Genomic DNA, 144179 nt, shown 5'->3' on the forward strand with positions numbered 1-144179 from the left:
GATCTGGAATAGAAGATGATACTAACGCATGGGTGTTAGTTAAGGCTTTGGCAAGCTGAATCACATATTGCACAACATAATCTGTTTCTTCTGATAATTGTTGTGGGGTAAATCTAGCTATAGCTGGTTGTGACCCAAATAGTATCTCATAGGGTGACAGTTTGTGTTTCCCTATGGGGGTGGTGCGTATGTGATACAGTGCAATGGGTACAATGGGAAGGAGCTCAGGCCACTGGGCCGTAGTCTCCTGCATCATTTTGGTTAATTGCCTTTTCAGTGTGCCATTCAATTTCTCCACCTTGCCACTTGAATGTGGATGGTAAGGAGTATGTAACGTCACTGTTGATCCGATCATGGTAAGTATTTCTTGATATAAGCATGAGGAAAAGGCTGGTCCCTGATCACTTTCGATAACTTCTGGGACTCCATACCGGCGAACAACTTCAGAGACCAGCTTCTTGGCGGTGGTAAGGTTGCAGCCTCTACCAATGTATCTTCAGTTGTGACAGCATATCCAGTATTCAGTATGAAACCTGCCAGAGGTGTCAACATATCTGGATCCATCCATATATAACGTAAGTTCTGGATCATCCAAGGGTACTTCCCCCACTAAAACAAGTGGAGTTGACTCTGCAGTAATTTGTTCCAGACAATCATGCGGTGGAGCCTCTTTCCCCTCTGCAGCCTCTACCAATGTATCTTCAGTTGTGACAGCATATCCAGTATTCAGTATGAAACCTGCCAGAGGTGTCAACATATCTGGATCCATCCGTATATAACGTAAGTTCTGGATCATCCAAGGGTACTTCCCCCACTAAAACAAGTGGAGTTGACTCTGCAGTAATTTGTTCCAGACAATCATGCGGTGGAACCTCTTTCCCCTCTCCTTCAGGTGCTGGTAGCAGGGTGGCCGGGTTGATGGTGGTGCACCGGTGTAATTTCACTTTTTCTGGCAAAATCAACGAACACTGCAGCTTTAGGTGTCTCTGTGTAGACAGATGTTTAGGTTGCTGTGTGGCGTGAACCACTCGTAGACAGCTGGGGGGCTCGTAGACAGCTGGGGGAGGCCCTGGCTACCGGGTCCAGATGCACTGAGTAATAACCGCCGGGCGCTGCTTTGTACAGTGTCTCTGCGTGAGTACTCCGGCTGCATGCCCTTCCATCTCAGAGACATACAAATGGAAAGGTTGAGCATAGTCTGGGTTTCCAAGGGCAGGGGCTGTCATTATCCTTGACTTTAGTTGCTCAAAAGCTTGTTGCAACAGTTCTTGGTGTTCTTGTTGTTTTCATCAGCCAGAGTGTCTTCTTTTAATGCATCATATAGGGGCTGCATCAGACGTGAGGCGTCTGGGATCCATTGTCTGCAATATGTACATAGTCCGAGGAACTGTTGCAGCTCTATGGGATGTTTTGGGAATGGTAGCAGGTAGATGGTAATCTTCCTTTCTTCTGTGAGATGTCTGGCACCCTGAGTAAGGCAGTGGCCTAAGAAGACCACTTGACCGAGGCAAAACTGAAGTTTCGAGGCTGAGACTCGACAATTCAGTTTTGCTAGATGCTTGAGGAGGCTAACACTGGCCCTGATGGACACTTGCTCCGTGGGGGCACACAAAAGAAGATCATCCACATATTGTAACATTGTAACAGTACTACCTCAGAGTTGTGCAGCTGCCACGGCAGCAGACAGCTAGACATGCTCTTTGCAAACTGATTAGGGCTATTCTGCGCACCCTGCGGCATCACTGTCCAGAAGTTTGATTTACTTGGAGTTATATTCTGCTGTTTAAGTGTTCCCTTTATTTTTTTTGAGCAGTGTACATGCCCACCCGATCCTGGTATATACATGGCCCCATATATTCAATGCATAAAAAACCTCTCTAATAAACACTTCTACTTACCTTCCCAGACCACCCATGCAGCGCTGTCTTGTGTTATGTGTTCAGGTTGGTGGTGATCTGCAGCCTCTACTGTAGAGGTTGTGATCACCACTCCCCGCAAATACTAACCTAACCTGAGACCTCCGCTCCTTGGCACTTCCTCTACCCGGCCGATAGCTTCTGTCATCGCGCGCACTGAGCAGTACGCTGACAGGGGAAAAGTGGAACCCACAGCATACACTGCGGGCTCCACAAAGATGGCCCCAATCTCTTCCCACAGCTGTGACCTGGACAGCCCAGGTCACAGCTAAGAGGCAGGAGAAGCGGCCTCAATGCAAGAGATGCAGTCGCTGTCTGACCACAGTATCTTATGCCCAGGGCTGCCGTAAGTGAAATGTATAACTGATTTACTCAAGACACTTACACACCCCTAAATGAAAATGGCAGCCCCTGTGGCTATTGTAAAAATTAAATAAAAAATAAAGTTGTACAATTAATTTTGTATTAAAAATAATTGATTATATAATGAATAATTCTTAATACAAAATTAAAAATCGGGGCACCTTCCCTTTAAGCTTCTAGGTCAATAGTATGTTCTAATCATAAATATCTGAAGCTGATTACTATTAATGTTTACTAGTTCTTGCTCATACATTAGTATTGTGTTATTCAATTTGGTGTGCCTGACCGATGCTCTGTACAGAATTTATAGGTAATAAAGAAAATCAATACAGCTATTAAAATCCATAATTTGCCAATTTTTTTTACTTTATCATATTTATTTATAAAATATTTTGTTTCAGCTAAAATAAACTGAAGTTAAGCGTGTAGATATTGTTAGAATGTTCTGTAAAAAGTTTCATAGATAAGACGTATCCATAGAAACCAGGCTTGTGGAGGGTTCCCGCACCAGAATTACCCTTAATAATTGTTTATGTTCCATTTGAATTGTTTCTGGACATGCATAGAAACTCCATGCATGTGAGCTCAAATTTTGATTTAAATACTGCATCCTTCTGCAACAGAGTAGATCTCTCTCCCATATTCATACGAGTCCCGTATATGCCTTTTAGATCTTATCTTTATCCATCTCTTATAATTTCAACTTGATGGGATCTGTAGCTTCGTGGCCGGTTCCTCCTGTCTGCTGGGCTATTGCCCTTTTCTTCCCTGTCCAATTGCTGATTGGTTCTATTGTCTTTATTCTCCCTTCTTGGTTTACTCCTCTCCAGGTGTTTTCCATTTTCCCATTTTGCTTTGCCCCATCTTATTCTCGGTTGGGCTTTATATACAGTGGGGAAAAAAAGTATTTAGTCAGCCACCAATTGTGCAAGTTCTCCCACTTAAAAAGATGAGAGAGGCCTGTAATTGATATCATAGGTAGACCTCAACTATGAGAGACAAAATGAGAAAACATATCCTGAAAATCACATTGTCTGATTTAGAAAGAAATTTTTTTAACATTTTGGTGGAAAATATGTATTTGCTCACCTAGAAACAAGCAAGAATTCTGGTTCTCACAGACCTGTAACTTCTTCTTTAAGAGGCTCTCCTGTCCTCCACTCATTACCTGTAGTACTGACACCTGTTTGAACTTGTTATCAGTATAAAAGACACCTGTCCGCAACCTCAAACAGTCACACACTGACAGCTCTTTGGTCTTCACCATAGTGGAGTTTGAAGTACACCAGAAACAAAATTGTAGCCCTGCACCAGCCTGGGAAGACTGAATCTGCAATAGGCAAGCAGCTTGGTGTGAAGAAATAAACTGTGGGAGCAATAATTGGAAAATGGAAGACATACAAGACCACTGATAATCTCCCTCGATCTGAAGCTCCACACAAGATCTCACCCCGTGGGGTCAAAATGATATCAAGTACAGTGAGCAAAAATCCCAGAACCATACGGGGGGCCTAGTATATGACCTGCAGAGAGATGGGAGCAATGTTACACAGGCTACCATCAGTAACACACTACGCCGCCAGGGACTCAGATCCTGCAGTGCCAGATGTGTCCCCCTGCTTAAGCCATTATAGGTCCGGGCCCGTCTGAAGTTTGCTAGAGAGCATTTGGATGATCCAGAAGAGTATTGGGAGAATGTCATATGGTCAGATGAAACCAAAGTAAAACTGTTTGGTAGAAACACAACTCGTCGTGTTTGGAGGAGAAAGAATGCTGAGTTGCATCCAGAGAACACCATACCTACTGTGAAGCATGGGGGTGGCAACATCATGCTTTGGGGCTGTTTCTCTGCCAAGGGACCAGGACGACTGATCCGTGTACATGAAAGAATGAATGGGGCCATGTATCATGAGCTTTTGAGTGCAAACCTCCTTCCATCAGCAAGGGCATTTAAGATGAAATGTGGCTGCGTCTTTCAGCATGACAATGATCCCAAGCACACCACCAGGGCAACGAAGGAGTGGCTTCATAAGAAACATCTCAAGGTCCTGGAGCAGCCTAGCCAGTCTCCAGATCTAAACCATATAGAAAACCTTTGGAGGGAGTTGAAAGTCCGTGTTGCCCAGCGACAGCCCCAAACCATCACTGCTCTAGAGGAGATCTGCATGGGGGAATGGGCCAACATACCAGCAACAGTGTGTGCCAACCTTGTGAAGAATTACAGAAAACGTTTGCCCTCTGTCATTGCCAACAAAAGGATATATAAGAAAGTATTGAGATGAACTTTTGTAGGTGACCAAATACTTATTTTCCACCAAAATTAGAAAAAAAAAATTCTTTCCAAATCAGACAATGTGATTTTCAGGATTTGTTTTCTCATTTTGTCTCTCATAGTTGAGGTCTACCTATGATGTCAATTACAGGCCTCGCTCATCTTTTTAAGTGGGAGAACTTGCACAATTGGTGGCTGACTAAATACTTTTTTCCCCACTGTATGTTATCCCTTCACTGTATTTCCTTGCTGGCTATAGTCATAGGTGCATTTGTGGTAAAAAGTTCCAGCCCTTCAGTTCGGGGATTTTCCCTGCAAAGCAAATACAGTTTGTATTCCTGCTGAGTGTCTGTTTGTCTACATTCCCAGCATACCAGTTTTGGGAGCTTATTCTTGTTTAATTTATATTTTGCTTTCCTTAGTTTTCCCTCTCTCCTCTTTATGAATGTGCTTTAAGTTTTCTCATTCTGGGTCTTAGTGTCCACCTGCACACTTTCCTCTCCCCTTCTTAGCAGTATGTAGCAGCCTCCCCTCTGGTTCCTCAGCAGGTACAAGAAACCTCTCAACGGCCCTTTAGGGAGTCATGTCCGAGGTGGTGTTTTTAGTTGTGCGGCTAGGGATTGTCCAGTCCGTACAGAGACCAGTAGGGTGTAAGCAATGAAAATGAACCTTAGGCCCAGAGAATTTTCATTGAGCACTACCACAAATTTTTCCCTTGATCGCTTCCACAGTATTAATGTATCAATATATCTTCCTTACAACTCGATGTGGGCAACGTAGTCATCGTTTTTTTTTTATCAACATAGACTTCCGTTTCCTCACACCAGCCCAGGAACAAGTTGGCATAAGTTGGAGCACAGGAATTACCCATGGCTGTGCCCGAGCTGCTGGTGGTATATGGACTTAGGAGCAATTTGGACCTCATTACATTTGTGCTTCTTTCCCCTTTGACTACACTCCCCGACATCTTTACTGAGAAAGAAACGTGTTGGGAGGGATTTTTTCTGAGGTACACATCAGGAGAGCTATACTTGGGTACGGCTCTTGTTAGGGCGGGAGCACATACAGAGGGCCGAAAGGGTGCAGAAGCTCAAATTTCAAGACAAACACAAAAAATTCAGAAAAGCTCAGTTCTGACATGGGATGACTATCTTTTAGATTTGCACTTTTCAGCACTGACTTTTCCTATAGGATAGAAATGCTCACATCTCCGCTGAGTGCTGTGGCGCACACCTGTAATCCCAGCTACTTTGGGAGGCTTGGGCTGTTGGATCACTTGCACCTGTCAGTTCTGTTCCATTCTGTGCTATGTGGATCAGAGGACTACTTTGTCCTTAGTATCAATATATTGACTTGGAGACAATAAGCATACTTCCCAACTTTTACAGTAGTGAAAGAGGCACAAACGGTGCGGAGCACGCTCCATTTTTGGCCATACCCATTTAACATTTATTTCTACCCTGGCAGGAGGAGATAGAGGGGCGGTGGTAGGTAAGGGACATTCAGCAAATACCTGGGGCAGTAGGGTGTAGACCTAAATCCAGGACAATCCCACTGTATCCAAGATTGTTTATTTTTTGTTCATTCACTCAGCTATAGCAGCCATTACCTTATCATTTTTATGTAAGCTTCATTATTTGATGTCTTGCTTTTTTGTGCGATAATCAGTAGGTTTTTTAAGTGCCATTTTGCCAAACATGTCTGAAAGGGCATGTTCACACAACGTAAAAGCTGCATTTTTTTCTACAGGTGTCCGCACCAAACTATGTGATAATCTTCTCTGGCTATTGCGTTTTTGTAGCATTTGGGTGCACATATGATGCAGCAGTTTTAATGCATTTTTTTTTTATAGTACAGAAAAGTTTTGATTCTTCACTTAAAAACAAAACTGCATTTTTTTTTCTCAAGCTCCCCTAGAAGCCTATAGTGAAAAAAAGCACCTACACCTCAAAGTTCAGCAGTGTCTTTACATGCGGTGGGTGGAGTTTTCATGAAATGACATCATATTTAGTTGGACAGTGAAATGCAGCAGAGTTTCTGTGTAAAAAATACGACATTTACCATAAACATGGCCTAACTGTCCAAGCAGAGGTGAAAACTTTAGACCACGGTGTAGAAATGTGCGGTTTTGGTACTTTTTTTCTATATAGGTTTCTATGTGGAGCCTGAAAAAAACGCATGTAGGAAGTGCAGATACAAAGCTTTTCTGCACTATAAAAAATTTAAAATGCTGCTCCAAATAAAAGGGAAAAAGTCATAAAAAACAGCAAAACTGATCAGAGAGGATTGTTATTGTGTAGTGTAGGTTTTATGCAACATGTGAACACGGCCTCAGCATTAAATTTTTCTTAAATTTTTTTATGGGTTTAATGGAGAAAAAAAAAAAAAAAAAGTCACGCCATTTACTGACCACCATAAATAGTCTGTTCACTGTATTGTGGGGGCTGTTACGATTACAGGAACACCAAATATGTCTGGTTAGTTGCTGATTTGTGATATTTATTCAAAAAAGTACATTAACCCCAATGACCAGACCAAATTTTTGAAATCTGATCAGTGTTGCTTCATGAGGTAATAACTCTAGAACGCTTCAACCCAGTGAGTCGGTGATTGTTTTTTTTGTGACACATTGATCTAAATTTACCACTATCATAAAGTACAATCTGTTTTACATTTATTTGCAGAAATTTTGTAAAAATCGCAATTTTCAAACTTTCAATTTTTAGATCCTTAAACCAGTTAGTCATCCTGCACAAAATAATTGAAAAATTATAAAAATGTGGGAAATGTTAAACATTTTATTTTGTTAGGATAAAAGGGTTAAAAGTTTAGCAGTAACTTATTCACATTTAAATGGACTCTGACGGGCCTATATATTTCTAACTCCCCAAAAGGGAGACAATTTTAAAAAATGCACCCATCAAATACTTCAAAACTCAGGAATTTTTTTTTTTTTTTTAAAACTTTCAGGTGCTACACAGGAATTATTGCAAAGTGGAATGATTTTTGCTGGGGGATAGTGAGCATTTTGAACCCACAGGTACGACAGAGAATTTGATAACATTGGATCATCCTATTGAAAATTTTTTAAAAAAATTGCCATGAAAATGTAAATTTAGCCCCAAATTTTTCAATTTTGCAAGCGGTAACACGAAAAAGTAGACCCCACAGTTTGTTACTCATTTTCTTCTGAGCATGGCAATAACTCACATGTAGTAAGAAGTTCTGTTTTCACACACGGCAGGGCTCGGAAGGGAAGAAGCGACATGGGATTTGGGCAGATGTACCGACTGGCTATAGACTATATTGGTGCCGGCAGAGCGAACGTGCGCTCTGTCGAGCATCAATTTCAAGCGTAGACGCCTACTGGAAGCGGCCACTCAAGATGTAGTAAACTGCACCTGGGTGTTCGCCTCCAGTAGGCATATATGCCCAAAAAACGACGCACGACAGAGCACATGTTCACTTTACTGTCACCATTATAGTCTACGGCCCCACCGGTGCATACTTCCAAATCTAGTTTTGCTTCGGGTTTGGACATAAGCTCTGACAGAGCCACTGAACGGGCCTGAACACTGTGTGGAAGCACCCTTCAACTGAAAATGTAACTTGCTGCTGTTTTACTTGATCACTACCAGGAACAAAAGGTATTATATTCTCCAATTTAGGAGAAGTCATCAGGTACTTGATTGTTATTAACCATTTGATAGTGGCATACATGCCAAGTCCTGTATTCTAATAAGGTGTTTGATATGCCACACTAAAAATGCAGTCAGTGAAGAATGAACTTTTATTCTGCAGTGTCCTCCCTTAAATCTTCTAATTGAGCCTCCCTGAGCGTGACAGAAACAGTGCATTTAACTCCCCATTATAGTAGGGCTATTATGGAAAGTGTCAATCCCACCCAGGGAAGCACGATTAGAGTATCTGAAGCAGAGGTAGCCCAAGGTAAAAGATACCCATCAGACTAGCATCTGCGACTCTGCAGAATAAAAGTTTACTCTTGAATGGTTACATTGTTAGTGTGGCACTTATTAGAATACAAGAATTGGAGTGTATACTGCTAGTGGGGGTCTAACTGGTTCTCCCCCCTGAAACATTTAATAAAAAAAAAAAAAAAAGCCTTCTGCTGAAATTAATTTTCTGATGTTAAATAAAATATGATTTTAGGGTACAACTTTCCCCCAGTTTTGAACACCAAAAATGCTCGTGCTTTTAGTGAGCGAGTGAATAAAATGTGCTTTTTGTGTAGAAGAATCCCACATTCTGACCATTAAAATGGCTTCTCCACAGTGTGAGGCCCTGGCTGTTCAAGATGTATATTCTGGGTGAAAGATTTTCCACTTTCCAAAAAAGAAAATGACTTCTTGCCTTTGTGAAGCTTCTGATGTTTACTAAAATGGGATTTCTTAGTAAAACATTTGCCACATTCTGAGCACAAAAAAGGCTTTTCCCCAGTGTGAATTCTCTTATGGTCAAAAAGGACAGATTTCCGAGTAAAATATTTTTTACATTCTGGACAAGAAAATGGCTTTTCCCCTGTGTGAGTTCTCTGATGGTTCAGAAGAACATTTTTCCGTGCAAAACATTTACCACAGTCTGAACATGAAAATGGCTTTTCTCCTGTGTGACTTCTTTGATGTTCAATAAGGACAGATTTAAGAATAAAACATTTCCCACATTCTGGACATGAAAATGGCTTCTCCCCTGTGTGAATTTTCTGATGTTCAACAAAATGCGCTTTCTGTGTAAAACATTTCCCACACTCTGAACACGAGAATGGCCTCTCTCCTGTATGAGTCCTAATATGCTTAATAAGATGTGATTTCTGGGTAAAAGATTTCCCACAATCTGTGCATGAAAAGGGCTTCTCACCTGTGTGAACCTTTTGATGTTCAACAAAATTAGATTTCTGTGTAAAACATTTTCCACATTCTGAGCATGCAAATGGCTTCTCTCCTGTGTGAGTTTTACGGTGTCGAAGAAGAACTGATTTAGAGCTGAAGAGTTTCCCACACTCTGAACATGAGAACGGCCTCTCCCCTGTGTGACTGCGCGCATGTACAACAAGATCTGATTTCTGGGTAAAACTTTTCCCACATTCTGAACATCGATATATTTTACCCTCTCTGTGACCCATAGCTTGTTTAGCAATCTGTGATTGCTCGGAGAATGTTTCTTTACAATAATAAGGGCTAGATAACAGATCACTATTATGAAGAATTGAGCACAGATTGGTGGTATGCAGGTGTCCAAAATAAATATCTTCTAATCCACAGCCTAGAGCTAGATCAAGAGGCTCTTCTGAGCTTTTGGTGCCGTCATCTGCGGGAAATAAAAACATTTTTCAAACTCAGATTACATTATTCATTTTGTAAAAACATATCTATGAAACTATAAGAGATTATCTTGCAGCAATGCATAGACTTAATCAAATAAAGTTGTATATAAAGCCACCCCCCATATACAAACTGAATTCATCCAAAGCTGCGAATATCAGCATGGTCAGCCAACAGTCTAATACAGTATGTATGGGAGGACGCCTGGTAGATGATGTCGGGGAAAAGAAGGATCTGGGTCTGTTGGATTTCCAATGGCTGTTTTTGTTTTCCAGGAGGTTAGCCACTGCCAAAAAAGTCTGGTAGTGGCCCTCTCAGAGGGCAGAAGAGCAAACGTTCCCGGGTGTGAGGAAGGAGTGGGAGATAGCTGCCGACCTAACAACAGTGTATAGGGACTTTAGTTTGAGTGACTTTTGGATCTAAACAAAACAATCTAGGTAACTGTCAAAATATCTACACTTAGGATTTCTCTAGGGAACATGAGCAAAGCATCCTACTCTGAACTTTAGTAGGTTAATGAATGTGTGCCATCTAGTTCGATCTATCATCTGTAAAATGTAACAATCCAGCATAACAAATTTAAAAAGGTTGTATAATACATACAAGAGAAAGATATGACAAATGATAAATCTGTAGCCAAGGAACACCACCCCCTTCCCTCTACCCCAAAATACATAAAGTATTTAATAAACCCCAAAAGGGATAAAAACAACAAGTACACTGACTTGCGGTCTTCCTCCCTCCATGAGAAGTCAACATGTACTATTAACGTACCACTTGTTCCTGTTCATCACCTATAACAAATCCAGTCAACTCTATAGAAACTATTCTCGATGCATCAATCTATAATTTCTTGAATTTTGCAATAGCACCTCATTCAGCATACACTCCTTTCTCCAGAGTTAGTCAGTTTATAGTATTAAATTGTCGTACAGTCGGACATTTCTCATCTACCAGAAGTGTGCTAATAGCTTCCTTTCCATATAAACATTCTTGCCACTGTAGTCTCTCCCGACGCTTCAGGTTCGAGGTTCTCCACATACCCCAGAATCTACTTCCGGGATGTGACGAAAACATTTAAAGAATAAAAATCATTAATTATTTCTGATACTTCCTTTGAAAACTTTTCTAGGAGTGGACAGATCTACAACATGTGGAGCAGCGCTGAAAATTGTGACTTGCATCTAGGATATATAGGGCCGAGTGGTGATTCCCTATCATAAAGGAATTGAGGTGTTCTGTACCTATTTCATAGGGTATATGGATGTGACAATCTATGTGCTTCACTCAGTAAAAGGCTGAAATCCTCTCTAAAATCTCACCATTGTCCTTCTTTAATGGGCTCCATGTCGGATTCCCATTTTTTCTTTACTTCGTACTGGATATTTTGATAAGAATACATCTAACATGACCGGTATTGCACGAGTAGGATTCTCACTGATTTGACTGTGCTGGAAATATGGTATTATACAACCCTAATTCCCAAATATATTGTAAAAGGTAAAGCAAATAATGCAATGATCTGGAAATCTCTTATAGCCATATTATATTCACAACAAAACATGGAAAAATGTTTAACTATTCAATTTCTGACATGTCTTCTATTTCATTTAAAAAACTGCATTAAGAACAGGCATGATTCCATCACACATCACTGCATAGGATCAGGAATATTTCCAGAAATCGCCGTCTGTGAACACCGTTCACTGTGCAATCATTGAAATAAGAAGCCATATATCACTGCAATCCAGAAACTCTGCTGTCTTCTTTGGGCTAAAGCTCATTAAAATGGACTAAGGTAAAATGGAATACTGTTCTGTGGTCAGATGAATCAAAATGTGAAATTCTTTATGGAAACCATGGACAATGCCATCTAGCTCATCAGCACAGTTCAAAATCCTGCATCTTTGATGGTATGGGGTCGCATTAGTGTATAGTACAGTATAACACTCCAGTGTTCCGCATGGCTATGACCCAGAGATGCTTTGAAGCCATTCACAAATTTTTGCATTACAGGGATAATGCACAATGTCCACCGTTATATGACCCAAACTTTGACCAACTTTTCAAAGTTCGGCCGGTCATTGATCTCTTCAAGAAATTTGCTGAGGTTTACATTTTACAAAAGGACATCTGTGTGGATGAGTCCCCAATACATTTCAAGGGGAGGCTCAAATTCCGGTAAGAGGGCCAGGTATGGAATTAAGCTCTACAAACTGTGCGAGATTACCTCAGGTTACACCCACAGATTTAGGGTTTATGAAGGGAGGGACCAGGGTCGTGGAGTCGGAATAAAATGGACTGACTCCGACAAAATATAATAAATTGGGTACAGTAGTTCAATGCAGTTTGTGGGGAATATTTTTTTCATAAGAATTTCGGAAAGTTATGAAATGTCCTATAAATGTCTGTCCTATTCCTGATCTAAGGGTCTAGACTTTTAGCGGAGATGAATTTGTGCTACAGTAAATTTATCACTTAAACATGAGCCATGTATGAGGGAGTCGTGGAGTCGGGAGTCATGGAAATTGAGGAGGTTTGGTTTACGGACTCCACAGCCCTGGGAGGGACACCTGGATTCAACCCCCATAATGCCCCCACCCTGTCCTGGGAGCGAGAGAGAAAATTGTGTGGGATTTGGTACACCCACTGCTGGATCAAGGTTATCATCTCTACGTAGAGAACTTTTATACCAGCATCCCACTCTTCAAATCCCTCTCTGCACAAGCTACCGCAGCATGTGGTACTGTCCGCAAAAATCAGAGTAGACTCCCTAAGACGCTAATTGGGCAACTGCTCAGATAGGGTGACAGCAGAGCTCGATTTAGCGACAACATGCTGGTGGTCGAGTGCAAGAGGGATGTCCTTTTCTTGACCACCATACATGGTGATAGCAGCACCCCCACCGCTGTACGAGGTTCCTCTACACAGGTCCACAAACCAAACTGTGTACCGGGGTACAGCAAGAACATGGGGTTGGGGGGTGTTGATCTCTTTGATATAGTCCTCCTGCCGTACAGTGCCATGGGAAAAAAAGTCAAGGTGTGGTACAAGAAACTGGCCGTGCACACTGTACAGATGGCAATTTATAACGCTTACGTGCTATCACGATGTGCAGGCCAGGCCAGCATATTCCTTCAATTTCAGGAGGTAGTGATCAAGGTCATAATATTCGGCAGTGAGGAAGGAGCGGGCCCCAGTACTTCTGGAAGTGAAGGTGCCCGAATCATACCAGGGCAACATTTTCCTGGTGAGGTCACTCAAATTGGAAAGAGAGGAAGGTCACAAAAAAATGCAAAGTGTATTACAGAGGGAGGATACAAAAGGACGCCATTTATCAGTGTGACACCTGCCCCGACAAACCTGGTCTGTGTATGAAAGACTGTTTCAGAGTCTACCATTTATCCATGGATTACTAAATTTATTATTATTTTACTGTAATATATTGCACGACTTGAGGTACTCAACACTACTCACATTTGCTGACTTGAGGTACTCTATACTACTCACATATGCCACCACATTATAAAACTCACATACCAAAAAAAACACTAAATCAATTCCATTATAGGGTCACTTTGTGGGGGTGGGGGATGTTTATACTGTTTTGGCAGATCAAGGGCTCTGCAAATGCAACCACAAACAATTCCACCAACGTATGCGCTCCAAAACGTCACTCCTTCCTTTTGGAGCTCGGCAGTGTGCCCAAACAGGAGTTTCCACTGTTTAGGCACATCAGCAGTTAAATGGTGATCCTTCCCTACCGAGCCCTGCTGTGCGCCCAAACAGTAGTTTTCTACTGCATATGGGGGTATTAGTGTACTTAGGAGAAATTGCACAACAAATTTGTAAAGTAGACATGTGGGAAATGTTATTTATTAACTATTTTGTGTGAGAACTCTGGTTTAAGGGCGTAAAAATTGAACCTTTGAAAACTGCTAAATTATTCGATATTTTCACAAATAAACACAAAGTATTGTCCTAAATTTACCACTAACAAAGTACAATGCGTCACTGTGATGAAAGCCGGCCGGTGGGTGCAGCTCTCTGGCGCCCCCTTACCTCTCAGGTCAGTCAAGGTACTGCACCTAGAGAAAGTAGTGCCAGGTAGCTGCAACCAGCGTAGGGAACACGGTAGTGTGTTATCCCTTCAACGTCACTACACAGCACAACTCGCTAGCGCCCTCTTAGCCTCAGGTCAGTCAAGGAACTGCACCTAGGATAAGCGGTCGCCAGAGAGACTGTCCTGTAACCTACTGGGTATCGGGGCCCTCTGTAGTGAGGGCGGTATATATATCTTCCTTGGCCGCGCCAGGAATATATATATCTGAACCTCCGACCGTCACTACCAGCCTTCCCCAATCCCCAGTTGGTATGCTGCCACCAGTCCCTATTTTAGATATACGCCCAGTCCGTGAATGGGCCTATATCGGGTCAGGAACCAACCCTGGGTAGCGTTTTGGCTTGAGCCGAGCTCACACGGACGTGCGTTCGTTATGCAGAATAAAAGGCAGGCCCACAATTACTTGAGGTAATTGATTATAATAATACACTAGATACACGATATACAACTAAATATACACAGGTATAAGGTCAGGCTAAACTATACAACAATGGAATACAACACACAGAATCACCACAGCATATCAGTTACCGGTTTCTTGATTTTCTTGTGACGCAGGGAGAGGATTCTGCGGTCGCAGGCACGGTTCTTTGTTACAGGCTGAGGCCTACCACCGCATGGTCAAACTGCTCCTCCCCTTGGTGGCCTCAGCTGGTGCTCAGATGTTCAGCACACCACTCTTGGGTCAAAAACTGACTTGTCTCTTGTCTGTCCTGCTATCTTACCTGCCCCGTCCCGCCCACTGCTGGTGAGGTCAGCTGGCTCAGTCTCCACCCTCAGGTCTAACTTCGATCAGAAGCCCAAATTCTATGGAACCCAATAACTTCTTCTGGGATGGTCTCATGATACCCCCAGGGGTTCCCATGGATTCGGGCCGCCGTAACCGACCTTTTGATATCAATTATGATACCATACGGTCCTCAGGAATGGCTCCGCGCTATATCTTGGCTTCCAGAGCACGTACAAACGTCTACCGCGGAGGCTTGTGTGCGCAATGGCTCCGGGACGCCGTGATATTTTTTTATTGGCCCATCCCACGCAACATGCGTGTACTATTCATGTTTCTATATCTTATGCCTCCATGCTTGTGACAGACAAAGAAACTAGTCCTATGGGACAAATGGTCAGGTACAGATAGACGAAGCACCCCCCCCTGCTGGCTGTGTTTCCTCTCGAAGTCTTTGAAGCTCCTAGCATTCAAGTGTTAAGTAGGCTTCTTATCTTACAGGAGCCTGGATGGGGGGAAACTATCTAGTTGACGTTTTAACAGAAGGTCCCAAGGGTGGGGGCTGCTGAAGTGTGGCCATCCCTGGATATGATTTATCATTACCAAGATGGCGGCTACAGGTTCATCACAGTCACCAAAAAAAAAAAAAAACTCTCTGGGATCCCTTGAAGCGTTCCTGAGTTATTACCACATAAACTGACATTGGTCAGAATTGTAAAATCAAGCCAGGTCAGGAAGGTGAAAACAGGCTGGGTGATGAAGGGGTAAAAAAAAAATAAAAAAGTGAATGGTGCATTTACTAAATAAATATGGTACATATGAATAAGACAGCTGCAATTCCAAGGTAAAAATTAAGCGATGCCATGCGGGCAACAGCTAGCTGTCGCACCATATTGAGAAAATGCACAGTGCTACTAAAAAAAACCTGTGTGTAGCCCGAGATTTCAAAAAATGATTCTAAGACCGCAACCATTACTGCAGCTCACTAGTGCCCATCAATGTGAAAAATTTACTTAATTTGCTTCTTTTTAGTCATTGACAATCTGAAAACATAATGAACCACAAAACTAAAATATAGAACCACATATAAAATGGTTTCCAGAAGTCCTCAGCATTGCAAACATGAGGCGCACATCTATCGAGGTTATATTTCTACAATTAGAAACTCCATTCATTTAAATCAGGGTCATTTAAGTAGAATTTATTACGTTACTACAGAAGGGAGAAAACATTAGGACATTTCTCAGTTTGTGATCAGAAAATACTGCACTCAAAGTAACCAATGACCTTCTGACAGCAAAACGTAATGGAGACCACTCTCTGCTCATTCTTCTTGACCTCTGTGCAGCCTTTGACACCGTTGACCACCACCTCCTACTCTCTACGCTCCACTCAATCGGCATAAAGGACACTGCTCTCTGCTGGTTCTCCTCCTACCTATCTGACCGCTCTTTCAGTGTATCGTTCGCTGGCTCCACTTCTTCCTCTCACTATTGGGGTTCCTCAGGGTTCAGTCCTTAGCCCTCTTCTCTTCTCTCTCTACACAGCCCCAATTGGACAGACCATCAGCAAATTTGGTTTTCAGTACCATCTCTATGCTGATGACACACAACTATACACCTCATCCCCTGACCTTACCCCCGCTGTACAGTACTGTACTGTACAGTTTCTAACATCACGTCCGCTCTCTACCTGAAACTCAACCTTTCCAAAAACTGAACTTCTTCTGCTCCCGCCGTCTACTCACCTCTCGAAATCTGACATCTCTCTCTATGTGTGGCACCACAATAATGCCGAGCCAGCAGGCGCGTTGTCGGGGCGTTGTTTGACACCAATCTCTCCTTCACCTTCCACATACAATCTCTTGCCCGCTCTTGTCGCTTGCACCTGAAGAACATCTCTAGAATCCGCCCCTTTCTCACCTTGGAAACAAAAACCCTCACTGTTGCCCTGATCCACTCCCACCTTGACTACTGTAACTCTCTATTAATTGGCCTCCCCCTCACTCGACTTTCCCCCCTCCAATCCATCCTTAATGCTGCAGCCAGGGTCATCTATTTGGCTAACCGTTACTCAGACTCCTCCGCTCTGTGCCAGTCATTGCACTGGCTGCCCATGAATTATAGGATCCAATTTAAATTGCTTGTTCTCACCCACAAAGCTCTCCACAGTGTGGCACCCCCCTACATCTCTTCCCTCATTTCTGTTTATAGGCCTACCCGTTCTCTACGCTCCGCAAGCGACTTTCGACTAACATCCACACTAATCCGTACCTCCCACTCCCGGCTTCAAGACTTCTCCCGAGCTGCACCTATTCTTTGGAATGCTCTACCCCAAGAAATTAGGATGAACCACAATTTACACAGTTTTAGGCGCTCCCTAAAAACACACCTGTTTAGGGCAGCCTATCACCTTCCCTAATAGAAGTCCTTTTATCTTCTTATAGCCCATCCCTTAGTTCTCCACACAACTCTCCGCCGAACCAAAAAGCACCACAAATACTGGCTGGTGATGAGCTTATGCAGCCTTTATCTATCCCTCATCCCCTCAAGATGGTTGGACCATCCTTGTAAATAAGCCATTGTACTTTGTGTGACCCCCACCTCATTGTAAATTGTAAGCTCTTACGAGCAGGGTCGCCATTATTTTTGCTGTAATTATTGTATTATCTTTAGCTATGTTACTTATGACTGTTGTATGAACGTCTGAATTGTTAAGCGCTGCGGAATATGTTGGCGCTATATAAATAAAGGTTATTATTATTACTGTATATACCAAAGAGGATCACAACATTATCTATAGAGCCTATCTTCTGATCTCCAAAATGACCTATAAAAACACACGTAGCAGCCACAATGAGGCACCAGATTAGGCTGTGTAGTCAAGCACAGGAAGATGGGAGTGAGCAGAGCATGCAGCCATGGAGACAGGGGCTTGTGAAGTACTTAAGAGCTCTGGGAGTGTCCAAGCACCAAGTCTCACATATTATTTAAAACAGTAATTTTGTTCACAGTCATCCCCAATACAGCAATAAAGTTCCAATTTACCTTTACCTGTGTAATCGTTGAGGCAATCACCAGAAGATATATGCTATGAAAGCCTAATAGGCGTGGGTTCAAAGGTGGTACCAGATTTTCTCTAGAACAGTGCTTCCCTAACCCTAGTCCTGTCAGATAAAGTGGTCACTGGCTCCATTCACTTGTATGGGAGTGTGGAAAAACATGCTTGCTTAACTGGAAACCGATGAAAACACTTGTTCAGCCAACTCCCATAGGAGTGGAATATAGTGGAATATAGAGGGCGTGCGGATGAAGGGTCACCTCACCATTCATGCTCTGTCTGGATGTGGTGGCCAGCAGCCATCTCACTAGGTCGCAATGGGGTCAGTGGACACTCATTTTAGAGATAGGTGTGGGTTCCAGAAGTCGGACCTGCATCTATCTAATATTTGCCCAGCAAAACTTTTATCATTCTATGCAAGGAAAAAAAATGACTCATGCATTTAGGGATAAACTCACCAGGGATGACAACTACAGATATTCCCTCCTCTTGGCACTTTTGTTCAACCATCACACAAGTTTCTCCATCCCCCATTGTGGCCTCAACTGTAACTTCAGTGTAATCTGGAACCTAATTTAATAGGTGAAGCAAAAGGTATACACATAAAAATAGAAAAAAAAGAAAAAACTAAAAAGTGGTTGCATAAATATACAAAACCTCTGTTGAAGTACCCTTTGAATTTACAACACCAGTCTTTTTGGGTTGGAGTCTCAATGCATAGCACATATTCTTAAATTGGCAATCTTTCACTGCTCTTCTTTGCAGAAGAGCTCCAAATCTGTCAAACTGCATGGGCATCTTCTGTGTACAGCACCCACAGATTTTCTATTGGATTCAGGTCTGGGCCAGTCCAATTTGATCTTCTGGTGAGGCCATTCTTTTATTGATTTGAAAGTATGCAAAGGTTCATTGTATGAAATTCCTCTTCATCTTCAGCTTTTTACCAGAAGGTTCTGTTGTAAAATTGACTTACTTATACTTGGACCTACTCCTAATTCCTACCACCTTAACTAAGGCCCCAGTTACAGCTGCTGAAAAAAATTGCCAAAAAGTAAAATGCTACCTCCACCATGCTTCACGGTAGGTATCTGGTGTTCTTTTGGTGAAGCTCAGTGTTGCTGGACTAGGACTACATTGCACACAGACTAGCGAGTGAAGATTTCAGTGTGGAGGCAGCAAAAAGACAGGGGAACATAAGAATAACCCATTTTATTACATTAGCACAACCCAAATAAGACAAAATTAAATATATACAGTGCAGACCAAAAGTTTGGACACACTTTCTCATTTAAAGATTTTTCTGTATTTTCATGACTTTGAAAATTGTACATTCACACTGAAGGCATCAAAACTGTGAATTAAGACATGTGGAATTATATACTTTACAAAAAAGTGTGAAACAACTGAAAATATCTCTTATATTCTAGGTTCTTCAAAGTAGCCACCTTTTGCTTTGATGACTGCTTTGCACACTCTTGGCATTCTCTTGATGAGCTTCAAGAGGTAGTCACCGGAAATGGTTTTCACTTCACAGGTGTGCCCTGTCAGGTTTAATAAGTGGGATTTCTGGCCTTATAAATGGGGTTGGGACCATCAGTTGTATTGTGCAGAAGTCAGGTGGATACACAGCTGATAGTCCTACTGAATAGACTTTTGGCTGCTTTTTTCTTGCCATAATACAAATTCTAAGTAAAGAAAAGCGAGTAGCCATCATTACTTTAAGAAATGAAGGTCAGTCAGTCCAAAAAATTGGGCAAACTTTGAAAGTGTCCCCAAGTGCAGTTGCAAAAACCATCAAGAACTACAGAGAAACTGGCTCACATGAGGCCCGCCACAGGAAAGGAAGACCAAGAGTCACCTCTGCTTCTGAGGATAAGTTTATCCAAGTCACCAGCCTCAGAAATCGCAGGTTAACAGCAGCTCAGATTAGAGACCAGGTCAATGCCACACAGAGTTCTAGCAGCAGACACATCTCTACAACAACTGTTAAGAGGAGACTTTGTGCAGCAGGCCTTCATGGTAAAATAGCTGCTAGGAAACCACTGCTAAGGCCAGGCAACAAGCAGAAGAGACTTGTTTGGGCTAAAGAACACAAGGAATGGACATTAGACCAGTGGAAATCTGCGCTTTGGTCTGATGAGTTCAAATTTGAGATCTTTGGTTCCAACCACCGTGTCTTTGTGCGACGCAGAAAAGGTGAACGGATGGACTCTACATGCCTGGTTCCCACCGTGAAGCATGGAGGAGGAGGTGTGATGGTGTGGGGGTGCTTTGCTGGTGACACTGTCGGGGATTTATTCAAAATTGAAGGCATACTGAACCAGCATGGCTACCACAGCATCTTGCAGCGGCATGCTATTCCATCCGGTTTGCGTTTAGTTGGACCATCATTTATTTTTCAACAGGACAATGACCCCAAACACACCTCCAGGCGGTGTAAGGGCTATTTGACCAAGAGGGTGAGTGATGGGGTGCTACGCCAGATGACCTGGCCTCCACAGTCACCAGACCTGAACCCACTCGAGATGGTTTGGGGTGAGCTGGACCGCAGAGTGAAGGCAAAAGGGCCAACAAGTGCTAAGCATCTCTGGGAACTACTTCAAGATTGTTGGAAGACCATTTCCGGTGATTACCTCTTGAAGCTCATCAAGAAAATGCCAAGAGTGTGCAAAGCAGTCATCAAAGCAAGAGGTGGCTACTTTGAAGTACCTAGAATATAAGACATATTTTCAGTTGTTTCACACTTTTTTGTTAAGTATATAATTCCACATGTGTTAATTCATAGTTTTCATGAATATGAAAATTGTACATTCACACAGAAGGCATGAAAATACAGAAAAATCTTTAAATGAGAAGGTGTGTCCAAACTTTTGGTCTGTACTGTAATAATAAATATATATATATATATATATATATATATATATATATATATATATATATATATATATATATATATATATATATATATATATATATATATATATATTTTATTAAAGGGTAATTCTTCCCCACCCCTACAAGAAAAAAAAAAAAACACTTGCTGATCATTGGGAGTCTGACAACTGGGACCCACAACATTCCTGAGATTGGGGCTCTGAAACCCAATAATGACCAATCCTGAATGAAGCGGAGATGTGTACCCTCAACCTTTGCTCCATTCATTGACTGTTGGAAAAAGGCAAGCATTGTACTTGGCTTTCTCCAGCAATCCCAATGACGATGAATGGAGTAGAGGCAGAGTATGAAAACCCCCACTCATGTCCATGCAGAATTTTTTCTTTAACAATTACCTTTTAAATCTAAGATATGTAATGATATGGCATTGAATGAATTGTAAAATGTCCACGTAGTTTTCTCCTTCGTACAAAAAAATGCAGTGCAACATCAGATGTATCTACCTTATGATCCTGTGCGAAACTGAGATTTTCCTCTATATAATCTTGGGTAGACATGGCAAAGGGAGACCTCATATTGGTTCCATCTGTAGGACACACAGTGACTGATGTATTTGTGATTATCAGATGACAGAGAGATCTGGGTAACCCTCCAAACCATAAAAAAAGCCTTATCTTACCTAGGAACGAGAGCAGCTGGTGATCTTCCATGATTAAATACTTGTAGAGGTCCTTGTGTTCTTCTACGTACTTCCACTCCTCCATGGAGAAATGGACAGTGACATCTTGGCATCTTATAAGAACCTGACACACAATGATAATGTAGCGCAAAATAAAAAAGGGCATGGTACCTGCAATAATCCACATTAATCACATCACATAAAATTATGTCATGCTGTCAAAGTAAGTGTATGGAACAGGTTCTGGAACTGAGCCTGCAACATAACAGTCAGATGCCAGCTGTGTTATACAGTCAGCATCTATCAGTAACACCAGGATGCTCAGACTACTGCTGTTAAAGTAAGGAAATTGTAATGTAAGGAATAGGGGCTTGCTGAAGTCCGCCACACTTGCCAGGTAGGTCCTCCTATGGAGCCCTGTCTGTAGCTGGGCTACATAGGAGCTCTGCAATACTGTATATTGCAGTAAATAGTATAAGCAAATAAGCGATTACAGCTTCAAGACCCTCAAGAGCTGAAACACTACAAAGGTTTTTTTTCTGTCGCTTCACTCACCACAAAATAATGCAATAAAAAGTGGTCAAAACTGCTTATGAATGCCAAAAAGGTATGAATGAAAACCTGAGCTCAGTACGCAAAAAACAAGGCCTCACTCAGCTCCAAAAAAAAAAGAGTTTGGGGGTCTCAGAAAACTAAAATAAAATATATACTGTATATTTATTAAAAAAATAAATAAATACCCTTATAAGTTTGGCATCACTGTACCTGCACTGACCTGAAGACTCATATTGTCAGCTCATTTTTACCACATAAATGCTGTACAAGCAAAATCCAAAACTTCAACTTGTCTCATAAAAATTAATCCCTCATATCACTATACATAAAGCTCAATAGGTTGTCTGCTAACCGGAATTGGTTGTCCTATGGCTGGCACAACACTGGTAGAAGTGTGTCAGCTGATGCACTTTGCAGACAGGAGATTGCTAAAGTCATCATAAGTCGGACCGTAAATCTTGTGAGGAAGATTGAGGACAAAGTGCTTCTGATGTCCATGGGCATAATGCAAATAAATAAATTATTGGTTTACGGATGAGAGTCTTCATCAAAACTGATAAAGGCAGTGATCTTGCACTGAATCAAGCAACTGATGAAGAATTCTGCCAATATGGATTTTGACCATAGTCATCAGTACTGTAGAACTATCGGTCCTGTATCTTCAGCAGAAGTATGACACAACCATACAGTCATCATCCAGACACATCAACTCTTGTGCTACTGCTTAATGTTCCAGTATTCCCTTCCCAGCAGCGCTCACCTCTCCAGTCAGCAGCTCAATGATCTTGCTGGTTAGGTCTAGGATCTTCTGATCATTGTTCTTCATAGATATAAAGGAGTCAAGTGGAGGCTCTATAATGTGGTCCTGGATTCGGCTCCATCCTTTACTATGACTAGATGTTTTCTTCACAACAATATAATCCTTCAAGAAAAGCTGAACATCACTATGCAGGGAATCGGACACCCTTCATATCAGTAAGTTAGGTGAGGTCTCTATGGTGAGACACCCCAAGGACATTGCCAGAGTCACAAATACATTCCAGGATTTAATTTTTGTTTCAACGCAAAGACTATGTCAGGTGACATTAACACAAGTTCACCCTTACCTCTCCAGTCAGTAGGTAGATAATCTCTAAGGTTATGTTGAATATTGTTTCAGTTATCTTTGTTCTGTCCTTGTCCATCCTCTGTGGATCAGTCACGAGAGTCATTGTCTTGTGGAGGAGACCATATGGAGACTATACTGTAGGAGTGTTACCTGTACAAAAGAGGAAGAATTATATATTTGATTTTAATTGTAATATACATGGGCAGCACGGTGGCTCAGTGGTTAGCACTGCTGCCTTACAGTGCTGGGGTCCTGGGTCCAAATCCTACCCGGGACAACATCTGCAAAGAGTTTGTAGGTTCTCCCCGTGTTTGCATGGGTTTCCTCCCACGCTCCTAAGACATACTGAGAGGGAATTTAGATTGGGAGCCCCGATGGGGACAGTGTCCATAATGTCTGAAGCGCTGTGGAATTAATGGCACTATATGAGTGAGTAAAATAAATAAAGGAAGTTTATATTTAGGAAACAATCACAGCCTTATCAATAGTGCCTATGAGAAAAGAAAATTATTTCTGGACAATCCTTTTAACCCCTTCACCCCGAAGCCTGTTTTCACCTTCCTCACCAGGCCAATTTTTACAATTCTGACCACTGTCACTTTATAAGGTAATAACTCTGGAACGCTTCAACGGATTCCCCTGATTCTGAGACATATTGTACTTCATGATAGTGGTGAAATTTATTTGATATGACTTAAGTTTATTTGTAAAAAAAAAAAAATGTAGCAAATTTCAAAATTTTAATCTTTATGCCCTTAAATCAGATACAGTATGTCACACAAAATAGTTAATAAATGACATTTCCCACATGTCTACTGTATTTGAATTTGAAAATTCCACCCCTCAAGGTGCTCAAAACCACATTCAAGAAGTTTATTAACCCTTCAGGTGCTTCACAGGAATTTTTGGAATGTGGAAGGAAAAAATAAACATTTAACTTTTTTTTTTTTTACAAAAATGTTACATTAGACCCATTTTTTTTTTTTTCACTTTCACAAGAGTAACAGGATAAAATGGACCCCAAAATTTGTTGTGCAGTTTCTCTTGAACATACCAATACCAAATATGTGGGGGAAAACCACTGTTTGGGCGCACGGCATGGTTCGGAAGGGAAGGAGCACCATTAGACTTTTTGAATGTAAAATTTGCTGGCATAATTAGCCGACACCATATTACGTTTGGAGAGCCGCTGATGTGCCTAAACAGTGAAAACCCCCCACAAGTGACACCATTTTGGAAACTAGACCCCTCAGGGAACTTATCTAGATGAGTGGTGAGCACTTTGAACCTCCAGGTGCTTTACAGAAGTTTATAACGTTGAGCCGTGAAAATAAAGAAATCACCCTTTTCCGCAAAAATGTTTTTTTTCAGCCCCAAATTTTGCATTTCACTAGGTTAACAGGAAAAATTGCACCATACAATTTGTTGTGCAATTTCTCCTCAGTACGCAGATACCCAATATGTGGAGGAAGACTACTCTTTGCGCGCACAGAAGGGCTTGGAACTAAAGGAGCGCCATTTTACTTTTTGAATGTAAAATTTGCTGGAATAATTAGCAGACACAAAGTCGCGTTTGGGGAGCCCCTGATGTGCCAAAACAGTGGAAACCCCCCAAAAGTGACTCCATATTGGAAACTAGACCTCTCAGAGAACTTATCTTGATGTGTGGTGAGCACCTTGAACCCCGAGGTGCTTCACAGAAGTTTAGAACATTGAGCCGTAAAAATAACATTTTCACATTTTTGCAACAAAAATGTTTTTCAGCCTCCAATTTTGCATTTTCATAAGGATAACAGGAGAAATTGCACCATGCAGTTTGTTGTGCAATTCCTCCTCAGCACACCAATACCCCATATGTGGGGAAAAAAAAACATTGTTTGGGCGCTCGGAAGGGAAGGCGCGCCATTTGACTTTTTGAATGTAAAATTTGCTTGACTTCGATCGCAGCATTGAGGGGGTTACTGTGCAGGGAGCGGTGCAGGACCGCTCCCTGCACATTGTCACAGCTGACACCAGGCGGTGATCGTCCCCCACCGCTTGTGTGCAGACGTGATCGCCATATGACCTAATAGTACGTCATTGGTCCAATCGGCCCAGGTCACCATGACGTACTATTAGGTCAAAAGTCAGAAAGGAGTTAAAGGGAACCTGTCGCCAGATACGGCCACCACCTTTCAGTCCTGATATACAGTATTCTATAATGCTATATATAAGTCCCCAACCCGACCTGCAAGATATGAAAAATAGCTTTTATTATACTCACCTGGGGGGTGGTCGGGTCCGATGGGTATTGCTCATCCTGGTCCAAAGTCTCCCTTCTTGTGATGCGTCCTCCTTGTTTCGTGTGGACGATGCGTCTAAGTCATCCTCACAGGGTCCCCGAAAACTCGCTCCTGCGCAGGCATACTTCTCTGCGTATAGTATAATAAAAGCTCTTTTTCTTCTCTCGCAGGACAGATCGGGGCCTTATATACAGCATTATAGAATGCGGTCTATCAGGTCTGAAAGGTGGTGGCAATACCTCATATCGGCCAAACCTGGTGACAGGTTTGCTTTAAACCAGTCATGCTGTACAAAATATAAACAACATTTCCAATATCTCTACTTCACATCAGCAACTTTTTTAAACTATTGTTTTTCATTAAGTAGTTAGAAGGGTTAAAAGTTGATCAGCAATTTCTACTTTTTCCAAAAAAACTTACAAAAGTTTTTTTTTGGTTCCATATTACATTTTATTTGACTTTGGAAGGCCTATATGACAGGAATTACACAAAAGTGACACCTTGTAAAAAACTAAACACCTTAAAATACTCAAAACCACATTCAAGAAGTTCACCTTTAATTATTTTGTTCAGCATGACTGGTTTAACCCCTTTAAAGCCCAAGACGTACTAATACGTATCTGCGCCCTGCGACTTAAGAGTCTGATACGTATTAGTATGTCTTTGCGATCGCGCCCGCACACAGGCTGTGCGAGCATGATCGCCGCCGGGTGTCAGCTGATGGTCAAAGCTGTCCCGCACCGCTCTCGGTACATTAACCCCCGCAATGCTGCGATGGAAGTCGATCGCAGCATTGTGGGGGCAAGGGGAGGGGATTGGGATACTCACCTCTCCTGCCGGCGTCCAGCGATGTCTGCCACGGTTTCCTGGACGTTGCCATGACGACCCGATGTCGTCATGACAACATCCGGGTCACCAGACAGCAGAAAGATATTTTGGTCATGCGCAGTGCATGACCAAAAGTATCTTCTGCATCTGCAGCGCTGACAGCCTGCATAGCACAGGGATGGCGCTCCATCCCTATGCTATACAGACGATCAGAAAAAAAAAAGTGAAAGTCCCGTAGTGGGACAAAGAATAAAAGTAAAAGTGAAAAAAAAATAATAATCCACCAAAAACAAAAATATAATGAACCCATCAATAAATATTATTATGATGAAAAAAAAAAAAAAAAAAAAAAAACAACACACAATAAATGTACACATATTTGGTATCGCCGCGTCCGGAACAACCCAACCTATAAAACTGTCCCACTAGTTAGCCCCTTCAGTGAAAACGGTAAAAAAAAAAAAAAAACAAAAAAAAAAAAAAACAAAGCAAAAAGCGGAATAACACGGGATCAAAAAGACGAATATAAATAAAAATGGTACCGCTGAAAATGTTGTTGTTATCTTGTCCCGCAAAAAAAGAAGCCACCATACAGCTCAATCAGCCGAAAAATAAAAAAGTTATAGTTCTCAGAATAAGGCGATGCAAAAAAATAATTTTTCCTATAAAATAGCTTTTATTGTGTAAAAGTGCCAAAACATAGAAAAACTATATAAATGTGGTACCGCTGTAAACGTACTGACCCGAAGAATAAAGCTGCCTTATCCATTTTACTACACGCGGAACAGCATAAAAAATTTTTTTTAAAAAATCCTGAATTGTTGGTTTTTGTTTATTCTGCCTCCCAAAAATCAGAATAGAAAGCGATCAAAAAATGTCACATGCCTGAAAATGGCATCAATAAAAACGTCAACTCATCCCGCAAAAAAAAAAGCTGTCCAAAATATGGAAAAATTATAGCTCTCAAAATATGGCGATGCAAAAACTAGATTTTACAAAAAAATGCGTCTTTTAGTGTGTGACAGCTGTCAGTCATAAAAACCCCATATGATTCTGGTATCACTGTAATCACACCGACCCGAAGCATAAAGTTGTCTAATCAGTTATACCGAACGAGGAACGGCGTGAAAAATAAACTCTGTGGTTAGGGTTGGTTTTTTTTTTCAAAAGTTAAAAAAAAAAAAAAAATGACGATATGGCGACTAGTGTTGAGAGCAAGTGCTCGCTACTTGAGTTTGCATCGGGTGCTCGGGTATGCACTGAGTATTGCGGGTTCTTGAGTGACATGCTCGAGTCTCCGCCCCATACGCTTTGCGGCCAAAAATATCTTGTGGGGATTGCCTATCATGCACGAGCGATCCCCGCATGTTTTTTTTTTGGGTGTCTAATAACCGTGAAACATGTGGGCGGGGACTCAAGCATGTCACTCGAGCACCAGCGATACATGGTGCATACCTGAGTAACCGATGCAAACTCAAGTAGCGAGCACTTGCGCTCAACACTGATGACAACTTATTGAATATGATGACCTAATGTTATCAAATTCTGTGTCGTACCTCTGGGTTCAAAATGTTCACTATACCCCTTGATAAGTTCCTTGAGGGGTGTAGTTTCCAAAATGGGGTCACTTCCACTATTTAGGCACATCAGGGGCTCTCCAAATGCGACATGACGTCCGCTCTCGATTCCAGACAATTTTGCGTTCAAAAAGTCTCTGACATCAGCGGTCAGGTGATGGTCACGTGACCATCAGCTGACTAAATGACGTCACCGCAGGTCCTGCAAGTACACCGCGGGACGCCGAGGAGAGAGGATGCGGCCGGGAGGAGACCAGAGAGGTGAGTATACAGGGTTTTTTTTGCTTTTTTTTTTTTTACTATAGATGCAGCATTTAAAGCATCTAAGTTGGTCACACAATATAAATCCATGCCAGTTGCATGGATTTATATTGTGTGACCAACTTGTCAAGCACTTTTCCAAGTGATGCTCATAATCGCTTGAAAAAACGCATGTAAAAACGCTGAAAAAAAACGCATATAAATCTGCATGCGTTTTTTTTTTCCTGCCAGAGAGGCAAAAACACTCTGCATCAAATCTGCATCGTGGGCACTAACCCTCAGTGATGAGCCAGTATGCTTGGCACTGCTCGATCGAGCATCGCAGGTGCTGGAAAGCCATGTTTGAGTCCCCGCCCCGCATGTTTTGCGGCTATTAGTCAATAAACATGCAGGGATTGCCTGCCATACACTGTAATGCCGTAGCTACAGTGGCATTTAAACGTTTAAGCACCCCATGTCAAAATTACTGTTGTGAACAGTTAACCAAGTTGATGAAATGATGTCTAAAAAGGACTAAAAGTTAAAGATGACACATTTCCTATGTATTTTAGGCAAAAAAAAAAATTCATCTTTTACATTTTAAAAAATTACAAAAAGGAAAAGCGCAAAAAATTAAATTTTAAAAAATGCAAAAGTTTTGTCATCCTGCCTAGTTAGTACCTAGTAGTGCCTCCTTTTGAAAGTATCACAGCTTGTAAACGCTTTTTGTAGCCAGACAAGAGTCTTTAAATTCTTGTTTGAGGGATTTTCATACAATTTTTAATTTGTGAGATTCCTGGGTCGTCTTGCATGCACTGCAATTTTGAGGTCTAGCCATAAATTTTCAATGATGTTCAGATCAGGGGACTGTGAGGGCCATTGTAATATATTCATCTTGCGCCTTTTGAGGTAGTCTATTGTGGATTTTGAAGTGTGTTTAGGATCATTATCCATTTGTAGAAGCTATCCTCTTTTCAACTTTAGCTTTTTTACAGATGGTATTATGTTTGTATCAAAAATTGTTGAAATTTCATTGAATCCATTCTACTTTCGGACAGTATCTAGGGGTAATATTTCTCGTTGCGGAGAGTGACGCGTTAAGCACGTCAGGTGAGGAGACTTTTAAAGCCACAATGCTCCTTTGGGAAATATGCAAATTGTCTCTTCAGAGAGGAAGAGGACTTCACTCTCCGCAAGGAGAAATATTACCCCTATATACCAGTCTGACGCCTCTCATCCAGCTAAACCAGAACTCACACTTTGCACTGACGAGGGGTAGTACCCCGAAACACAGTGTCTGCAAATTGAGTTTCTGGTATTTGCTTTTATCCCAAGTCATGTGATAAGGCTCGTTAAAGGGTCACTATTGACTTTTAAGATTGCTACTTCCTATAGGTGGCACTAGAGTTCTAGTCCTCTTTCTATCTGAAGAGACAATTTGCATACAGCCCTCTACCAGTGAAATGTTCTCCATGCCATTGGCTGCAACACAACCCCAAGCACGATTGATCCACCCCATGCTTCATGGTTGACGAGATTTTGTTTTCCTGAAATTGTGCCCTTTTTTCTCCACACATACCTTGATCACTGTGGCCAAAGAGTTCTATTTTAACCTCATTGGTCCACAAGATTTGTTTCCAAAATGCATCAGGCTTGTTTAGATGTTCTTTTGAATACTTCTGACGCTGAATTTTATAGTGAGGATGCAGGAGAGGTTTTCTTCTGATGACTCTTCCATGAAGGCCATATTTGTGCACGTGTTTCTGAACAGTAGAACAACGTACCACAACTCCAGAGTCTGCTAAATCTTTCTGAAGGACTTTTGCAGTCAAGCAGGGGTTCTGATTTGCCTCTCTAGGAATCCTAAGAGCAGCTGTCACTGAAATTTTGCTTGGTCTTCCGGGCCTCATCTTGACATTGTTCCTGTTAACTGCCATTTCTTAATTACATTTCGAACAGAGGAAAGGGCAACTTGAAAACGCTTTGCTATCTCCTTATAGCCTTCTCCAGCTTTGCGAGCCTCCACCATTTTCAGAGTGCTAGGCAGATGCTTAGAAGAACCCATGGCTGCTGTTTTTGGCACAAGGATAAAGGAGGAAGGGTTTTTATAAAGCTAGGAAACTTCCATCACATGACCTTTCCTAATGATAATAGTGAACAAGCCATAACCTTAACAGGCTAATTAACCCTACAATGTGTATCGGGGGGGCCTTTTAGGCCCCGGTGCTTACTTTTTTGCTATTATCTGCAAAAGTTACTTTAGTTCGAATTTTGAAACTCTAGGTATTCCTCAAGTATGTCGTTGTTGGTAATATCCAGTTGTTCATATCATTTTTTTGATAGGCATTTTGGTGTAACAATGCTTTTTTGGGGAAAACCACATCTGTACAGAACAGGGGCCTTTTTGGCCCCTGCTATTTTTATTATGTACTCAGTAGTGTTTGTGTCTCAAGTCACTTTATTTGTAGTCAGGGTTGCATCATGTCATGTGAGGATGTCATGTGATTTTGGGAGGGAGTGATAAAGGCCATGACATCATCGCAGGTCCTTCTGAACACAGTAATGTGCTGTGCAGAGAGTACTGAGGACAGTATACACTGTGAGCTAATTGCTGAAGGACCTGTGATGATATGATGTTGCGAGGAAGTCTGACTCATTTTCAGTCTCTTTGCAAGCTTCTTATAGAAACAAAGGGTAGAGCTTGTGAGCCACAAAAATCCAGAAAATTGTACACCACCTAAAAGAAAGTATAAAAGGTAAGAGCTGCTGAGGGTGAGAGGAGTAAGGGGGCACTTTACCCTTACAGTGTGTCACACACAAGAGTGGACAACCCTGATTGTGTTCATTGTTTTTTCTTTTAGTTTGCCAACATCTAGTCAGCAATGGCACAGTCTTCCTCCAAGTGTCTGACTGACCAAGAGATTGAAGCAATTATGTTTCAAAGTGATGCTGAAAGTGAACTCTTTGTCCGAAGAGTACCTGCCACCAGCTAATCAAACATCCTCATCCAGTGATTCTTCTGATGAAGAAGTAGATCCAGTGGATCATGAAGAAGTGGATCCAGTGGATCGTGAAGAAGTGCTAAGTAGAACATCCAAAACGAATGTTTTTTGGGACAGTAATCCTTCATTAGTTGGACGTACTCCAATACATAATATTGTGAGACATGCTCAAAGGAGCTGTAGGAAGTCCCAGGTACTTTTCCCCTAAAGACGTATCCTGTACTTTTTTTTCCTGACAATATTGCAGAAGAGATCCTTTTATGTTCAAACCTTGAAGGAAGACGCATCGCTTCTGCAAAAAATAAGTCCTGGAAAAATATCTCAAAAAGAGGAACTTTATGCATATATTGGACTTTTACTGCTGGCAGGGAGTCAAAAATCGTATGATGTTCCAATCAGAGAATTATTTATGGACCCACTTTCTGATCCACACTATAAAGCGACAATGACAGTGGACAGATATGAGGAAATTAGAAGAAACATTCGATTTGATGATAAGCTAAATCGTGCAGCGAGGTTCCAAACAGACAAATTAGCCCCTATCCGTTATATCTGGAACATATTTATCAAAAATTGCACCAAACTTTACAATCCTAGTACTAATGTTATGGTAGATGAGCTACTTGTACCCTTCAGAGGACGTTGCAAGTTCATACAATACATGCCCAGTAAACCAGCCAAGTATGGAATAAAAATCTTCTGGATGCGTGATTCTGCAAATTATTATGGCATAAATGGGCTTATATACCGTGGCAAAGAAGTTGATGCACCAGTACAGAAAGATCTAGGGTGTGAGATTGTGAAAACATTTGCTGTACCAATATACAATTCGGGTAGAAACATTACCATGGACATTTTACCAATGTTGCACTGGGCAATTTTCTGCTTGAAAAAGCTGTTACACTTGTTGGTACTATGAAGCCAAACCGACGAGAAATTCCTCAAGCAATGAAACAATCCACGGCGAGCACTTTATGAGAGTGTCTTTGGTTTCAACAACAAAGCGACACTGGTATCTTACAAAGCGAAGAAGGAGAAATCCGTTATATTACTCAGTACCATGCATTATGATTAGTGTTGAGCATTCCGATACTGAAATATCGGGTATCGGCCGATATTCGCGGTATCGGAATTCCAATACTTAATTCCGATACTTTTACAATATTGAATACCGGAATCGGAAGTTCCCATAATGCCTGCGCTCTGCAGTGTCTCTGAAGGATGACAAGCTGGATGGCAGCGCTCAGCTGAGATCCAGCCTGTCATCAGAATGCCATCCCAGCGTGGGAGAATTCTCCTGATTGTTTAAAAGCCGGCGGGCGGTAAAAAGCCGCCGGCTTTTAAACAATCACACAGCCCCATACTGCTTCCCCGCAGCCTCCCACCCCGATCCTCCGCTCCCCTCGCCACCTCCCATCCCGATCGTAAGTTAGGACCGGGCGGGGAGCACAGCACCAAGGAGCGGGGAGCGAAGGACCCGGGCGGGGAAGCCGGCAGTGAAAAGACTTCACCGCCGGCTTTCCCGTTCTGTGCTGTTCTTTCCCGTCGGTTATTTCAAATGAACAGCTGAGGTATCAGGTGATGCTGATCAGCTGTTCATTTGAAGTCGCCGTGGTGCCCTCAGAGGGTTCACGTGAGTTCATGCTTGACTGCATTGCATGAACTCACATGAACTTTCCCACGGTCGCACAGGTCAGCCTCACCTCCCAGACCATCAGACCGGTCATGATTGGTGTGTGTGGGTGTGTGCGCGGGGTGTGTGCGGTGTCTGCGGGTGTGTGCGGTGTCTGTGCGGTGTGTGCGGGGTCTGTGCGGTGTGTGCGTGCAGGCAGACATAGGCCGATGTGACACTACTACTCCCATCGGCCTATGTCTGTCCCCCGTCCACTCGTGCCAGCAGGATCAGCTCGATGGGAGCAGTAGTTCCCATCAGTCTGATCCTGCTATTTAAATTGCCCTACTGTGTCCCCAATAAATTTTAAATACATGTCATTGGTGGCCAGTGGTTGCCTACAATAAATTAGTTCATACATTACCTGCCCCCGCCGATCGCTGCCTAAAATAAAGTAAAAAATAAAAAACTACACCTATACTCACCTAGACACCTAATTCCCCGAAGCCATCGATCTCCTGTAATAAAATATAAAATAATAAACCACAACCTTATCCTTACCCCTCCGTAGTAGTCCACGAGTGTCCCACGAAGATCTCCAGTTTAGAGCAGCCACATAGAATGTGACCGCTCTGAACCGCTGCCGCCGCTAGAATGATGGGGCCGTAAAGCAGCCCCGTCATTGCATAAGCGGGTTCGCCGGAGTTCAGGCAGCGCTGCTCCGGTCAGCTCCTTTACGGCCCTGCTGTATCGTGAGAAATTCCCACGGTACAGCAGTGCCGTAAAGGAGGTCTCCGGAGCTGCGCTGCCTGAATGCACTCTGGTGACCTCAGTCAGTGGCTCCCGCTTTTTTTTAATTATTTCAGGAAATTCATGAAATAATGAAAAAAAAATTGACGTGGGGCTTCGCACTATATTTGTGTCCAGTCAGGTACAGCAGGCAGGAACGGACTGCCCCCAACCACCAGCTGCCTATTTGTACCTGGCCGGACACAACAATATAGGGAAGCCCTTTTTTTCTTAATTATTTCATGAATTTCATGAAATAATGAAAAAAAAAATACGTGGAGCTTCACCCTATTTTTGTGTCCAGCCAGGTACAACTAGGCAGCTGGGGGCTGGAATCTGCAGCGCAGGGAGACCCAAGCTTTCTGGGCCCCACCCGCTGCAAATTGCAGTCCGCAGCCGCCCCGGAAAATGGCGCGTTCATAGAAGCGCCATCTTCTGGCGCTGTACCCAACTCATCCAGGGCCCTGGTGCGGTGGCTCACTGGGTAATAAAGGGGTTAAGGCCAGCTTGGCATTATCAGCTGGCCCTAAGCCCGAAATTCATGGGGTCACGCCAATATTAGACATGACCACCATGAATTTCTAGTAAAGTATTTAAAAAAAACACAACACCCAGAATAAAGTCCTTTAATTGAAATAAACACACAATTCTTTATTGTTCTAAATTAAACTCTACTTACCGTCACGCCCATTCCAGCTGAAGCCAACGATCTCCTGCAATAAAAGAAAAATAATAAACCAACCTCATCCTTACCTTCCCATGGATCCCACGACAGCTTCAGCTCTGCTACATCGAGATGACAGGCTGGACCGCAGCAGAACGCTGCCATCCAGCCTGTCATCCCACAGACACTGAGAAGCGCAGGCATGCTTGCGCTCCTCAGTGTCTCTCTGTGACATCATCCAGATGAGCCGAGTTCATGTCCAATGAACTCAGCTCACCTCATGCACGTCACTGACAGCGTGGGAAAATTCTCACGCTGAAGCGCTGAGTGCAGGAGAATTTTCCCACGCTGTCAGTGACGTGCATGAGGGGAGCTGAGTTCATTGGACAATGCCTCACCTCATGCACGTCACTGACAGCGTGGGAAAATTCTCACGCTGAAGCGCTGAGTGCAGGAGAATTCTCCCACGCTGTCAGTGACGTGCATGAGGTGAGCCGAGTTCATTGTCGGCTCATCTGGATGCCGTCACAGCGAGACACTGAGGAGCACAAGCATGCCTGCGCTTCTCAGTGTCTGCGGGATGACAGGCTGGATGGCAGCGTTCTGCTGCGGTCCAGCCTGTCATCTCGATGTAGCAGAGCTGAAGCTGTCATGGGAACCATGGAAAGGTAAGGATGAGGTTGCTTTATTATTTTTCTTTTATTGCAGGAGATCGTTGGCTTCAGCTGGAATGGGCGTGACGGTAAGTATGGTTTAATTTAGAACAATAAAGAATTGTGTGTTTATTTCAATTAAAGGACTTTATTCTGGGTGTTTGTGTTTGTTTTTTTAACTTTGACTATGGGGTTAGTAATGGGGGTGTCTTATAGACGCCTCTCCATTACTAACCTGGGCTTAATGTCAGCTGGCATTATAAGCTGACATCAATTCCAACCCTATTACCCCACTGCCACCGCTACAGGGCAGTGGGAAGAGCGAGGCTAAGTGCCAGAGTTGGCGCATCCTATGGATGCGCCATTTCTGGGGCGGCTGACGGCTGGTGTTTCTAGCCTGGGAGGGGGCCAATATTCATGGCACCCTTCCTGGGCTATTAATATCAGCCCCCAGCTGTCTGCCTAGCCTTTGTTAGCTATTAAATTAGGGGGGACCCCACGTCATTTTTTTGGGGGGGGTCCCCCATTTTAATAGCTAGTAAAGGCTAGGCATTCAGCTGGGGGCTGATATTAGCAGCCTGGGGAGCTCCGTGGGTATTACCCCCTTCCCAGGCTTCAAACATCTGCCCCAGCTGTCTGCTTAACCTCCGCTAGAGACTAAAATTAAGGGGAACCCCACGCCAATTTTTTTTTAAATAAATCCTTTATTTTAACACTAAATGACAAGTACAGTAAGCAACACTATCACTGTACTTCATATATATGTGACTGACATGTTTCTATCTAATCTATGTGTGAAGCTCTATTCTGTCTGTTATAAATTGTCGGGTACCGCTGCTGAATTGCCGGCCGGCTTTTTTAAAGAGACGGTGTATGAAAACACTATTATTTTTTTTAATAAATCCTTTGCACTAAATGACAAGTACAGTAAGCAACACTGTCACTGTACTTCATATATATGTGACTGACATGTTTCTATCTATCTAATCTATGTATGAAGCTCTATTCTTTCTGTTGTAAATTGTCGGGTACCGGTGTATGCGCTGATGAATTGCCGGCTTTTCACGTAATACATTCTACATTATTCTTAGTTGTTTTACTTCATGTAGAATTAACCTACAAGGAAAGAAAGGGTTTATTTTCATTCCGATATTTCTGTCCCATTGACTTGCATTGGTTTCCGGTATCGGAATCGGCGATATCCGATACTTTTTGAGTATCGGTCCGATCCAATCCGATACGATATTTCCTGATATCGGAAGGTATCGCTCAACACTAATTATGATTGCAGTATTGACAGCAATGACAGGAGATTGAAACCAGAAATCATCCTGTATTACAATAAAACTAAAGGAGCAGCCTTGAATTCATTCATTATTTATACAGAAACTCATGTAGAATTCCATGCAAGGAGGAAGGCCTTCTATAGGTATATTGCTGCTGCAACCTAAAAACAAAAGTCCTTTTCAAAAGCTACATATTTTCTTTTCCCTATTAATACCTTAAAGTTTGCAGGCACATATTATATACTCAATTTAAAATGGGCAGGACATCCAGTAAGGGACAGGGAATTGGACATGCCGCTGATGGTGCACGCAGAGGCAGAAGTCGTGGGCCAAGTGAAACTGTGCCTGCTTCGGGAGCACAACAAACACGCTCATACACGAGACCTAGCTTCCTATCCCACTTTGCACCACTCTTGAAGCCAAAACAGTGGGAACAGGTTGTTGGTTGGATAGCAGATAATGGTTAAAGCATGTTGTTTCGCAACACCACCCTGTCTTCCACATGTTCCAGTCTCACTAGTCAAGAGTCTGGACCACATAATCCTCAACCTAATCCCCCTTCCTCCCAACATGGTGAGTCCCAGGAGACAAGTGATCCCACAATCGGACACGCCGAGGAGTTCTTTACATTTCCATTTATTGATTCTGGCCTCTCGCCCTGCACGTTTCAAGAGGGACATGAGAAGATCGTGTGTAGTGATGCCCAAATATTTGAGCAGCCACGGTCAGAAGAAGACGACGGTGGGGAACAGCGATTAGTGTCTCAAAAGGTAAATGATTACGAGACACAGTTGCCAACCAGTGATGTTGTTAAGTCAGGATGACCAGAGTGTGAAAGTGGAAGACAAAGTGGTGAATGATGAAGTCACTGACCCAACCTGGGACGCTGCCATGCAGACAGAGGACAGTAGCGCAGTGGGGGAGGGATCTGCAGCACCACAACAGGCAGAACGAGGCTGTTGGGTGGCCAGCAGGAGAAGGCGGGCAACTGTTCCCCAGAGGAGCCACACACAAAGTTCTCAGGCCAAGGGTTGTGTTGCCCAGTCTAGCGCTTTTTTTAAACAAAGTGCAGATGATCAAAGAATGGTAATTTGAAACCTGTGCCATACCAAGATCAGCAGGGGCCTGACCACTACCAGCATGCTCAAGCAGATGGTATCAAAGCACACAACTAGGTAGGCCTAATGCCTGGGTGCACAATCACTCTCTGAGGGTGACACCACTGCCTCTTCCCCTGTGCTTGACAATCCCCTGTCCAGGATGCAGGCGCAGATGCCTCCTGTCATTGCACATTTGCAAGCACCATCAGCAACCATGTCCAATTCTTTGTCCAAGCAGAGCGCTTAGCTGTCCCTATCCCAGGCCTTGGAACGAAAACACCCAGCCAACTACCCACAGGCCCAATCACTAAATGGGCCACTTCCAGACTGCTTGCACTGGAAATGTTGCCATTTAGGCTTGTGGACACTGAGGCTTTCCGCAACCTTAAGGCAGCGGCCATCCCTGGGTACTCTTGCCACAGCAGCCACTATTTTTCCAGGTGTGCTGTCCCCAACTTACACCAGCATGTGTCCTATACCATCACCCAATCCCTAACCAACACAGTTACTGGGAAGGTCCACTTAACCACCAACACGTGGACAAGTGCTTGTGGCCAGGGATTCTACATTTCCCTGATGGCACATTGGGAGAATCTTGTGGAAGCCGGTACAAAGTTGGACCTTGGGACAGCACACATGCTACCGACACGAAGGATTGCTTGCCATAATTCCATCAGGGTTTCCTCCACCCCCTCCTCCTCAATCTCCGAATTGTCATTTCGAAGCAAGTCATCCATATCCATCACAAGCTGGAAGCAATGCACCACTGCCTCGGTGAAGCGGCAACAGGCTCTGCTGAAACTAATTTGTTTAGGTGACAAACAGCACAAGGCCGCAGAGTTATAAGATAAGTTGAAAGATATAACAAACCAGACAGATCTGTGGTTCTCGTCGCTGAACCTACAACCTGGCATGGGTCGTGTGTGATAATGGTGGTAACCCGGTAGCGGCTCTGAAGCTTGAAACAGGCATGCCAAGCCTGGCCTACGTGCTCAACTTACTGGTTCATCAGTTTCTGAAAACCTACCCAGATTTGCATGAGCTACTTGTGAAGGTACGCTATGTGTGTGCCCATTTCCGCAAGTCAGCCTCAGCTGCCATCGGACTGGCAGTGCTACAGCAGCACATGCAAGTGCCAGCTCAATAACTGGTGTGTGCCGCGACCACGGACTGGAACTCTACATTACACATGTTGGCAAGGCTTTGTGAGCAACAGAGGGTAGTAGTTAAATAAAAGCTATAACATGCCCATAGGTATTTCGTTAAGCCTCCACACGCAACAACTGACGAGTGGGCATGGATGTCTATCAGCTGGGAGGTTCTCCAAAACTTTGAGAAATCAACCAAGATGGAAAGAGGCAATGACACCATAATCAGCGTAACCATCCCGCTTCTGTGTATACTCAAATGCTCGCTGCTCACAATTAAAGAGGAAGCTTTGCATGTGGACCAGGTGGAGAGAAAGGAAGAAAGTACACAGGGTGATACTACCCAACCCAGCCTCATCTCCTCAGCATGAATTGGGTAATAATGAGGAGGAGGAACAGAAGATGGTTTCCTGCGCTACAGAGAATACTACCCACACCAGATTTCATCTCTTCTGTTCAACATGGATGGGCTGAAGAGGAGGAGGAGGAGATGGAGAGTCATCCTCCTGGTTGGGTCAGGTAAGTCTTGACTGTTGAAAGTCTGGCATATATGGCTGACTTTATTTCCAGGTGCCTTCCTGTGACCCTCGCATTAAACGCATTTAGGCCAACTACGATTACTGGTGGTTCTCCTTTCTCGACCCACAGTACTAGAACTTTCCATCTTTCCTTCCTGCAGCAGAGAGCACTAGGAAAACGGTGCAATACCAGAAGGCCTTAGTCGAAAAATTAGTCCAAAAATTCATATCTGACAACACTGATGACAGAGGTCATAGTTCCTTGGGCAACAAAGGAGGAGAGACGAAGGAGAGACGAGGGAAATACACATCAGGTCCAACAGGAGCAGGGGAACACCATCAAAGGTCGGGGACAGTTTCATTAGACACTCCCAGCGCCCAGGCCCTGATGCACGGAGTACCCGTCTGACAAGGACAGAAACGTTTTGGAAGATGGTGAAGGAGTACCTAGCCGACATTACCAGCATACTCCATGACTCCTCTGTGCCATACAACTATTGGGTATCCAAGAAGGACACATGGCATGAATTGTCCCTCTAAGCCTTGGAGGAGCTGGCCTGCCCTACTGCTAGCATTTTTTCAGAGTGGGTTTTTAGTGCTGCAGGTGGCATAGTAACTTATAGTCAAATCCACCTGTCAACTGAAAATACTGACAAGCTGACTCATCAAAATGAGTAAGTTCTGGATTTTCCCAGACTTCTCAACACCACCGGATGAGAGCAGAGGAACATAAAGCTAATTCAAATGTTCCTTTTTTTCTGATGTATTCCCATGCACTCCTTCCCATCCAAAAAAAGGGTATACGGTTCATGGTTTCTCCTTTTTCTGGTCGTCCTCCACCACGATATCAGCAGGCCCTCACTCAATTTTTAGAGGGTAAACTGGCGGCCCAGTTTATATGTATACGCCCCCAGAGGTAATAATAATATTTTTTTTTTATATAGTGCCAACATATTCTGCAGCACTTCACAATTAAGTAGGGACATGTACAGACAATATAAACAATACAATGTAACACTTTTCAACAGTTACAGGGGTGAGGTCCCTGCTTGCAAGCTTACAATCTATATTGGGTAAATGTTTTTCAGCCCTTGCACTTATCAAGGCCCCGTCACACTTAGCGACGCTGCAACGATCCCGACAACGATACGACCTGTCAGGGATCGTTGCTGCGTCGCTATGTGGTCACTGGTGAGCTGTCAAACAGGCAGGCTCACCAACGATCAGGGGAGCAGCGACATCGTGGAAAGAATCTTTACACGATGTCCTGCTCCTGGTTACGAGCCTGCTGAAGCAGGCGCAGGCTGGTAACCATGGTAAACATCGGGTTACTAGGGGCACACGCGCTCCTAGTAACCCGTTGTTTATCATGGTTACCACTCTGCTACGGTGAGCGGTTACCGCTCACTTTAGCAGGCTCGTAACCATGATAAACAACGGGTTACTAGGTGCGCGTGTGCCCCTACTAACCTGATGTTTATCATGGTTACGAGCCTGCTAAAGTGAGCGGTAACCTCCCGCTCACTGTAGCAGAGTGGTAACCATGATAAACAACGGGTTATTAGGTGCGCGTGTGCCCCTAGTAACCCGATGTTTACCATGGTTACCAGCCTGATCGCTGCTCCCGCTGGTCACACACAGCGATGTGTGCTGACCAGCGGGAGGGTAATGACCAAAAAATGGTCCAGGACACTTTGCAGCGATCAGCGACCTCACAGCAGGGGCCTGATCGTTGCAAAGTGTCACACATAGCGACATCGCTGGTGAGGTCGCTGTTGCGTCACCAAAACCGTGACACAGCAGCGATCTCGCTATGTGAGACGGGGGCTTCAGTGCATAGGCTTTACCAGTCTAGGAGTCGCTCTCCTTAAAAAGGGGAAAAGTTCCTCCTCTACATGTCTTCCAGGGTGTATTGCAGTCCCTCCTAATTTTTTGGCAGCCCTTGTACTTAGTGCATAGGTTTTATGAGTCTAGGAGTACCACTACCTAACAATTGTAACAGAATGTGTATGAGGCCCTCCTTCATGTCTAATACAGGGGTGTATCGGAATCCCACCACTTCCTTCTAATTTTTGGCAGATCTTGCATTGTCCTCATAGGCTTTGTGAGTTTCAGAGTCACTCCTTCATAAATTAAAGAGGATGTATCTGACCATGTCACACATACCACATGCCCAGATAAGGTAGTAAAATGTTAAAATTACATTTACCGGTGGGTGTAGTTTAATTCCCCCTCTATTACTGTAGTCATAGGCGACAGGAAAATACAGTGAGATGGTGGGGATCTTTTTAATTCTGCCTTATATACAAGTCATTATACAGGAAAAAATGTTTCCTAACATTTTTTCTCGTAAAATCCATTTTATCTTCGGTTTTGTATGTTTTATTGTCAGTCCATAAAAGTGGAGTAATGTTCCCAGCAGCGACCTGGGAGTCAGAGATGCTTCCAGGAGTCTTCCTCATCCTGTTCCCAATCCATTTCAATGCTGCATACATCCAATTCCGCGATTTTCCTGCCCCCTCCAGCCCTCCTGTTACGGTCATCTGAAAAAAGTTTCTCGTTGACTTACATTATACTCGTTACTAGAGTTGAGCCTATCCGAGTGTCCGACCTGCTCGATTCGAGTACTTAAGCATTTTAGTGCTTCATCATCACTAATCGGTAGTTTGACGACACAGTGTCACCCAGGCTACTGGTGCAGGGGTGAGTTATTCTTAATTATGCCAGATGTATTGTTCCATTGTTCAGTAGGTCACGGGATATGAGCCATTGTTTCATAGGAGAATGTAAGTGGACTCTTGTATGCTAATCTGTGGAATACCTGCTGATTATATATGGTATCAGCCCCCTGCGATTTATAAGTCTGCACACCTTGGAGGTCAAATCTGGAGGTTAATGTAACAATCGAATAGTAAGGGATTACCTCCCCCTACCTTCTCCAAATGCTGTGGGAGAAGCCCCTGAATGAGAGCTGTGGATATAAAATGGGCCTGCCTCGCTAGAACCGATCATGGGTGTTACTGCAGGGTGTCGGCCCTCATATAGCGCTGACACCCACTTTTTAATGGCGCCAACGCGAGGAGCCCGCGTGATCGTCACTCCATACAGCCCCATCTCCAGCCCACAGTCGGCATTTCCAACTTGACTTTTTATTTTTTTTTTGGAAAATGTATGAAAAAATTCACAGACAGATGATAATTTTTTACAGAGATTGGAAAATGGTAATAAATCATTGTAAGTGATGCAGGTGTGCGGTTTCTGATAAGGAGACACTGTCACAGGCTCTGTAACCGGATGACAATTAGAAGTTTCTCAGCTTCAAAAAAAAAAAAAAAATCAGACGCATCAAGTTTTTTTTTCTTTTACAGACAAAGCAAACACACGCGCCTTATTCTAACTGACTGTGCTGGAATGTCTGGACAGATGATAACCCTACCCACCAACATACAGTCCCATGTAAATAACCCCCACTCCCTTCAGCACTATTCAGCATGCAGGCCCATGTAAGTAACATCACTTCATCTCCAGTCAAACATACAGCCCCATGTAACTAACCTCACCCCCTCCTCTGAAATACAGTACCTCGCCTCCTCTCCATTCAGCTCTATATTACAGACAGTCCCAAGTAAAGACCATCACACCCTTTACTTAAACCCTTTCAGCATGCAGCTCCATGTAAATAACATCATTCCAACTCTTCAGCCCCATCAAACATGCAGTCCCATGTAAACATCCAACTGCCCTTCTCGTCAGCACTATCCAGCCTACATACCCATGTAAATAAAATGACTCCCTTCAGCTCCATCCAACCTGCAGTCCCATGTACATATCACCTCCCCTTCCCTTCAGCACATTCCCGTGTAAATAACCTAATGCCCCCTCCCCTAAGTACCTGCCAGTACGTCCTGTACACACGTGCAGACAAACGCAGAGCTGCTGCTGCTTCAGCTTCCTGTTATGAGCTGTGTCCCTTGAAGCCCCGCCCTTTCTCCCAAGAGCCCCGCCCTTTCCCGTGACGTCATGCCTAACGAGACCAACTCCACTGTAGCTGGCTGTACTGGTGACAGGTAATACATGTCGTGTCGTTATATCGTGACACAGACCGTTATCACGCTGGAATGTACGATCAGCAGAGTTATTATTCAGCGTGCAGTGGTGTTACATAGTGGTGTCTCATTGTAAGATGCTATTGGGTTTGTGTAGTTGGACCATTCTTACAGTGCAGTGGTAGCAGCAGGATCACAACTTTACTAGGCTGTGTATGCTTATACTGCTGTGTATAGCATCAGCTGCAGGTCCTGTGGGGGTGTAATATATACTATATATAATGTAGGGTCCCAGGTGTCCAGTGCTGCACTGCTGGAGTTAGGAGCTCCCCACCTGTCCACTGTGAGGGTCCTAACAACTCCTCCATGGAAAACTAGAAAAGTGAGGTATTCCTCTACTACACTACTGCACTCTGACATTACTACCGGAAGTACTGCCACACTACTGCACTCTGACATTACTACCGGAAGTACTGCCACACTACTGCACTCTGACATTACTACCGGAAGTACTGCCACACTACTGCACTCTGACATTACTACCGGAAGTACTGCCACACTACTGCACTCTGACATTACTACCGGAAGTACTGCCACACTACTGCACTCTGACATTACTACCGGAAGTACTGCCACACTACTGCACTCTGACATTACTACCGGAAGTACTGCCACACTACTGCACTCTGACATTACTACCGGAAGTACTGCCACACTACTGCACTCTGACATTACTACCGGAAGTACTGCCACACTACTGCACTCTGACATTACTACCGGAAGTACTGTCACACTACTGCACTCTGACATTACTACCGGAAGTACTGCCACACTACTGCACTCTGACATTACTACCGGAAGTACTGCCACACTACTGCACTCTGACATTACTACCGGAAGTACTGCCACACTACTGCACTCTGACATTACTACCGGAAGTACTGCCACACTACTGCACTCTGACATTACTACCGGAAGCACTGCCACACTACTGCACTCTGACATTACTACCGGTAGTACTGCCACACTACTGCACTCTGACATTACTACCGGAAGTACTGCCACACTACTGCACTCTGACATTACTACCGGTAGTACTGCCACACTACTGCACTCTGACATTACTACCGGTAGTACTGCCACACTACTGCACTCTGACATTACTACCGGAAGTACTGCCACACTACTGCACTCTGACATTACTACCGGTAGTACTGCCACACTACTGCACTCTGACATTACTACCGGAAGTACTGCCACACTACTGCACTCTGACATTACTACCGGTAGTACTGCCACACTACTGCACTCTGACATTACTACCGGTAGTACTGCCACACTACTGCACTCTGACATTACTACCGGTAGTACTGCCACGCTACTGCACTCTGACATTACTACGGGTAGTACTGCCACGCTACTGCACTCTAACATTGCTACCGGTAGTACTGCCACGCTACTGCACTCTGACATTACTACCGGTAGTACTGCCACGCTACTGCACTCTGACATTACTACCAGAAGTACTGCCACACTACTGCACTCTGACATTGCTACCAGAAGTACTGCCACACTACTGCACTCTGACATTACTACCGGAAGTACTGCCACACTACTGCACTCTGACATTACTACCGGAAGTACTGCCACACTACTGCACTCTGACATTACTACCGGTAGTACTGCCACACTACTGCACTCTGACTTTACTACCGGAAGTACTGCCACACTACTGCACTCTGACATTACTACCGGAAGTACTGCCACACTACTGCACTCTGACATTACTACCGGAAGTACTGCCACACTACTGCACTCTGACATTACTACCGGTAGTACTGCCACACTACTGAACTCTGACATTACTACCGGTAGTACTGCCACGCTACTGCACTCTGACATTACTACCGGTAGTACTGCCACGCTACTGCACTCTGACATTACTACCGGTAGTACTGCCACACTACTGCACTCTGACATTACTACCAGAAGTACTGCCACACTACTGCACTCTGACATTACTACCAGAAGTACTGCCACACTACTGCACTCTGACATTACTACCGGTAGTACTGCCACACTACTGCACTCTGACATTACTACCGGAAGTACTACCACACTACTGCACTCTGACATTACTACCGGAAGTACTACCACACTACTGCACTCTGACATTACTACCGGAAGTACTGCCACACTACTGCACTCTGACTTTACTACCGGAAGTACTGCCACACTACTGCACGCTGACATTACTACCGGAAGTACTGCCACACTACTGCACTCTGACATTACTACCGGTAGTACTGCCACACTACTGCACTCTGACATTACTACCGGTAGTACTGCCACACTACTGCACTCTGACATTACTACCGGAAGTACTGCCACACTACTGCACTCTGACATTACTACCGGAAGTACTGCCACACTACTGCACTCTGACATTACTACCGGAAGTACTGCCACACTACTGCACTCTGACATTACTACCGGAAGTACTGTCACACTACTGCACTCTGACATTACTACCGGAAGTACTGCCACACTACTGCACTCTGACATTACTACCGGAAGTACTGCCACACTACTGTACTCTGACATTACTACCGGAAGTACTGCCACACTACTGCACTCTGACATTACTACCGGAAGTACTACCACACTACTGCACTCTGACATTACTACCGGAAGTACTACCACACTACTGCACTCTGACATTACTACCGGAAGTACTGCCACACTACTGCACTCTGACTTTACTACCGGAAGTACTGCCACACTACTGCACGCTGACATTACTACCGGAAGTACTGCCACACTACTGCACTCTGACATTACTACTGGAAGTACTGCCACACTACTGTACTCTGACATTACTACCGGTAGTACTGCCACACTACTGCACTCTGACATTACTACCGGTAGTACTGCCACACTACTGCACTCTGACATTACTACCGGTAGTACTGCCACACTACTGCACTCTGACATTACTATCGGTAGTACTGCCACACTACTGTACACTGACATTACTACCGGTAGTACTGCCACACTACTGTACTCTGATATTACTATCATTATGACACTACTGTACTCTGACATTACTAGTAGTACTATATTACTGTACTCTGATATTACTAGTACTACTATACTTCTGCACTCTGACATTACTAGTACTACAACTCTACTATACTCTGACAATACTAGCACAACGAAACTACTGCACTCTGATATTACTAATACTATACTTCTGCACTCTGATATTACTAGTACTACTATACTTCTGCACTCTGACATTACTAGTACTACAACACTACTGTACTCTGACATTAATAGCACTATCACACTTCTGCACTCTGATATTACTAGTACTACTGCACTCTGATATTACTAGTACTACTATACTTCTGCACTCTGATATTACTTATACTATACTTCTGCACTCTGATATTACTAGTACTACAACACTACTGTACTCTGACATTAATAGCACTATCACACTTCTGCACTCTGATATTACTAGTACTACTGCACTCTGATATTACTAGTACTACTATACTTCTGCACTCTGATATTACTTATACTATACTTCTGCACTCTGATATTACTAGTACTACAACACTACTGTACTCTGATATTAATAGCACTAACACACTTCTGCACTCTGATATTACTAGTAGTACTATACTTCTGCACTCTGATATTACTAGTAGTACTATACTTCTGTACTCTGATATTACTAGTACTACAACACTACTGTACTCTAACATTAATATAACTAACACACTTCTGCACTCTGATATTACTAGTACTACTTTACTTCTGCACTCTGATATTACTAGTAGTACTTTACTACTGCACTCTGATATTACTAGTAGTACTATACTTCTGTACTCTGATATTACTAGTACTACAACACTACTGTACTCTAACATTAATATAACTAACACACTTCTGCACTCTGATATTACTAGTACTACTTTACTTCTGCACTCTGATATTACTAGTAGTACTTTACTACTGCACTCTGATATTACTAGTACTACTTTAGTACTGCTCTCTGACATTAATATAACTAACACATTTCTGCACTCTGATATTACTAGTACTACTATACTTCTGCTCTTTGACTTTACACTTCACTAATACTATACTTCTGCACTCTGACATTACTAGTACTACTTTAGTACTGCACTCTGATATTATTAGTACTACTATACTTCTGCACTCTGATATTACTTATACTATACTTCTGCATTCCGATATTACTTATACTATACTTCTGCACTCTGATATTACTAGTACTACTTTACTTCTGCACTCTGATATTACTAGTAGTACTTTACTACTGCACTCTGATATTACTAGTAGTACTATACTTCTGTACTCTGATATTACTAGTACTACAACACTACTGTACTCTAACATTAATATAACTAACACACTTCTGCACTCTGATATTACTAGTACTACTTTACTTCTGCACTCTGATATTACTAGTAGTACTTTACTACTGCACTCTGATATTACTAGTACTACTTTAGTACTGCTCTCTGACATTAATATAACTAACACATTTCTGCACTCTGATATTACTAGTACTACTATACTTCTGCTCTTTGACTTTACACTTCACTAATACTATACTTCTGCACTCTGACATTACTAGTACTACTTTAGTACTGCACTCTGATATTACTAGTACTACTATACTTCTGCACTCTGATATTACTTATACTATACTTCTGCACTCTGATATTACTTATACTATACTTCTGCACTCTGATATTACTAGTACTACAACACTACTGTACTCTGATATTACTAGTACCTACAACACTACTGTACTCTGACATTAATAGCACTAACACACTTCTGCACTCTGATATTACTAGTACTACTTTACTTCTGCACTCTGATATTACTAGTACTACCGTACTACTACCATATTACTGTACTCTGACATTACTAGTACTTTATCCCATCTCAAAATTTCTGGCCGATTATAGTGGTCGTGATGTCAACAGGAAGTAGCAAATGGGTAAGATCAGTGAGGGTAGATATTTCTTCTTTTTTTTACCAGGCTGAGTCCTTTTACCCTTTAATTAGTCCTGTGGGTACATTGAACCCCAAGCAGGTTTGTTTTTGTCATATTTCTGCAAGTATGGAAGGTAGGTAACTGTCCTTTTCGGCAGCTTCCCAGTTCGGGCGCCACTCCACGCAACTAACTGAAGGTTAAATTAGCCTCATTGTAGGTTTTAGAGCCCAAACTGTTTGTTTAAAAGGAGATCTTTCAGCACCTATTAATTACCAGCACAAACTGCTCTAGCCATGTTATGCTTTGCCTGACGCTCAGTATAGTGATGTAAGTATTATGTGTATTCTCACCCGCATGCCACTGCAAGGTGCCAGTAAAGGTTGTAAACGGCGCATGTTAATCATCCACAAATCATGTCCATTCCTCAGCCCCCTTCTGCACCTGCTAGTGAATATTCATATGTCTGCTGCTCTGTCTCAGGCTTGATGACGAGGTTGATGGCAGGGCACGTTCGATTGAAGGAGTCTTGGCGGGATTGGAGCAGTGAATTTGCATGTGGAGGACTAGGTGACATGTGCATAACACTGTGCGGGCTACTTGGGGCTTCAGCACGTGCTTTGTTAGCTGGATTGCAGCATGGTACAGAAGGTGAATACAAAGGATTTTACTACTTACCGTAAAATGTATTTCTTGTTGCCTTTATTGGGGGACACAGGTGACCATGGGTATATGCTGGTGCCGCCAGGAGGCTGACACTAAGAATTATAACTAAGAAAAAGAGTCAGGCTACACCCACCTACTGACAACCAAGCTATTCAGTTAGTGAGAAAAGCAGTAGGCGAAGCAGAAAAACAATTCTTTATTTAATGCTCACGCTCAACGGGGCAACATGAACGAAGGGATGGGTGCTGTGTCCCCCCTTGATGGAGATTGTACAGTAAGTACAAAAATCCTCTTTTCTTGGTCACTTCATTGGAGGACACAGGAGACCATGGGATGCCCCAAAGCAGTCTTTAGGGTGTGCCACCATGCTGCCTTCCAGGTACAATGATAGATGTGCGATGAGGATGGCTTTCAGTGGTGAGAATAGATAAGGAAGGGAGAACTGTGACCAAGGAAGCACCAGGGCGTTGGAGGAGACGGCTAGATGATCGCGAGCTCTGGACACGAACCGGGGCACCTTGTGATTGTGTCTGGAGTGCCCCACCGAAGACAGATCTGTTCGAAGATGGTTGGATGTAGGGACCACTCTGCCACAGTTAGCCCCACAGGAAGTCTGCGACCTAGTCATGCATTCCCGGGATGTGTACTGCTGAAGTAGCTGTGATTATTCCTTCCGCCCAGTCAAGAATCTGAGAGACGTCTGACATTGCTTGATGACTGCGAGTTCCTCCTTGGTGGTTGATGTAGGCCACAACGGTGGCGTTGTCGGACTGGATCCGAAAAGAGAGACCTGACAGCTGATCCTGCCAACTCATTAGGGCAAGACGAATTGCTCTGAGTTCCAGGATGTTGATTGGTAGGAGGACTTTGTGGCTCTTCCACTGAACGTGCACTGTAAAATTCCGGAAGACTGCTCCCCAACCGAGTAGGCAGGTGTCAGTCATCACGATCTGCCACTGAATAGGGAGGAAGGAACAACCAAGAAAAATGAGGGGCAAATCCCGCCACCATAACAGAGACTGTCTAACCCGGGGAAAAAGACAAATAAGACGATCCAGGGAGATGACAGACTTGTGCCAGCAGAAAAGTAGTGGCAGCTGCAATGGTATGGTGTGGAACTGGGCAAACAGGATTGCTTCGATGACCGCCACCATCTTGTCTAGAACGCTTATGCAGAAGCGGAGAGGAAGAGGAGACAGGCAGCACAGGGACTGAATGCCAGTCTGTATGGCTTAGACTGCTGATGAGCTCTGCCATGGTGGTGCGGAGTAGTAAGTGGGTCTGACTCACTCTGGATAGTGGTCAAGGTACCCGGTGCAGAGGTTGGCAATGGATAGTCGCTCCATGATGGTGACCAGTGTCTGAGCTGACTCGCCCAGGGTGATGGGGACGACTCGGTACCCGGGCCTTTTGCCTGACCTTGGGGATGTCGCGGTGGTCGGCTCCCGGGCCCGTACTCTGGGGTCAGCTTTTAAAAAGGGATTGGTTTATTTATTAGTTTTATTAAAGTTCGTGACGCCACCTGTGGCTTCTGGTGAGAATCACCAGCGCTGCGCAGTCCACTGAGGCCGATGATAAGGCAGCTCGATGGTATAGCTCCCCACAGGTGGAGCTGGGCCTCAGGGCAGCGTACGGAAAGGGGGATGCAGGACAGGTGAGACCCAGCCGGGTCAGAGCAAGAACGGGGACGGACACGGTTGTCACTTCAGTACCTTTTACTGATGGAAATTCAGGCACGTCCGGGCCCTCACTAGGCTACTCACACTAACGACAGCTTGCCGCGCTTCACCGATCTTATGGCGCCAGCACACCTAAAGCTCACTATTCAGAGCTACACTGAGTCTGGACTGTGCTCCACTGTAGGAACTCTCTCAACAGACTTGACTAAGCTGAGCTCGACTCTGTATTCAGGTCTGTACTTGCTGAACTCTCCAGAGGAACTTAACTGCCTGGCTCCACCTTCCCTATTTATATCCCTAACGGGCTCCCTCTGCTGGTCTGAGGTGGAAGGTGGAGATGTGTGAATGTTTATGGGGGCCTCTTGTGGAGGAATCCATCAATGCACTCTTCTAGGATCTGTGATACCAAGCACAGCTGGGCGTCACATTTTCCCCTAGCAAAGCTCAGCACTCCCAGGCTGAAGTACATTTTAAAACAACAATAAGAAACATTAACAATCTTCCCTTTATGGGAGGCACCAAGCTTAAACGTTGCATAACAATATAAAAAAATACAAAGTGTCCTCAGGATTCAAGTCTCTTGTGGTGAGGTTCCCAGACAGGATGTCCATCTCACAGGGTAGAGTACTTGGTGGTTTTGAGGGACCTGTCCCAAACCCTAAACGTAGGCCCTGGGGTGGCTGCAGGGCATGAAGATCCCGAGTTGGACCTCCAATAGAGCCACTGCAGACAAGTTTTACTTCTGAGGTCGCCTAAAAAGGGCACTCCAGGGAGTGCAATTATATACAAAAAGCAGTTTTTGGGCTGCACATAGTCCTCAGCCACGAAGTTCTTTATGCAAACAATAAAGGAATTAATAAAGTGTCCATGTCACTTGAACTGTTCAATAATAAAGCAAAGCACAAAATAATATACATTTGCATGAAAATACACAATAATACACAATACCCCAGGGGTAACTATCTACAGTTATATGAAAAAGTTTGGGCACCCCTATTAATCTTAAGCTTAATGTTTTATAAAAATTGGTGTTTTTGCAACAGCTATTTCAGTTTGATATATGTAATAACTGTTGGACACAGTAATGTTTCTGCCTTGAAATGAGGTTTATTGTACTAACAGATAATGTGCAATCTGCATTCAAACAAAATTTGACAGGTGCATAAGTATGGGCACCCTTATCATTTTCTTGTCTTAAATACTCCTACCTACTTTTTACTGACTTACTAAAGCACTTTTTTTGGTTTTGTAACCTCATTGAGCTTTGAACTTCATAGCCAGGTGTATGCAATCATGATAAAAGCTACTTAAAGTGGCCACTTGCAAGTTGTTCTCCTGTTTGAATATCCTCTGAAGAGTGTCATCATGGGCTCCTCAAAACAACTGTCAAATGATATGAAAACAAAGATTATTCAACATAGTTGTTCAGGGGAAGGATACAAAAAGCTGTCTCAGAGATTTAACCTGTCAGTTTCCACTGTGAGGAACACAGTAAGGAAATGGAAGAACACAGGGACAGTTCTTGTTAAGGCCAGAAGTGGCAGGTCAAGAAAAACATCAGAAAGGCAGAGAAGAAGAATGGTGAGATCAGTCAAGGACAATCCTCAGACCACCTCCAGAGAGCTGCAGCATCAACTTGCTGCAGATGGTGTCACTGTGCATCGGTCAACTATACAACGCACTTTGCACAAGGAGAAGCTGTATGGGAGAGTGATGCGAAAGAAGCCGTTTCTGCAAGCACGCCACAAACAGAGTCGGTGTCACGCTGTCTCTGTATACTGGAGGTAGGGGGCCTAAGCTGACCCTAAGCTGGGGCCCTGACTAATCCCTCTACCTGGAGGTACTGTTAAAGGTACAGAGGTCCAGGCCGCCAGCGTAACCCCTACCTCCTGAGGATCCCTGCACCTAAGTAATCTAGTCCTGAGAAGGACCCCGATAACAACAAAAGGGGACAAGTAATAATATGCCCACACACAGTACTTAGACGAACGAGACAGTACAAGGGAAAAACCAAAACCACCTTGCATACAAAAACTACACAACTACAACAGAGGGAACACCAACGGGAAAGGAGATAAATGATAAAGCGAGGAAGGGAAAAAACTCTCCGAATACACTTATCTCTGAAACTCCAAATACCACGATCCGCTCTGTTAGTCTGCATGAAATGCTTTCACCGACACTTCCCTAACAGACCAGCAGGCATTTGAAGGAGTCTCACTACAGCAGCATTGATTGCAGCTGGGCGAGGCTGGACCTAGTCTAGCACAGAGAGAGAGAGAATTAACTCCCTCACTGCCGAAAAACACAAAGCACCAAAAAGTCAGCTGCGAGAAGTCAGGCTGTGTAATCGTGACGATCTTCGTGGCGACACACCCGTGACAGTCGGCTGAGGTATGCAAAAGCACATTTGGAGAAGCCAATTTCTTTTTGGAAGAAGGTCCTGTGGACTGATGAAACCAAGATTGAGTTGTTTGGTCATACAAAAAGGCGTTATGCATGGTGGCAAAAAAACACAGCATTCCAAGAAAAACACTTGCTACCCACAGTAAAATTTGGTGGAGGTTCCATCATGCTTTGGGGCTGTGTGGCCAATGCCGGCACCGGGAATCTTGTTAAAGTTGAGGGACGCATGGATTCCACTCAGTATCAGCAGATTCTTGACAATAATGTTCAAGAATCAGTGATAAAGTTGAAGTTACGCAGAGGATGGATCTTTCAGCAAGACAATGATCCAAAACACCGCTCCAAATCTACTCAGGCATTCATGCAGAGGAACAATTACAATGTTCTGGAATGGCCATCCCAGTCCCCAGACCTGAATATCATTGAACATCTGTGGGATCATTTGAAGAGGGCTGTCCATGCTCGGCGACCATCAAACTTTACTGAACTGGAATTGTTTTGTAAAGAGGAATGGTCAAAAATACCTTCATCCAGGATCCAGGAACTCATTAAAAGCTACAGGAAGCGACTAGAGGCTGTTATTTTTGCAAAAGGAGGATCTACTAAATATTAATGTCACTTTTCTGGTGAGGTGCCCATACTTATGCACCTGTCAAATTTTGTTTGAATGCAGATTGCACATTTTCTGTTAGTACAATAAACCTCTTTTCAAGGCAGAAACATTACTGTGTCCAACAGTTATTACATATATCAAACTGAAATAGCTGTTGTAAAAACACCAATTTTTATAAAACAATAAGCTTAAGATTAATAGGGGTGCCCAAACTTTTTCATATAACTGTACATTTTCAGAAATTTTGACTATTTACTGAGTGTACCTGACAGGGGGTTGACCTCGCGTGCTACGTGTTGATCTGCGTAGTACCGGTATGCGTGCAGTACTAGTAGGTACACTACCTCCCAATGTGTTAAGACTAGGTGTGGAGGGGCTACAAGGCTGCATTGACCTCACTACTGGACTAGCATGTATACCATTGGCTGGGCCTTCTTGCTCTGTTCCAACCGGGGATCCTTCTTCCAGGGATTCTGCTTGAGCAGGCTCTTCTGCAGCACTTATAGGTTCTTCTTGCTGTGGGTAGAAGGTGATTACAGGGATGACTACTGCTCCTCCTAGTTGAGGCCAATCTTCCGGGAAATCTCCTAAGTCAGTGTGGATCACTGTTTCTTTGGGCTCTTCCGGTTTGGTGAGAGGCGCTTCTTCTTGGGGTTTCAGTAAGTCTGGACACAACTTTAGGTGGTCCCTGGACACTGTAGCAGACGTTCTTCCTCCATCTCTACTAATTATGCAGGTCTTCTTATTATCAAATCTTGACTGTAACACAGTGTAGGGTTCTCTCTCCCACTGGTCATCAAGTTTGTGGTTTCGTCTTTTCCTTTTCAATACTGTTTCACCAGGTGTGAAGGGTTCTGCGGGCGCGTTTTTGTTGTAGTGTGCCTCCTGCTTTTCTCTCACCCGAGTGAGACTGTCCTCGACACAGGCTTGTACTCTCCTGTACTGCTCTTGTCTGGTCGTGTCCCAGTCCTCAGTGGTCATATCAGCTTCAGGCTCAACAACACCAAGCTCCAGGTCCATGGGCAGCTTTCCTGGCCTTGCTCGCATGAGATATGCCAGAGTACAGTTGGTGGAGCTTACTGGTATATGATTGCACAGATCCACTAGGTCAGGTAGTAGGTCTGGTCACTGATTCCTCTCCTCAAGTGGTATGGTCTTTAGCAGGTCGATGATGATGTTGTTCATCTTTTCGCAGAGACCGTTGGTCTGTGGGTGGTACGGTGTAGTTCTTATCTTCTTACACCCGTACAAATGGCAGAACTCCTTAAACAGCTCAGCCTCAAAGGCCGGGCCTTGGTCCGTCAGCACCTGCTCAGGGTATCCATGGGGTCTGCAGAAACACGCCTGGAAGGTTTTTGCTGCTGTCTCCACCGTCAGGTCTTTGACGGGGGCGACCACCAGGAAACGTGAGTAGTGATCTACCATGGTCAGGGCGTAGGAATACCCTGACCTGCTGGGTGAGAACTTGACATGGTCCAGGGCCACAATCTCCAGGGGTCGAGTCGTCTTGATGGGTTGCAGGGGTGCCTTCTGGCTGCTGTAGTCTTTTCTTCTGAGGCTACAGGGTCCACAGTCTCGGCACCACCTCTCAATGGAGCTGCGCATTCCTACCCAGTAGAATCGACACTTCAGCAGGGTCTCTAGCTTTTTCCAGCCAAAGTGCCCCGCCTGATCGTGGTAGGCCTCCAACACCATTTGGATGTCTGTCTTGGGGACCACTATCTGCCATACCGTCTCATGGGTTTTTGGATTGACGTACCTCCGGCACAGCTTCTCACGGTAGATAAATAGCCGGCTCCTCTCTTTCCACAGCTGCTTTGCTTGGAGAGACGCTTCCTTTTCCAGGGAGGCACCTTCTTGGGTTATCAGCTCCTTGATGCGGCTGACAACCGGGTCACTGTCCTGGGTCTCTTTCCAGCTGTGGTGAGGCAGGGGGTTTAACGTCTTTCCACGCTGCCTCCTGGAGGCTCTTTGCTCGTGGATCATCCCATTCCGGTGAAAGGCAGGTAGCTCAATCTCTTCCAGGTCATCCACTTCTTCTTCTGTGTCTGACTGGTGAGGCATCCTGGACAGGGCATCGGCGTTGGCGTTCTTACGGCCCGCCCGATATTTAATTGTAAATTGGTAATTTGACAGCCGAGCCATCCATCGTTGTTCCAGTGCTCCTAGCTTAGCTGTTTCAAGATGGGTCAAGGGGTTGTTATCAGTGTAGGCAGTGAACTTGCTGGAGGCCAGATAGTGCTTGAACCTTTCAGTGATGGCCCAGACCAAGGCTAGGAACTCCAACTTAAAGCTGCTATAGTTCTCTGGGTTCCTCTCGGTCGGGCGGAGCTTCCTGCTTGCGTATGCGATTACCTTCTATTGGCCATTCTGCTTCTGACTTAGGACAGCGCCCAGCCCTTCGTTGCTGGCATCCGTATACAGCAGGAACGGTTGGCTGTAGTCAGGGTAGGCTTGGATCTCATCGCCTGTCAGGATCTCCTTCATCTCCTGAAACGACTCGGCTTGCTCCTTACCCCAATGGAGTGGGGGGTTTCTGCCTTTGGGTGACTGCCCTACCAGGAGGTCTTGCAGAGGAGCTGCCTTTTTAGTGTAGTCTTTTATGAACCTCCGGTAGTATCCTACTAGTCCCAGAAACTGACGCACCTCCTTGAGGTTCTTCGGCTCCGGCCACTTCTGTATGGCAGTGATCTTCTCCGGGTCTGGTGCTACCACTTCCGGACTAACAATGTGCCCCAGGTACTGTACCTTTCTCTTGAGCAGGTGGCACTTTGAGGGCTTCAGCTTCATCCCGTACCGGGACAGTGACTCAAATACCTCCGCCAGGTGCTTCAAGTGGTCCTCGTACGTCTTGGAGTACACTATCACATCATCCAGGTAAAGTAACACAGTCTCGAAGTTACGGTGTCCCAGGCTGCACTCCATCAATCTCTGGAACGTTCCAGGGGCATTGCTGAGTCCAAACGGCATACTGTTGAACTCGCAGAGTCCCATCGGGGTTGTAAAGGCCGTCTTTTCCCGATCCACCTCAGCGACAGCTACTTGCCAGTACCCACTAGTGAGGTCAAGGGTGGAAAAGTAATTTGCTGACTTTAAGTCAGCCACGGACTCCTCTATGCGTGGTAAAGGGTATGCATCTTTATGTGTAATGCGATTTACTTGTCGGTAATCCACACACATTCTCATGCTCCCATCCTTTTTCCTAACTAGCACTAGGGGAGCTGCCCAGGGACTACAACTATCCCTTACTACCCCTGCCTTTCTCATGTCGTGCAGCATCTCCTTCGCCTTCTGGTAGTGAGCTGGTGGTATAGGCCTGTACCGTTCTTTGATGGGTGGATGGTCACCTGTGGGGATATGGTGTTGAACCCCCTTAATCCTCCCGAAGTCAAGTGGATGTTTACTGAACACCTGCGCGTATTCTTGAACCACCCGGTGTACACCCTGTTTTTGATGGGCAGGAGTGGTGTCTGTCCCAACATGGAGCTGTTGACACCAATCCTCCACCTGGGTTGCAGGGTCATTATCCTCCACTTCTTGTAATTTGGCAACAGTGGCATAACGTGATAATCTAACCTCATCTTCCCCAATGTTGAGAAGACGAACGGGCACCCTCCCATTGCGTACATCCACCACTCCTCTGGCGGTTAAGAGCGAGGGTCTGTGCTCGGAGCAAAGGGGTTCTACTACCGCCTGGTAGCTCTGTCCTCTAAGACCTATGGCTGCTCTACACCTGATAAGCATTTCACTCATAGGGGGGATCATAATGGGTATGGGGTCTGTTACCCGCACATTACCGATTTCACCATCTGTTAACCTTACTTGCTGTTGGTACATCAGGACTCGGATCTCCTTCTGCAACGCCCTTCTCTGTCCTGGTCTGGCAGTGTCAGCTATCTTTTGGAGCAAGAACACAACTTCTCCCAAACAGTTACCAACAATGTTAGTGCCAAGTACCATATACGGATTGCTGTCATCAGGATTAGTCTCTACTATAATTAGCCCCTGGTCCTTCAGCTCCACTCTCCCCACCGTTACAGTCACATTCTTAACCCCGATTAGGTTAAGGGGGAGTCCATTTGAGGCATAAACAGAAAGATTTGGAGCTGGCGGACTTAGGTCGTCCATGGACCAGAACCTTTTGTAGAGGACGTCAGGCATGATGGTTACCTGTGATCCTGTGTCCAGCAGAGCGTGCGTCAGGATCCCGTCCAACACAATAGACAGGAAAGGTCTTCCTCCAGCGAACCTGTTGTACCAGTCTGATGGGCCTGGTGAGTTTACTCCTGGGTGTCAGCCCTCGGCCCCAGGGTTTTCTCGTTTAAAGGACAATTCTGGGCGGTGTGTCCGATCTTACCACAGCGGTAGCAGGTAGGTTCCTTCTGTGGACGGCGCTGGTCACTGGTCCTCGTAGAGGGTGGTGTTGGCCTCCTCCTTCTTCGCATCCAGGGGACATCCTCAGGGCTATCGGCTAGCAGGATTTTCCCTCCTTCCTCGGGTTCCGTCCGCTGCTGCAGAGCACTCAGCACAGTGGTCAGGGTTTTGCTCAACTGGCGCACTTCAGAGCGCAGACTGTCCAGCTCTCTAGGGGACGTTGCTGGAACCTTGGCTTCAGCAGCCACTGGAGAAAAGGTGGGTGTAGCAGGCACTGGGGTGGCTCCACCCTGGTAACATTGGATGGCATTTGTTTCCAGGGGCTGCAGTCCTTTTATAGCCATGTCCTTAAGATTGTCAAAGGTGGCATCTGGATGATCCAAGGACCACCAACGTACAGTCCTGCTCTCCTCTGGAGACCTCAGTCCCCGGACAAACTGTTCCTTCAGCATTTTGTTCTCATTGTCTATGCTGGTTGGACTAACCTGTTTCAGAGCCCGCAGGGCCCCTTGTAGACGCCAGGCGTAGTCCCGAACATTGTCCTCCGGCTGTTGAGAACAGTTGTAGAACCTCATCCTGAGGTCAGCCTCAGTATGATCCTCAAAAACAGTCTGTAGTTTATTAAAGATTGCAGACACTGACTCCTGGTCTGCGGCCGACCATGTTTCCACTTCCCGCTCCGCAGCACCGGTCAATTGTCCTAATACAACAGCGGCCCTTTGCTTGCCTGTCATAGAGTACATGTCCAGTATACCGCATATCTTCCGTTTGAATCCAGACAGGGTATCTGGCTTGCCGTTGTACTGGGGGAGCCACTTTGCTCCAGGAATGTACGGTAGAGTTATGGGGATGACAGGAGTTACAGGCGCTGCTGGTGGAGCGGCCGCTTCGGCCTGCTCGGCATCGGGTGCGAGATCATTGTCAGGGACGTTAACCGGCATTCCGGCATCGTGCTGTTCCACGGACATTCTGGCGCCCCCCTAGCGAACTGTGGCCTACCTTCTTTTCTTCCGGTGGGCCGCAGCTCCGCAGGTGACGATCTTCTTCAGGGCCTTGCGTCACTTGCGTCCTACGTCAGAGCGTTCGGCGACGCTCCTTCCAGGACCTGGCGCTTCCTGTTTTGACGTTGAGGCGTGGGGCGTGTCCGGGGCTTCGCGCGCTTTTGCAGGTACGCCCCTCAGTTTCCCGCGGTTACGCCCTTCTTCCCGCGCGGCAACACAGTAATGGCGGCGATCTTCGCCACAGTTAAATACAGTTTTTGATTAAAGGCGCACAGTACCCGGTGGCAACGGGCACAACACTCCGTCGTTGCAGCGGGCACGGAATCCTGTTCATGACGCCAGAAAAGATGACTCGCCCAGGGTGATGGGGACGACTCGGTACCCGGGCCTTTTGCCTGACCTTGGGGATGTCGCGGTGGTCGGCTCCCGGGCCCGTACTCTGGGGTCAGCTTTTAAAAAGGGATTGGTTTGTTTATTGGTTTTATTAAAGTTTGTGACGCCACCTGTGGCTTCTGGTGAGAATCACCAGCGCTGCGCAGTCCACTGAGGCCGCTGATAAGGCAGCTCGATGGTATAGCTCCCCACAGGTGGAGCTGGGCCTCAGGGCAGCGTACGGAAAGGGGGATGCAGGACAGGTGAGACCCAGCCGGGTCAGAGCAAGAACGGGGACGGACACGGTTGTCACTTCAGTATCTTTTACTGATGGAAATTCAGGCACGTCCCGGAGCACTGTAGGGTGAAGGGTGCATATCAGGATCCTCCCCAATGAGCGGGTGTAGGGCCTCCTGTTTCTTGCCTCTGCGTAGTAAGTTTCTGACCTGCCTGGAGCTAGGCCTAACTTTGTTTCTGTCCTGCGCTGGCTGACCTTGTGGTAGGGCCTTTTCTTGGAATACATGCTCCTCAGCTTGCGGGGCCTATGTGTTTCCCGGCTCTGTTACGTATCAGCACTTTAGCGATCCTAGGACCTGTAGTTCTCCAGGGATTCCGGTTATGCCTTACTCGGTCATAGAGATCCCGGTAAGCTCGGACCCAGTGTCCGGTAATGCTTCGGGGTGAGCTAGTTAAGCTCCTCTGCCCCCTATGTACTAACTTCTCCACTCGCCTTCGGCCTACTCGGGCCCTCACTAGTCTACTCACACTAACGACAGCTTGCCGCGCTTCACCGATCTTATGGCGCCAGCACACCTAAAGCTCACTATTCAGAGCTACACTGAGTCTGGACTGTGCTCCACTATAGGAACTCTCTCAACAGACTTGACTAAGCTGAGCTCGACTCTGTATTCAGGTCTGTACTTGCTGAACTCTCCAGAGGAACTTAACTGCCTGGCTCCACCTTCCCTATTTATATCCCTAACGGGCTCCCTCTGCTGGTCTGAGGTGGAAGGTGGAGATGTGTGAATGTTTATGGGGGCCTCTTGTGGAGGAATCCATCAATGCACTCTTCTAGGATCTGTGATACCAAGCGCAGCTGGGCGTCACAGAAACACCTTGGTCAAATCTGTAACAGACTGAAAGTGGTTAATGGTCCATTGCAGGCTGCAGAGTGCAGGCAGCGCAGGTCGCCACAAGTTGGCCCTACAAGAATTATTTTTTACATGATATGCAAGCAAAGTACATGACCAGTGAGGACTGGAAGCACTGACTTGTACGTCTTTCTATGGGTCCAGACATGGTTAAAATTTGAGAAAAAAGGAAGAAGATAACGACAGGCAGGAAGGGGCTAATTGTTGCCAGATGAGGGGAGAGACTAGCTGGGGGCCGTTATGTGGGTTTCCAGAGTAGGCAGCCTACCAGTGCTGGAGACCTGTCTCATAGGGCAGAGGACCTCTGGAGAAGGTGCCCTGGTTACAGGAGGTGAGAAGTCTCACATAAAATGCTGCTGGGGGTATGTATGACTCTGCCGGAGGACAAAATGGAGCTGCCCAGGAAGGAAGAGGGAGCGGAGACATCGCTGTGCAAGTTTCTGATTGGCTGAGGAGAAGGAGCATGGTCTCCCGGCTCCACCAGGCCACAACTGAAGTTGGGGACTAAATTGTAGACCCGACCCCGGGAGAGGCTCCAAAAGGCCGCGTAGGCCATGAAAAAGGCGCAGGAAAGCGGAGGAGCATGGAGGAAACCTCAGAAAGGAGAAGAGAGGCAGAGAAAGATTGAAGAATAGATTGAAATATAGTAAGATAGGGGAAAAAACATCGCTGGAAAGGACGGGGGGAACCACTTGCCTGTCATGAAGGATGAATGCTGGATTCTCCGCAGTGATGATTTCCGACTTGGTAATCTTCGGATGATCCTAGTCTGTGGCTTGATGTTCGGCTCGGTCTTCGCTCCATGCATGCGCTTGCTGTGGTGGGCAAGGTGGGTAGGTGAAGAAAAAGCAAAGGACCATACACATGCTACATAACGCCGACTGTGTTAGTAGAAAAAAAAGGTCCTGCCATCTTGGACGAGAGAGGATACAGGCTGCCCCATTTGCAGACTGTGCTCTCTGTCCTTTTGTCGGGAAATCAGAGTGGCCCAACCCGTTCTGTTGCCCTTTCTGTGGGAACAAGAGAAGATTTATAAAAGAAAAAGAAAAAATAAATTTTTGGCAGAAAATTTTCTGGAGGACCAGACCTCCTAGTGATACTAAAATAAAGTGAATGGCATGGTTATCAGTAGATAGGTGTTGCCTAGCCAGGAGGAACCGACTTTTTTCATAGTTGTAATTCTTAGTGTCAGCCTCCTGGCGGCAGCAGAGAACATCCATGGTCTCCTGTGTTCCCCCAATGAAGCGACCAGGGAATACTTATCCTTGCTTAGTATTTTGAAGTTCTATATAACACTGTAGTTTACACATTAAAAAGGTGGTGACACATTCTCTTTCACTTCCCATTACATCACCTAAATGGTACCCAGGTAGGGCTGTGGTAAGGCTGCTGAGAAGTCATTTTTTTCTATTGAGCCATGTGGAGGTAAAATGTGCTCCTGGTCATTGTCCTAAGGAGTGTATACACATTAGAAGAGCATTCGACAAGCCTCCAATTTCAGCAGGACGATCTAAGCATCTAATGTGTATGGGTATCCTGACTCTCCCACAAGAGGAAAGAAGAATCGGGCAAGTTGGATTTCAATATGCCTTATCCTTTGTGTCACAGGAGATAAGCCACTGACAGAGGTTTCCCCATTCTCCCTTCAAACACATGCATGATTGTCCGAACTAATCATAGGGGATCGGAAGAAAAAGCTATTGACTAAAGGAGTGTTTATCCACCAGTTATTGAAGGAGTATGGGCAATGGTATCTTTACGATCATAACTTCATGATGCTTGAGCTGGAAATCATGGCTGTTGATTGGACATATTCCTTAAAGGGGTTTTCTAGCAAATAACTAAACTTAAGAAATAAAAATATATTATTATAAATAAATTGATAAATACTTTTAATTATTTAGTATTTTCTTGTCTAGGGAGCAATTGTAACGTTTTTCAAAATGGCTGCCTTCACATTACTGAATACAAAACCCGTCCTAAACACTCAACAGGACAGGACAAGTTGTGTGAATTGAGAAAGCGGTCTTTTCTCTGTCCTTTAGCTATGAGAGACAGGACGCGTGTATAACACCTCAGCTGGAGCAGAGGTAGCTAGGTCAGAAGTTGTGGCGAGAGAGGGGACGGGTCTCAGTCTGGGTGAGATGTCATTTTCTAAGAGAATGTAAGTGCTGGTGCTCGTATACACTCTGCTAGAAAACAACATCTCCTTCAGCTTTCATCTCGTCTGTCCTCCTCACGCCTCATAGCTTCCTGTGTTAATATAGACACATTCCCTCCTGTCTCTCCTCAAATCTAATGGCCCGATAACACAGGAGAGCTTTCTCTACTCACACAAACCCTCCTGCTATGTGTTTAAGACAGCTTTTGTGTTCAGTAATGTGACGGCAGCCATTTTAAAAAACCTTACAATTTTCCTTTACACAAGATGAGTGTAAATTTATAATTAAAAGTAATTATCAATGTATTTTTAATAATTTATTTTTTTTGTTTATTAGTTTTCTTTATTAGTGATGAGCGCAAGTGCTCCTTACTTGAGTTTGCCGAGGATGCTCAGGTATGCTCCGAGAATCGTGAGTGCTTGAGTGACATGTTCTCGTCCCCACGCCTGCATGTTTCATGGCTGTCTAATAGCCCTGATAGAAAACTGATAGACTGTCAGGCACGACTGTAGTACAGGACTGGTATACTGGATACGAGCACTGTGACCTGAGAACTAGCAAGCGTGTTAGAACAGACAAGCAACGTTGCTCAGGCACCTTCATGCTGGAGGAGGTGCCTTAAATAGTAAGTGTCCTCCAGCTATTGGCTGGGGACACTTTAGGACAACGTGCGCGGCCCCTTTAAGAGAGGGGATGTGCATGCACCCCATGCAGCTGCCGAGCCGGAAGAAGGAGGAAGTGCGGAACAGGGGCTGTGGCAGTGAGTGAGCTGGCATCCCTGCCAGGGAAGAGGGACAGCGTGCAGTGACGCTGGCACTACAAAGACAATGGCCAAAATGACCCCAAAGCAATGTGAAAGAAACAAGTATTCCTCACATGTATTAAAGCTGTTAAACAATCACAAATCATGCACACGGGATCACCGAGTACGCTGAAGATACTCGCCAAAAGGGTTAACTGAACATACTCGCTCATCACTAGTTATCACCTATAGAATAGGGGATTACTTATAGATCCCTGGGGGTTCAACAGCTCGGACCTCAAGCTATCTTCAGAGCGAGACACTTTATACTGTTTTGAATGGAGGGCACACTTGCACAGTCTGCGCTCCATTCATTCTCTATGGGGACTACTGTAAAAAGCCAAGCGCAGACCTATGAGAATGAAGGGAACGGCGGTCGATCATTCACACTACCACTCTATTTAAACAGGGATAAAAGTGCCCTGTTCTGATGTTTGGCGGGTGTCCCAGTGGTCTTACCCCCACTGATGTGTAAACTATCACCTTATTACCTGTTGAAGCAATCATATGTGCTATGCCTATTCCCTAGTGTCTTATTATTATGTATTCTTTCTAGTGTATGGTAATTCTGTTATTTGCACTATACTTAGTCGCTAGTGATCGTTTTAAAGAAAATCCAGTTAGAAGATCCAGCCGAGGACCATAGCCAGAGAGAAGAGTAGTCCAAGACTAGTCCAGCTCTGCTCCTGGCTAGCTTTTCCCAGCACTGCAAGAGATGATTGACAGGTCTCCTCCATAGTGAGATACCTGAAAATCACCTGCAGCAGCGCTGGGAAAAGCCAGCCTTGTCTCTGTCTATGGTCCCCGACTGGATCTTCTAACTATATTTTCTCTGAAATGCCGGAGCGTTGCAAAGAAAAATACACATGACTGCAGTTGTGCAGTCAGGATCTGATTCATGCTGCCCGTGGTTTGGGCAGCATGAATAAGCTGACAGGCTCCCTTTAACAATAAGTAATATTAAAACAATAGGTACAATCAAAAAATACTAGTTAAACATAGACTAAACTTTGGCGAGAGCAATAAAAGGCCATTTAATTGTAATGTTGATGGCAACAGTAAAGTAAATGTATCAGTAAAATCTGAACACCAACAACAGAAACAAGCCTTTGATCACACCAATCATACATCACCACTCATAACCACCAACCCTCCTCCCACCACAGTTCCTGAATCTTAAAATGAGCCAACATGAAGCAAAATACAGCCTAATTCTGTGGAACATGATATTAAAAATTCTGCAATTAAACTTTGCAGTTAAACCTGCAGAATTCAGAAGATAACTAGATGTAGAATTATTATCTGACTGTAAAAATAGCAGTATACAATAATACACTTTCTTTTTAGGGTTCTTCATGATCTGTCACAGAAACCAGTCAAAACTATCAACCATTTTTCCAAAGACCAAACGATGGACAAAAAGAATAGTGAGAAGATACTTCACCTTGCCCTGGAGATTATCTACTTGCTGACCGGAGAAGTGAGAAATTTTGTTTCCCGATGTTGGATAAACACTTAAAGAAGCACTCCCAATATTTTTTTTATTCGCTAAACCTGTGTAAGGTGTGTAATATAGTGTAAGTGTGTTAATATCCTCACGGATTGCTATTTTCCAGCTCCGCTCCAGTGCTCTTCTAACTCATATAATTTCTGTTCCAACTTGCCGGATCACACTGGGGTTAATGTGTGAGCTGGACATGACTTTTTACAATGCAAAACTATGGCGTGTCCAAACAAGACTCCAGGCATGGTTAGCGAACCTTTTTTCTGCCAAGGGTCATTTGGATAATTAAGCCATCATTCCGGGGCCGTACAAAATTATCAACTTGGTCAAACAATTAATTAATTCACCCCAAATATGATGACTAGCACTGCTTCTCTTTCATGCGGTGTGATGTTAAGTGGTAATGATCATGTTACTAACTGCTTTTCCAGGTTTGCGTCAGTCTGGAGCGCAGTCAACTCTTTGCGATGATTTGGAAAGAACTGCTCACAGCAGTAAGTTGTTCTGAACACAGATGTATATTACACTGCAGGTCTCCTCAAGGTGGAAAATTCATCACTGCTCACGTTACATTTATAGAACTCCAGCAGTGGGAGATCTGCAGTATATAAATCACATACAGTACAGACCAAAAGTTTGGACACACCTTCTCATTTAAAGATTTTTCTGAATTTTCTTGACTATGAAAATTGTGCATTTACACTGAAGGCATCAAAACTATGAATTAACACATGTGGAATTATATACTTAACAAAAAAGTGTGAAACAACTGAAAATATGTCTTATATTCTAGGTTCTTCAAAGTAGCCACCTTTTGCTTTGATGACTGCTTTGCACACTCTTGGCATTCTCTTGATGAGCTTCAAGAGGTAGTCACCGGAAATGGTTTTCACTTCACAGGTGTGCCCTGTCAGGTTTAATAAGTGGGATTTATTGCCTTATAAATGGGGTTGGGACCATCAGTTGTGTTGTGCAGAAGTCTGGTGGATACACAGCTGATAGTCCTACTGAATAGACTGTTAGAATTTGTATTATGGCAAGAAAAAAGCAGCTAAGTAAAGAAAAACGAGTGGCCATCATTACTTTAAGAAATTAAGGTCTGTCAGTGCGAAAAATTGGGAAAACTTTGAAAGTGTCCCCAAGTGCAGTTGCAAAAACCATCAAGCGCTACAAAGAAACTGGCTCACATGAGGACCGCCTCAGGAAAGGAAGACGAAGAGTCACCTCTGTTTCTGAGGATAAGTTTATCCAAGTCACCAGCCTCAGAAATCGCAGGTTAACAGCAGCTCAGATTAGAGACCAGGTCAATGCCACACAGAGTTCTAGCAGCAGACACATCTCTACAACAACTGTTAAGAGGAGACTTTGTGCAGCAGGCCTTCATGGTAAAATAGCTGCTAGGAAACCAATTCCGCACTCTCTTTTACTTTGCATTTTAAACACACCTGTGGCAGTAATTACAACGCTCTCCAGCAGGTTCAGTTTGTTTCTGTGGACATCCTGGGGGACACGTAACGACTCTCGTATATGATCCCCCTCACTGCTTCACAATATATATGACATAAGATATACTGAGACTGATGCAGATACATCATAAAGGAGACTCTGAGACTGGTATATGCACATCACATAGTATACACTGGGACTGGTGTATATACATCACATAGGAGATACTGAAACTGCTGTATTTATCACGTAGGCTACACTGGGACTGGTATATATACACATCACATAGGATACACTAGGACTGTTAAATATACACCACATAGGATGCAATGAGACTGGTATATATACATTACATACTATACACTGGGGCTGTTATATCTACATCACATAGAATACAATGGGACTGATATATATACATTACAAAGAAACCACTGGGGCTGTTATACATACATCACATAGAAGACACTGAGACTGGTGTATCGACATTACATATATATATACACCAGCCCCAGTGTATGCTATCACAATTTGCAATGGGCCTGGTGTATATACAACACCTAGGAGCTGCTAACACTGCTGTAGATACATGATACAGGACACACTGAGACTGCTGCTTTCATGATAAGAGTGGGATGGGAGCGCATAACGAGCTAACTTTGCCTACAAATAACATCTGCCCACAAATGCCAGGCATCCGTAATCCAGCGATGCGTGTATCGTAGTATTCAGTAGTAAGCACTGCGTACACATACAGCCTAAGGAAAAATTAAAGGTCTGGCAGTCGTCAAAACTGGGCCTGCGGCCCGAGCACTGCAGTCCCTGGGCACGTGCCCGAGGGCCGGAGTAAGTGACGCTCCGGGCCGTAAATTGCCCATGGGCTGGAGGTTCCCCACTCCTGCTCCAAAGGCTTATATTGTAAAAGCAACTTCCGACTCACATATAAAAACCCAGTGTGATCCAGCAAGTCGGAATTGAAGTCATGTGTCACAGAAGAGGATTGTTGGAGTGCTGGAAACCAGGGAAGACGGCAGTTGGTGAGCATATTAACACACACATTTACTTAGATTTACCTAATATAAATATTAGAGTGCTTCTTTAAAGAGTTATTCTCAAGTTATCTTTTGAGCAGCTTAGGGCAATGTTGTCTCTTTACAGTCTCATCACTTCTTGGTTTCTGACAGGCATTCTTCCTTGAGTGAAAGTTCTGGTGAGTAGCAGAGCTGAAGTATTAGTACAACTATAAAGCTCAGCACAAGGTCTGCTGTAACACATACAGCTATCACTGGTCTGTTCTGGAGTCTACACTGATATCACTACTTTTACACATAGAGATAACAGTGCATTTGAACAAGCAAAAATCTCTGTACAGTGAGAGCAGTGACCTGGTGCTGCGAATTGTGATTCTACAAGATCAATAAGAGCAAGACTTGTAACAGCAGCTCAGTCAGGAGCTGGGAGGGAGGTGAACAGATAACTGGTGTATAGAAATCAGTGGGTTGGAGAGAGGTGGCTGGTATGTGAAGAGTTAACTTCTCTCCTTGAATGTAACTAAGCCACTGGGCCAGAGTCTGGTCAGCTCAGGCACAAGTGGCCAAGCTCCATGAAAAACAGCTTTATACTATGAAAGATAAAATCTCTCATTGCAGGAAAATGACAGCACATAGGAAAAGCAAGACAATTAAACGTGCTTATTTTCATGCTGTCTAACTAATTAAAGCAAATTAATAAGTTTATTGGAAGATAGCCTTTCCTAAAATTAGATATGCATGTTTAAGAGATTAAGATATGTTATGGTGACCTGATGTATGTGTCTTTTTGTCTTTGATTATGAACAGTCTTCCCTAACTGTGCCTCCACATAAATCAATCATAGACATAAGGAGCAATGATCAGAAGATCCTGGACCTCACTAACAAAATCATTGAGCTGCTGACTGGAGAGGTGAGCGCTGCTGGGAATACTGGGACATTGTACCAAAGGAAGTGTCTGGGTTATGACTGTATTATTCTGTGTCAGGTTCCTGTCAGAAGTCAGGATGTCACTGTCTATTTCTCAATGGAGGAGTGGGAGTATTTAGAAGGACACAAAGATCTCTACAAGGACATAATGATGGAGAACCACCAGTCCGTCATATCACTGGGTAAGAACATAATTATTCTCTAAGATATATAGAAGTTTAATGGATCTGAACTAACACCTTTGCACTTCTTTCCTTCAGATGTAATTAAAGGTGCCACTAAACAAGGTCCATTGACTGTTTGTAAGGAGGAACAAGTCCCATGTGGTGGAGATGCCAACATCTACACATCCACAGATCACGCAGAAAAATATCCATCTGTTCATCTAAAAGAAAAGCTAGATTCCTTTGATGGATTAGACCTCACAAATCAAAACAATTTTATATCCAAAGACAATACTGAACGATATATTTCTCAGCATATAAAGGAAACATTTCAGGAAAATGTTGCCGAACCTGAAAATTATACACCTACAAATCATACACATCATGATCCTTCTCCTTATATTAAGGAAGAGCCAGCCACATACAATGGCGTAAATTTCTCGCATCCCCAGATTTATACACCCAGAGATCATATACAGCAATGTCAAACTCATATTAAGAAGGAACAAGCATCATGTGATGAAAGAAGCCTCAAAGATTCTAAAATGTATTCATCCACACATCTTACAGTTCTGTCTCCTCCTGTTAAGGAGGAACCTTTCTCAAGTGTTGGTAGAAACTTCACAGACTCCAACACATCTTCTCATAAGTCCTCTAACAGTAGTAATGAATCGACATTTACCAATGAACAGTTTAGTAAAGACTTTTATATTCCCTTAATAAATTCATTCGCCAATGATCATTTTGGAAACAAAGACCATAGTAGCGAACCAGCAGACGTCAATCTGTCATTGGTCCCATACAATAACTGTTTAAATGACTCAAGCACAACAAGAAACAAATCATATATTTGTTTAGCATGTGGGAAATGTTTTTCCGATAGTCAGCATCTCATCCGGCATCAGAGGACACACACAGGAGAAAGGCCGTATGAATGTTTCGAATGTGGTAAATTTTTCTCCAGCAGTTCTAACCTCATCATGCATCAAAGGACACACACAGGAGAAAAACCATTTGCTTGTAAGGAATGTGGGAAAAGTTTTGCTCGTAACCCTCATCTTATACGGCACCAGAGAATCCATACAGGGGAGAAACCTTTTGAGTGTTCGGAATGTGGAAAGAAATTTAATCAAGATTCAAATCTTTTGAAACACTTGAGGACTCATACTGGGGAGAAACCTTTTGTCTGTCTGGACTGTGGGAAGTATTTCACCAGTAAGCCTCATCTTCTCAGACACCAGCGAATCCACACAGGAGAGAAGCCACTTACATGTCCAGAATGTGGAAAGTCATTCTCTAGTAGCTCCACTCTTGCCACCCACAGGCGAACACACTCAGGAGAGAAGTTTTCTGGCAAAAATTCCAACCTCATGACCAGAGATAGAACTGAAGAAACATCTTCATACCCAGAATGTGAAACATCTTATTATAGTGATTTTTTCCCATATTCAGTAGATCAACACACTGATGAGGAAAACGTCCTGAGAAATTTCCAAGAATTTGCTGAAGAGGCAAATATTTTCCTGGATTATGAGATAGACAATGGCTGGGTTTATACCAACTTAAATGTCACCTAGCAGGCCTTGATAAAATAGAAAATAATTGAGAGGCACCTAAAATAACTGTGCATCACCACCAACAAAAGAAAATAGGTGCTAGTTATGTCTTAAACAATTGAAATCCAATTTTGTAAATGACTAGGTATCTCAATAAAGACTAACAACACCAGTGAAATATAAAGTAAGAGAAATATATAAGCAACATGCACTAACTAGCAATGCAAGGTAAATGGATCAATCAGCAACCCTTATTACTTAGTTGTATTTATAAATATGGTGCTCAAAACATTGGTCTCATTTACGAGAAACCATGTATAGCTCCAACTAAAGGGAACCTGTCATGTCCCCAAAAGCTATAAACCTGCAGATATAGGGTTAATTTTTACGTAAATCGTGTTACCAAGCTGTCTGGCTGCTGCACTGAAAGAGTGACTACCAGGAGAAAGTTAACTTTATTCCTCCGAGGAGCCACCGGCTTTCAGTCATAGAGGCGTGCCAGCATAACTACAATCACCGTTCCTCATTCATTGTGAGGCGGCTGTAGGCATGCCACGGCACTTTAAGCTCTCAATCAAAGTGTTGGGTCATGCTTACAGCCACTGCTAAGAGTGCTGTGAGCGGTGACTGTAATTGCTCCGTGCTAGCCTGTATGACTGAAAGCCTGCTGCTCCCGGGAGAAAAAGTTGGTTTCCTCCCAGTAGTCACTCTTTCAGTGCCGCGGCCAGACAGCTTTGTAAAGCTATTAACCTGCAGATTCACCCTATATCTGCAGGTTAATAACCTGTGGGGATGTAACAGGTTCCTATTAAATAAAGTGCATAGACGAGGTATATTAAATATAATAGTAAGGGAATTTTCCCAATTACAAGGCACTACATAGAACTGAGTCATTCGCTTTAATATAAAGTACAAGTTCAAAAAACACAATAGTTTAAAGATATAAAACGTACATTATCCAGTTTTATATCGGACACACACCTAAAGGAAAACTAGATAATGTAAGTTTCTATACTGTATTTGTTTAACCTGAATAACTAGCATTTTGGCTTTCATGGCTCATTAAACCTTGTATTTTATTTTAAAACCATTGACTACTCTATGTGGTGTCTTGCAATTGGGAACATTCTATTAGTACTATACTTAATATACTTCATCTATGCTCTTATTGATTTATTATTTAATTGGTGGTATACATGGTTTCTCAGAAATGAGAACAATTTTTTTAAGTAAAATTTTTTATACATACAACTAAGTAATCAGGATTTCTAGGTTCTGTTTGCCTTTGATGCATTGCTAGTTGGTGAACTTTGCTTATTTTCTTTTACTGTATCCTGCATTGGTGTTATCTATTGTCATGTACCAATACGTTTATAAATTATAATAAAGATTATGTGTCTGACATTATATCTAGCATTTTTTGTTGTTGATGGTGATAATGGTGGGTTTAGAAGAATATATTGTCAATAGTTGACATTTTAGTTATTGTTACATTACTTTTCTAAGTTGTTACTCGCTTTATAAGGGACTATACAGTTTATATTTCATATTATATCTTAAGTGTAAAGTTTAGTCATGTGCTAATGTGTAAGTGTCTCCATATAAAGCTTTGCCACCAGCTCCAAAAATTGGTGAGGATCTCCAACACGTTCCCAATTTAAGTTGCTTTATGTACCTTTCCAGTGTTCACTTTTAGTAGTTCATTGGCATAATAAGCCAGAAAAATACCCCAGCATACTTGTAGGGATGCCTAACCCTGCCAGGCTTCTAGAGGATGTTTCCGCTATACAAGTCAATGAGTAGCTGAAAGCTTATATTTCAGATGTTCCTACTCACCCTAATATTGTCTACCTACAATTCTGTTCTGACCGCAGAAGCCTCTCTGACTGCAGGTCAGTCAGCATGGACAATCTTGGTTAGTACTAAACCCATTTGGTGATGGTTGGTTATTTATGACTTTATATAGGTTGTCCAGGCTTGGGGCTCAAGTCTGCTGTCACTTTATGTGATTACAGACTTGTGAATCCTCACAGCGCGCGCTGTCAGGATTCTCCGATGTTGGAGCAGGCTGGCACTTTACCTTAAGTATGTGATTTTCTGCCTTGCTTTCCAACCAGCTGAAAGATGATTGCTTGTGTTTGAAAAAAATTGTCTGCAAGACAATACTAAAAAAAATGGCCAGTGTCTAAGTAGTCATGGAAAGTTCATTTTCATATGTTTTTGCATTTTTTACTTTAAAAAAAGCTTTGCTTTCAGTTTAGTTTTTTTTTTTTAATAAGTTTCTATTTAAATTTTTTATTTTACTTTTAATAAGACAATAAAGGCAACATAACAATACAATCCTATTTTGTTTGACATTCTTTCAACCACATATAAAATATAATCACCTTTTAAAGCATCATACATCATAAGCAGATAGAACAGAGCAATATAGTTGCAATACTGGCTTAATATAAAGGTGCGATAAACACATTATAAACAATGTTACAGACAGTGCTGTGCAACAGTTTTAGGCAGGTGTGGAAAAAATGCTGCAATGTAAGAATGCTATCAACATAAAAGTGTTGTTAATTGATAAAAAATAAACTATTAACATGTAAAATGAATGAGAAAAAAGAAATATAAGTCACATCAATATTTCATGTGACCACCTTTACCTTCAAAACAGCATCAATTCTTCTAGGTATTTGTACACAGTTTTTGAAGGAACGTGGCAGAGAGGTTGCTCCAAACATCTTGGAGAACTAACCACGGATCTGTGGATGTAGCTTGTACAAATCCTTCTGTCTCTTCAAGTATTCCCACACAGACTCGATGATCTTAAGTTCAGGGCACTGTATTGGCCGTATCATCACTTCCAGGACAGTTGACATTGGCTATATGTTTTGGGTCATTGTCCTGCTGTAGAATAGATTTGGAGCCAATCAGATGCCTCCCTGATGGTATTGCATGATGGATAAGTGTCTGCCTGTATTACTCAGCATTGAGGACACCATTATTCAACTAACATACACAATTGAAGGTAACAAACCTTGGGATGTTCCTAGTCGTTCGGCCCTGACATCAATGTAGATCAGTATTAGGGCTCATGCAAATGTCCGAGCACAGACTGGCCGCGGGTCTCCCAATCTGAGCATGACAACTTCATGTATTACTATGAGGTAGTCGAGAGATCCGCAGCCAATCCATGCATTACGGTCTGATATCGGCATCGATTTGCATGGCCGTCTGCATGAGCCCTTAGACTTCCTTACATCAGTGTTTGGTCAGTATTTTACATCAGTGTTTGTATGCCAAAACCAGGAGTGGAACTTACAGAGAAAAACTCTTAATTGAAAGACTGACACCTGTTCTGTGTTTTGGAGACTCTCCTGGTTTTGGCTTACAAATACTGATCTAAAATACTGATGTGTGAATAAAGCCTTAGGCAAAGGAATCCTCTAGCCTTTAAGATCCACTAACAGGATTCATCCTGCCAGGCAATTTTTGATGACTTAGAAGGGACTCTGTCAGCACAGCGTGACTGTTCAAACCAAGTACAGGTGATTGGTGCATCACTGTGGGGCCAATCATTTATATACACCTTCCCACCTGCTTGTTTTCCCTCAATCTTCACCCTCCCTCCTTATTTGATTGACAGCTCTGGCTTCATAGGTCCAGAAAAGGGAAGCAATAAAGAGAAAACGAGCAGGTGGGAAGGTGTAGTTAAATGATTGGCCACTCCATGAAGCACCAAGTACCTGTACTTGGTCTGAACAGTCATTCTGTGCTGGCAGAGTCCCTTTAAAGCAGTTATTCTTTTTAAATGCCCCTTGTGTGCGTAAGGAAAAAGCATACTTGCCTCCTGAACCGGCACCGCTGCTCAACTCCGAGCACTGCGTCCCCCCTCATCACATTGTTTATGGGACGTAAGAGTTGCAGCCTATCGACATTCGCTGATGGGCCGCAGCCTTCATTCTCTCAGACGGAACAGTTCAGCAGCTGACGATGGGCTGCAGCTCTCGCATGACATAAATATGCCACAAGGTCACCAGAAGACACAGCGCCCAGAGTGTGCCAGTCCGTGAGGCAAGTATGCTGTTCTCTTAGTTTATAAAGCAAACTGGAGTCATTTAAAATGAGTTGTTCAATTGTGGACAACCCATTAAAGCTTTGTCAAAGGTATCACTCTCAAAAACAGAGCAAAAGTTCTGAAGCTATTGTCAGATATACAGTAAATGGAAGGGGGTATCCAGGACTATATTATTTTTTTTAACTATGGCCTGTCACGCAAGGTGTAGGAAAGACTTAGTGTAACACAAAGAAAAGCAGGAAAGGGAGCCCAGACTCTAGGAAAAGGGGAGAGTGGAGACCTCCTAGGTAGATCTAATCTCACCCTGTCCATTAACGTCTCTATATTGGCTCTTCACCAGTCGCCGCACGCGTACCTCGCCCTGTCTTTCCCTGGCGTTGGGCCCTGGCAAGGGAAGGAAGGAGATGAACGCTAGTCGATCACCACTGACCACTACAGACGACAAGGGGGACAAACAAGGGAAAATCGCTTAGCTTTAGACGACTCCAGACAAATGTGCACATGTCCTCTAGCACTAGAGAGGAAGAAGTACTGCTCTTGCTCAAGCCTTCTCAAGGGATAATGTGAATATCGCTGGCACCTCCCTCTGGCACACAGCAGGTATTTATACACCCAGGCCAGGGTTAGCAAAAAACCACAGAAATAAATAAACGGCTATGTAACCACCAAATGAGAACAACCTATACATAAATCACACAGCTACCGATAATTCCAAAAATTAACATCTTTATTATATAAGATCCAAAAAACAATAAAAAGAAAGACAAAATCCAACAGGTTGAATAACAAGAATGGGGCACAAATATATCATAAGTATATGGAAAATGACTGGTATTAGTAGACTAGATAGTACATCATAATGAAAGTAAAAACTACCAATACAGTGGATGATCAATAAATAAATAGCTCGGAGTGTACAACTAAACTAAAAGAATGTAAGGAATATAGTGCTGGTTTACCAATGTATCCCAAGTACATACAGTACAGACCAAAAGTTTGGACACACCTCATTTAAAGATTTTTCTGTATTTTCATGACTTTGAAAATTGTACATTCACACTGAAGGCATCAAAACTATGAATTAACACATGTGGAATTATATACTTAACAAAAAAGTGTGAAACAACTGAAAATATGTCTTATATTCTAGGTTCTTCAAAGTAGCCACCTTTTGCTTTGATGACTGCTTTGCACACTCTTGGCATTCTCTTAATAGAATCATAGAATCATAGAATGGTAGAGTTGGAGGGGACCTCCTGGGTCATCTGGTCCAACCCCCTGCTCAAAGCAGGATTCACTAAATCATCTCAGACAGATTTCTGTCCAGCCTCTGTTTGAAGACGTCCATTGAAGGGGAACTCACCACCTCTCGTGGCCGCCTGTTCCACTCATTAATCACCCTAACTGTCAAAAAGTTTTTTCTAATATCTAATCTGTGTCTCCTCCCATTTAGTTTCATCCCATTGCTTCTAGTCTTTCCTTGTGCAAATGAGAATAAAGATGATCCTTCTACAATGTGACAGCCCTTGACATATTTGTAGACAGCTATTAAGTCTCCTCTCAGTCTTCTTTTTTGCAAGCTAAACATTCCCAAATCCTGCAACCGTTCCTCATAGGACATGGTTTGCAGACCAGTCACCATTCTGGTCGCTCTTCTCTGAACTTGCTCCAGTTTGTCTATGTCTTTTTTAAAATGTGGTGCCCAAAACTGTACACAGTATTCCAGATGAGGTCTGACCAAAGAGGAGTAAAGACCGATAATGACTTCACGTGATCTAGACTGTATGCTTCTGTTAATACATCCCAGAATTGTATTTGCCTTTTTTGCTGCTGCATCACACTGTTGACTCATGTTCAGTCTATGATCTATTAGTATACCTAAGTCTTTTTCACATGTACTGTTGCTTAGCTCTATTCCTCCCATTCTGTATATGCTTTTTTCATTTTTATTGCCCAGATGTAGTACTTTGCATTTTTCCCTGTTAAAAACCATTCTGTTGGTTGCTGCCCACTGCTCCAGTTTATTTAGGTCTTTTTGAATCTTCCCTCTCTCTTCTCTAGTATTAGCTATCCCTACTAGCTTTGTGTCATCAGCAAATTTAATCAGTTTACCCTCAATTCCTTCATCTAAATCATTGATAAAGATGTTGAACAATACAGGTCCCAGGACGGAGCCCTGTGGTACCCCACTTGAGACATTCATCCAGCTGGATGTGAAGCCATTTACAACCACTCTTTGAGTCCGATCACTAAGCCAGTTATGAATCCACCTAACAGTTGCCTGGTCCATTGCATACTTGGTCATTTTTTCAATAAGGATGGTGTGAGATACTTTGTCAAATGCTTTGCTGAAGTCAAGATATACTATATCTACAGCATTTCCCTGATCCACCCAGTCAGTGATTCTGTCATAGAAGGAAATTAAGTTAGTCTGACATGACTTGTTAGTTACAAACCCATGCTGACTCTGGTTAATCACTTCATTCTTATCCAGGTACTTACATACATGTTGTTTAATAATTTGTTCAAAGATCTTTCCTGGTATAGAAGTCAGACTCACCGGCCTATAGTTCCCTGGGTCCACCTTCTTCCCCTTTTTGAAGATAAGCTTCAAGAGGTAGTCACCGGAAATGGTTTTCACTTCACAGGTGTGCCCTGTCAGGTTTAATAAGTGGGATTTCTTGCCTTATAAATGGGGCTGGGACCATCAGTTGTGTTGTGCAGAAGTCTGGTGGATACACAGCTGATAGTCCTACTGAGTAGACTGTTAGAATTTGTATTATGGCAAGAAAAAAGCAGCTAAGTAAAGAAAAACGAGTGGCCATCATTACTTTAAGAAATGAAGGTCAGTCAGTCTGAAAAATTGGGCAAACTTTGAAAGTGTCCCCAAGTGCAGATGCAAAAACCATCAAGCGCTACAAAGAAACTGGCTCACATGAGGACCGCCCCAGGAAAGGAAGACCAAGAGTCACCTCTGCTTCTGAGGATAAGTTTATCCGAGTCACCAGCCTCAGAAATCGCAGGTTAAAAGCAGCTCAGATTAGAGACCAGGTCAATGCCACACAGAGTTCTAGCAGCAGACACATCTCTACACCAACTGTTAAGAGGAGACTTTGTGCAGCAGGCCTTCATGGTAAAATAGCTGCTAGGAAACCACTGCTAAGGACAGGCAACATGCAGAAGAGACTTGTTTGGGCTAAAGAACACAAGGAATGGATATTAGACCTGTGGAAATCTGTGCTTTGGTCTAATGAGTCCAAATTTGAGATCTTTGGCTCCAACCACCGTGTCATTGTGCGACGCAGAAAAGGTGAACGGATGGACTCTACATGCCTGGTTCCCACCGTGAAGCATAGAGGAGGAGGTGTGATGGTGTGGGGGTGCTTTGCTGGTGACACTGTTGGGGATTTATTCAAAATTGAAGGCATACTGAACCAGCATGGCTACCACAGCATCTTGCAGCGGCATGCTATTCCATCCGGTTTGCGTTTAGTTGGACCATCATTTATTTTTCAACAGGACATTGACCCTAAACACACCTCCAGGCTGTGTAAGGGCTATTTGACCAAGAAGCAGAGTGATGGGGTGCTACGCCAGATGACCTGGCCTCCACAGTCACCAGACCTGAGCCCAATCGAGATGGTTTGGGGTGAGCTGGACCACAGAGTGAAGGAAAAAGGGCCAACAAGTGCTAAGCATCTCTGGGAACTCCTTCAAGATTGTTGGAAGACCATTTCCGGTGACTACCTCTTGAAGCTCATCAAGAGAATGCCAAGAGTGTGCAAAGCAGTCATCAAAGCAAAAGGTGGCGGCTTTGAAGAACCTAGAATATAAGACATATTTTCAGTTGTTTCACACTTTTTTGTTAAGTATATAATTCCACATGTGTTAATTCATAGTTTTGATGCCTTCAGTGTGAATGTACAATTTTCAAAGTCATGAAAATACAGAAAAATCTTTAAATGAGAAGGTGTGTCCAAACTTTTGGTCTGTACTGTATATTACGTGAGAACTAAAGACCTGAAATATATCACAAAATGTCAAAAAAATATAATAAAGTGACAGTGCACCATCAAACAGGTCTATAGCTAATAAATAGTAGAAAGTGACAGTGCATAAAGTGCAACTGTGCAAGACATACATAAATGTAGGATAAGATGCAAAAAAAAGGCACCAAAAGTAAAAACGAGTACACTGAATAGAACAGAAAGCATACTAAGGTCATCAGTTACAGTGTGCTTACCACCGAGCTGCTTGTGCCCCACACTGGATTCACCGGGAAACTGACAACTTTATCGATTGATGGGGTCCGACCACTGGGACCACCACCGATCACCAGAACGAGGCAATTATATTTCCAGTAGAATGAAGTTGCAAAGCATAAATTCGCACACTGTTCTATTCATTCTCTATAGGACTGCCAAGAGCTGTGCTCGGATTTTTCTTACAGTTCCCCTAGAAAATGAAAGGAGCGGTGATCGAGCATCAAAGTACCCTATTATAGCGGTCGGTGGGGGTTCCAGTGGTCAGTTATTTTTCACTGGAAAACACCTTTTGCATTCACCAGGGAATGGGTTTAAGGAACAGACAAGGTGTCCCAGGGGTGAACTCCATGTGCTTGGTTTATAGCAGTGAACCTTTATGCCAGGTTATTGAAAAACATGGTTTAGAAGTATAATAGCAGCAAAATACAATGTGTCAACTCTTAGACGAAGTGGAATCTAATCTTCCTGTGTCGTGGCCTTCATTAAAGGCACTAATTAAACTTTTTTGGAAAAGCCAAAAGAGAAGTCAGCTCACTACTTTCATTGGAGGCGAGGGGGAGACTGTTTTTTAAACCTTTTAAGATGATTCAATAAAGCTTTTTGATTTTATCCGTTGGAGTGCCGACCATCCCTCCTTGCCAATTTTTCACCACTTTCATTGCTCTGCACCTGGGTGGGAATGGAGTCCTCGCATGGAGCCACCCTGGTGAGGGTCGAGGCAAATACAAAAAATAAGAGAAATAGGAATTCTTCAGCGATGAAAAAGGAAGTATAAGGGTATGTGTGCACGTTGAGTATTTGGTTGCCGAAATTTCCGCAAGGTTTCTGCATCTCTTGGCAGCAAAAATGCTGCGGAAAAAACGCACGCTTTGCCGCGATTTTGATGCATTTTTAATGTGTTTTTCTATGCATTTTTGTACAGCAATGAAAGCTTTTTGGAGCTAAATAAAGATATTTGAAAAAAGTGGGACATCGCTTTAACCATTGGATTACTGTCAGATCTGGGGTGAGTATATTTGCTAATTTAAATGATTAAAGAATGTGTCGGTTGTATTTCAAATAAAGTGTTTTATTCTCGGTGTGTGTTTATTTAACTCTTTACTTACAGGTTTAGTAATTAGGGTGTCTGGCTGACACCTCTTCATCATTAAACCTAGGGTTTGGTGTCAGCGACACCTAATCCCATTACTCCTAATCCCATTACTCCTAATGCCATTCAAATATGAAGTGTAAAGAGAGGAGAGAACAAGGCGCAATGGGTGACTCAGTATTGCAATTTGTAGAGGGGTGTGGGGATGGCTACTAACCTTATGAAGTTGTGCACCTCTGCACAACCCCAGTGTAAAGCTCCACAAGCTCCGCTCTGTTGGTGGCTGTCATCTATTTCCAGCGGCGTTCACAGATCCTGATCTCTTGGTGGTATATCACGTGGTCAGGTTAGTAGCATGTAATGCCGAGATAGACGCCCAGCTTCACCAACACCCCCGGCAGCGTTCCGGAGGGGTTGAGGCAGCGCAGCTTGGAAAACCAGGGTAGTAATTTTAATTAAATTGCTCCCACAGGTGAAAAAACAATAGATTAAAGGCAGCTCTACCGTACCCCAACAGGGGGAAAAGGACAATCAGTGAATATGAATAGCGGTACCAGAGCGCCAATAACAGGGCAAAAATATTAAAAGGACTGATTTATTAATACACACACAACGCGTTTCGGTGGACACAGCCACCTTCATCAGGTGTGACAAGCAGCAAACAATTGATCCTTATATACATTTGACTAGGTATACAATTACTTAAAAGGGGTGGGGCCAGATACAGAGTAATACCTCTATATTAACCCCTTGAGTTCATATATGCTCAATAGAGTAAAAAGGATTGTTATAAATTAATGCCTAATGAAGCATATAGGGTTCTTATAAAAAGGATTCGCTGTAAAAAAAAAAAAACTTGTGAATCCTATAATCTTAATACTTCATAGGATATATTGTCATCTACCACCCTATATTTTAGATTATATAAAAAAATAATAATAATAATAATTTTTACATACAACATAAAACAATGCATAAATATAAAGTTATAAAATTACAATCAGTTTCTATCATTGTAATTAGGAAAAGTAGACGAAGAAAGGAAAGAGAAAAAAAAAAAAAAAATCCCAAAAAAATAAAAAAAAATATAAAATAAAAAAAAATAAAAAATGTTTCTTTAAATTTTTTCTCTTTTCTCTCTCTCCTCCCTCTCTCCTTTCCCCTCTTCCCTCCGTCTCTCTCTCCTCCCCCCTGCTCCTCCATATAAAAGATATATATAATAAATTTACTAAAATATAAAAACAATTATTTAAAAAGTTGTCTTCTCTATATTGAGGTTCAAACCTTCAGGAGACAAGGTTCTCATTTTGAAAATCCAATAATTTTCACGTGTAATGAGACGATTTAGTCTATCAGGGTGTGTATCAACTATATGATCAATGATAGTTAGTTTTAGGTTATTAGGATTTTTTTGATGTTCTTTTAAGAAATTATTAGAAACACCATGTAGGGGAAAGCCGTTTCTAATATTTTGGCGATGTTTATTTAATCTGGAGTGCATTTCCTGGATAGTGCGGCCAATGTATTGCAGGCCGCAGGTGCACTGGAGCAGATAGATCACATATGAGGACTGACATGTAAGTCTAAAGCGAATGGGATATATCTCTCCAGTGACCGCAGAGACGAATGTTTTGGCTCCGTTATCAATGGATTGACAGCATAAGCATTTAGGGACATTACATTTATAACATCCATTATTGCTAATAGGAGCTGAATGGTTCGGTCTTCTACCAATTGTTGTATTGCTAGGGGCTATATAGTTTCCTAGATTTTTACTCCTCCGATATATGACATGAGGAAATTCCGGTAAATGACCAGTTAATATTGGATCATTACTTAAAATGAACCAGTATTTTTTTAATAAACTGGATAACACTTGCGTAGGTTTACCATAAGTAGTAATCAGATTTAAACTGAAATCGTTGTTTGGCTCTTGGCTGGTATTCTTGGATTTGTTGATACACAAGTTCTGTGATAAGGATCTAGTTTTAGAGAAAGCATCTTCTAATAATTTCCGGGGGTATCCCTTAGCTCTAAAACATTTTTGTAAAATCTTAGATTCCAGAAAAAAATCCGAATCATGTGTACAATTTTTTCTGACACGCCAATATTGACCGTATGGAATATTTCTAATCCAGCTGGGTAGATGGCCACTGTCAAATTCAAGATAGCTATTTACATCCACTTCCTTAGAGTGGGTAGATGTGGATATTTTACCCGAATTGTCTATATTTATCTGAAGGTCAAGATATTGAATATTACTCTCAGATATGGTAGAGGTAAAGGAAAGACCCCAGTCGTTAGAGTTTAATTCATCAATAAATTTGGCAGCCTCCACAGTATTTCCCCTCCATATGATAAACAGATCATCTATAAAGCGGCGGTACATAACGATGGGTTTATCGGCGCCGAGGGATTGCGCGATGTGGATAGACTCGAATGCCCCCATATATAGATTTGCATAACTGGGGGCAAACCTCGTCCCCATCGCGCAGCCCCTCAGCTGCCGATACATCACCCCCTCAAAAGAAAATACATTGTTCTCAAGAATGAAAGTTATACCCCTCAATAAAAAGTTTTTTTGAGGATCTTGTAAGTTAGGGTCCTCATCTAGGAATTTTTTAATTGCCTGTAAACCCAATACATGTGTGATATTGGAATAAAGAGAGCTTATATCGAGTGTAATAAGAAGACAGCCTGGAAGAGGGGGTAATTCTCTCAATATTGTAATTAAATGTGTAGAATCCTTTAAATGAGAATCTAGGGATAAAACGTACTTCTGTAAAAAAAGATCAATATAGTGGGATAAGTTGGATGTGATAGAATTAATACCAGAAATAATAGGACGTCCAGGGGGATTAAATTTATCTTTATGAATTTTGGGTAAAAAATAAAAATAAGGGACTTTGAATTTTTTAATATCTAAAAAGGATTTTTCTTTTTTATTGAGGAAGCCAGCTGTAGAGGCCCCGGCTACAAGTCCTTTGTACTCCAAAAAAATGGTTACAGATGGGTCTGCTTCTAATTTCACGTAGTAGTTTGAGTCGTCTAAGATTCTGAGGCCCTCCTTGATGTACCAGCCCCTGTTCATTATCACAGTCCCCCCTCCCTTATCTGCTCTCTTTATAATTATTTCTTTATTATCCTGAAGGGTTTTTAATGCACATTTCTCCTGGTAGCTCAAGTTGTTCACTTTTTTTGAAATTGGGGGGAATGTCCTAAGGTCCCTCAAAATTAATTGGTGGAAAGTTTCAAGGTGTGAACCTTTGTGATGTAATGGATAGAAATTATTTTTCCCCTTCACATTTACATGAGTGAAAGGGTCCAGTAATGGGGGGCCTGGTATATTAGATTCTTGAATGGAGGGGGATACTGTTGAGCATGAACTAATAGGATGTGATTTTCTCTTATCTTCCAATAGAAAATGCCTTTTTAGTGTCAATTTCTTTATAAATTCATTTAAATGACAGAACAAAGTGAAATTATTAAATGGGACAGCTGGACAGAAAGATAATCCTTGACCTAACAAGGATTGTTCAGCTTCAGATAGCACATAGCTAGAAATATTAAAAATACCCCCACAACCGATAGGGGTTTCTATCTGCAGGGAATTTGTATTCTGGTTCATTGGCAAGATTTCATTTTCTTTATATTTGGATTGTGTCTCAATTTCAGCATTTGGACTATTTTTGTTGTTGAGGCCTCGGGTTTTTCCACTCCCTCTACATCCCCTAAATTTCTTTTTCGTTTTGGACAACGTCCGGGGACCACGTGAAAAAAATGTGTAATTTTTGTTTTATTAGTTTGGGATCCAACTGCATTCTGTGTTTGAGGATTTATCAAGATACTATTCTCATTCAAAATCGGAGATAATTCCAAGGATGTCATTCTGTTTATAGGGGGTTTTATGTGGTTTATACCACTTGTTTTATCAGAGGGTCTCCCTTGATTAAAAATATTCAGTGTATCCGCTAACGGGATCTGTCCAGATGACTCCCCAGCAATAGGAATCTGTATTGCACTAGAAAGCTCTGAGATATTAGATCCACTATGGGATATCTCCTGTGTGTTAATATGTAATGTGAAGTTCAGTTCATCAATATCTGCTACTTGTGTGGAAATAGTAGGCGGATTAGCAATAAATTCTACATCTGCTGCTTGTGTGGATAAAATAGGTGGATCAGTAATCAGTATGGAGGGAGGAGTAATTTCCATACACATTCCCTCTATTATAAGGTCATTATTTTTTTCCAAATTAGAATTAAATGCAGTATTTTTCTTGGAATTATTGTTAATGGATAACTTCTTTTTATGAGTCTCATATATTGCTTGTTGTTTTTTATTCATAAAAAACTGTTTTTGAAAACTATTCACTTGTTTTGTATGGTTATCAGGATCATTGCTTAGAATAGGGGATGATGGATTATCCCTAGTTGTTCTCTGCATAGAGATGATGGGAACAGGTGAAATTTGAAGTGGTGATTGGATTTTTTCTTTTTTAGAATCCTTTTTATAAGAACCCTATATGCTTCATTAGGCATTATTTTATAACAATCCTTTTTACTCTATTGAGCATATATGAACTCAAGGGGTTAATATAGAGGTATTACTCTGTATCTGGCCCCGCCCCTTTTAAGTAATTGTATACCTAGTCAAATGTATATAAGGATCAATTGTTTGCTGCTTGTCACACCTGATGAAGGTGGCTGTGTCCACCGAAACGCGTTGTGTGTGTATTAATAAATCAGTCCTTTTAATATTTTTGCCCTGTTATTGGCGCTCTGGTACCGCTATTCATATTCACTGATTATTCAAATATGAAGTGTCATTTCTAGGGCAGCTGAAGCATCTCCGCTACAGAAATTGACATACTGCGGGTGAGTTTACGCAGCGTCAAAAACAAGCACAGTGAGCATAGGATTTCTTATAAATAAAATAAAATGCAGAATTAAATTAAAAAAATGGCTTGGGCTCTCGCGTCATTTTCATAACCAGCAGAGGGAAATCTGATATTACTAGCCAGGTAAGGGGCCATTAGCCAAAAATGGTCCCTGGCTATTAATAACAGTTCACAGCTGTCTGTTTAGCCTTTGCTGGTTAGATTTTATAGGGGGACCCTGCGTCAATTTTTTTCTGGGGTCCCCCTGTAATCTAGCCAGTAAACGCTAAGCAAACAGCTGTGGGCTGTTATTAATAGCCAGGGACCATTTTTGGCTAATGATATTAATAGCCAGGGAAGGGGCCATGGATAGGGTTGGGGTTCGTTTCAGCCTTGTATTGGCAGCTGACATGAAGCCCAGGTTAGTAATGGAGGGCATCAATAAGACACCCCCATTACTAACCCCATAGTAAAGGTTTTGAAATAAACACATGGCCTGAAAAAAATCATTTATTTGAAATAAAAGTCCACAAAGTTTTAATCATTTATTTAAAAATAAAAAACACAGTATACTCTGCTAACGCCTATTCCGCTGAAGCCATTGTCACCTGTAAAAAAAATAAACAACAAAAATACTCACCTTACTCAGCCTAATCCGCTGAAACCATTGTCACTTGTAAAAAAAAAAACAACAACCATATCCCTCACCTGTCCGACGTGATGACATAATACAGAGTGTCCCATGAAGATCTGGGTCATTTCTAGATCAGTCACATCAGCAATCACTGATGTGACTCTTCAAGAGGACAGTCGGCTATACACTGAAAGGAGTATAATCACTCCTGTGTCAGTGTATAGCGCTGAGCTGCTGGGAGAGAGTTCGCCGTGGGACACTCGGGATTACGGCGGATAGGTGAGTATAATGTGTTTTTTATTTTAGCATTCATTTATTTTAACTTTTTTTTTTTTCACTGTGAGCATAGATCCAGCTGATGACAGCTCCCATCAGCAGCGACTGCTCTCGCTGACATCAGCGGCAGCAGCCGTAGGCTGATGGGAGGAGCAGTCTCTCATCAGCCGACGCCTGTCACCCGTGGTCAAGTCTTTGTGCGTGTTTGCCGCTTTTTTGACCCATTGAGTTCAATTGAGTCAGTCAAATAAGCAGCAAAAATCCGCAGCAAATCCACACATATTTTTATACCTGCATTTTTGCTGCGGATTTGACTGGCTTAATTGAAGTCAATGGGTGAAAAATGCGACAAAAACGCACAAAGAATTGACATGCTGCAGATTTAAACGCAATGCAAATCCTGACAGGAAAACTCCTGATCATGTGCACAGCACTTCAGGATTGTCATTGCATTAGCTGGCACAAGGATTCCCTAGTTTAACCCATAGCCTAACATGTTGATCCAGAGGAAGGCAAAAAAACCCATGTGGCAAACACTAAGCTCCACATTGGGGAAAAAAATTCCTTCCCGACTCCATACGACAATCAGACTAGTTCCTTGGATCAACGCCCTATCAAGGAATCTAGTATATATAACCTGTAATATTATACTTTTCAAGAAAGGCATCCATGCCCTTCTTAAATGTTAGTAGTGAATCACTCATTACAACATCATGCGGCAGAGAGTTCCATAGTCTCACTGCTCTTACAGTAAAGAATCCCCGTCTGTGATTATGATTAAACCTTCTTTCCTCCAGGCGTAGAAGATGCCCCCTTGTCCCAGTCTCAGGCCTCAGAGTAAAAAGATCAGTAGAAAGGTCTTTGTACTTTCCCCTCATATACTTGTACATATTGTACATATTACATATCACCCCTAAGGTTTCGTTTTTCCAAACTAATTAACTCCAAGTGTAATAACCTGTCTTGGTATTGAAGACCCCCTAGTCTAGACTAAAACGCGTCAGTCTGCCCTATAGTTATGATATGTCAGTCACAATTTTTTAAATCACTGTAATAAAAGTGAAGTTTTATACTTACCTTTTCATTGCTAGAACGTTCCTATTTTTCTTAGATTTTGGAAAAGGAGTCATCTCATGGTTTACAAGGATATTGATTCATCAAGACTAGGGATGTGTTGGAGTCAGATGCACCTAATTCATTAAGGGGAGCAGGCCTCTTAATGAATCAGGAGCATCTGACAAGTGGCGTACGCCTTCACGTGCTTTGCCACAAATCTTATTCCAGTCAGGAACTGGAGTAATATTTCTGGCATAAGAAATGCTGCTGCTCGTCATAAATTGGACGAGCTGTGGTGTCTTGCATTGCTCTCATTCCGTCCATTTTGTCAGAGCTGGCTGATAAGGCATGAAAATGCCAAAAGCTGCAAAACTTTTGTGCAATTTCAATTTGAGCAAAAATTTTGCAACAGTGTTTTACTCCAAAATTCTGACAAAAACACTGATGAATCAAAGCCATATTGTAAGAAAAATAGTAAAACAGTGTCTATGACTATGCTTTTCAAAGCAGAGGCATACAGTACAAAAAAACATAACACTTGATTCTTGATTTATGTTCTTGAGCAACTAGGAATCCATGGGTGACCCATGTCATTGTATGCTTTAAAGAGTAGCATACGTTAGAGACTTCCATCAAGCAATGCTCCTGATGCAGAAGACTCAAACATCAGGTTAACAAAGCACAAAGACATAATCTCATTGTTGGCTTCTTACATTAGGTATTATATCATCCAGTGTCAAACCATGTAAACCTTAAAGGGGTAGTCTCACAACTAAGATTGTATTCAAATTTATAGTAATTAGGCAGATTGCGAATACACAGGGTCTTCCGTGGGCATAATACTACTCAGACAACACAGGGTGAGGGTTAAATAGTGTGGCAATACTTTCTTGAACCACCAAACAGACAATAACATATAGAACAGTCCCAGCAAATATCCAAGATGGTGCAAAATTACACAGTCACACCCTTTCGCTGGCCCCCCAGGAAAAGAGCAACTGTGACTTTGGGACTTCCAGACCCAACTACCTCAACCAGTGGCCTCACGCTTTTGGCGGGCACCCACAGAGAGGAGGTAGCTGCAAGCTTAGGAAGCTGACAGTCCATTGAGGTACGTGGCTAGGAGACCCGAAGATCCCACCCTGGCTTTCTCCGAACATATCCATGGATCCAGGTGAATGGATGGTCCTAACCTGGATTTCTCCGGGTGTATCCATGGGTTCCAGGTGACCGGATGGTCCCAACTTGGCTAACCCAAACATATCCGTGGGACCAGGTGACTGGAGGGTCACAATCCTGGTTTCCCCAAACGTCTCCATAAGGTCAGTGATGGTCAATTGAGCATATCTGTATCCTTCCAGCCAGGGCAGTGTTCCCTTTGGTTAGCATCCTGTGGAATCCAAATCTGTGTCACTCGGGATGGAGCCATGCTACGAAGTTGCTGTCCTGAAGAGTCTCTCTGATTCTCTGAGCAGCACTATAGAAATCCTTTTTATATGCAGTATATCCATCTGTGGCTCAGGTCAGCATTCACAGGTCAGGGGGGGAGGTGCAGGGCTCATGTATCATTGTTTGAGCATTTAATCAATTTGCATAGTTTGTATTCCCTGCTCTGTAAATTAATAAACTAGCTGGCCTAGTACAATATGTAATTAGAAAATTAACAAACATCATTGTTCCCCAACCATGAGTCGCTGTCCTCCAATAAATAAGTTGCAGTAAATATGAACCCAAATGTCAACATTCAGGGTTATACAAATACTAGTCTGTCTTTCTTGACCCACCAAAGAAAAACACATACATTCAAAAGTCCACACCAAGATAATAGTGTATTTCTCCTGGCTTAACAAATCTAGAAATCTGGGTAATTAAGATTAGAAGTTGTGTCGTCATTGAAAATATTAAAATTTAAAATCTCTGAAGCCAGTAGTGAAGGGGCTTTCACACACCCCCTCCTCCTCTCTCTCTTTTGCAGTAGGACAAGAGCTGGCAATCTAGCTGACACTCTTAGAAATAGACTTGTACCATGGGCATAAAGAAGTAGGAAATGAAAATGCCGGAAGTCCTTTTGAAGCCCAAGTGCCTTTTGTGTGAAAGACTGAGATGTATAGAATATGCAGGAAAGGCATCTTAAGTTTTGAAAGGAATGAAGTGAATATCTAACACCTGCTAGAGATAACTTTTGTTCATCAAGGATGCACATTCCCTTCATTAACACATCTTTGACAGACGTCGAAGCACCAAAATAAAATTATGAATATTGGAGTTTGTATATAAACTATATGTATAAAGTATAAAATACATGCCATTTTCTTAGTTTGGGTTGTATTACTTATAGACACTGGCACCTATGTGTAATATCCTGTGATTGCACCAGACAGGCCAACAGAAACTGAATGGTCACCTCCAGGCATGCAGTATGTTCAAGAAGTACATCTGAGCAGTCCTTTGATTTGCAGTCTGCGTGTACTAAGGTGCTCACATTTCTACAACTATACTTCTTTTCTTTTCGACCATAAACCCCACCAAGTCAAAAGATCTTGTTGTCGGAGATCATCACTTTCAAGCCTAAAACTCCTTTTATACTAAATATTTTTTTTCAAATCATAAATGAGCAATTGGTAAATTGAAGAATTCTTCTGGTGGAGGGAAGTTTCTCCTATTCAGTGATCAGTGCTACCATTGCGAGTTTGCCCTGGAGCTGTGTTCTAGTAATTGTGTTCATAAATGTCTCTAAGAGTAGTATTTACACTCAGTGGCATAACTATCCTATCGGCCCTAGTACAAAATTTGGACCTGGGCTCCCACCAGCATGTTGGTCAAATGTGCATCCTATAAGAGACATGGAGTCATAAGTCCATAATAGTAAAAAATATATCAAAATTTATTGAAATGCAAAATGAACAAGTTACATAATAATTGTCAGAAAAAGTAAAAAAAGAAAAGACACAGGTGTTTAGAACTGCTGGGCCACTATAGTCAGATGGGCATAGGGGATGTATACCCAAGAAGTAAAAAGTAATATACATAAGGTTTGTGACTAGTGATGAGCGAGTATGTTTTGTTAACCCTTTCGCCGAGTATACTCGGGTGAGCTCCGAGTATTTACAGCTGCTCGGTGATATGTTTGAATCACTCCCATGTGCATGATTTGCAACAGTTTGACAGTTTTAATACATGTGAGGAATGTCTGCTTCTTACACAGAAGCTACAGATGTATATATAGCCACACAAACATATATAACTCTTACATACCCACCTTTTTATGTATATTGGCGTCCCATATTACACAGTGCCCTCTCTTGTTATGTACAACACCGTCCCTTACATATTGGATTATTTATAGCCCCCTGTCTTTATTACATACCGTCTTCTCCTGTTAGATATATAATGCAATGACGGCTGATGGAGCATGGGAAAGCTTCTTTTCTTATGGAGGAGCTGATGGACTTGTCTTCTGGTCACCGGCTGCTCCATCAGCAGTCATTTTATATCTAAGAAGAGACAACTATGTAATAAAAGAGGGTGCTGTGACTGACAAAAATAACAAGAATACGCTATGTAAGGGACAGCACTGTACATAACAGCAGAGGAAGCTATGTATAACTAGAGAGGATGGTACGCAATAAGGGAGGGTGTTATACATAATAAAATATGAAACTATATAACTAAGGATGGCGCTATACATAATAAGTGAGTACACTATATACTAAGGGACTGTGCTATACATAATACGGCTACATTCCTGCATCTGTGTGCAGTGTCGGTGTGCTGCCCTATTTTACTGACACATTGAGCATGTCCTATTCTAATCCTCAAAATCGGATCAGAACAGGACATTCTCTGACCCTCACAGATCTCATTCTCAGATCCGTGATTTTCATGGATGTGTGAATGGATCTATAAAACTGTACGAGTCCGTGGACCATCTCGATAAAAAAATCTGGCAGCACACGGACATTTCACACAAATGTGAGAATGTGGCTTAAGGGATTTTACAGATAACATTATTACTCCAAGTCACACAGTGCAGATATAGAATAATATTTACATCCAGGCACTTACCGCTGACGTCTCATCTGATCAGAGTCGGTTTCAGCTGTTTCTTCTCCATCCGGTCAGACCTTCATGTCGACATCTCTCAGCCACGACTCATCTTGTCACGATGATCAGTGCAGACCTAAAAAAACCAAGGTCACATATATTGTATATATACAAGTGTTTCATCCACACTGCGCCCCTGAATACAGATGTGTAACCCCCCCCCATTAATATACTATTAGCCACACACCAAACAAAATATAAAGTGATAAGCAGCACTGTGCCCCCCATTAACTATAATCTCCACCAGCCAATAATATAAATTATTCAGTCTCTGTGACTCTCCCCAATTAACTGTAAGGCTAGGTGCACATGGAAAATATACAAGGCTTTACAGTACAAGCAAAATGAAGATCTCTCCCAGCACCCCCATCATTGCTCTCTCTCAGCATCTCCATCATTGCTCTGTCCCAGCACCTCCATCATTGCTTTCTCTCAGCACCCCCATCATTACTCTCTCCCAGCACCCCCATCACTGCTCTCTCCCAGCACCCCCATCATTGCTCTCTCCCAGCACCCCCATCATTGCTCTCTCTCAGCATCTCCATCATTGCTCTGTTCCAGCACCTCCATCATTGCTTTCTCCCAGCATCCCCATCATTACTCTCTCCCAGCACCCCCATCACTGCTCTCTCCCAGCACCCCCATCATTGCTCTCTCCCAACAACCCCTATCATTGCTCTCTCCTAGAACCTCGATCATTGCTCTCTCCCAGCAACCCGCATCATTCCTCTCTCCTAGAACCTTGATCATTGCTCTCTCCCAGCACCCTCATCATTGCTCTTTCCCAGCACTCCCGTCTGTGCTTTGACCCAGCACCCCCATTATTGCTCTCTCCCAGCACCCCCATCATTGCTGTCTCCCAGCAACCCCTATCATTGCTCTCTCCCAGTACCTCCTATCATTGTTCTCTCCCAGCATCCCCATCATTGCTCTCTCCCAGCACCCCATCATTGCTCTGTCCCAGCACCCCCCGTCATTGCTCTCTCCCACCACCCTGTCATTGCTCTCTCCCACCACCCCCATCATTTCTCTCTCCCAGAATCCCTCATCATTGCTCTCTCCTAGAACCTCGATCATTGCTCTCCCAGCACCCCCATCATTGTTCTCTCCCAGCAACCCCCATCATTGCTCTCTCCTAGAACCTCGATCATTGCTCTCTCCCAGCACCCCCATCATTGCTCTCCCCCAGCAACCCCATCATTTCTCTCTCCCAGCAACCCTCATCATTGCTCTCTTCCAGCACCTCCATCATTGCTCTCTCCCAGCAACCCCCATCATTGCTCTCTCTTTATATATTATATATATGTATGTGTGTCAATTGTGTGTTTGTCTAGGGACATCTAGGGTAAGGTGAGGGATAGCCTCCGAGGAGCGGGGACACCATTCTGAACCTTAGGGTGAAAACAGTCCGCTGTCAGGCAGGGAGAGTTTCTCTATTAGGTGCCTTGTAGGGAAAGCCTGACTGCATTATCTAATATTATTATCCCCTTATGGTGTCGCTATATTTACCTATGTAGTTTTTGTTCCATTTGTACTATTGGGTACACTTTTTAAGATTAATTATTAAAAGTTAATTTTTATTGGGTATTTTTTTTCTCCTTATCTGGTTGTCTATCTCTCCCAGCACCCCCATCATTATTCTCTCCCAGCACCCCCATCATTGCTCTCCCCCAGCACCCCCATCATTTCTCTCTCCCAGCAACCCTCATCATTGCTCTCTCCTGGCACCCCCATTATTGCTCTCTCCCAGCACCCTCATCATTGCTATCTCCCAGCAATCCCTATCATTGCTCTCTCCCAGCACCTCCATCATTGCTCTCTCCCAGCATCCCCATCATAGCTCTCTCCCAGCACTCCCATCATTTCTCTCTCCCAGCAACCCCCCATCATTGCTCTCTCCAAGCACCCCCATCATTGCTCTTTCCCAGCAAGCCCTATCATTGCTCTCTTCCAGCACCCCCATCATTGTTCTCTCCCAGCACCCCCATCATTACTCTCTCCCAGCACCCCTGTCGTTGCTCTCTCCCGGCACCCCCGTCATTGCTCTCTCCCACCACCCCCGTCATTGCGCTCTTTCACCACCCCTGTCATTGCTCTATCCCACCACCCCATCATTGCTCTCTGCCAGCACCCCATCATTGCTCTCTCCCAGCACCCCCATCATTGCTCTCTTCCAGCACCTCCATCATTGCTCTCTCCCAGCAACTTCCATCATTGCTCTCACCCAGCAACTCCCATCATTGCTCTCTCCCAGCACCTCGATCAATGCTCTCTCCCAGCACCTCCATCATTACTCTCTCCCAGCACCCCCATCATTGCTCTCCCCCAGCACCCCCATCATTTCTCTCTCCCAGCAACCCTCATCATTGCTCTCTCCTGGCACCCCCATTATTGCTCTCTCCCAGCACCCCCATCATTGCTCTCTCCCAGCACCTCCATCATTGATCTCTCCCAGCATCCCCATCATAGCTCTCTCCCAGCACTCCCATCATTTCTCTCTCCCAGTAACCCCCCGTCATTGCTCTCTCCCAGCACCCCCATCATTGCTCTTTCCCAGCAAGCCCTATCATTGCTCTCTTCCAGCACCCCCATCATTGTTCTCTCCCAGCACCCCCATCATTACTCTCTCCCAGCACCCCTGTCGTTGCTCTCTCCCGGCACCCCCGTCATTGCTCTCTCCCACCGCCCCCGTCATTGCGCTCTTTCACCACCCCTGTCATTGCTCTCTCCCACCACCCCATCATTGCTCTCTCCCAGCACCCCCATCATTGCTCTCTTCCAGCACCTCCATCATTGCTCTCTCCCAGCAACTTCCATCATTGCTCTCACCCAGCAACTCCCATCATTGCTCTCTCCCAGCACCTCGATCATTGCTCTCTCCCAGCACCTCCATCATTACTCTCTCCCAGCACCCCCATTATTTCTCTCTCCCAGCAACCCCCGTTATTGCTCTCTCCTAGCACCCCCATCATTGCTGTCTCCCACCACTCCATCATTGCTCTTTCCCAGCACCCCCATCATTGCTCTCTTCCAGCACCCCTATCATTTCTCCCTCCAAGCACCCACATCATTTCTCCCTCCAAGCACCCACATCATTGCTCTCTCCCAGCAACCCCCATCATTGTTCTCTCCCAGCACCCCCATCATTGCTCTCTCCCAGCAACCCCTATCATTGCTCTCTCCCAGCACCCCCATCATTGCTCTCTCCCAGCAACTCCCATTACTGCTCTCTCCCAGTGACACGCTCCCTGGGCCGTGGGGTACCCGGAGCCGGGCCGGTACATGCTGGGGGTTGTAGTCACAGTGGCAGTGACCCGGTCCGTGACCCAGGGCGGTCAATCCAAGGGTAATATATATATGTAGGTGATATGATGTCCGACTACGCCACCTGTGGAGTGCGGCTAATGAGGCCGCCGCTGCGGAACAGTCCTCTGAAGCTGATGGTTTGGCAGCAAGGGTGGTATAACTACCCACAGGAAGAGTGTAGCTTCAGGGCAGTGTGTGTGGATGATGGTGGTTATTGTGCAGGAAGTCAATAATAAACACAGAGTCAATGTGATGCAGTCCCAGGGTCTTTACTGATGACACTTTAGACAGGCCTGGACTGGAGTACTGGCTAGTGATAAGAGTCCGGTCAGCCTGAAAGCTAGCATAGAGTCCTCCTTGCCAGGTGGAGTTGTAGGCCTGCCGTTCTTACTATACTCTTTGGCTTCCCTGCTTGTAGCTGCGTTCCAGCTCACGTCCCTGAGTGTAACGTGCGGTGCTCACCCATATGGCTGGTAGCGCGGGCCTTGTGGATGCTTCGCTCCTCCGTGGCGGTACTGGTCCCTCTGTGATACTGAGCCTCCGGGCGTCTGATGGGGGCCAGGAGACCTGCAATCTCCTGCGCTGCGGTATCTGCTGCTGGGCCTGAAGTTTCCCACAGCCTCGGACTTCAGTGTTCGGTTCTTTGTGTGCTCCAGCTAGGACGAGCTATCTCCAGCTCCAGTCCCTAGCTCCTCTCTCCTCGATGTCCTAAACTCAACTCCCTGTACTAAGCTCAACTAACCCCGCCTCCAGATCCAGTTGCCAAGGGGAGGGTCCTCCCCTTGCTGGTCTAGAGCCAGGAAGTGTTGCATGTATTGTGTACCTGGCTAAAAGAACTCCTGCTTGCTTCCAGGTATGGCATTACCTCTTTTGAGGGAAGCAATGCCACTGTGGCAACCAGACCCTTGGGGTGCCACACCAGCACCCCCATTATTTCTCTCTCCCAGCAACCCCCATTATTGCGCTCTCCTAGCACCCCCATCACTGCTCTTTCCCACCACCCCATCATTGCTCTTTCCCAGCACCCCCATCATTGCTCTCTCCCAGCACCCCCATCATTGCTCTCTCCCAGCAACTCGTCATTGCTCTCACCTTCCCCATCAATGCTCTCCCCAGCCCCATCATTGCTCTCCCCAGCCCCATCATTGCTCTTTCCAGCCCATTATTGCTCTCCCCAGCACCCCCATCATTGCTCTTCCCAGCCCCATCATTGTTCTCCCCAGCACCCCCATCATTTCTCTCTCCCAGCAACCCCCGTCATTTCTCTCTCCCAGCACCCCCAGGAAGCGCCTGGCAGGAAGCAGAGGACGGATCCCTCAGCTCCGCTGCCGTTTTCCTCCTGTAGGCAGCGGAGCTGGAGGGATCGCTCTCTACCCGCCGCACATGAGATGGCAATCTGGCCATGGGTCCCCGGAGCTTCAGGCTCAGAGAAGCAGGCCAGATTGCCATCAATATTAGCCGCCCGGCAAGGGCCCCCCTGAGCCTACGGGTCCCAGTGCAGCTGCACTGGCTGCACCGGCGGTATGTCCGCCCCTGTGTGCTACCACACATGTTGATTGTCACAAACCTTATGTATATTACTTTTTACTTTTTGGGTATACATCCCCCATGCCCATCAGTCTATAGTGTCCCAGCAGTTCTACACATCTGTGTCTTTTCTTTTTTTGACTTTTTTTCTGACTATTATGTAATTTGTTCATTTTGTATTTCAATAAATTTTGATACATTTTTTTTTACTATTATGGACTTTCTGTATATTTATATACTTATCATGTTGATGTATCAGATGATATTGACTTTATGTTGGTAAAATGTACAGGACCCTGTAACATTCTAGATCCTATAAAGACATATGTATAGGTCCCCAACCTCCATTAAAGAAAAAAAGAGTACAGATAAAATATATAAATCTCATAGAAAACATAATTTTCTAAGTATACGTCTAAATAGTAGTCATACAGTAATTAAATAACAAATATCAATTTATTGTTACAGAACAAATTTGCTATACTAAAACTAATATACGAATAATAAATCACATAAAGGGAATAAATATGTTATGACCATATGTTATCCCCACATAGTGTCTGAGCATAGCCACCATCCTGTTACTAAACAAAATCCACTATACCAAGACCAATATACCAATAATATCACATACAAGGGACAAATACCGCTACACCATGACCAGACTATATATTACCACTCTATAGTAACTTTAATAATACCACATTCAAGGGATAAATAAAAATACTGCCACACCATAACCGGACCATATATTGTATCACCATCACATAAAAATTGAATAATACCACCAAAGTGATCGATATAAAACCCACAATACTAATTGTAATATTACTACCAGTGATATTATACACAGATGTTCTGTAGATCATATAAGTGTATAGAGTACAGGTAACACAGTGATGAGGGGAAAGTAAAGTATTATGTATTGAAGGTGGGGGAGGGAAAAATTATGCTGTATTGAAAGTGGGGATGAGCAAATTATTATGAATTGAGACTGGGGGTGGGGGACAGCAAAATGATGTATTGAGGGTAGGGAAGAGCAAATAATGATGAATTTGGGGTGGGGGAGAGTAAATGATTATGAATTGAGACTGGGGGTGGGGAACAGCAAATGATGAATTAAGGCTGTGTGCCCACGTAGCGTTTTTCAAGCATTTATGCTGCGGAATTTCCGCAGCGTAAACGCTTGTGAAATGCTAGGTAATCCGCACCCCATGGTCCCCAAGGGGATTCCGCATGTTCTATGCACATGCTGCGGATTTTTCCACAGCGTTTATGCTGCGCACAAAAATCCGCAGCATGTCATTTAATTTTGCGGAAGCGCAGCAGAACTCCCGCCATTGACTTGCATTGAGACGCATAGAAATCGCGACTGTACATTTGTACAAGCGGCTTCTATGCGTCTCTATGTGCGGATGGTACCCAGTTCTGGAGGAGAGGAGACTCTCATCCAGACCTGGGTACCATTGTACCTGTAAAAAAAGAATAAAATAACAAATAAAGTTTATATTCACCTGTCCGGCGGCTTCTCTCTGAATGCCGGCATCGCTTGAGGACCTGCGGTGACGTCACAGTCATGTGACCGCAGGCCCTTCACCGCTCTGTCTCGCGATATGCCGGCAGCCGGGAACCAGACAGGAACGAGCGCTGCAGCCACGCCGGGGCCTCGGGGGTGAGTATAGCTTTATTTGTTTTAATTTTTACGGTTCACACTGTATAAATCCATGCTGTTTGCATGGATTTATACAGTGTGACCTAGTTGTCAAGCACTTTCCAAGTGATGCTATCGCCTGGAAAGCGCTTGTCAATCTGCATGCGGAAATGCATGTGGATCCGCATGTATTTGGCAGGAAAAACGCATGCACAATCTGCATGCGTTTTTTCTGCCAGGGAAATGCAGAAATGCTGCAGAAATTTTCTGCTTCATTTCTGCATCGTGGGCACATAGCCTAAGACTGGGAAATGATAATGACTTGAAGGTGGGTGTGGGGGAGAGCAAATAATGATGAATTTGGGGTGGGGGAGAGTAAATGATTATGAATTGAGACTGGGGGGTGGGGAACAGCAAATGATGATGAATTGAGACTGGGAAATGATAAGGACTTGAGGGTTGGGTGTGGGGAAGAGCAAATGATGATGAATTGAGGGTGGGGGAGAGCAAATGATGAATTGAGGGGGGTCTTGTTACTGTGCAGGGTGACACTATGTCGCTTTTTTCTTCACCTGGCGTAGTGTAGAAGTTGGGGAAAAAGTGGGGAATGTGCTCTGGAAAGTGCTCTAGATAACTGTGTGTTATTTTCTGCAGAGATGAGTCCTGGCTGGAAGAAGTGATGGCGGTCTGCAGTGGATGAAGAAGAAAAGCAAAGATGAAGGACTTCACCTAGAGACATCACCGGTGAGTCAGTGTGTTACCTGTAGACTGACATTATACACTAAGTTCCTGTGTAAAATGTCACTAGGGATCACTGTATTACCAGTACACTGACATTACAGGTGCATCACACTAAATTAGAATATCATCAAAAAGTTTATTTATTTCAGTTCTTCAATACAAAAAGTGAAACTCATATATTATATAGAGTCATTACAAACAGAGTGATCTATTTCAAGTGTTTATTTCTGTTAATGTTGATGATTATGGCTGACAGCCAATGAAAACACAAAAGTCATTATCTCAGTAAATTAGAATACTTTATAACAAGAGCTTGAAAAATGATTTTTATATCCGAAATGTTGGCCTACTGAAATGTATGTTCAGTAAATGCACTCAATACTTGGTCGGGGCTCCTTTTGCATCAATTACTGCATCAATGTGGTGTGGCATGGAGGCAATCAGCCTGTGGCACTGCTGAGGTGTTATGGAAGCCCAGGTTGCCTTGATAGCAGCCTTCAGCTCGTCTGCATTGTTGGGTCTGGTGTCTCTTATCTTCCTTTTGACAATACCCCATAGATTATCTATTGGGTTAAGGTCAGGCAAGTTTGCTGGCCAATCAAGCACAGTGATACTGTTGTTTTTAAACCAGGTATTGGTACTTTTGGCAGTGTGAGCAGGTGCCAAGTCCTGTTGGAGAATGAAATTTTCAGCTCCAAAAAGCTTGTCGGCAGAGGGAAGCATGAAGTGCTCTAAAATTTTCTGGTAGACGGCTGCGCTGACTTTGGTCTTGATTAAACACAGTGGACCTACACCAGCAGATGACATGGCTCCCCAAAACCATCATTGATTGTGGAAACTTCACACTAGACCTCAAGCAACTTGGATTGTGTGCCTCTCCACTCTTCCTCCAGACTCTGGAACCTTAATTTCCAAATGAAATGCAAAATTGACTTCGCATTTACTTAGTGTGTCAATGACTGCCTTCTGGACATCTGTCAAGTCAGCAGTCTTCCCTATGATTGTGGAGCCTACTGAAACAGACTAAGGGACTTTTTTAAACGCTTAGGAAGCCTTTGCATGTGTTTTTTGTTAATTATTCTAATTTACTGAGATAATGACTTTTGTGTTTTCATTGGCTGTAAGCCATAATCATCAACGTTAACAGAAATAAACATTTGAAATAGATCACTCTATTTGTAATGACTCTATATAATATATGAGTTTCACTTTTTGTATTGAAGAACTGAAATAAATGAACTTTTTGATGATATTCTAATTTTGTGAGATGCACCTGTATATACAGAGCTCCTATATACAGTATAATGCCACCGATGATCACTGTATTACCTGTACACTATATACAGAGCTCCTGTGTATAATGTCACCGGTGATCACTGTATTACTGTTATGAACTGCTACAAACACTAAGGAAAGATAGGAAAACTGTCCCTACAATAGGACTAATCTGATTCCCTACGATGCAGCGGGGGACCTGTTCCTTGTGAACAGACCCGCCTAAGTCCTCGGCTAGTCTGAACGCAGACCTATAGATATAAGGGAGGGGTCCCTACAAGAACTAAGGACTGGGATATAGTTGGACACCTCCTAGCAGAAATTGTAGCAGAGCAAAGACAAACAAACAAACAAAAGTACTAGTGGTCAAAAGACCAAGCAAACTACAGAGTAAGGTACAAGGCACCTGGCTAGCTTAACAGTAAAAGTAACACTGAAGTCCAGCAAGGCCAGAAGGGCGGAGCTGGATTATATAGGCAAAAAGTCATGTGACCAGCAAAATAGAAAAAACTAACAGGAGGGTTCTAACAGTACCCCCTCTTCTATGAGAATCCTCCGGATCCTCCAGGCCCAGGTCTGTCAGGAAACCTCCTGTGAAATGCTCCGACAAGTCTAGGAGCGGAGACATCATCCGCCCTTACCCAGGAGTTATCCTCGGGACCGAAACCTTTCCAAGGGATGAGATACTGCAATCTCCCTCTATGCCATCTAGAATTAAGAATGCGAGAAATTTCATATTCACCGTCTTCCTCCACCGGAGGAACAGAGACAGTGGCGTCCCTATCAGAAACATCAGCTTTTTTCAATAAGGAAACATGAAACACCGGATTAATCTTCCAGGAGGTAGGAACCTCCAACCTAACAGCAGATTGGTTAACCACCTGAAGCACCCTAAACGGACCCACAAACTTCAGGCCCAATTTCTTAGAAGGAATCCTCAACCGCAGATTCCTAGAGGACAACCAAACCATGTCACCAACAGTAAACAAAACCTCTTGATGTTTCCTGTCAAAGTACCTCTTGGATTTTTTGTTAGCCTCTTGAAGGTTACAACGTACATCAGTCCAAACTCTCTCCAAATCACCGGAAAAAATCTCCTCCTCCGGCACAGCCGATACCAATTTGGAGAATGACCCAAACGACGGATGTCTCCCAGTACAACAAAAAAAAGGAGAACACCCAGCAGAAGAGGATGTATGGTTGTTAAGAGCAAATTCAGCCAGTGGCAGAAACTCAGACCACCCCTCTTGATTGTCAGCCACAAAACAACGCAAAAACTGTTCAACATCCTGGTTCTTTCTTTCTGTCTGTCCATTAGACTCAGGATGATAACCAGACGAAAATGACAAATGGACTCCCAACCTGTCACAAAAGGCACGCCAAAAACGAGCCACGAACTGAGGTCCCCTATCGGAAACAATGTCGGTAGGAACGCCATGGAACCTGACAATTTCTTTAACAAAAGCCTTAGCGAGTGTCTTAGCGCAGGGCAGTTTGATGAAGGGAACCAAGTGACACATCTTGCTAAAACGGTCCACGACCACCCAGATAACAGTGAAACCCTCAGAGGCAGGAAGGTCAGTAATAAAATCCATAGCAAGATGCGTCCAAGGAGCACTAGGAACTTCCAGAGGGCAAAGCATCCCCACAGCAGGAGCATGTGAAGACTTAGATCTAGCACACACAGTACATTGACGCACCCACTTAATGACTTCCTTCTGCCACCCAGGCCACCAAAAACTGCGACCTACAAGTCTCTTAGTCTCCGAAATTCCTGGATGACCTGCCAACCGAGACTCATGACACTCCACAAACAAATCTCTCCTAAAGTTCCTAGGCACAAACAACCTCCCATGGGGAGTGTTAGATGGGGCATCCTCCTGGGCTTTCAGAATCCCATCTTCCAAAACGGAGTCCAATGCTGCTATCACAACACCTTCCTGTAAAATGCTCTCCTCCTCCTCGGTACCAACCATGGGAGAAAAGCTGAGAGATAAAGCATCAGCTTTTACATTCTTGGTACCCGGGATGTAAGGAACAGAAAAATTAAACCGCGAAAAAAAAAGTGCCCACCTAGCTTGACGGGCATTCAAGCGCTTGGCAGCATCAAGATAGATCAGATTCTTATGATCAGTAAAAACCTGAATGGGAAATTTAGCACCTTCCAAGAGATGCCCCAATGTTCAAATGTGAGTTTAATCGCCAGCAATTCCCGATTACCGACATCGTAATTAAGTTCGGTCTCAGAAAATATTTTTGAAAAAAAAGCACAGGGATGTACTCCATCCTTGTTTTCCTGAGACAAAACAGCACCGACCCCCACCGAAGAAGCATCAACCTCGACCAAAAAAGGCTTGGTCTCATCAGGCTGCATAAGGATGGGGGCAGAACTGAACCTCTCCTTGAGATACACAAAAGCTTCAATGGCCTCAGTAGTCCACTGAACCGTATTCGCACCTTTCCTGGTGAGATCGGTCAGCGGCTTAACAATTATAGAAAAATTCTTAATGAATTTTCTATAATAATTGGCGAAACCCAAAAATCTCTGTATTGGTTTCAAACCAATAGGCCTAGGCCATTCCTGCACCGCCTGAACCTTCACCGGGTCCATCTCAAAGCCCTCGCTGGAGATAATGTAGCCCAAAAAACTAATTCTCTGCACAGCGAACTCACATTTCTCCAGCTTAGCAAAAAGTGAATTGTCTCTTAACAACTGCAATACCTCACGTACGCTCTGCCAATGAGACTCCAGATCCGGCGCAAAATTCAAAATGTCATCCAAATACACCACCACATTCTTACCGATCAACGGTCTTAGGATGTCATTAATAAGGTTCTGAAAAAACGCTGGTGCGTTGGTAAGACCAAAGGGCATAACCAGGTTCTTAAAATGACCCACTGGAGTGTTAAAAGCAGCTTTCCACTCATCACCTTCCTTCATACGTAACAAATTGTATGCCCCCCGGAGATCAATCTTAGAGAACCACTTGGCCCCCACTAACTGGTTGAACAAGTCAGGAATTAATGGCAATGGGTAGGAATTGCGTACTGTAATTTTATTAATTTCGCGAAAGTCCAGACATGGACGTAAACCGCCGTCCTTTTTTTTTACAAAAAAAAATCCAACAGCCACAGGTGACTTAGAAGGTCTAATGTGACCGGCGGCCAAGCTTGTCTGTATGTACTCCTCCAAGGCCTTTCTCTCAGGGATAGTAAGATTAAATAAGCGACTCTTGGGAAGAGTTGCTCCAGGGACAAACTCAATAGTACAATCATAGTCCCTATGAGGAGGCAAAACTTGCGACTCCTCCTCAGAAAAAAACTTCCAAAAATCCTGAATAGGTACAGGCAATTCCCCTCTTTCCACAGCAGCAATGCGACCGTTACAACATCTATCATAACACTTAGGACTCCAAGACTTAATTTCATTGGTAGACCAGTCCAGTACAGGATTGTGCAATTTTAACCAAGGTAACCCCAAAACCACTGGAGCAGGCAAATTATTTAATACCGCCAAATCCAAATTCTCTTGGTGGATACCATTAATGGTGAGGGGAAATTCAAAAACCTTGTGAGTAATACCTTTCAAGGGAGAGCCATCAACAGCAACCACAGAAATATGAGATGACAAAAGTTTGGATTCTAATTTAAATTTTTCCAAAAAACCCTCATCAATCACATTGAGTGTAGAACCACAATCCACAAATACCCGAAATTCAATCAACTCCTCCTGGAATGAGGTGCTTCCAGAAAGAAATACTCCTTTTGAGTATAAACACGCTATGCGGGCATAACTGACCTCTTTTTTTTTTCTTTGTTCAAACGAAGCACACAGTTCTTAATAAAGTGCTCAGATTTACCGCAATAAAAACACAATCCTTTAGCAAACCTGCGGTCTTTTTCCTGAGAGTGGGGTGACATCGCCCCTATCTCCATCGGTTCTCCACCCTCCGAACAGACCCTCTGAAAACTAGGAGCTGCATAGCAGTAGATTTCTCTTCATTACTCCTAGCACGCAGTCTCCTGTCCACACGTATGGCTAATTGCATTGCCTCCTGCAAGGTTCCAGGTTTTGGGAAGGCAATCAGCAGATCCTTAACGCTTTCACCTAGACCATCAAGAAACAAACATTTTAATGCTGAGTCATTCCATTCCACTTCAGCCGACCATCTTCTGAAGTATGTACAATAATTTTCCACATCACCTGATCCCTGCTTCAAACGTCTTAATTCAGTTTCAGCTGATGAGACTCGATCAGGATCGTTATACAACAACCCCATAGCAGAAAAAAAATCTTCCACAGATCTAAAACATGGATCATTAGGTTGTAGAGAAAAGGCCCATCCCTGTGGTTCTTTGCGCAAAAGTGACATTATAAACCCAATGCGCTGTGATTCATTCCCCGAGGATCTGGGTCTTAAACGAAAATATAATAAACAAGCGTTTTTAAAGGAAAAAAAATCTTGCCGTTTACCATAAAAAAAATCTGGAAGTCCTACCTTCGGTTCAACAAAATGCGCTCCAGGACAGCTACTCACGTGTTGCTGGAGCTCGGCCACCTCCAAAGACCGTCCCTGCAGGCGTTGAGCCAACTCCTGAACCGACACCATGCTGAAATCAGGATTTTTTTTTTTCCTAGAGTGTTTTATTTTTTGGCTGGACTTACTGTTATGAACTGCTACAAACACTAAGGAAAGATAGGAAAACTGTCCCTACAATAGGACTAAGCTGATTCCCTACGATGCAGCAGGGGACCTGTTCCTTGTGAACAGACCCACCTAAGTCCTCGGCTAGTCTGAACGCAGACCTATAGATATAAGGGAGGGGTCCCTACAAGAACTAAGGACTGGGATATAGTTGGACACCTCCTAGCAGAAATTGTAGCAGAGCAAAGACAAACAAACAAACAGAAGTACTAGTGGTCAAAAGACCAAGCAAACTACAGAGTAAGGTACAAGGCACCTGGCTAGCTTAAGAGTAAAAGTAACACTGAAGTCCAGCAAGGCCAGGAGGGCAGAGCTGGATTATATAGGCAAAAAGTCATGTGACCAGCAAAATAGAAAAAACTAACAGGAGGGTTCTAACAATTACCTGTACACTGTATACTTTATACAGAGCTCCTGTGTATAATGTCACTGGTGGTCTCTGTATTACTTGTACACTGACACTATATACAAAGCTCCTGTGTATAATGTCACCAATGATCACTGTATTACCTGTACACTGACACTATATACAGAGCTCCTGTGTATAATGTCACTGGTGAGTCCCTGTATTACCTGTACACTGACACTCTACACTGTATACTATGTACAGAGCTCCTGTGTATAATGACTCTTATATTAGTATTGTGTTTTTTATTATTGATCAGTATTGTAGTATTCGGTCACTATGTGGTGATAATATGTGGTGGTAATATGTGGTCTGGTAATGGTGTGGCAGTATTTGTTCCTTGGATGTGGTATTATTCGGGCACTATGTGGTGGTAATATGTGGTCTGGTCATGGTGTGGTAGTATTTATTCCTTATACAGCACAGACCAAAAGTTTGGACACACCTTCTCATTTAAAGATTTTTCTGTATTTTCATGACTATGAAAATTGTAAATTCACACTGAAGACATCAAAACTATGAATTAACACATGTGGAATTATATACTTAACAAAAAAGTGTGAAACAACTGAAAATATGTCTTATATTCTAGGTGCTTCAAAGTAGCCGCCTTTTGCTTTGATGACTGCTTTGCACACTCTTGGCATTTTCTTGATGAGTTTCAAGAGGTAGTCATCGGAAATGGTCTTCAAACAATCTTGAAGGAGTTCCCAGAGATGCTTAGCACTTGTTGGCCATTTTGCCTTCACTCTGCGGTCCAGCTCACCCCAAACCATCTCGATTGGGTTCAGGTCTGGTGACTCTGGAGGCCAGGTCATCTGGCGTAGCACCCCATCACCCTCCTTCTTGGTCAAATAGCCCTTACACAGCCTGGAGGTGTGTTTGGGGTCATTGTCCTGTTGAAAAATAAATGATGGTCCAACTAAACGCAAACCGGATGGAATAGCATGCCGCTGCAAGATGCTGTGGTAGCCATGCTGGTTCAGTATGCCTTCAATTTTGAATAAATCCCCAACAGTGTCACCAGCAAAGCACCCCCAAGCCATCACACCTCCTCCTCCATGGTTCACGGTGGGAACCAGGCATGTAGAGTCCATCCGTTCACCTTCTCTGAGTCGCACAAAGACACGGTGGTTGGAACCAAAGATCTCAAATTTGGACTCATCAGACCAAAGCACAGATTTCCACTGGTCTAATGTCCATTCCTTGTGTTCTTTAGCCCAAACAAGTCTCTTCTGCTTGTTGCCTGTCCTTAGCAGTGGTTTCCTAGCAGCTATTTTACCATGAAGGCCTGCTGCACAAAGTCTCCTCTTAACAGTTGTTGAAGAGATGTGTCTGCGGCTAGAACTCTGTGTGGCATTGATCTGGTCTCTATTCTGAGCTGCTGTTAACCTGCGATTTCTGAGGCTGGTGACTCGGATAAACTTATCCTCAGAAGTAGAGGTGACTCTTGGTCTTCCTTTCCTGGGGTGGACCTCATGTGAGCCAGTTTCTTTGTAGCGCATGATGGTTTTTGCAACTGCACATGGGGACACTTTCAAAGTTTGCCCAATTTTTCGGACTGACTCACCTTCATTTCTTAAAGTAATGATGGCCACTTGTTTTTCTTTACTTAGCTGCTTTTTTCTTGCCATAATATAAATTCTAACAGCCTATTCAGTAGGAATATCAGCTGTGTATCCACCTGACTTCTGCACAACACAACTGATGGTCCCAACCCCATTTATAAGGCAAGAAATCCCACTTATTAAACCTGACAGGGCACACAGGTGAAGTGAAAACCATTTCCAGTGACTACCTCTTGAAGCTCATCAAGAGAATGCCAAGAGTGTGCAAAGCAGTCATCAAAGCAAATGGTGGCTACTTTGAAGAACCTAGAATATAAGACATATTTTCAGTAGTTTCACACTTTTTTGTTAAGTATATAACTCCACATGTGTTAATTCATAGTTTTGATGCCTTCAGTGTGAATATACAATTTTCAAAGTCATGAAAATACAGAAAAATCTTTAAATGAGAAGGTGTGTCCAAACTTTTGGTCTGTACTGTATGTGGTATTATTCGGTCACTATGTGGTGGTGATATGTGATCTGGTCATGGTGTGGCAGTATTTGTTCCTTGTATGTGGTATTATTCAGTCACTATTTAGTGGTAATATGTGGTCTTGTCATGGTGTGATGGTATTTATCCCCTGTATGTGAAACTATTCAGTCACTATGTGGTGGTAATATGTAGTCTGGCCATGGGTATTTGTTCCTTGTATGTGGTATTATTGGGCATTTTAAAAAATGTTTGTGACACATTTTCTTAAAAAATAAATAAATAAAAATATACTTAAAAAAAGTATTGGATATTTTAACAAAATTTTAATAGGTTAGAGTAGGGCCCTGCCAAAAGAGCCTAGCTTGTTGTGGTGGCAGGCTTAAAAAATCTTTTGGCCAAAACTAAAGCTGATGGCTATGTATGTGATATGGTGTTCAATGGGAACTGTTAATGTGTGACTGGTGAGAATGTGGTGCAGAGGTGGAGTTTTTCCAACAGTGGGCGGTGGGACTGTGAAAGGTTCGAGGGGTGGAGGCAAAGCTGGGGTGGAGCCTGGGCGGAGTCTCAAAGACTTCAAAAATGTTGCCAGTATGGGGCCCTGAAATTCCTGGTAGCAGCCCTGATCACCGGTAATATATCCAAATTAAGTAATTAATTTTCACTTTTCTTCATCATCCGGCGTAAACCACTACAACTCCTTCCAGCCAGGACTCGTCTCTGTAGAAAATAATACACGTACAGTATATCTATGACTGAGCACTTCTACAGCACCTTCCACACTTTTTCCACCATTTCTACATTGTTCCATATGAAGAAGAAAAGAGCAATAGTATGTCTCTGGTGCCCTGCACAGTAACAGTACCCTCTTGTACCCCCCAAAGTAACAGTTTATGCAAAAATAAAATATATTACAGCAGTGATGTTTCCCTTTGTGACCCCTCGCTGTAGAAATGTACCCATCTGTGGCCCCCATACAGTATTAATACATACGTCGCCTTTTGTACCCCCCATGCAATATTAAAATTCTTCTTTGAGTCCAAAACCATTAATAATGTCCATGTTTGTGCTCAAATACAACAGTAATACCCCCTCGTCAGTGGCAACAATACAGTAGTAACTTACACCATTTCGACCATTTCAATAATAGCATCCACTTTTTATGCCTCAATAGAGTTAGAACATCCCAAATTGTGACACCAAAAATTAATAATGTATGGGCCACAATGGGGGATTATGATTTATGTCTCCTATTCTGACCTCCATACAGTAATATTGTCCCCCAATTGGCCACATACAGTAATTTTAATTGTGATATTATTGCTGTATTTTTATCATTATTAAATCTTATATAGCGGTATTATTGGATATCTAGACTGGAGCAGCGGAGAAACAGGGAGAGGTCAGTATTTTTTATTTATCAATGAGCACTTTGTGGGGACCATCATACCATTTGGAGGGCTATTTAGGGGACATCATACCATTTGGAAAGCTATTTTGGGAGCCATCATACCATTAGGAGGTCTATTTGGAGGCCATTATAGCATTTGGATGGCTATTTGGGGGGCCATCATACCATTAGAAGGGCTATTTGGGGACCACCATGCTATTAAGAGGGCTATTTTGGGGGCCATCATAACATGAGAAGGGCTATTTGGGGGCTATTATACCATTTGGATGTCTATTTGGGGGGCCATCATACCATTTGGGGGGCCATTTTATCATTTGGAGGACTATTTAGGGGCCATCATACTATTTGGATGGCTATTATACTATTTGGTGGGCTATGTAGGGGGCCATTATATTATTAGAGGATTATGTGGGGGTCATTATACTGTTTTGAGGGCTGTATGGGGGCCAATTATAGGGTTTGAAGGGTTGTGTGCTGGCCATTATACCATTTGGAGGGCTGCATGGTGGCCATTATACTGTTTGGATGACTGTGTAGGGGCTATTATGCTGTTTGGAAGGCTAATGGGTGCCATTACTCTGTATGTGAGCCATTATACAGTGTGGAGGGTTGTGTGGGGTCCATTATACAGTGTGGAGGGTTGTGTGGGATCTATCATACTGTGCGGAGGGTTGTGTGGGGGCCATCATACAGTGAGGAGGGTGTGGAGGGCCGCTACACTGTATGGTGTGCCATCATACAGTGTGGATAGCTGTGTTGGGTCATCATACTGTGTTGGGATCACTGTGGGGGTATCTTACTGTGTTTGGGAGGCACTTTTGTTGACATCGTACTTTATGGAGTTGCCCAATTAGGACTTCTGATTTGAGGCCCCATGATTTCTATGTATTGCTGATAAATCAGTGATTTTACAAAAACTACAGTAAGCAGCCCAGTAAGTTATATATCGCTGGAATTATCGTTTCTGTCTCCATATGCGTCTCTCAAAGGGAATCTATCACCAGAGTTTTGCTGCCCATCTAAAAAAATAAAGATATGTAGAACCATCCATGACCAGTAGGTGGTATCATTTAACACATATTTCAGCAGTTTGTAAGCATTTTATGTTGCTCTCAGATTAGGTGGCTGAAACCTGCTGACAAATTCCCTTTAAGGAGTTGCAATCAGCTGTTTACTAATGTAGCACCCCGAGGGCTCGGCTGCTACAGGGGTATTGCACCTCAGACCAGAGGTGTGATATTCCACTCCCGGGTAAGGATGGAGTGTGGACCAGGACTCGTTTAGCTGCATGCACCACACACACCCCATTTCCGAGGGACAGCTCAACGGTGCTCCCACGAGACAAGAGTGCAGGCACGACAGCATCTGTTCCTGGCTGGAGTGGGGCGGGGGGAGGAATACCCAGTGGTGTAGGAGCAGATAGGGGTGGGTCTCTGGGCATAGGCAGGAGCCCATTGGTTGCAAGTCACCTGGGCTCGGGTGTCAGAAGGAGGTATAAAAGGTGGGCACCATCTTAGATCAGGGTTCAGTTCAGTGGAGACAGTCTGAGGAGAAGACAGGAAGCAGAGCCCCTGCATGGGCTCTGCTCTGCAGGCAGGCCTTGTCAGGAGGCTGGAGCCTGAGAGAGAGAGAAGAAGGAACAGAAAGGAAAGTAGGAAAGGAACTGGAACAGAGGAGAAAGGAAGCAAGGAACACAGAGAAAGGCCCAGAGACACGAGGACAGAAGGAACCCCATATGCCCAGGAGATACAGGATGAAGGGTTGGCAGAACAGGGTACCTGAACCCAAATTGGTGGAGGCAACAGATTCCTCAGCCAAAGACCGGAGGTTGTTACCACATCTTGGTGCGACCCCTCACTACATCCACCAGAAAGGCATACCGTATAGGGTCAGGGAAACCGGAGAGAGGTTTCGCCAACAGAAGGCCCGAGGAAGCTGGACAAAGGTGGGTCACTGGTGGGGACGGCCAGAGAAAGGAAAGAGAAGGGAGCCCTGTGCTACACTCCGGAATTGCCTGGGAGTTGACCGAGTCCCTCACCTGGTGGACGCAGCATGACTCGGGCGGTCCTAACTGCGCACAAGTGACCTGATAAAGAACTGTGAGTAAAGCATTGAAAACTGCAACTGCACGTCTCTGTGGTTCCTCGCCGCACCAGCAACATCAGTACTGGGACCCTCACACCATCACTCCCATCATCTCTCACATTAGCTGCCCTGAGGCAATACTTCTCCCGTGGGGAGTTATCCCATACTCGGCTGCGCAAACAACATCAGCCTCAGCGGTCTGCAGCGCGGCAGCGGTCCCCACTGACCGCAATCCACGGGTGGCGTAGTCGGACATTTGCTATACATTAAGACTGCCACTGGTTTGACCACCCTGGGCACGGACCGGGTCACCGCCACACGGAGACTACAACCCCCAGCATTCTACAACAGGCCCGGTTCCGGGTTCCCCTGCACAACACAGGCCCAGGGGGCGCGTCACTAATATTGGAGAGAAAATAAATATATAACTGACCTCTGCTGCTATAAAGGAGCTGAGGAAAAGTACTATATAATAGAAACATGTGTATTTGACGCGCCCCCTGGGACATATTCCTTTGTGAGGGGAATACCCGGCACCGGATCAGATGGGGGGTTGTAGTCTCCGAGCGGCTGTGACCCGGTCCCGTGCCCAGGGCGTCAAGCTAAGTGTTATGTGGCAGTCCTTACTGATGTTATTAAAGTTCGTTGTGTCGACTACGCCACCCGTTGTGATGCGGTCACTGTGGCCGCCGCTGCAGCAGGGTCCGCTGAGGCTGATGGTGGATGTGCAGCTTGGTGGGATAACCCCCAACGGGAGGGGTATAGCCTCAGAGGGGACAGGCGCAGAGGATGGGGGTTGTGGTGGTGCGGTGCAGCCGGTAATGATTACAGACTCGGGTAGTGCAGTTAAGGGTCTTTACTTACTGCAGATGTTCCTGGTCACTCTAGCTCCAAGTGACCTCCCGAGCCGTGCTGCGTCCACCAGGTCCTGGATCCGGCCAACCCCCAAACAAGTCCGGAGCGTGGCCCTGAGCTCTCCCTCTGTCCTTCCTTCAGCCGTCCCCACCAGTGATTCACCTAAATCCAGCTCCCTCGGGCCTTCTTTTGGGCAACCTTTGGCCTCAGGTTCCCTGACCCTCCATGTGGTCTGCCTTCAGGGTGAATGTAGTGGGTGACCGTGACAGACTCTGCCCACGGTCTCCGGTCTCTGGCTGGGGAATGTCTTTACCCCCACCAGCTTGGGTTCCGGTACCCTTCTGCTGACTCCTCACCCGGTGTTCTTATTTGGGTTCTTGGGTCCCTTCCTTGTCCCCCTCTGGGTCTTTCTGCACTCCACTCTCTCTCCAGGGCTGTTGTTTCTTTCTCTCTCTCTTGCTGCAGGCTTGTCCTCTGCATCTGACTTCCTCTCTGCGTCTGACCCTGATCCTAGTTGGTGCCCTCCTTTTATATCCCTCTATGTGTGAGCTCAGGTGACCAGCACCCAATGAGCTCCTACCACTACCCAGACTGCTCCCCCTATCTGCCCCTACACTACTTGGGATGTTCCTCCCCCCTCCCACTCCAGCCAGGAACAGGCTCGGTCGCACCTGCACATTTCCAAGTGGGAGTGCCGTCGGCCTGCTCCTCTGGAATGGGATGTATGTAGTGCATGCAGTCTATCTGAGCTCAGTTCCACACTCCTTCCTTACCCGGGAGTGGAATATCACACCTCTGGGTTGAGGTGCAATACTCCTGTAGCAGCCGAATCCTCAGGGTGCTACATTCCCCCCTGGTAAATCACAGCACGTCCTCGGGCTGCAAAGACAAAAAACACCAAAACATACAACATTTTATAAACATGTAAAACATATTAAATATTATACGAAATACTATATAAATATATATATAAACTTTTTCAGGTAAACAACATTCTCGTCGTCTCTTTCTCTCTTCTGTTCCTCTGGTCACCGTGCAACTCGTGACCAGGTAGAGTGCGACAGTCTTTTAGAAAAATGGTTTTTCCTATCAAACCGGTAGGGGGCGCTTTAGCAAGCGCAACTATGTACAGGGAATTTTGGCCGTTCTCAGTCCCCGGCCAGGTAAAGGGAAAGGGATGGCTGCTCACAGTCCTCAGCCTGGTATGGAAAGGGTTACAGGTAACAGTTCGCTGGTCCCAACGGGGACTATTTTAGCAGCAACAACAGTTCCAGTTTCAGTTTCAGTTCTGATTCACTGTGCCCCGACAGGCAACTATATACAGTCTCCTGCTCTGCCGCACTCAACGGCGTCTGCCTCCTGCTCTTATCTTACGGCTGGTGGTTTCTTCAGACCCGTCCGGGTCCTCTTGCTCCTCCTCCTCGCACCGCAACTCCTCCTCCGTCAAGCGATGCACGTGGAGGGCGTAAGGTCCCTTGGCACACTTGTGCCGGGTGAACGTTACCTCATCACCGACGTAGAGGTCACGGCCTTTGTGACCCTCTGGCAGGTGGGACTCGACGTCCCGTCGTGTAACGAAGACGTCACCCATTGTGTTCCGGTCCCTTATGAAGCCCCACCCATGCTGCGCATTAAACTTTATTACCGTCCCGATGGTACGGGGACGATCTGCTGCACGGGGGTCCCTTCTGGTCCGACTCTTTTGCTCCGCGCTGCGGGTCTGGGCCCATTGCTCTTTGGCCTGCCTCTCCTCCCGCTCTCTCTTGAACTCTGCCAGCTGTTGACGGCAACACTCTGTGCGCGCTGCTGCAGCTGCCCGAGTCTCTCCGGTGAACCCCATCAGATCTTCTCCCTTGGGGTCCCACGCAAATTGAGCCTCTTCTAGGGGAGGCGAGACCCGAGTCACGGGCTTTGGAGCCGGGATCAGGGGCTCACACAGGGGACCTAGTTGCTTCTGCCGCTCCAGCTCCAAGAATCCTTCGGGCCAGATGAAAGGCCGACCGTCCGGCCACGTTAGCTGGCTGAAGGGGTCCTCTCCCAGATGTGGCACCCTAGGTATTACGGGCGCGGGCGCGGTGGTGGTGGCGCCCGGGTTGCCCAGGCCTTGCGGCCAGGCCTGGGGCACCTGGAAGGTGAAGGGCACCGTTAGGACGGCGGCGCCCTGGGTTACCTGGCCTTGCGACCAGGCCGGAGGCTCCGCGGAGGTAGATGGCTCTGCTTTGGATGCGGCGCCCGGAAATGCTAGGCCCTGTGACCAGGCCGGAGGCTCCTCTTCCGGCGCCACACTCCGGGTCACGATGCGTGACGTCATCGGGGTCGCGACGGCGGCTTCCGGTCGGGGCCTAGTCGGTGGCGATGTCATGGCGGTCTCGGGTACGGCCGGGGGACCTTCGGGCTCTGCGACGGGGAGCTGGGGCAGGTAAGCGGTCTTCCGGTATGGGGTATAGGCATCCCCCTTACCTGCTGCCATGCGTCTCGCTCCCTCTTCTGCGCCGTCTCCGGCCTTGGGTCCTCCCGCGTCATCCGCAGAGGCAGTCGATGTCTTCTTCCAAGGGAGCGGGTTAAGTGGACGGGTTCCAGCTTGCTGGGCCATCTCCCGGCCCCACTCCGCCAGGATCTCCCTCTGCACTCGGGCCATCCTTCCCGCGAGGCCCTCCAGGGCACTCCGCGCGCACTCCCGATCTCGGGGAAGCTGCGCCAGGATCTCCGCTAAGCCTAGCGGGGTTGTTGACTCCAGCAGGCTCCTGACCATCGGGTCGGTGCTGCTCTGCTCTGCTTCCGGCAGGCTCCTGGCCAGCGGGCCGGTGCTGCTCTGCTCTCCTCCTTCTTCCTCCAGCAGGCTCCTGGCCAGCGGGCCGGTGCTGCTCTGCTGCCGCTCCATTCCCGGGTCTACTCTTTCTCTCCTCGACTCCGGGTGAGCTTCTCCGCTACTCCTCATTAGACCTCTTGCCTCCGGGTGCGCTCGTTCTACACTGCTCCAAGCGACACCCATCTTTGCTCTTTTCTTTCGTCTCCTCCCACTTCGAGGGCGGTCCCGGGGCAACTCGGTGACTGTCAGCTCCAGGGGGAGTTCTTTCACGCTGACAGACACCTCCAGCATCACAGTCTCTGTTGGTGGGGGCGGTTTCCACTTTTGGCGCCATTTTCTGTCCCGGCCCACGATGGGATGTGGCCTCTTGCCCTCCTTTGGCACGCCCATAATGGCGTCCGCTGCTCTTCCAAGGCGGGAAATCTGTGGTTTTGGCGGGAATCGTCGCCCAGTGGCGGGAAACTCTGCAGATGGCGGGAACAAGCTGGAAATGGCGGACAATCGGCGGGAAACGACTGGTGATGGAGTCCGATGGCGTGGACCCTCCGGAACCGGCAGGAGTCTTCTTTCTGAGGTAAACTTGCACTTTTCTTCAGGCACGCAGTACCCGGGTGTTGCGGGCACGTAATCCTGCCGACTACGCCAAAGTTGACGCGCCCCCTGGGACATATTCCTTTGTGAGGGGAATACCCGGCACCGGATCAGATGGGGGGTTGTAGTCTCCGAGCGGCTGTGACCCGGTCCCGTGCCCAGGGCGTCAAGCTAAGTGTTATGTGGCAGTCCTTACTGATGTTATTAAAGTTCGTTGTGTCGACTACGCCACCCGTTGTGATGCGGTCACTGTGGCCGCCGCTGCAGCAGGGTCCGCTGAGGCTGATGGTGGATGTGCAGCTTGGTGGGATAACCCCCAACGGGAGGGGTATAGCCTCAGAGGGGACAGGCGCAGAGGATGGGGGTTGTGGTGGTGCGGTGCAGCCGGTAATGATTACAGACTCGGGTAGTGCAGTTAAGGGTCTTTACTTACTGCAGATGTTCCTGGTCACTCTAGCTCCAAGTGACCTCCCGAGCCGTGCTGCGTCCACCAGGTCCTGGATCCGGCCAACCCCCAAACAAGTCCGGAGCGTGGCCCTGAGCTCTCCCTCTGTCCTTCCTTCAGCCGTCCCCACCAGTGATTCACCTAAATCCAGCTCCCTCGGGCCTTCTTTTGGGCAACCTTTGGCCTCAGGTTCCCTGACCCTCCATGTGGTCTGCCTTCAGGGTGAATGTAGTGGGTGACCGTGACAGACTCTGCCCACGGTCTCCGGTCTCTGGCTGGGGAATGTCTTTACCCCCACCAGCTTGGGTTCCGGTACCCTTCTGCTGACTCCTCACCCGGTGTTCTTATTTGGGTTCTTGGGTCCCTTCCTTGTCCCCCTCTGGGTCTTTCTGCACTCCACTCTCTCTCCAGGGCTGTTGTTTCTTTCTCTCTCTCTTGCTGCAGGCTTGTCCTCTGCATCTGACTTCCTCTCTGCGTCTGACCCTGATCCTAGTTGGTGCCCTCCTTTTATATCCCTCTATGTGTGAGCTCAGGTGACCAGCACCCAATGAGCTCCTACCACTACCCAGACTGCTCCCCCTATCTGCCCCTACACTACTTGGGATGTTCCTCCCCCCTCCCACTCCAGCCAGGAACAGGCTCGGTCGCACCTGCACATTTCCAAGTGGGAGTGCCGTCGGCCTGCTCCTCTGGAATGGGATGTATGTAGTGCATGCAGTCTATCTGAGCTCAGTTCCACACTCCTTCCTTACCCGGGAGTGGAATATCACACCTCTGGGTTGAGGTGCAATACTCCTGTAGCAGCCGAATCCTCAGGGTGCTACATATTTTTCACCCACTCCTGGTTTTGGCTTACAAATACTGAGGTAAAAAACTCACCAAATACTGAACGTGTGAATGTGGCCTAAAACTACAAAATAGTCACCCTGTCTGGGTTATGTGTCAGAACTAAGCTTTTATGAATAACTTGTCTAATCTTCTTTCAGTCCTAAAATTTTATTTTCTGCAGATATTAAAAAAATAGTAAGTTACTGTGAAGGAGGGGGGGGATTTAATGGCAGTTTATAATCCTCCTAAAAGCATGTGTAGCTTTAACAGGACACCTGGCTCGGCAGGTGGTCCCGCCACACTAACTAGTATCCAAGCTCATACAGAAAGACCTCCTGTGGAGCCCACACTGTGTATCTGCTTTGTTCAGTCAGATAGAATTTCATAAGGCTGTGTGCACACGATGCGTTTTTAATGCGTTTCCGCAGCGTTTTTGCCGCTGCGGAAACGCATTAAAAACGCATGGTAGAAGGGCAGCAATGGTCCCCAATGATAATCCGCATGTGCTGTGCCCATGCTGCAGATTTTTCCGCAGCGTTTATGCTGCGCTCAAAAATCCGCAGCATGTCCATTAATTTTGCGGAAACGCGGCGTTTTTGCCGCCATTGACTTGCATTAGACCGCATGGATTACGCATCACTGTATATGTAGATGCATAATCCACGCGTTCTAATGTGCGGATGGTACCCGGGTGTGGAGGAGAGGAGAGTCTCATCCACACCCAGGTACCATTAAAAAATCTGTAAAAAAAGAATAAAATAAAAAATAAATGTATACATACCTTCTGTCGGCCCGCGCACCGCTCCTGCTTGGTTCCCGACACTTTGCAGTGAGTTGAAGGACCTGCGCTGACGTCAGGTCTTTCAATTCAATGTTGCCGGCAAGGGAGAACGGAGTGAGCGGGACACCGGGGGCCATCAGAGGTAAGTATAGCTTTTATTTTTTTATTTTTACGGTCACACTATATAAATCCATGCTGTTTGCATGGATTTATATAGTGTGACCTAGTTGTCACAAGCACTTTCCAAGTGATGCTAATCGCTTGGAAAGCGCTTGTCAATCCGCATGCGGAAATGTCAGTGGGTACCGCTCCATTTCCGCATGTCCCTGGCAGGAAAACACATGTACAATCCGCATGCGTTTTTTTCTGCCAGGGAGATGCAGAAACGCTCAGGAAAAAATCCTGAGCATTTCTGCATCGTGTGCACATAGCCTAAGAAGATTTAAGGAAAATATGGAGTTATCGTACATCCTAGCCACGGTTATAGGAAGTTTCGCCCCCAGCAGTTCGCCCCCAGCAATTTGCCCCCAGCAGTTCGCCCCCATCTGTTCGCCCCCAGGTACATTTCGCCCCCTCACATTTCGCCCCTATCATTTCGCCCCCAGGAAGATTCGCCCCCACACGTTTCGCCCCCCGGACGGGGGCAAACTGGGGGCTATATGTGCGGGGATGAGATGTGCGGGGGCAAAACATCCTGGGGGCAAATGCTGGGGACGAAATGTGCAGGGGTGAAATGTACCCTGGGGCGAACTGCTGGGGGCGAAACATCCAATTCCCCCTCTGTGTCATGCTTGCTGTTCACTTCAAAAGTCGGGGCCATGTTGAGTAACATGCTGTGAAGGAAGTAGGAACCAGCTGACCATCCATGCCCCTTGCGGCCCAGCACACACATGGTCAAATATCAAATCGGTAATTTACATGATCCAGTCCTGCAGTGGGCCACTCACCATCTTCCTGTCCTCCCAGCCAGGCAGGCATGGATACCCTCCTGCAAGCTGCCCTGGTCAGATTCAAGGCGGGAGACAAGGCCACCTACGAGACCCTCATAGCAGCAGCAGAATGTCGCGAGGTAGAAAGTCGCGAGGAAGCTGCAGAACGTCAGTAGGAGTGCGAGCACCAGCAACAAATGCTTCAGCTCCAACTCCAGCTCCAGCTGCAGACCCCAGCCAGTCGCGAGTCCCCTGAGATCCCGAAGCTACGGGCAGAGGACTTCCCCCTGCTGGACAAAGGAAGTGACTTGGATACTTTCTTGCTGGCATTTGAAAAAACTTGCCACCAATGCCATATATCTGAGGACCAATGGGTCAAGTCTGGTTCTTAACCCCTCGCCTCAGAGGTAAGGCCCTGGATATCTTAGGGTACCTGCCCAGCGAGACCACCCTGAGCTATGAGTGTTAGAACCTTGCTGTTAGGTTTTTTTTCCTTTGCTGGTCACATGACCTTGTTGGCCTATTTAATCCTGCTCCGCCCTTCTGGCTTTGCTGGACTTCATTGTATATCTACTTTCTAGCTAGCCTGTGCTCTGTATTTAACTCTGTTAGTTTGCTTGGTCTACGGACCTCTATGTTCTATCTATTTTGTTTGTTCGTCTGTCTGCTACTATTTCTGTTAGGAGGTGTCCCATATTCCTCCCAGTCCTTAGTACTTGTAGGGATTCCCTCCCCACATCTATAGGTCTCCGTACAGACTAGATTAGGACTTTAGCAGGTCTGATCGCAGGATCAGGTTCCCTGTTACATCGTAGGGATTCAGCTGAGTCCTATAGTAGGGACAGATCTCCTCTCTTTCCTTAGCTTTGGTAGCAGAACATAACAGTAAGTCCAGCCTGCAAATTCTCTAAGGAAAGATTTTTTTTTTTTTGTTCCATCATGGTGTCGGTTCAGGATTTGGCTAAACACCTGCAGGGACTCTCTCTGGAAGTGGCCGAGCTCCGTCAGCACGTGAGTAACTGTCCTGGAGCATATTTCTTGGAGCCTAAGGTATGTTTGCCGGATTTATTTTTTGGTGAACATCGAGAATTTTTTTCATTTAAAAATGCTTGCTTATTGTATTTTCGTTTGAGACCCAAGTCCTCTGGGGATGAATCCCAGCGCGTAGGGTTCATAATGTCACTTTTGCGCAAAGAGCCTCAGGAGTGGGCCTTTTCTTTGCAACCTAGTGATACATGCTTCAGATCAGTGGATAGTTTTTTTTCTGCTTTAGGACTATTATATGATGATCCTGACCGTGTGGCATCAGCTGAGACTGAGTTGAGACGTTTAAAACAAGGATCAGGTAATGTCGAAAAATATTGTACTCATTTTCGTCGTTGGTCCACTCAAACAGGGTGGAACGATTCTGCTCTGAAAAGTCTATTTCTTGCTGGGCTCAGTGAAAGGGTTAAAGACCTGCTAATTGCTTATCCTACACCTGAGGATTTGCAACAGGCTATGCAATTAGCTATACGGGTGCATAGAAGACTGCGTGCTAGGGTTAATGAGAGCAAATCCTCTGCTATGTCAGTTTCTAGTTATGATAATGTGTGTACTAACAGTGGTGAACCGATGGAGATTGGATCGGTGGCACCTCGCTCTCAAGAAAAAGACCGTCGTTTTTCGGAAGGCTTGTGTTTCTATTGCGGAAAATCTGGTCATTTGATTAAAGGCTGTGAGCTTCGTATGAAGAAAGAAAAAAAAATGGTCAGTCACGCCCGTATTGCCTGTTTAAATTCCAAGGGTATATTTTTAGCTGCTTCCACGATTGCTCAGGAAAAATTAATGGAATTTCGGGTGTTTGTTGATTGCGGGTCTACACTGAATGTAATTGATGGGGGATTCGTGGAAAAACTCAATTTAAAACCTGAACCTTTATCATCCCCCATTGCTGTGGTTTCTGTGGATGGCTCCCCTTTGAAGAATATTACTCTCAAGGTCAGTGAATTTCCTCTCACTATTAATGGTGTTCACCATGAGAAATTGGATTTGGTAGTGTTGAATAACTTGCCTTCTCCAGTAATATTGGGTTTGCCCTGGTTAAAATTTCACAATCCTGTACTGGATTGGTCTACCAGTGAAATTAAATCCTGGAGCCATAAATGTTATGACAAGTGTTGTAACGGGCGTATTGCAGCTTTGGATAGGGGAGAATTGCCTGTTCCTATTCAGGATTTTTGGAGAGTTTTTTCTGAGAAGGAATCGCAGGTTTTGCCTCCCCATAGAGACTATGATTGTTCTATTGAATTTGTCCCTGGAGCGACTCTTCCTAAGAGTCGTTTATTTAACCTTACTATTCCTGAGAGGAAGGCTTTGGAGGAATACATACAGACAAGTTTGGCCGCCGGTCACATTAGGCCCTCTAAGTCTCCTGTGGCGGTTGGATTTTTTTTTGTAAAAAAAAAGGACGGCGGTTTACGTCCTTGTCTGGATTTTCGTGAGATTAACAAAATTACGGTACGCAATCCTTACCCACTGCCATTGATTCCTGATCTGTTTAACCAGTTATTGGGGGCCAAGTGGTTCTCTAAAATTGACCTTAAGGGGGCATACAATCTGTTGCGCATGAAGGAGGGTGATGAATGGAAGACTGCTTTTAACACTCCTGTGGGTCATTTTGAGAATCTGGTTATGCCTTTTGGTCTTACTAATGCTCCTGCATTTTTTCAGAATCTGATTAATGACATCCTTAGACCTTTGATCGGTAAAAATGTGGTTGTGTATTTGGATGACATTTTGATTTATTCGCCAGATCTGGAGTCTCATTGGCGGAGCGTGCGTGAGGTATTACAGTTATTAATGGACAATTCGCTTTTTGCTAAGCTGGAGAAATGTGAGTTCGCTGTACAGAGAATTAGTTTTTTGGGCTACATTATCTCCAGCAAAGGTTTTGAGATGGATCCGGTTAAGGTTCAGGCTGTGCAGGAATGGCCTAGGCCTATTGGTTTGAAATCGATACAGAGGTTTTTGGGTTTCGCCAATTACTACAGAAAATTCATAAAAAATTTTTCTAGTATTGTCAAACCTCTGACTGATCTCACCAGGAAAGGTGCTGATGCAGTTCAGTGGTCTTCTGAGGCCATTGAAGCTTTTGTGTATCTCAAGGAGAGGTTCACCTCTGCTCCCATCCTTATGCAGCCTGATGTTACTAGGCCGTTTTTGGTTGAGGTTGATGCTTCCTCTGTGGGGGTTGGCGCAGTATTGTCTCAGGATAACGGGGATGGATTACATCCCTGTGCCTTTTTTTCAAAAAATTTTTCGGAGACTGAACTGAATTACGATATTGGTAATCGGGAATTATTGGCTATTAAACTCGCATTTGAACACTGGCGCCACTTCTTGGAAGGTGCGGAATTTCCCGTTCAGGTTCTTACGGATCATAAAAATCTGATATATCTTGATGCTGCCAAGCGCCTGAATGCCCGTCAGGCTAGGTGGGCACTGTTTTTCTCGCGGTTTAATTTCTCCGTTACTTACATCCCTGGTACTAAGAATGTTAAGGCGGATGCCTTGTCTCGCAGTTTTTCTCCCATAGTCGGTGCTGAGAAAGAGGAAAACATTTTACAAGAAGGTGTTGTGATAGCTGCTTTAGACTCCGTTTTGGAAGATGAGATTCTTAAAGCTCAGGAGAATGCCCCATCTAACACTCCTCATGGGAGGTTGTTTGTGCCTGGGACCTTTAGGAGAGATTTGTTTGTTGAGTGTCACGAATCTCGGTTGGCAGGTCATCCCGGAATCTCTGAGACTAAGAGACTGGTGGGTCACAGTTTTTGGTGGCCTGGATGGCAGAAGGAAGTCATTAAGTGGGTGCGCCAATGTACTATATGTGCTAGATCTAAGTCCTCACATACTCCTGCTGCGGGGTTGCTTTGTCCTTTGGAGGTCCCCAGTGCTCCTTGGACACATTTGGCTATGGACTTTATAACTGACCTTCCCCCCTCTGAGGGTTTTACTGTCATCTGGGTGGTCGTGGACCGTTTTAGCAAGATGTGTCACTTGGTTCCCTTCGTCAAACTGCCCTGCGCTAAAACTCTCGCTAAGGCCTTTGTCAAGGAAATTGTCAGACTTCATGGCGTTCCTACTGACATTGTTTCTGATAGGGGTCCTCAGTTCGTGGCTCGTTTTTGGCGTGCCTTTTGTGACAGGTTGGGAATTCATTTGTCGTTTTCGTCCGGATATCATCCTGAATCTAATGGCCAGACAGAAAGGAAAAACCAGGATGTTGAGCAGTTCTTGCGTTGTTTTGTGGCAGACAATCAAGAGGGGTGGTCTGAGTTTCTGCCACTTGCCGAATTTGCTCTGAACAATCATACATCTTCTTCTGCTGGTTGTTCGCCTTTTTTTTGTTGTTCTGGGAGACATCCGTCGTTTGGGTCGTTCTCCAAGTTGGGATCTGCCGTGCCTGAGGAGGAGAATTTTTCCGGTGATTTGGAAAGAGTTTGGACGGATGTGCGTGGTAATCTTCAGGAGGCCAACAGAAAATCTAAAGACTACTTTGATAGGAAACGACAGGAGGTTTTGTTCGCTGTTGGTGACATGGTTTGGTTGTCCTCTAGGAATCTGCGGTTGAGGATTCCTTCTAAGAAATTGGGTCCCAAGTTTGTAGGGCCCTTTAAGGTGCTTCAGGTTGTCAACCAATCTGCTGTTAGGTTGGAGGTTCCTACCTCCTGGAGAATTAATCCGGTCTTTCATGTCTCTCTGTTAAAAAAAGCTGTTGTGTCGGATGGTGACGCCTCTGCCTCTGTTCCTCCGGTGGTGGAGGACGGGGAATATGAAATTTCTCGCATCCTTGACTCTAGACGGTATAGAGGTAGTTTGCAGTATCTTGTGGCCTGGAAAGGTTTCGGACCCGAGGATAACTCTTGGGTGAGGTCAGATGATGTTTCCGCGTCCAGACTTATCAGAGCGTTTCACAGGAGATTTCCTGATAAGCCTGGTCCTAGGGGATCCGGAGGATCCTCTTAGAAGGGGGGGTACTGTTAGAACCTTGCTGTTAGGTTTTTTTTCCTTTGCTGGTCACATGACCTTGTTGGCCTATTTAATCCTGCTCCGCCCTTCTGGCTTTGCTGGACTTCATTGTATATCTACTTTCTAGCTAGCCTGTGCTCTGTATTTAACTCTGTTAGTTTGCTTGGTCTACGGACCTCTATGTTCTATCTATTTTGTTTGTTCGTCTGTCTGCTACTATTTCTGTTAGGAGGTGTCCCATATTCCTCCCAGTCCTTAGTACTTGTAGGGATTCCCTCCCCACATCTATAGGTCTCCGTACAGACTAGATTAGGACTTTAGCAGGTCTGATTGCAGGATCAGGTTCCCTGTTACATCGTAGGGATTCAGCTGAGTCCTATAGTAGGGACAGATCTCCTCTCTTTCCTTAGCTTTGGTAGCAGAACATAACAATGAGGACATTAAGCAGGCTCTGGTCCGGCAGTACAACTTGACCTCTGAGACATACCGGAAGAAGATCCAGAGTATGCAGCGGGCCGACAGACAGTTGGGCGGATCACATGCGGGCCCTACTGAGAGCAGTCGATCAATGGACCGCGCGATTGAAGCTCACCAACGTCAAGCAGCTGAAGGAGCTCATCGCAACTGAGCAGTTTTTGTGGAACTGCCCTGAGGACCTCCAGCAGTATCTCCGTGACCGGAAGCCAAAGGAGGCATCTGCAACAGCGACACTTGGCAACGAGTACTCCAACAACAGGACACCAGAGGTCAAGAAACCTGCCAGCTGGAGAGGGAGTTAGACGAACGCGGTGCCTGCTGTCCCTGCCCCCAAACCTAAGGGTGCACCTGCCCATGCTTCCCTTTCCACATCGGTGGGGGAACTCCGACTATGTCATCTCTGCAAATACCTGGGACACTTCAAAGCCATGTGTCCCCAGCGCCAGGAGGGCCTGTCCCTGTCCCAGAAACCGTCCACTGTTTTGTGTGTGGATGGGGGTGGTGGGAGGTATCTTGACAACTTTTAGCCCACCACCATAGGCCAGGCCATGGGACTACGGGACACCGGTGCTAAGATAAATCTTGTGCGGCCTGAGCTGGTGTCCCCACTGTTATCATCTGCAACAAGAACTAAGGAAAGATAGGGGAAAGCTGTCCCTACAGTAAGACTAAGCTGAATCCCTACGATGTAGCGGGCTGCCTGTTCCTTGTGAACAGACCCGCCTTAGTCCTCGGCTAGTCTGAACGAAGACCTATAGAGTTAAGGGAGGGGTCCCTAAAATAACTAAGGACTGGGACAAAAATGGGACACCTCCTAAACAGAAGTAGATGCAGAGCACAAAAGAAAAACAGATAAAACGTACTAGAGGTCCCAGAGGACCAAGCGAACTAGACAGAGATAGGCACCGAAGCACCTGGCTAGAGAGACAGTCAAACAACACTGAAGTCCAGCAAAGCCAGAAGGGCGGAGCTGGAATAAATAGGCAGATGGTCACGTGACCGCAAAACACAAGATAGCAAAAACTAACAGGAGGGCTCTAACAGTACCCCCTCTTTTATGAGGATCCTCCGGATCCTCCAGGCCCAGGTCTATCCGGAAACCTCCTGTGGAAAGCTTTAACAAGCCTAGGAGCAGAGACATCATCCGTCCTTACCCAGGAGTTGTTTTCGGGACCGAAACCCTTTCAGGAGACAAGATACTGTAATTTCCCTCTATGCCATCTAGAATTCAAAATACGAGAAATTTCATATTCGCCGTCTTCCACAAACAGGAGGAACTGTGACAGTGGCGTCCCTATTAGATACGTCAGCCTTTTTCAACAAGGAAACATGAAACACAGGATTAATCTTCCAGGAAGTAGGGACATCCAACCTAACAGCAGACTGGTTAACAACCTGAAGCACTTTAAATGGACCCACAAACTTAGGACCCAGTTTTTTAGAGGGAATCCTCAACCGCAGGTTCTTCGAGGACAACCAAACCATGTCACCCACAGTAAACAAAACCTCTTTACGTTTCCTGTCAAAATACTTCTTGGACTTCTTGTTAGCCTCTTGCAGGTTACAACGTACATTAGTCCAAACTCTCTCCAAATCACCGGAAAAATTCTCCTCCTCCGGCACCACCGACCCCAATTTGGAGAACGAACCAAAAGACGGATGTCTCCCAGTACAACAAAAAAAAGGAGAACACCCAGCAGAGGAGGATGTATGATTGTTAAGAGCAAATTCTGCGAGAGGCAGAAACTCAGACCACACCTCTTGATTGTCCGCCACAAAACAACGCAAAAACTGTTCCACATCCTGGTTCTTTCTTTCAGTCTGTCCATTCGACTCAGGATGATAACCAGACGAAAATGACAAATGGACTCCCAACCTGTCACAAAAAGCACGCCAAAAGCGAGCCACAAACTGAGGTCCTCTATCAGAAACAATATCCGTGGGTATGCCATGGAGCTTGACAATCTCCTTAACAAACGCCTTAGCGAGTGTCTTGGCGCAGGGCAACTTAATGAATGGAACCAAATGACACATCTTACTAAAACGGTCCACGACCACCCAGATGACAGTAAAACCCTCGGACACAGGAAGATCAGTAATAAAATCCATAGTCAGATGAGTCCAAGGCGCACTAGGAATCTCTAGAGGGCAAAGCAACCCCGCAGCAGGAGTATGTGAAGCCTTTGACCTAGCACACACAATACACTGGCGCACCCACTTGATGACTTCCTTCTGCCATCCAGGCCACCAAAAACTGCAACTGATAAGTCTCTTAGTCTCCGAAACTCCTGGATGACCTGCCAACCGAGACTCATGACACTCCACAAACAAATCTCTCCTAAAGGCTCTAGGCACGAACAACCTCCCATGGGGAGTGTTAGATGGAGTATCATCTTGAGCATTCAGAATCCCATTCTCCAGAACGGAGTCCAAAGCCGCCACCACAACTCCTTTCTGCAAAATGCTCTCCTCCTCCTCGGCACCGACCGCAGGAGAGAAGCTGCGAGATAAAGCATCGACTTTAACATTCTTAGTACCAGGGATATAGGTAACAGAAAAATGAAACCGAGAAAAAAAAAGTGCCCACCTAGCTTGACGGGCATTCAAACGCTTGGCAGCATCCAGATAGATCAAATTCTTATGATCTGTGAAAACCTGAATAGGAAATCTAGCGCCTTCCAAAAAATGACGCCAGTGTTCAAACGCAAGTTTAATAGCCAGCAATTCCCGATTTCCAACATCATAATTCAGTTTGGTTTCCGAAAATTTTTTAGAAAAAAAGGCACAAGGATGTACTCCACCCTTGTTCTCTTGAGACAAAACTGCTCCGACCCTCACCGATGAAGCATCGACATCGACCAAAAAAGGCTTGGTCTCATCAGGCTGCATAAGGATAGGGGCAGAACTGAACCTCTCTTTGAGATACTCAAACGATTCAATGGCCTCAGTAGTCCACTGGGCCGTATTCGCACCTTTCTTGGTGAGATCGGTTAGAGGTTTAACAATTACAGAAAAATTCTTAATGAATTTCCTGTAATAATTGGCAAAACCCAAAAATCTCTGTATAGATTTCAAACCAATAGGCCTAGGCCATTCCTGCACAGCCTGAACCTTCACAGGGTCCATCTCAAAGCCCTCGCTGGAGACAATGTAGCCCAAAAAACAAATTTTCTGCACAGCGAATTCACATTTCTCCAGCTTAGCAAAGAGTGAATTATCACTCAATAACTGCAAAACTTCACGTACACTCTGCCAATGGGACTCCAGATCTGGTGAATAAATCAAAATGTCATCCAAATACACAACCACATTCTTACCAATCAGAGGTCTCAGGATGTCATTAATAAGGTTCTGAAAAAATGCAGGTGCATTGGTAAGACCAAAAGGCATTACCAGACTCTCAAAGTGACCAACCGGAGTGTTAAAAGCAGTTTTCCATTCATCACCCTCCTTCACACGTAACAAATTGTATGCCCCCCGGAGATCAATTTTGGAGAACCACTTGGCCCCCACTAACTGGTTAAACAAGTCAGGAATTAACGACAATGGGTAGGAATTGCGTACGGTAATCTTATTAATTTCACGAAAATCCAGACATGGACGTAAACCGCGGTCTATTTTTTTAACAAAGAAAAATCCAACTGCCACAGGCGACTTAGAAGGTCTAATGTGACCAGCAGCCAGGCTAGTCTCTATGTACTCCTCCAAGGCCTTTCTTTCAGGGATAGTCAGATTAAACAAGCGACTTTTGGGAAGAGTAGCACCCGGAACAAACTCAATGGCGCAATCATAATCCCTATGAGGAGGTAAAACTTGCGACTCCTCCTCCGAAAAAACCCTCCAAAAATCTTGAATAGGTACAGGTAATTCCTCCTTTTCCACAGCCGCAATGCGACCATTACAACATTTATCATAGAACTTCGGACTCCAAGACTTAATCACATTAGTAGACCAGTCCAGTATAGGATGGTGCAGTCTTAACCAAGGCAATCCTAGAACAACTGGAGAGGGCAAATTATCCAAAACAACCAAGTCCAAAATTTCTTGGTGATCTCTATTGATAGTGAGAAGAAATGCAGCAGTCTTGTGAGTAATACATTTCAAAGGAGTGTTATCAATTGCAACCACAGAAATAGGTGATGACAAAGGTTTGGATTTCAATTTAAGGTTTTCCAAAAACCCTTTATCAATCACATTAAGTGTTGAACCACAATCCACAAATACCTGAAATTCAATCAAATCTCCCTGTAGAGTAGTACTTCCAGAAAGAAACACTCCTGCAGAGCGTAAACAAGCTATACGGGCGTAACTGACCTTTTCTTTTCTTTACTTAAACGACGCTCACAATACTTAATCAAATGATCATCTTTACCACAATAAAGACACAAACCCTCGGTAAATCTCCGATCTCTTTCCTGAGAGTGGAGTGACATCGCCCCAACCTCCATTGGTTCTCTGCTGTCAGAGCAGATTTTCTGGGAACTAGGAACTGAAGTTACAGGAGTTTTTACATCATTAACCCTGGACCTCAGTCTCCTGTCCACACGAACAGCTAACTGCATAGCTTCCTTCAGAGTCTCGGGTGCAGGGAATGCAATTAGCAAATCCCTAACCCTTTCACTCAGACCAGCAAGAAATAAACATCTTAGCGCAGAATCATTCCATTTAACTTCTGAAGCTCATCTCCTGAAGTGTGTTCTATAATTTTCAACATCATCTGACCCCTGATTCAAACATCTAAGTTCTGATTCAGCAGATGAGATTCGATCAGGATCGTCATATAATAGCCCCATAGCAGAAAAAAATTCTTCAACAGAACTTAAACACGGATCATTAGGCTGGAGAGAAAAGGCCCAACCCTGTGGTTCTTTGCGCAAAAGTGCCATAATAAAACCAATGCGCTGTGATTCATTCCCAGAGGATCTTGGTCTCAAACGAAAATATAACAAACAAGCATTTTTAAAGGAAAAAAAATCTTGCTGTTTACCATAAAAAAAATCAGGCAGTCCTACCTTGGGTTCAACAAAATGCGCTCCAGGACAGCTACTCACGTGTTGCTGAAGCTCGGCCACCTCAAGAGACAATCCCTGCAGGCGTTGAGCCAACTCCTGGATGGAAACCTTACCGACCCCCGAATTTCTTTCCTTTTAGTTTTTTTTTTGGGGGGCTGGACTTACTGTTATGATCTGCAACAAGAACTAAGGAAAGATAGGGGAAAGCTGTCCCTACAGTAAGACTAAGCTGAATCCCTACGATGTAGCGGGCTGCCTGTTCCTTGTGAACAGACCCGCCTTAGTCCTCGGCTAGTCTGAACGAAGACCTATAGAGTTAAGGGAGGGGTCCCTAAAATAACTAAGGACTGGGACAAAAATGGGACACCTCCTAAACAGAAGTAGATGCAGAGCACAAAAGAAAAATAGATAAAACGTACTAGAGGTCCCAGAGGGCCAAGCGAACTAGACAGAGATAGGCACCGAAGCACCTGGCTAGAGAGACAGTCAAACAACACTGAAGTCCAGCAAAGCCAGAAGGGCGGAGCTGGAATAAATAGGCAGATGGTCACGTGACCGCAAAACACACGATAGCAAAAACTAACAGGAGGGTTCTAACACCCACAGGAATTTGGTATCGAGGAAAACCCTTACTGTCTCCGGGATTGGAGGAGTCGAACCAACACCGCCCGTTGTCAAGGTGTATTTGGACTGGGGGAGCGTAAAGGGAGTGCGGGAGGTGGGGGTAACCTCGAATATTCTTGCAAGTGTCATGCTTGGGACAGACTTGGGGCGGCTAGTGTCCCAGTATGTGGCCACTCAAACCCCAAGGCCTAATCCTGAAGACAACAATGTAACGTCCATCCCTGTTGATGCCAATGTGACTAACATGCCTACTGATGGGGGTGTAGGTGTGGGTGATGTACTGTGTCCCTCTCCCCTCTGGTAGGGGGGGGGACGATCAAGCAATCTGTAATGCCTAAGAGTGTGGCCAGCCAGCATGCTGAAACCAGTTGCCCAGTGAGGTTGTCACAGAGGGGACAGACAGCTGCGGAGGGGGAGCATGCAATTGTGGTCAGGGCTGTCCCAGGAGAGGTAGGCCTCCCAGATAAGGCTTCATTGCAGGATTCCTCCACAACAGGGATGTCAGAGGGCCAGGTTAGTAAATCTGGACTGGTGACTGGGGCGTAAGCAGAGGAGAAGCGGGCACTATCTGCGGTTTCAGCAGATCTGTCACACGCAGTGGTAGCACCTTGGCCCCTGGTGCCCCTTGGGGGTCCGATGGCTTTCCCCTTCCAGCCAAGTGGCTGGCGGGTTTGACGGAAGCCAGGAGACAGGTCCCGGGGAACTGACAGAACACATAGCAGTCTCGTTTATTCTGGCCACGTCCAGTCACGGGTTTCAGGAGGCATTGGAAACTGAAGACAGCCTGAAAGCTCTCAAGGAGCAGGCGACACAGTGGACTCAGATCTCGAGTGGGTGGTCTGGGACCAAGGGCGGCTGTACCGGGTAATGGTCCAGCGAGGTTCACCGACAGTTAGTGGTACCTGGTACGTTCAGGGCGGAGTTGTTGCGGATGACATATAAGATTCCGATGGCCGGACATGATGTTGATCGACTCCCACGGGTGCGACTGGAATCAGTACCTCCCACACCTTTTATTTGCCTACCGTGAGGTTCCGCAGCCCTCAACGGGGTTCTCCCCCTTTGAGCTCCTGTACGGGTGACATGTGCAGTGGCCCCTTGCTCAGGTGAAAGAGGTCTGGGAAGTAGACTTAGCCACCCTTGGAGTGTCGGTCATTGAGTATGTCGTGCTCTTCCGAGACAAAATGCAGGCCTTGAGCAGCTGCTGCACAATAATATGACGCAAGCCCAGGCCGACCAGAAGCAGTGGTACGACCAGAAAGCCCCTGCCACTTTTCAGAGGATGGTCAACACACTGCTCAAGGGACTTGAAGGGTACACGGCTGCATACCTGGACGACATTGCCATCTTCAGTCCCATCTGGGAGGATCACCTAGATCATCTGGTGCAGGTGCTCGGGCGGATCCACTGGGCAGGCTTGACCATTAAGCTGGAAAACAGCCAGCTGGGTATGAGTGAGGGCCACACCAGGAAGACGCGGGGGCTCTAAAGCCAGAGCCCGGGATGGTGGATGCCATCGCATCCTGGTCCACCCTCAGGAACAAGAAACAGGTCGTGTCCTTTCTGGGCACCGCCGAGTACTATAGGAGGTTTGTTCCCCACTATAGTAGCCTGGTGAAGCCCCTGACGGACCTCACCAAGAAGAAGCTGCCCTCTGCAGTCGATTGGACAAGCAACTGTGAAACAGCTTTCTGGTCGTTGAAGACCGCCCTTTCTAGCTTCGGGAACTACAAGCTTTGGTACTACAAGCAGCCAACTTCACAAGGCTGTTTGCAGTACAGACCGACGCCAGTGACTTTGGCCTCGGTGTGGTGCTCAGCCAGGTCGACTCTACGGGCCAGGAGCACCCCATTTTGTACCTGAGTCAGAAGCTCCTGCTGAGGGAGGTGGCCTACTCCACGATAGAAAAGGAATGCCTGGCAATTGTATGGGCTCTGCAGCGTCTGCCCTACTTTTGCGGATGCCAATTCACCATGGAAACGGACCACAATCCCCTTAGCTGGTTACACACAGTATCCAGGCCGAATGGGAGGTTGCTATGCTGGAGCCTTGTGGTCCAGCAGTGCCACTTCGCCATTCGCCACAAGAAGGGCCGTGACCACGGTAACGCCCAGGTTATCTGCTTATATCTTTTGTACTTCACCTGTATTTGCATATCTGACCATTGTATAAGTATCACCATTGTGTATATAGTGTAGTGTCTAGTGTTCCCTTAAGGCAATTCAATATATAATTTAACCTTGGGCTGCTCTTTTATCTCGATCCTCGAGTCCACACGTCTGTATTCTAGGATTAACTTTCCATGCTACTGGGGCTGGTTTCTGGCCCGATATAATCCCGTTAACGGACTGAGCTTATATCTAATGAGGAACTGGGGGCAGTCCTACTGGGCTATCAGGCACGGTTACCCTGGTGCTAGAGAAAGGGGCCTCTCAGTCTGACAGGGTTGTGGGCGAGTGTGGTGCCAAGTCAGTGACTGCCTGGGCCCATGTGGACGGGGGGCGTCTATATATAACTGTGCCAAGCTGATCTTACATGTCCCCAGGGGGTGCGGAACTTCACATTGGTGCAAGTGGGGAGATCATACTCCGTGATACTTCTGACGTAATAGTGACGTCAGGAGGGATGGCGAGGTATGGGCTCATCACAGTTACATATTAACCATAAGCCCATCCTGATCATAGACAGTTCCTCAGTTCTTTTGCATAAACGATAAAATTCCATTGCATCACATTCCTATGAACCTTTTTATAAAATAGTGCTGATTTTAACCCCTTCACAAACGATGACGTACAGTTATATGAAAAAGTTTGGGCACCCCTATTAATCTTAAGCTTAATGTTTTATAAAAATTTATGTTTTTGCAACAGCTATTTCAGTTTGATATATGTAATAACTGTTGGACACAGTAATGTTTCTGCCTTGAAATGAGGTTTATTGTACTAACAGAAAATGTGCAATCTGCATTCAAACAAAATTTGACAGGTGCATAAGTATGGGCGACCTTATCATTTTCTTGTTTTAAATTCTCCTACCTACTTTTTACTGACTTACTAAAGCACTTTTTTTGGTTTTGTAACCTCATTGAGCTTTGAACTTCATAGCCAGGTGTATGCAATCATGAGAAAAGCTACTTAAAGTGGCCACTTGCAAGTTGTTCTCCTATTTGAATCTTCTCTGAAGAGTGGCATCATGGGCTCCTCAAAACAACTGTCAAATGATCTGAAAACAAAGATTATTCAACATAGTTGTTCAGGGGAAGGATACAAAAAGCTGTCTCAGAGGTTTAACCTGTCAGTTTCCACTGTGAGGAACATAGTAAGGAAATGGAAGAACACAGGGACAGTTCTTGTTAAGGCCAGAAGTGGCAGGCCAAGAAAAACATCAGAAAGGCAGAGAAGAAGAATGGTGAGATCAGTCAAGTACAATCCTCAGACCACCTCCAGAGAGCTGCAGCATCAACTTGCTGCAGATGGTGTCACTGTGCATCGGTTAACTATACAACGCACTTTGCACAAGGAGAAGCTGTATGGGAGAGTGATGCGAAAGAAGCCGTTTCTGCAAGCACGCCACAAACAGAGTCGGCTGAGGTATGCAAAAGCACATTTTGAGAAGCCAATTTCTTTTTGGAAGAAGGTCCTGTGTACTAATGAAACCAAGATTGAGTTGTTTGGTCATACAAAAAGGCGTTATGCATGGCGGCAAAAAAACACAGCATTCCAAGAAAAACACTTGCTACCCACAGTAAAATTTGGTGGAGGTTCCATCATGCTTTGGGGCTGTGTGGCCAATGCCGGCACCGGGAATCTTGTTAAAGTTGAGGGACGCATGGATTCCACTCAGTATCAGCAGATTCTTGACAATAATGTTCAAGAATCAGTGATAAAGTTGAAGTTACGCAGGGGATGGATCTTTCAGCAACACAATGATCCAAAACACCGCTCCAAATCTACTCAGGCATTCATGCAGAGGAACAATTACAATGTTCTGGAATGGCCATCCCAGTCCCCAGACCTGAATATCATTGAACATCTGTGGGATCATTTGAAGAGGGCTGTCCATGCTCGGCGACCAACAAACTTAACTGAACTGGAATTGTTTTGTAAAGAAGAATGGTCAAAAATACCTTCATCCAGGACCCAGGAAATCATAAAAAGCTACAGGAAGCGACTAGAGGCTGTTATTTTTGCAAAAGGAGGATCTACTAAATATTAATGTCACTTTTCTGGTGAGGTGCCCATACTTATGCACTTGTCAAATTTTGTTTGAATGCAGATTGCACATTTTCTGTTAGTACAATAAACCTCATTTCAAGGCAGAAACATTACTGTGTCCAACAGTTATTACATATATCAAACTGAAATAGCTGTTGCAAAAACACCAATTTTTATAAAACATTAAGCTTAAGATTAATAGGGGTGCCCAAACTTTTTCATATAACTGTATATTTACATCATCGGCTGTGTCCCTGCCTTTGATGTGGGCTCACACGCTGAGCCCACATCTTTCCCCGCACTTGATGGCTGTTTAAACCAGCCATCACATGTCTCTTGCAGCCACGTGTGGATCCAAAATCCACCCGTGACTGTTACCCAGTTAAATACTACAGTCAATCTGACAGCGGCATTTAACACGCACAAACAGGACATCATTGATTCCACCCATCAGCGCCCCTGTTACGTAATCACGGGGCAAAGGTGGTTTATCATGACCCCCGTGCCTGTCATCATGATCCTACTGTGAACGCCGACCCGTGGTCGAGATGTCAGAAGGGCGCGGGTAGTGAGGGACATTCAGCCAAATCTGGGATTGTCTGCTGTATCAGGGCAGTTGGGACTAGAGATGAGTTGATCAATTCATGGGTCTGTGGTACAGCGTCCAGATCAGTGCTACCTGGCAGCTGGATGAGAGACCCCGACTCTCTAACCTTCCGGCATCCCTTGCGCGGCTTTTGATCACCCAGGGCAGCGCGACGTCATCTGTGTGCCTCCCTCATCTCTAGTTGGGACTGTGGATTTATTTTTGTTTATTTACAGTCGGAGCCGCCAGAACTTTCTCATATTTATGTACTTTCAGTTCATGATATCTGACTTTTTTGTCTCTGTAAGGCTGTGTTCACACGGTGTGGAAATACTATGGGTTTTTTTTCTGCAGGATCCGCACCAAACTGCACGATAACAAATTTCTCCCTCTTATTTGATGTGTTTTTGGTGCAGATGTGAAGCCACGTTTTTAATGTGCTTTACAGAAAAGCTTTGATTCTGCACTTAAAAAAGTATCTGCAGTTTCTTACATGCTTTTTTTTTAGGCTCCACATAGAAGACAAGAGAGAAAAAAAAGCACCGAAACCGCACAGATCAGCAGCGTCCTTGGGCGCCCAGTGGGTGTCTTTTTTGTTAAAGTGGTTTTTATTAAGGATTTTTTACATAAATGGCGTAAAGAAAAAGAGGGGGAGACATATTATAAATACACAGTAATATAGAAGCAAACAAGAACAAAATAAAAGCAAAAAAGGGAAATTTAAAGGGATGAAAGATATAGGAAAAATAAAGGGTGGAAAGGGTTAAGTATGAGAAACAGAAAGGAAAAATATGGTTTAAGGAAAATGGGAAAAAAGGAAAAAAAATTAAAGCGATAAAAGGAAAATGAAAAAGATTGGTATGTACAGAATAGGCAAGGGAAAAGTGTTACTATAAACAGAAGATACCTTATATATAAAACATTTTAGAGGTAGGAGGGGAAGAAAAGGAATGGGAAAGGCAAGAAAAGGGGAATGAAGAACCCCTGTAATAACAGGTGGAGAGACAAGAATATAGATAAATACTGACTTCTAAATAATGTGAAATACTGTATGTTGAATTCTAATAGCGAGCGCAGTTTCCATGAAATCACATCCACTTTGCTTGGACAGTTAAACACAGCAAAAAAAAGCAGCAGAAAATAAGCAGCATTTACACTACACGTGAAGGTCTAAATTTCAAAGCAAAGTGGATGTGAATCCATGAAGTCTCCACTCTCTGTGGTCTGAAGACCCTGCTGAACTCTGGAGTTTTGGTGCATTTTCTCTCTATAGGCTTCTTCTGAAAAAAATGCATGAAGAAAAAAAATGGCGCTGAATTTTTAAGTTCAGAATCAAAAATTTTCTGTACTATTAAAAAAGCATTAAAAACTCTGCTTCATATCTGCACCAAAAACGCATCAAATAAGAGGGAAAATGCATAAAAGAAACGCAGCAAACATGCATTAAGTGGATAAAATTGTTACTGTGTCATCTGGTGCGGACACCTGCAGAAAAAAAGCGGCAGAAAGAGTGCAGCATTTACACTACGTGTAAACACGGCCTCAGCATTACAGTTTTATTACATTTTTCTATGAGTTTAATAGAGAAAAAATATCTATCACGCCATTTGTTTTGAGTCATTTACCCATCCTCGTAAATAATCTGATTGCTGTGTTGTGCGGGTCGTTACAATTTCAGGAACACCAAATATGTCAGTGTTATTTGCTGATTTGTGATGTTTATTATTAAAAAAAAAACACATAAAAAATGACAATATTTTTTTCATTACCAAGTGTTTTTCATTATTATTATTTAGTAATTTTATAGGATTAAAAAATCTATTATTCTCCTTCGAGAATACAAATACATACATTGCACATAGCAGTGTATTTCTATCACTGTAATTTGCCTGTAGTCAGAGCCTGCAGTAGAGATCAAGTACACAAAGTTCTCCCCATTCCATCATCATAGCTTGTGGCTCATCAGATTAAGTGCCTGTCTGCAGTGTTAAGATTGTGGTGGGTTCAAGATGTAGGGAGGCTGAAAGAAAAAAACATTTTTGTAATTGCTTATCATTTTTTACTACTTTTATAAGATAAAAAAAAATATTTTTTTCACCTCAGTATACAGGCACCATAAAATACATTGTTATATATACAATGTATGTCTATGGATATGTATAATCTGCTTCTGTGTTCATTGCCTGCAATAGACGTCAAGATAACCACATTCTCCTAACTACATCATTGTGAGCTGTATTATCTATCTGTGTATATCACAAACTACCATTATTCAGATATAAGAAGTAACTACTTGAATAAATAAAAACAATGTTTTATTGACAATTAAACTGAAAATATATAGTAAATCCAGGTACCTTGTAAAGGGAAGTGTCCTAGGTTGTACATGTATATATGTATCTGCATGCTAGCCATGTATATATATATATATATATATATATATATATATATATATATAGGGAAAGGAGAGTTCCCCCATTAATTACTGATATTTTTGGAGGGAATCTTGTCCTTTTACAATGGTGAGCCAGGCCCAACTGTTGTGATTTTGTTTTTCGTGTTTTGCTCTGTGATTATCTGTCGTTATTGTTTGTGAACTGATCAGGCCAGGGGGACATGGGCAGATTACATTGATACAGAGTGAACTGTTGTGTAATTCTGAGTGTTCAGAGCGCTGAAAGTTCAGACGAATGACACAGCTTTTCAGCATGAGCTGTACATGGGACAAAATCTATAACAGAGAACCCAATCTTTTGTTTTCTTCTGATTTTTAACGTTTTTCTGTTTGCTTTAGAATCTTTGAGCATTTGGGGTGATCTATACCAAGGCATTCTTCCAAAGAGGCATAGTCGTTCTCAAGGGAAAGTCCAGCTGGTCAGGAAAAGGCGTTCCGGAGGTAAAAGGACCTTTTTCAAGCAGCACAGAAGGGACAAGGAGGATGACCGTGATGGCTCCAGGAAGAGTGAGTATGGATTTATCCACCCTGAAATGCTTGGCAAAACACAGTAAATTTAACCCAGTGCACCCCAGTATACCCAAATCTGCAGAATTGCTGTGGTCTGCTCTATTGGAGCAAGCATGTGCTCATGATAGCATGTGTATAGACAGACGGTCGGTTTTGAATAAAACAAGCAAACGGCTCCACATGCTAGCAAAACTGATTTGTGTATATGAGGACTCACTGTGTAAGGAAGATCCCCCAAAGTTTCACTGCCAGTGTTGTGTAACAAATTTGCAGAGAGTTTGTGCCTTACAGACACAACTGGCAGAGAATGGCAAATGTGATATGGATAGAGATAAGCCGATCTGCATGCTTGAATCGCAACTGCTTGAGATGAAAAATCATTGTCTTGATATTGGTGCACAGCTGACTTGGTCTGAGGCTGAGATCAAAGCTTTTAAGGACAAGGCAGCAGCTAGTGATGCCATAATCAATCAGTTGAGTGTTGATCTTGATACTATATCCCAACTGATTACAAATTTGCAAAATATCATCAATGATTTTTCAAACATGGTGCCGACCTTCTCTTTGTCTCTGAGACCAAGGCCGGATTCTCTACCAATTGTGCCTTGTGCAGGGCAAAAAGGGGGGAGTGATGGATCAAATATTTCATCAAATTTTGATCCAATCAATAAATGTAACGACAAGTGTAAAATAATGAGAAAATACCAACGTAAAATTGTTAAAAGTGCATCCCTAGTGATGGAACAGTTTAAAATATCCAGACAAAAGGAAGTATGTTCTGTTAGGGGCCCTACATCAAGCATGGCATCCATTAGATGTTATGCCTGTGCTGGCTCAGGTCATATTGCCAGGTACTGCAAATTGTCAGGTACAAGGAGAGAGAGGAAATATTGCTCTGTTAAATGTTCTAAATGTGGTCACTTTGGACACATTGCAAGGAATTGTCATTGGAGAATTAATTGTGAGAAGTCCAGCATGGAGAACAGACATTTACAGAGACAAAATAGTATTTTCTCTCAGTCTCATGTGCCCCACCATGTGCAGAGGTGTCAAAATGGCCGACTACAAGCAAGGATGAAAGGGTAAATTTTGCTCCCTGTAAGGCCTTGATTTGAACTCAATCAGCAGAGTTTCTAACAGTTCTGTACTGCTCTTTATGTATACAGTTGTTTTATCTTATTAGTTTATTTTACTGTTCTGTTGTTACTAGGTTTGTTCTTTTACAGTTTAAATATATCGTTAGACCTGTGAGGCTCAGACAGGTGGCAGAAAGGTTTTATAGGAGTCTCAATGTGTATGCAATGTATAACAGGATTTGTTAGTGTGCTGGTTGTTTTCTGTTTTCTATCAGACCCCCTGTCAAGTAAATGAGGTTTATTTGTTGGTACTTTTATTTTTAGCTCCAGTTTTTCCATCGGATTCATAAGGTTAAGAGTAGCACAGATCGCAGGAATGTGTATTTTATTTTTTTTGTTTTCATTTGGTAATAGAACCACATCCATGGATGAGCTGGTTTGGCTGCATGGACTAAGATAGGTAGAGAGGTGTGGACAGGTATATTGTGCACCTAGGCCTTGAAGTTCAGTCGGATAATTTGTTAATGTTTTTTTTGTTTTCTGTGCATTTTGGATTGAATAAAGGGTGTATTACGTGAGCTAAGACAGGCAGAGAAGCATGGACAGGTATCGGACGTACACGATGGAGTGTCGTGTTATACTGTGTGCTTAGACCTTGAAGTTTGGACGGATAACCTGGTTTTGTTTAAATCTTGATGCAGGATACAACTTAAAACAGTGAACCTTAGTTTGACGTTTAGTCTTCCTAAGCGTATTAACATATTTCCTTTGATAATAGAGCCATATCCACGAGTGAGCTGGTTTTTTGGCATGGACTAAGATAGGTAGAAAGGTGTGGATAGGTATATATTGTGCACCTAGGCCTTGAAGTTCCAGCTGGTTGTGATTGCCTACATATCTTAATCGGTAGTATGTGGCAACGGGGAGTACCAAACCCAGGGATGGGCAGTTTCATGATGAGGCATGAGGCTGGCAAACTGGGATGTTACTCCAGAAATCCTGAATTAGTTCAAGCCAACTATACACGATGAGCCTTTGTCTCTGTGTAGTCTGTTTGAAGCTATGTACAGGAGAATAAGTAGCTGCGAGGGCTGTGTGTTACGCTTTTGTATTGTGAAAAACTGGAAGGGGTGTCTGTATGGGAAACAGAAGCAATTGACTAGGAGCATACTAAAGAAAAATTGCATTCATTTTGTGGGGTTCAAGAGAGTCAAGGCATTGCCTATGCAATAGGAACTTGCTAGGCAGCTGAGGAAGGTTAACAGGGGGAGGTCACCCTGAAGGAACGGGAGTTTGATGGGACAGGGAAGATCAAAATAAGGGAGGTTATCCAGTGTCAGGATGTTGAATAACTGCACCGGGAGAACTCCCAAGAGCGTATTGTTCCCTTAATCCCATTTTAGGTATCGATGTAGCAGAGCATAGTGCTGAAGAACACCTATCACTCCTGAGAGAAGTCTTGACCTTCACCCAGATACCCCTGAGAGATGCCAGAAGACCCCTCTTGTGTTTGTCACAGAGCTGAAACATCTCCACTTTGATTTCAGCCATGAGGAGGAGACTGTAATAAAGCCCCAAAGCTGCCTCTTCCTGTCATTGCCTCCTGGTCTAAATCTTATATATTGGACTGTTTCTGATTTGCAGGAGGATCAAAAGACTGTCTGCCCAACTGCACAGAAGTCAGGCTGAGCACCATGAGCTCAGCCAGAGACGGGGGTTAAGGACATAAGACAAACACAGTCCTTTACCCCGAATCCAATATATATTGTGTATATATATAATTTAATGTAAATTTATGAGTTTTACTGTATACTGAAATTCCATATGTGTGCATATAGACACTTTTGGTGTAAGTGCAGAACTACCTGTGCATGGACATACTCAGTCCACAGTAAGTGTGTTCATGTAACGGTGTTCATGCATTTGCAGCCGGTAGTGAACTCCAATTGCACATGGGTCAATGATCAGCATGTGCTCTATGGATCAGTTAGAATACATGCTATTTTAGCTCAAGTCTCTATATGCATTCAAACCAAAAGCTTATTTTGGAATGGAATTGTAATGTGTGTTCTGTGTGAATGGGGGAATAGAGTTAGGTTTCTCTAGGGACATGTCCCCTCACTTTATAAGGTATTTGCCACTTCAACCTTAGCTATTGTGAAGTTCATAAGGGATGGATTGAATGTCTGTTAGAATCAGACGGTGTTTCTTCCCGCAGTCAACTTAGGTATTGTGACATCACTCCATACTCGAGAAATTCTGACCTGCCTAGTAAAGATCTGCGTATCTATCCATGGAAGAAACTCATCAACGATCTTCATTCAAGACTACAGGAAAATTGCCTGATGAAAGTCGTGCCTGAGGGATGTCGTGCCTCTACTGAAAGACCACGATTGACCATACCCCCAAAAAAAGGAGGTGCTCAAAGAAACCACGTGGTGAGGCCCAACTACAGACTGTGACACCCAGCAGTCTCATCACGCCAGGAGTACTCATAACCCTGCAGAAGCAAGCTGTGGGAGAGGACTAGAAAGACTGGCAGGGTGAGGGGTGTACACAGGATAGTGACTCGGGCCAACCTATACACAGAGGGTAAAGCCATTCCAGAGTCTGACCAGCAAGACGACTTTGGGGTAGGCAGATACCTGAAGACTGGCAACGACAGGACCACAGCAAAAAGACTTTAACAACAAAAAGACTTTGATTAAAGATCCAAGAAAGAAGCAGAGTGTATTCTGTGGAGGGATACGTTGGATTACGGTGAAAGGCAGAGAAGAGTTGATGGCCGTAATGGCTGATGTCTAAATACCTAAGTGCAGAATTATACTTCATTCCATCCTGAACTGTCACAACTTATAAATGGGGCTTGAGTAGGCAAATATATCCCAGTACAGCACTTCCCTCAAATTTCATTGTCATGTTCTCGACAACAGGGGGATTGTAAAGGGAAGTGTCCTAGGTTGTACATGTATATATGTATCTGCATGCTAGCCATGTTTGCAGATAAGTATACATGTATATGTTGGCCCCCATCTCCTTATGTGTTTCAGTCTGTTTGCTGCTGTTGGGGGCAGGATCAACAAAATGTCCAGCCATGTACTAAAACAGGTTTTGCGAGTATGGTTGGACATGAACAAAGACCTTAGGCCAGTGGGCGGGGAATAATACATCATTTCTTGTGCTGGACTTAAAAAACCCCAGAGCACTCATGTGCTGGCCTTTTTGGTCTTGGGACACTTGGAGAGGATGGACACAACACATGGCTGAGTATCTCTCTTCCCCTGTAACTCTTTACTTACTAGCCCTACATACTCTGTACTAACCCTATCCTTGTATCTATATATATATATATATAGGGAAAGTTAGTATAGTTGGGTGGGCTGATATTGCATGAGTGATTAGGAAACTTGGGTGGAAAATATATTATGTAATTGGGAATTGTATATCCATTTTGTGTACTGTGTTAGTGTGATAAATAGTAGTATATTAACTGTAGACTTTTGTGTAATAAATATCTTTTATTAGCACACGGTTTTGTCTCAGTTGGTATATAGTATAAGGCACAGATAACGTTAGTGGATATTAATTATTAATAATCAAGTTTGATGTTAATAGTTAATATCAGACCTCAATAGAGGAGTAGGAGAGTTCCCCCATTAATTACTGATATTTTTGGAGGGAATCTCGTCCTTTTACATACCTCAATGTGAAAGGACACAAGAACAAATATATTGGTAAACTATAAATACTCAGCTCCTATACAAATATCAATGCTGTGCAATCTCTGATCCATAACATGCTCATCCTAATATCAAATAGCAGTGGAGAGATGCCAGCCATATAAATAAATAATACTTACATCTTAGAATGCTAAGCTGTTCATGGACGTCCTGTCATTATGCCATCCTATGTCTTCTACCCCGACGCACGTTTCAAGCCTCTTCTTTCAAGTCTGAGAAAGTATGAGAAGCACACTGAAGGAGAGGACATACAGCATGCAGATGGCTGCAACTTTGTTCAGTGGGAAATCCAAGGAAATCTGGGGCCTACGGCCCGAATTAGGCACCGAAGCGGATGCCTCCTTCACCTCCCTAAGGGAGCCGGATGGGATGCTGAACCAGAAGAATAGTGGGTCAGGAAGCATGAGAGCTGTTTCAGAAGGGGAAGGCATTGCAGAGACTGAGATGACAGAGAATGCAAGGAGAGCTCAGATGAACAACAGAACATGTGCTGTACTGTATCTGCTATTGAGACTGTGAAGTTGTTAAGTAAAGTTAGACTGTTAAAAAAGGAAACCAAGTCTGACGTTGTATGTGGAATGAAGTCCGGATCCGGAATCATGGAGCCAACAGCAGCTACAAAAGTGAGTGTATTGCACTATACCCATACCACATGTCAGACAGGACACTATTTACTCTTTGTGGAGAGTCAGGGAGTGAGAGAACATCAGCAGCCCCTCGCCACAACTATCACCATGCACCCCTCACACCAGAACTCCCAAATTCAAGTGGTCCCACAGCCCAAGCCTCCAATAACAGCTAGGATTACAGGTATGCACCACAGCACCCAGCAGAAGCCAAACATTTCTTTCCATATAGGAAAAGTCAGTGTCTGATAAGGTGCAGATCTACACAATAGACATCCTATCTAAGTTATGTGTTATATCTAAACTTTTCAGAATGTTTTTCAATGTTTCTTTCAGTCCTAAAATGTTATTTTCAGCAATTGCTTCAAAATTATAAAATGCATGTTTAATGATACCCCCTTCCTTTCTTTTATCCCTTTAAGGGGAATGAGTCATGATTTTTATTTTTGTATTAATAATTATTAATTATATATAATCATTTATTTTAAAAACAATATAAAATGTGTTTAAGGGGCGGACATATCATTGGTGCAACCTGTGCGGCTGCACAGGGGCTCAAGAGCAGGAGGAATTGCACATTTTTATGAGCTATTGGGCTCCAAAGGGCCCATACTGTTCTTGCATAGGGGCCCTCTCCTGACTGTGTCCATCAGTGGTCAGGCTACTGAGCTGTTCTCACTGCTGGAAGAACTCACCACTGCAGCCCTAGTCTGAGTGGTGAGAGAAATTCTACAGCGCTGCCTTCATGCGGTGAGAACAAGTCAGTAGCCTGGTATTAGTTGTACAATGTCAGACTACAGACAAGAAATCATTGCGCTGCTGTGCTCTGAACACTGACTCAGCTCTGCTCAGTCAGTCTAAAGACTCATGCAGACGTCCCAGCATTAGGGCTCATGCAGACGACCGCATTTACGGTCTGAGCACTATAAAACAAAACATTGGATTGCACTTGGACTAATGTTATTATATGACGCTGTGCACATGTCCAATTTTTTCTTGGACCGAGTCTGTCAGAGGAAAAAAATCACAGCATACACGATTTACATCCGATATTTGGTTCGCACTAAGCTATGCAAGTCAATGAGCCCGTGGAAAAAAATCGGACCACAATCGGATGATTTTGACCAATATCGAATTTTCACAGACTGATAGAATGGAGAAATTTTTTTTGCCATCTTCTCCTCATCCGAGAAAATCAGATCATACTCTTCTCACAATCTTACTCTGATTAGAGTTTGACCAGAGTGTGATTACCTTAATTGGCCCGATTCTTTCGGATGAGAGAAAATATGGTGGTGTGACCCTAGACTTACAGACATTAATGAAGCTTTTCACTGAACAGAGCCATGTATCTAAGGCCACAGCTTTAGGTAGAGGTGGGAGGTATGTAAGGAGGCTAATGGTCACAGTCGATGGGAAGTATGTGTCACAGAGATGCCTGTCCTCTATGATGTAACCTGGAGTGTTTCTCTAGTGCACATAAGCACTAAGAGGATCGTTTGGTACACCTGGGGGGCCGTCGTACTATACAGGGGGCTGTGTGGGACCATCGTACAATATGGGGGCTGTGGGAGGACCATGATACTATATGGTGGCTGTGGGGGGGAACATCATACTATATGAGAGTATGATGTGCTGCAAGGCGCATGACACTTAAGATGCGCCTGATTCAAGAAGAAAAATTAATATTCACCCTTTTCCATGCCCATGGGCGTGGAGAAGGGTGAATATTCATTCTCTTTAGTAGAGGGCACGGATGATCGCTGAGCAACAGCGGGAGCTGCGGTGCTGCTGACACCATGTATTAAAGAACATGGATATTTACTCCTCTCCACTACTATAGTCCTGGTGTGGAGAAGGATGAATATCCCTGCAGCTCACCTCGGCGTCTGAGGGCGCATGGCAGTGATGTCATGCGCTGCTCAGATGCGGAGGTGAGCTGCTGGCAAACAGGATGCAGCGCTGGAGTAGAGGGAAGGAAGGTGACTATAAGTGTTTATTTTTTTTAATGTGTGCAGTGATGGGGGGGGGGGGCATGCATACCAGGATAGGGGGACCATGCATACCAGGATTGGGGAAGAGGGGTGCCATGCATAGCAGGATTGGGGATGAGGGGTGCCATGCATAGCAGGATTGGGGATGAGGGGTGCCATGCATACCAGGATAGGGATGAGGGATGCCATTAATACCATGATTGGGATGAGGGGTGCCATGCATACCAGGATTGGGGATGAGGGGTGCCATGCATACCAGGAATGGGATGAGGGGTGCCATGCATACCAGGATAGGGATAAGGGGTGCCATGCATACCAGGATTTAAGATGAGGGGGCCATACATACCAGGATTAGGGATGAGGGGAGCCATGCATACCAGGATTAGGGATGAGGGGGTGCTATGCATATCAGGATTTGGGATGAGTGGGCAATGCTTACCAGGCTGGCGAAATTTACCAGTAGCAGCTGCATTTCCCACCTTAGGCTTATACTTGAGTCAATAAGTTTTCTCAGTTTTTTGTGGTAAAATTAGGTGCCTTGGCTTATACTAGGGTCGGCTTATACTCGAGTAGATACTGTACTAATTTATTAATTATGACAACTTTGTTGTTTATCGTGTAAAAAGGCTGAAAGTGAATAGACATGGGTAATTTGAGTTAGTTTTTATTATGTATGTAGAGCACGCTTTTCTAGCTTCTGAAACTTATTTGTTTCGGAACTCGGGCTGCTAGTGCTATAATAAGATGTATCGCAACATGTATTAACAGTAACAGGGAGTTAACTTAAAGGGAATCTGTCACCAGGTTTTCCCAATATAACCTATGGCCACCTTTAATGCCTCTTTTACAGTAACCTAGCAAGATGTATATAAGTTCCCAACCCTCTCTCCATAGCCCAAAAATATCTTTTATAATGCCCCCCATACAGTGTGGCCTGGTCCGATGGGAGTCACTGGACTTTCTTCTGCTCCTCCTGTCATCTCAATCACCATACTCTTGCTTTCTTCATGTGGATAACACGTGCTACATCATCCAGTGTCCCCAATCGCGCTCCCGGGCAGAAGTATTTAGCTCTGCTCTTTTGAGGTCAGAGCAAAGAACTCTAATGCGCATGCACCGGGAGAGGTCAAAGAGCGAAGATGACCCAGAAGTAAAGCCGCTGCATGCGCAATACAGTACTTTGCTCAGCCCTCAGCAAGGCAAGTATGTGTAATCCACATTGAGCAAGCAAGAGGATGGAGATTGCGACAAGAGAGGAGGCGCCGAAGCAAGACCAGTGGCGACCCATTGGACCAGACCATGCAGTATGGGAGGGATTATAAATCATAGTTTTTGGACTATGTAGAGGGGTTTGGGACTTATACACCGCATACCAAATTATTATACAGGTGCTATTTTTCTCTGATTTTCCTAAATGGTT

The 144179-nt window shown here is 44.3% G+C and overlaps 2 protein-coding genes across 4 annotated transcripts; one reads left to right on the top strand and one right to left on the bottom strand.

Moving 5' to 3' along the window:
• Nucleotides 1-7029: 7029 nt before the first annotated feature.
• On the bottom strand, nucleotides 7030-42738 carry LOC141273057 (uncharacterized). Its single transcript, XM_073684394.1, has 7 exons — nucleotides 42629-42738; nucleotides 23036-23187; nucleotides 22690-22851; nucleotides 21375-21498; nucleotides 21199-21281; nucleotides 18259-18370; nucleotides 7030-9876 (listed from the first exon to the last, which is right to left on the bottom strand). The coding sequence occupies exons 2-7, from the start codon at nucleotides 23138-23140 to the stop codon at nucleotides 8825-8827; spliced, it is 1638 nt and encodes a 545-aa protein (XP_073540495.1). The 5' UTR covers nucleotides 23141-23187; nucleotides 42629-42738; the 3' UTR covers nucleotides 7030-8824.
• Nucleotides 42724-71995, top strand: LOC141273056 (uncharacterized). Of its 3 annotated transcripts, none has more exons than XM_073684391.1 (5): nucleotides 42724-42803; nucleotides 64394-64526; nucleotides 67832-67936; nucleotides 68012-68135; nucleotides 68214-71995. In XM_073684391.1, the coding sequence occupies exons 1-5, from the start codon at nucleotides 42757-42759 to the stop codon at nucleotides 69692-69694; spliced, it is 1890 nt and encodes a 629-aa protein (XP_073540492.1). In that variant the 5' UTR covers nucleotides 42724-42756; the 3' UTR covers nucleotides 69695-71995. The 3 variants fall into 3 exon arrangements, with proteins under 3 accessions (XP_073540492.1, XP_073540493.1, XP_073540494.1); XM_073684393.1 differs by lacking the exon at nucleotides 42724-42803 and adding an exon at nucleotides 67152-67203 and having other exon boundaries at nucleotides 64431-64526; XM_073684392.1 differs by lacking the exon at nucleotides 42724-42803 and having other exon boundaries at nucleotides 64398-64609.
• The last annotated feature ends 72184 nt before the right edge of the window (nucleotides 71996-144179 follow it).

This window comes from Phyllobates terribilis, unplaced genomic scaffold, assembly GCF_046119375.1.
Source record: "Phyllobates terribilis strain yellow unplaced genomic scaffold, ASM4611937v1 Scaffold_5__5_contigs__length_657084704, whole genome shotgun sequence".
Lineage (NCBI taxonomy): Eukaryota > Metazoa > Chordata > Amphibia > Anura > Dendrobatidae > Phyllobates > Phyllobates terribilis.

Coding starts and splice junctions, on each gene's coding strand:
- LOC141273056 (XM_073684391.1), top strand. CDS start 42,757: ATGCCTAACGAGACCAACTCCACTGTAGCTGGCTGTACTGGTGACAG. Junction 42,804..64,393: donor GCTGGCTGTACTGGTGACAG/GTAATACATGTC, acceptor CTTTCTTTTTAG/GGTTCTTCATGATCTGTCAC. Junction 64,527..67,831: donor TCTACTTGCTGACCGGAGAA/GTGAGAAATTTT, acceptor GATTATGAACAG/TCTTCCCTAACTGTGCCTCC.
- LOC141273057 (XM_073684394.1), bottom strand. CDS start 23,140: ATGACTCTCGTGACTGATCCACAGAGGATGGACAAGGACAGAACAAAG. Junction 21,499..22,689: donor TTGAGCTGCTGACTGGAGAG/GTGAGCGCTGCT, acceptor ATTGTGTGTCAG/GTTCTTATAAGATGCCAAGA. Junction 9,877..18,258: donor ATCTGTAGTTGTCATCCCTG/GTGAGTTTATCC, acceptor TATTTCCCGCAG/ATGACGGCACCAAAAGCTCA.